Source organism: Diceros bicornis, chromosome 22, assembly GCF_020826845.1.
Source record: "Diceros bicornis minor isolate mBicDic1 chromosome 22, mDicBic1.mat.cur, whole genome shotgun sequence".
Classification (NCBI taxonomy): Eukaryota; Metazoa; Chordata; class Mammalia; order Perissodactyla; family Rhinocerotidae; genus Diceros; species Diceros bicornis.
In genome coordinates this window covers 23,615,673-23,737,568 of record NC_080761.1, presented here as the reverse complement: position 1 = coordinate 23,737,568, position 121,896 = coordinate 23,615,673, and the positions used below count along the sequence as shown (strand labels likewise).

Genomic DNA, 121,896 nt, shown 5'->3' with positions numbered 1-121,896 from the left:
CCACTGTCACTACCACATTCCTATAAACTGACCTGAGGACAGCAGAGATCAGCAACTGGATTGTAGGCACTGCTCAATCAGCTTCTTCACTGCCCCCAGGAGCTCCTTCTAAGAGGTGTGCGTCTCTTAAGAAGGGAGGATTCCCCCTAGGGCAGTGACAGCCTTCCTCAGGACCCCCCAGGGCCCTTTAGGGTGGTCCTGGGTGGATACTGGGTGGATCCTGGCTACTCTCTATCCTCCTTTTTGTATGCACTTCCCTGCTGTGAAAAAAAAATTCGAACGGGGCGGGGTGGGGGGGTCGGGGGGGGGGGGTGGTGGTGGTGGCGCGAAAAGGTCTCTGGATTCTTTCCTTCCTGTGTAAAACCGAATGCTGGGCGTGAGAGGGAAACGTCTCAGTGGGCACACAGATGCAGCACGAGAAACACAACCACAAGTGAGGAGAGTCCTCCATGCATGCCGCCAGGCGGGGCGGCCTCAGATGTAAACAGGCTGCTCCTGGGCTGTCAGCAGTCTGTACATGGCAGCCGGCATCGTCTTCATGTGAATCTGAGGGCAGACACACACGTGAGTGGGAGCTGAGGCTCGGGGGGCTGTGTGGGCATTGCCCTAGGGCTGAGGGGAGAGGTGGCACTCTCACCATGGGGGGCTTTCAAGATACCCCCCACCCCACCACTAACAGGGACTTGATGCAGGTGGCGTTTAGGAGGAGCGAATCCACCGGCTTTCTAAAAGCTTAGGGGAGACCGAGAGTGAACGGTGGAAACCAGGAGAGTTTTGTTTTCCCAGTCCAATGCTCTTGCTCTCAACCAGGCCCTTTTTTTAAAAGGAGAAAACTCTTAAAATGAAGGAGAACGACTTTAGGGTTCTGACGGCTCCTGCCCTGGTAAGTTAAGGCGGCCACAGCAGATCAGCCTAGAACAGCCGTTAGGACCTCAGGGGAGCCCCTACCCGAGAGCTGCCTCCAGAGGCCTGTTCTGTTGATCAGACTTGAATCTAAGACTTAAATCTTCTAGGCACATTTGGTGAGATTAGCTGGGAAAAATGGAGAGAACTTGGGCAGCCGTGGAGAGAAGCTACGCGAACGTGAGTTAAAAAGAGCAGGTGAGCAAATAATGGTGGAAAAGAAGGCTCAAGGTGACCTGATCTTATTTCAAGGTGTTGCTCTCAGATACCACTCGTTAATGGGTTTACAATCTGGTCGGAGAGACTGGTCTGGTTGTTGAGGAGGGTTTAGGATTGGGAAGGACACTTCCTGGAAGGCCTGCTCAGGGCCTGGGTGAGCATGAGGCGAGGGGCACCAGAGGACCCCCCAGCCCGTACCCCACTCCTACCTCCCCCACAGCATTGGAGAGGATGTGGACAATCTTCTCGTGCGGGGTGGCGACCACACTCTGTCCGTTGATTTCAATGATCCGATGTCCCACGCGGACGCCTCCTCGCTCGGCTATTCCCCCTCGCATGAGGCTGCAGATCTGTCAGGGTCAAAGGCCAAGTTAGTCCTCACAGATAGCACCACACGTCACAGAAATGGGTGGGGACAGAAGACTATCTTTTCTGGAACCCTCTGCCCCCAGCATTCTCCTCTCTAAGAAGCTGCCACGGTTCAGTTTGGGGCATTTAAATCTCTTTGTTTCTTCTCACAAGAAATAGGGTTCCTCTATTTCTTGGTTCCACGGCCACGTCTTTCACACACTTTGCACACGGAACGTAGCATGTCACTGGATATCACATCACACTGAGTTCTGACTACTTTTCTTCCCAGCTGGGTCTTGGTAAAAAGAGCTGGTTGGGCCTGTCACCAAGTTGCCAATGTTTACAAACTGTCAGACTGGGTAACCCAGGTCGGTGTTATTTCCCACAATCACCACTGGGACTCGAACATTGAACTGTATAATAGTAGCAGCCTGCTTTTTAGCGTCACAGTTACAGGAGCCACAGTGGGGCTGGAACACCATTTTGTGTTCCAGAGTGTAGCCAGCTGCGGGGGAGATGTTCCTTTGGCCATTCCCAACTCAGTGCCCTTGTTCAAACTTCCTTCTCGCAGAAACGACAATGTGGTTGGTTTCTGTCCTTGCACAGCCAGGCGCCACAGTGGACAGAGGCTGCAGGCTGGTGGAAACAGCCCTCCGGGGCTTGGCGGGCTCTGGGCTTGGCATTGCGGGGTAGAGCCACTCCCACCTCACACACAAAGCAACTGGAAATTTCCTACACGAATGTGTTTTGAATTTACGAAGTTGACTTTTCACTCCAGACTGTGCACCTTTACTTAAAAGCCCATGCAGACTGTGACATCTTGTGACAACAGGCTTCCTGTGTCTGTGAGCCTGTGGACCCTTCAGCCCCTTGGGTACCCTGGGGTCTAAACTTTCCTTAGGTGCTTCCCACACTTTAGATAAAACTGAGGGCCCCACATCTGTTATATAACAACTGTTTGTTCATATTTGAACTTTTAACATTCTTCACATCAGAACAAAGCAAACAAGGAAGTACAAACAGATAGAAACAGGATGTCCGACCAAAAGCATGAGGAGGAACCCTGGCTCCTCTCCTAGGGGACGGACGAGGCCTCCAGGGGCAGAGCATACATGAAGCGGGCTGGAAGTTCAACTCTGACTGGGAACGCCAAGGGGATTTCTAAACCTTGAAACATACTTGGAATAAAAATTTAATTACCTACAACTCTTAAGGGAAATTTAAGGAGGAAAAAGAATAGGGTTCTCCTGTCTGCAAAGATGAATGCAAAGAGAGGGACGGCACACTGAAAATCTGTAAAATTGAGAAGGTTACAGATAGAGAACAGATTTGTCACCAAAGTCCAGGATTGCTATGAATCCAGCACAAAGCAAACCAGGACAGAGGGAGAGTAGTGTTGAGTATGGAGTTTCTGTTTGGGGTGAAGAAAAGGTTCTGGAAAGAGATAGTGGTGATGGCTACTCCCCTTTGTGAATGTACTTAATGCCGCTGAATTGTACGCTTAAAAATGGTTTAAGTGGTAAATTTAACGTTGTGTATATTTTACCACATAAAGAAAAAAAAGGAAGTATTATTTTAAGGCAGACATCCAAGTGATGAAAATACCCTTTATCCCTAAAGTGCCAATTAGGGTTAAAAAGGCTAAGCATGGATCATTCATGCGCAACAGCCAGGAGAGCAGGGTCTCAGCCTGGGCTGTTCGGGAGTCACCGGGGAGCTTTGCAGGGGCTCCCGTGTGCAGCCAGGGTGGACTTAGGGTGGCAGTGCCCTGGGGCTGGAGGGGAAGGAAGCCGTTGGTGGTACATCCTGAACTATCTCAAGCTGGCAGCTGGGAGGGCCACCCTGTATCGTCACGGAGAGACGCTGGGCTCCGAGGGCCACGGCTCTGGGAAGGGCCTCTCTCTTCTCACGTAGAAAGGCACAGAATTCTCTGTCCACGGAGAACGCCAAGCCTGCCTTCACCCACTCATCCCTTTCCTTGCTGGATTCTTTCAGGGAACTGACCAGCTTAAAAATAAATAATAATAAAAAACCCAAATACCGTGCCACAGTCTCATTTGTCAGACTTCTGGAAAAGGGTGTGGGGTTATACTTACAATTCCGTTCTGGACGCTGAAGCCCAGCTGGTAGCGAAGGTCTGGCCTCCTGATGAGCACGGTGGTCACTGGAGGACACCTCACGATATTCAGCTTTACCCGGGACTGATTCTTCAAGCCCTGAAACATGGACAAAGTGCAGTGGGTATGGTGCCATGGAGGCGGAGAGAAGAGAGAAAAGCTGACAGCACCAGAGGCAGGAGAGGGCCCCGTGAAGTCTCTGCCACACACAGGCCCACAGGACCATCCACTGCTGGGAAGAGAACCGCCTGTGAACCGCCTGTTTACACGGAGCCCTTCGTCCACGCGGAGACTGGTTTCTGCAGGCACTTGTCTTCATTTGGGGAAATGGGCTGTGTTCAAGGGATTTGAAAAAAGTGGTCGTCTGTGCAACTACGAGGAAAACTGCCACCTGTGCTTTTTGGTGTGAAAGATGAAGAATGCACAATCTTTCTCCTGGTTGGGAGACAGACAAGTGGGAAACAGACTTTCTCCAAAAGGCAAACTCGAGCAATTCCTCCTCTTCTAACGAAGGATGTCTGATTCACGGCGACTGGGCCCATTCATCAGGGCTTGTTATCTCTGTGTCTGCTGCTCTGGCTTCCCTCTTCTCTCTGCTGTTAGCGATTTTATCAACAGTCCCACAAACACCTGGGAGAAGCAGGAGGCGGAGGCAGGACTCCAATCAGTGAAGGTTGTGGGATGGGTGCTGGGGGAGAAGGAAGGAGAAGGAATAAGACTCGGAGGTTGTCTGTGGTTCCACGATCCTTGGTAACACGCCCTCTCTCTAAGTCAGAACGGAGTGTAATGCAAGTCGGTCTTTAAAGGTAAAAAGGGGACTCGGTCTGGTTTCAGAGCCTGTTTCGAGAGCGTCCTCCACCCCACTCTGTTAAGCTGAGCACATGCACAGCAGTGACCAGAGCCCTGGGCTGCTCAGAGCACCCTAGAAAAAACCATCACAAAGCTACACTTTCCTCACTCCGGCAGGGGATGGTTCACCTAAGAGGGGGGTGTCCACCAGAGTCACTCAGCCCTGAAATCAACGTCCATCTCTCAGGTCTGCCTGAGACTGCCTGCTCCGCCCCAGCTAACTCCTGATCGCCGGGTCGTCTAGACGATGGTAGGTGCTTTCCAACCTGTTTCAAGTCACGGCACACAGAGACAAAGCCGCTCTTTATGTACCCTGGGGGAAACAGATTACACAGCCTGTGGCTGGAGACCCTGCTGCCCCAGGTCCTGCTCTGAGAGTTGGGGCGGGGGAGAGCTCAGCACTCTTGTGGGAAACGCCTGCCCCCCTGGACTCCCATCTAGCGAGGCCAGCTGACTGGGAAATGGCTCAAGGTCAGCCACAGCCCCTCTCCTCCAAAGGGTCAGAGGTGAGGGGGAGAAGCTGCTCCTGAAAGACGCTACTGTGGGTGGGGGGGCAACCTCTCCTCCAGGAGAGAGCAGCCATGAGAGGAGGCACAGGTGTTCAGTAAAAGGTGGGCTCTATTCCACCCAATACTGTGGACTCAAGACCACAGTATCCCCCAGAGACAGCACCCAATCAATTCACAAATGGGTCCAGTGTGTGCCCTTGACGGGTGAAGTGGGAAGAGAGACCTGGGAGAACACGACAAATCCATTTCAGCCTGAAAGGTGATCGCCTCTTATTCTGTAAAGAGAAATCTGCAAATTCCACCGCCCCCACTACCATCACTCCTTGACCAGTCTGTAAAATCTCTCTCTGGGGGAGGTCAGGCTTTCTATTTCCCATTTTATAGATGAGGACACAGACACGGACATAAAACCTGCCTTGTCCAAGGCTCTGTGGGGTCAGGACTGGGTTGATGCATCCCCTGCTCAGGCCTCTGCCTTCCTCACAAGCGCCTTGCCAAGCAGAGAGGTGAAACGTGATAGATGACTTCAGTGCCAACAGAATTTGTGGCAAGAGTGAGCCTTGCCTCTCTGAGTGGCAGAAGTGACCCACACACCTTTTGTTTCTAAGTGACAAAGATACACTTTAGATTGAGGGGTGACAGGCTTTTTTTTGTCCCTGGTTGTCTGGCTTTATTATGTTTGGCCAACAGGCATATACCAGTGGTTCCCAAAGAGGGGACCCCACACCAGCAGCATCAGCATCACCTGGCCCCTTTTGGTAGAAATGCAGAGTCTAGGATCCACCCAGACCTACTGAATCAGAAACTACAGGGGTGGGACCCAATAATCTATGTGTTAACAAGTCTTCCTGGTGATACACACACAACTGTGAGAACTGGTGTAGATACCACTGCAGAACAATGAACTCACCTGTACCCATGTGACAATTTCTCCGGGGGATGATCAGGGCCAAAGATGTCAATTTACTACTCACCCCTGTGGCCAGTGTGCTCTGTGAGAGCAAGTGCTAGCCACGTCACGGTGGCAGTGATGGCTTGTGGGAGAGTTGGGTGGCCTGATGCCCTGTCAGCCATCCCCATGTCTGTACTGCGTGTGAGCGCCTCTAAGATGACTGTCCATCAAAACCATCCTGATGATGAAACCAGCCGCACCACCTGTCACTGAACACTGACTCTTACCAGGCACGGACCTGGAGAGTCACAGGAGCTGTCTCCTTTAATCTCCTTGACAAACTGGCAGCTATAATTATGCCCATTTTATAGAAGAGGAAACTGAGGCTCAGAGATACTAAGGAAGTCACCCAAGTTCACCCACAGCAAGATTCAGTCCTAGATCTGTCTGTATTCAAACCCACAGCATTTTCTCCTCCACCACAATCCCCCATATAGACAATGGTAGAGTGTGTGTCATTCATAAGGCTTGCTTAACAAAGAGGCCAAGCAGAGCAACGGAAGAAGGAACTTGTGCCTCCAAACCTTTTATTCTAGCCTTGCACGGGGCCGTGTTTTCAGCTTACTTTCCTACCTGGCGAGAGTTCTACAGGGCTCCTGGCCCCTGGCTTCCCCACTGCCTTTGATCAAGTCCAGTTTTTCCTCTCACCATGTGAATTTTAATGGGGCTCAATTTAATTTCCCACCTCCCGAGTCTCGGCCTGTTTCCTCGGTGTTCTGAATTGCTCTGTTTTCTGCGGGATTTGAGCCTCCCAGTGGCTGTAACTTGGCTTATGGTGACTCGGGGTGCACACACAGGTAGGCGTTACCACGTCTCTCTGTGGTTTCTGGAAACCTCTGGGAACCTTCTCTGGTTAAAGAAATGATGTTTTCAAAGTGGAACAGCAGAATGAGCCGAGGGCAAGTCTCCCAGGGTAAAGGGAGGTCCGTGGGGGGATCCCGGCCTTCTCACAACAGTAGGTCCCATCGTCCATGCCAACAGACAGGGGGACGCTCAGGCTTTCTGCTCCAACAGCGGGACAGCAGGGCTTGGTGAAGAGGACTCTGCTATGTTAGAAGACCTGGGCTCAAGTTGTGTTTCTGCCACCACAGGCCGTGGGGTCTTAGACACTCTGCTCTATCCTTCATCTGCCTCAGTCTCCTCGTTGTCAAAACAAATGGTGACACCCATTAAGGTCCCTTCCAGTTCTAATTTCTATGATTTCACCTCTTTTCATGCTTTTTTTTCTTTCCTAAATGTATTTGCTGATACCACCACATCTCAACCTTACGTTTGAAAACGTCTATTTCTAAAATTAAAAACAGGCTTCTTTTGGGGTGGGGTGCTCAGACATCATTCATGCATATATGTCTCTCTTCCTTGAGTGCCTCCTCCTCCTCACTCATTTAATCAGTGAATATTTATTGATCACTTTCGATGTGCCAAGAAACGTGTTAGACACTGGGAGTCGGTGGAGCTGGGCCTCTAGGAGCTCGGAGTGGGGGTAGGGGGAGGGAGCTGTGGGGCACACGGCAGGGCAGCCAGAGGGTGTGAGTCCCTTCACCTCCCTCTTGCCACAATCACACACCATGAGACCAGGAATTTGTGCGAAACAAGAGCAAAGAACGCTGAAAACGAGGAGCATGTTGTTAGAATCACAGCCCTTCAGATCAAGCCACCTGCTTTAAATGTTTACACCTACTAACTGCTGGGATTGTTCAGATATGTTGGTGAGGTACAGGAAAACCTTACAGAGCATACGGAAAAGCAAGAGAGTGACTCTATTTTCTCAATGTTACCTAAAGAGTTCACATTGCTCTGGTGGGTTCTTCCCTTTAGTGAGAATTGATTTAAGATGCTTGATTTGTCCCTCAGTGAAAGAATTTCTAGACTGGGGAAATGTGCTACAAGATGAGGCTTAGAGAGATGGCAATTTGAAATAACTATGCATTTGCTCTGCTATTGCTAATCGATGCTTCAAGTTGGGTCCCATTAACTTAAGATTTCTGAGCTGCCATTTTTTTGGAGGTGCCAATTAGATAAATGGTCATTGCGTCCCCATGACAACGGTGGAATGGCGCAGCAAATTCAGAAATATGGCGGGAGGGGAAGGGTAGGGAAGAGAGGAGGGGAGGGGAGAGAAGCCAGAATGGTCTCTATAGCAACAGGAAAGCAGAACCATGATGATCCCAGGGAAGGAAGGGGAAGTGGTGCTCTAGTTTAAAAAAGAAATCTAGAGGGCAGGACCATGGAGGTGATGGCATGAACAGGCAGAATGCTAACAGGCTTAGCCTACCAATACAGTCATGCATCTCTTAATGATGGGGATACCTTCTGAGAAATGTGTCGTTAGGCGATTTAGTTGTTGTGTAAACATCATCGAGTGTACTTACACAAACCTAGATGGTATAGCCTACGACACACCTAGGCTATGTGGTATTGGTCTTACAGGAGCACCATGGTATATGTGGTCTGTTGTTGACTGAAATGTCATTATGTGGCACACGCTTTAGGATTTATGAAGGAAAAATAAGAGCTGGGGAAGAAAGCAATTGAAATAATACCTATAACTCTATTCTAGAAATGTATTCGAGGGCTGGCCCCGTGGCTTAGTGGTTAAGTGTGTGTGCTCCGCTACTGGTGGCCCGAGTTCAGATCCTGGGCGTGCACCGGTGCACTGCTTCTCCGGCCATGCTGAGGCCGCGTCCCACATACAGCAACTAGAAGGATGTGCAACTATGACATACAACTATCTACTGGGGCTTTGGGGGAAAAAAGGAGGAGGATTGGCAATAGATGTTAGCTCAGAGCCAGTCTTCCTCAGCAAAAAGAAGAGGATTAGCATGGATGTTAGCTCAGGGCTGATCTTCCTCACAAAAAAAAAAAAAAAGAAATGTATTCTATTTCCTGTAACTAGGCGGAAAAAAGGTCAACATGCATTAAAGTGGCAGACACAGAATATATCACTTTAGACTCTCATTCCTCAAAGCACAGCTGGAGACTGGAGATGTCGTCACCTGGGAGTTGGGTGAAAATGCAGACTCCCTCCCGAGACCTGCTGAATCAGAACCTGCATTTAACAAGACCCCCGGGTGACTGAAATCAACGTTCGTGAAGCACCATCTACCAGGACAAGAGGTGCCTGTTAAACGCATCGAAAGGAGCACTGACACCACACTGAAACAAGCAATACTAAAGTGAAGGCTTGAGGAAGCCCGGAACATTCCCCAGCAGTGGCCCAGGGGGGTGAGGGAGGGACAGTGTGAGCATCTGCTCAGGTGTACGCAAAAAGGGTGTGTTGTCTAGAGAATTTAAAACCAGTAATACAACTCACCAAAAGCCTTCCTTTGGTACTGGCAAGTCTAGCTGGAATCAGTGAGGAAATTCTCCTCCCAGCCAGGGAGGACCACGGGGATGCCAATCACCTGTTTCCACTGGACAGGGCAGCGCATTCCTGGGCACTGAGGAAGCGCAGCTCTGTCCTAATTGGGGCCCGCCCCGCTGAGTCCTCCTCTGCTGAGGGTGGCCACAAAGGCAGTTTTTCTCACTCTCCATCTTCATCAGTGACATCTCTTTCATCACCACAGGGCCTTTTAATTTTGATTCCACAGAGACTCCGTTACAGACATCAAAGGTCAGCTACTTGCGCAAACAATCCTTTTCCCCTAGGAAACTGCTTAGACGGTGCTCCGACTGCACTCGGAGCAAGCTCTGTTTCCACCTTGACGGGTGAGCCACCCTACAGAAGACGAGTCCCTGTGTGGTACCAGGGCAGTCAGCGCTGCCCTCCTGGGTCTCACAGCCTCCCTCATCTTGTCTGCAGAGGAGGGAGGGTTGGACACAGGGATCTGGACTTGTTTGTCTGCTGGGGGGGGGTCCTGGGCAAGTCGTCTACGCCTTTGGAGTCTCTGATGACTCATCTATGAACCGGGTGTTTTCCGTTCCCCACTCTCATGCGCTGTCTGTCGTGAGGAGGGAGGTGACTCACGCCTGGCAGGTGTGTAATGGGCACTGGTGTACAGACTTGCCAGTCCTCAGGAAGCCCTGCTTATGCCCACCCAGGCGGGGCCCTACCTTCACTCAAGTTATCCCCTCTTCCCGCTCCTCTTTCCCAAACCTTTTCAGACCCAGATCAACTGCTACCCTCTCTCACCCACCTCCCCTGTCTCCCACATCTGAACTCCTATACCCTGAAGACAGGCTTTCTCATCCTCAGCACTATTGACATTTGGCCCGGATAATCCTTTGCTGTGGGCCCTGTCCTGTGCATTGTGGGATGTTGGGCAGCATCCCTGGCCTCTACCCACTGGATATCACTAGCAAAAACTCCTCCCTAGTTGTGACAACATAAACTGTCCCCAGACATTGCCAAATGTCCTCCCCCAGAGGGGACAAGATCCCCCTAGATGAAACCCACTGCCCCAGGGTCTGACCTTACACCCTGCTGAAACCATATCACGGTGGCCGAGTGACCTGGCTCTACCGCTGACCAGCTATGTCACCCTGAATGATTACATCATCTTTCTGTGCCTCAGTTTCTAACTTGTAGGATGGGCATGACCCCACCCCACAGAGGTCTGCTGTGAGGGTTCTGTGAGTGAACAGGCATAGTCTCAGAATGGAGCCAGGTGCACGGCACTAGATCTCCGTTAGCTATCAATCCTTCCATTTACTTCTCTCCAACAAGACCAAGCTCCTTGGGACGGAGACTGTATCTAATGCGTCTCTGGTTCTCACAGCCCCTCGGTGGTTCTCACGTGTGCACAGATGTTTAATAAGTAACTTGCTCACTGGTGTGAAAGGGCATCTGTGAACCTTGGCATGTGTGAGTGAGATGCCAAACACCGATGGGTCCTGTCTCCTCACCCCTGCCCACCCTTGGACTCTCTACATTGTCACACCACCAGATTAGTCTTCTCAGGCCAGGCTCAGACCTGTCTCTCCCTGCCACAAAACCAGCCCACTGCCCATCAATTCAAGCAGGAACTCCCTAAGGCTCCCTTCCTTTCTGCTATCCACCGAGGCCGTCCTCCTCCTTCAAGGAGCACCTTAAAAATAAGATAAAATTCTTCCTCCTCTAAATGCTCATAGCATTTCATCTCTATGTTGCCATCAGGGCCCAGTGAACTCTTCCACTGATAAATTATCCTCCACACGCATACTGTCATTCTGGCTTCCCCCATAGTTCAGCTCGGCACCTAAGAGAGGCCCAATTAAACATGTTTGAATGAATGTGCATGTTCAAAGTAGATGCTTTAATCTTATCTTTAATGAATATTAAGCAAGAAGTAGAATTTAAGTGGAAGATGTAGGAAAAAAAAAAGAAACTAAATGAGGCCAAAGAGGACTATTTCTTTCTGGGTGTGATTATCTTATGAGGAATTAGAATCTAATCCGTCTCATTACAAACAAAGAGGCACCCATCTCTGCAACCTATACACACATTCACCTTGACCTCTCATCCCCTGACCCCTGGGCCAAGGATGTTGGCTTTTGTGATCTTCTTTTGCTTAGAATAACTATTATATGAATTCTCTCTCTCTCTCAAAGCTACATTCTAGCTGACAGTCTTTCAGGAAACCCCAAGGGACCACGGAAAGTCACTGGATCCCAGTTTGCCTGCAGGACCACAGTGAGGCCTACAGATACTGTAGTGGGGTTTACAGATACTGCAGTGGAGGAGAAATATTCTTGTTCCTACTGGTCATGCAGTCAGCAAGTTCCAATGTGCTTGAAAGACTTACCTGGATGCTTCATTTCTAAGAAAACCTAATTTCTTCCCCTCAAATATTGGCACTTAATTTTCTTTTAAGTAGGTTGTCTCAGCCTTATGCAACAGCATCAGCTCAGGTTGAACAAGAAGTAATTTCATTCAGGTGTGAGAATGAGAACACAGACTGTACCATCTCCTTTTTATAGTGCCTGGCACGTGTGGATTGCATTACACAGGTTCTGGGGGAAGATAAACTCAACTGGATCACAGCCATGGTCACTGTGAAGGAAAAAGTGCTCTCAAACTTGAAGCGTTTCCATGATTCTTAACAGGGATGGCAAATCATCCCAAGTACATCTAGCTGACTGTAAGCAATTGTCTGGATTACTGAGCTGAGGAAAATTCTGTTGAGGCTGAGTCCAGGCTCAGTGGGAGAGAGTGCTGTGATCGATTAGTGATGTCTGTGATGGGCATCGTATTAGAGAGTAGTGTTTGTTAAGTGAGCTAAATACACCATCCTTGATCCAAACATAGTTTCAGAGAGGAATCTGTAAATAATGACTTGATTGTAAACAACCTGAGAGGAAGTCCACGCCTTTTGTATCTGTGTCCCCCTCAGTGCCTGACACTCAGAATATGTTCATAAATATTAATGACTAGATTGCAGTCACACTTCTTGCCATTTCAGGTCTACAACAGAAGCTGATTTTTCTCATTTACGTACCTTAATAATGCTCTGGCAGGTGGACAGAGGCAGGCCCACCAGGCTGGTGCCATTTATGGACATGATCTGGTCCCCGATATTCAGCTTCCCTGACTTCTCTGCAGGCCCACCATGCATCATGTTGGCTATGATCACGGTTGGCAAGATGGATCCCCAGCCAGACTCCACAATCACCACACCTAGGATTTCTCCTTTCTGCTTCTCGATGAAGACCTGCAAGGAGAAAAGCACTCAGAGAGCGTGGATCAGCCACCATTCAGGGCAGCAACAGAAATCAAAGCATCTCCCCTCTTCCCATCTTGACTAAAGAAGAAAGACATGTCCCTGATGACTCCAACCCAAACGAGTCCCGTCTTCTCTGTACTCCAGGGCATTTGGGGTTTGTAAGAAACGATTTAACCCAGCCCCCACCCTTTTTTGTAATTCTTGTTTCACGTGAGCAATCTCGCCTTGGCAATACAACCTTGAGGGGCACCTTTCTTCTGCAGCCCCAGTGAGGGGGGAAAGAGGCTGTGTCCGTGGGAGTTTTGGTGGCATGTTATGGATTCCAGAAATAGCTTTTGGATTCCATGCACAGGCTCCCCCATCCCATGGTGCTTCACAGATTCTCTCCAACTTTTAAGACTCTTGAGTTAAAAATAAATAAACATACGTTACAGAAACCCTTCTCTGCAAGAAGAAAGCTGAAGAAAAAGAAAAAAAATGATGCTCAAGTTATCACAACCAAAACGTTGGAAGTGCAAACAGGAAGACTATGCTCTGAACATGCATAATTTTTTGTGGCCTTCCTGGCAGGGCAGAGAAGACGGGAGTTAGTCTTGGATACCTACAGTCTGGTAAGGTGTGCAGAGACACCACAGAGGGATAAGACACTTCTTGGAAGCATCCAACAAAGAGCACAGTTATTCGTATTCATAGATATACATATGCTCAAATACATACTGTAGTGGTGGCAGTTGGGGCCTGACAAAGTCCCCTTCACAAGCCAGTGTCCCCATCTGCTGCTGCTGAAGCGGACAGCTGGTCCCTTAACTACCCAATGGAGACACCCCTATTGTGGGGTCAATTGTGTCCCCCTCAAAATTTGTATGTTGGAGTCCTAACCCCCAGTACCTCAGAATATGACCTTATTTGGATATAGCGTCTTTACAGAGGCAATCAAGTTACAATGAGGTCATTGGGGTGGGCCCTAGTTCAATATGGCTGGTATCCTTATAAGAAAGAGAAATTAGGACACAGAGACATGCATAAAAGGAAGACAGTGTGAAGACACAGGGAGCAGATGGCCATCTACAGCCAAGGAGCGAGGCCTGGAACAGATCCTTCCCTCATTCTCCTCAAAAGGGACCAACCCTGCTGACATCTTGATCTCTGACTTCTGGCCTCCAGAATTGCGAGGCAATAAATTTCTGTCGCTGAAGCCACCCAGTCTATGGTACTTTGTTACGGCAGCCCGAGCACACCTATACAGACCTGTCCAAACTTGGTGTTGGTGACTGGCTGGCACAGGGCACAAACGCCTGCTAGCTCCCTCGGCCCAAGGTGGGACAAGTCTGTCCTGTGATTTGTGACTCAGAGCTTCTCTGGCTCAGAAGGAAGCTCACCCCTGGTGATGCCACATTCCTCCTTAGCATCCTCATCATCCTGCTGCCTACACTCGCTTTTTCCTGAGGGCACTCTCCCCCAAAATCCCGTGAATAAGAATCCCTGTCTCAGGCTCTGCTTCGAGAGAAACTAAGAGACCTAACATACATTAGGGGACAAAAAGATCACTTTCTCAGGACAGTTCCTTTTACCTATGAAAGCTGAAGCCCCTCAGCTGGACTTGCGAGCCCTCTAGTTCTGACCCGAACCCCATGCTGGCCTCCTCACGTCCTCTCCCACACACACCCCCTGCTCCAACCACGCTGCCTCATTCACGGCTCCCCAGACAATTCCCGAGCTTTCTGACCTTCACGCTCCGTTATTTGGCCCGGCCCTCTGCACATTCCTACCCTTTCCAAAAAACACCCAACCTCCAGACAGCTCAGACGGTGCTGTTTTCCTCCAGACACTCCCGCAGAGCTCAGCCCAAAGCACCGGGGCCGCCCCTGGAGGAGCGCAGCATTCATCGTCGGAGGCCCCCGATCGGCTCCAGCAGCCAAGCACAGTTGTCTCTGACTAGTGCTTGTGCCCAGCACCATCATCCAACATTTTTTGGTGCCCTTTCCTAGACTGTGGGCTTTGTAAAGACAATGCTCAGGTCTCATCCGCCACTAGAACTCACCCTAATATTAGCTCAGGACTGCCGGGAGCAGAGGACGCTGTGCCTCACTGCAGTCATTTAACAACAGAGCTTCATGTGTGAGGAGCCAGAGAGGTCCTGAGCCCCAAGCAACGTCTTGCCAACACCACACTCGTTACTTCCCCCCACCCCGTCCCGCCCTCACTTCCACAGCAGGGCTGCCCTCGCTCCCTGGCTGGCCCAGCTCAGAGAACAGCTTCAGGAAAGTACCTACATCTTTGCAGTTTTCTGACTTGGAGAAGTGGATCAGGTCGTCGTTGTACATGTCCTGGGTGTTGAGAAGATCACTATACTCCTTCTGGCTGAGATCTTCGGGGTTAATCCCATTCGCCCTGAGGAATTCCTGGTATGCCACGCTAAAGGCCTGCCCAATGGACTGTGCGATCAGCTGGGCCTAGAGTGCAGCCAGAGAGGGAGGACGGAGGTCAACAGGGCAGCGCCGTGGGTGGGCGGCCTGGGTCTCCTCAGGATTATGAAGCCAGGCCAGTGGGTCTACACGGGCACTAATGCCTGCTAGAGGCCATTTTCAAAACACGTGGGGGACATTTTAGATTATGACAATGATCGTAAGGGAGCTACTGGCATTCATTGGACAGGAGTCAGAGATGCTGGACTTACTGCCAAGCAAAGGCGAGTCCTACACAATGAGTCATTCTCCATCCGGCACAATTTTCAAATATCCCACTGGACATTCATGTACATGTAACACCTGCGTCTAATTATCTGAGTCCAGGACTCAACTCTAATCCACATAAAAACACAAAGACTTTAATTGCACAGCTCTAATACACATTGAACGTTCCAAGAATACAATTATCAGCCTGCACATCTGCTGTCCTGTGGGGTGATTCTGTGTGTGTGTCTTATCTATTTACCTATTTCTTATTTAGCTCTCAAGTCAAAATGTCAGATAGAAAGAGTTTACAATATTCAGCTGAATACTGTATTCTCATTTCTAGACTTATTAATCAAGTAGGTTTACGCATCTGATGACTCCATTATTCCTTCCAGAATGGTTGGGCCCAAGCACTGACATAGTATAGTAAGTTTAATTTTATTTTAGCTTGCTTTCCTTTTATTTATCCTTTGTGTTACATTTACAGTGATACTTTATTTTCTAAAAAAACTTTCAAAAGGGGGGGTTATATTATCTATGAATTTCAATTCAGGATAGTAACGGGACATTACAAAATATTTGTTGTAAAAAGGGACTGTTGGGTCCAACAGAGTTGAGAACTCTGATCTAGTCCAACCCTGCATTTTCCATGTGAGGAGACTGAAGCCCAGAGACACAAAGCAACCTGCTCAAGGTCACACAGCTCCCAGGACAGGAACTCTGCTTCCATTGTTCTTTCTCGGGCACTGGACTTCGATAACATTTCCCTGCATTAATTAACTGACACTCTGACTTGGATAGCCAGCAGCACTGAGCACTTCTTACATGCCTGCGCTGCATTAAATGCTATACAAGGGCCATCACATGACTCCTCACATCAAGTCTGATCTTAAGTGTGACTGGTCCGCAAGCCGGCCGCCTAAGCTCTTGAAGCTAATGGTGTTTCAGAATTTAGAAATTTTCAGATTTTAGAAAGGTAACGGGGTGCATATATTATATACATTATGTAATAACCCTTTTAGGGTCCGGGGAAGTGCCCTATAAATGAACACAGTAATATTCCTGCGGCAAAATGTGTAAGAGTCACTGTGAGCTGGACAAATCCTATAAATTGCCTCATGGCAGTTCAGGGCAGGTTTATCAGCCAATTGACTATGAAAATCCCATTTGTTCCTCGGGGCTCTTTAGCCTTTGGAACTGTGTATCTCTTTTACTGTCCTCAGTGAACAGATCAGGAAATGGAGTTGAGAGGGTAAGTTGCCCTCTCCCTGGGATGGGGGTGGGCGGGGGGCTGAATCCCAGCAGATTGAGTCCAGCGCCCACCCTCCCACCCACCACACGGCTCTGCCTCTCTGTGAAATTCTAATGAGTGGAAAAACACCAAAACAAAAAATCTCTGGAGTGACGCTTTAAACACACACACTTCTAACCTCTACTTTCATTTCCCTATCTTCCCTAACTTTTGCTAAAAGCAGCTAAATAACAGTGAAATCAGAACTTTCTGTGTGGCTGGCTGTGGGAAAAGATATGCTTAACTTTTCTCACTCTGAGAACCTGGTGACTTCACACGCCTCAAGTCACATCAAGGGCCACCTCCCTATGTCCTGCCGTAAAAGTGGAAGGGAGTGAGACATCGCTTCAGGCATCAGAGGCACGCGTGGACGGGTGGACCGAAAAATACACGCCGAGACCATGACCAAGGGATGCACCTGGCGAACACCCAGGCTGATATTCATGCACTATCTGAATATCTGCTGGGGCCGCACAGCAGCCGAACTGTGGGAGGGACTATCACTGCACACGAGCTTTGCAGCCTCACGGCTTGTACGTGAAGGCAGGATTCCTATCCAGCTCTCCCAAGTCTGCAGCCAACGCTCTTTTTTTGTCCTTTGCTTCGGAAGCAAAGGGGTAAGGTTCCCAGGTCCACTCATGTCCTAACTCTTGCTTCCCCATCCTTTCCTTTCGTCATCTTCCCCCACAGGAACCCCAAGGAAAAGAAGCCCCTCCTGAGGAGCTCCAGCCTGGTGGAGGTGGCCGAGGGTCACATAGGGATGCTCGTCCCTGGTGAGCAGAGCTAACTCCACATTTTCACTGGCCTGCAGGACACACGATGCTTGAGCTTCTAAATCTATCTCTTTTGGAACTTTCCAAACACCTTCTAAAACTCAATTTCCCCCAGTTTGCAAAGTTTGGCCGCAGTCTTAAAGGAACAGCGGGGAGAATGTCCTGGAGAGGCACCTCTAGCTCTCTGCCTTCTCAGTGACCTTGTCCCTGGGGCCGCTTTCTCAAGAACCAGCCCAGCAAAGGATGGTACAAAACCTGTGAGTGTCTCCCCCCTCTCTGTGGCTGCAGCCACGCCAGCTCTGGTACCCGGGAGAAAAGCAGTGTGCCTGACTCCTGATTTCTTGGAGGAAGGCAATTTATTGCAGCTAGATGAACTCGCTCTGGGAGAAAAATGGCCTCTTTTAAGGAACCAAGGCTACCACAGGTAATTACAGAGCTTATTCAACTCTGGCTGGAGGAAGAAATAGCCAGTCAATAGTACTGACACGGCCCTCTCGGGGCTCTGCCTTTCAAAACCACTGGGGGACTGGGAGACTGGCCCAGAACGGAGCTGCTGAGGCCTGCCAAGCTTTGGGAGAAGCTTGGGTGCTAATGTAGCTTGAAGACTGGTGGTCTCGCCAGCAGACCCAGGGACAACTGAGGGAGAAGGCCCAATGGCAGAAAGGGCCCCGTCTCTGTTGTAAACTAATTTTCTCTGCTGACTGATCACCCAGAGACATGGGGATTCGGAATCACTGGCTTTGTGACAGGAGCGGCAGCTGGTTTTTGTAAGGTCTGGGAGTGGGTAGGGGCAGGGATCCCAACGTTCCTGGAGCCCACAGGGCAGTCCTGCACAACCAAGAATTGTCCTTCCGAAGTGCCCTAGTGACCAGGTGGAGACCTACTCGGGCCCCCACGGGTCTGACTGCATTCCTCCCACTCTTCTCCTTCTCAGCTCTCCAGTGGCTTGTCCTCTGTGCCTTTCCTCAAACTACATCAGCAGGCCCCTGCCTCAGGGTCTTTGCACCTGCTCTTTCCTCACTCGCACTTTATTCAGGTCTCTGCTCAGCTGTCACCTCCTCAGAAAGGACTTTGTTCACCCTCCCTGAAATAGCCCATCCCTCTACCCCTAACCTAGTTTTATTTTTCCTTATTGAACTTTGCACTACCTAACTTTACATTAAGTATAAGTATCTATTTCTTTTGTCTCCCTACAACCATGATGAACACCTTATCTATTTTACTGAACCGTACATCCCTAGCTCTAGAACAGTGCCTGTCACATAGTAAGTGCTCAATAAATATTTGTTTCATGTATGACTAATTAGGCTGATTTAGGTTCTGAGAAATAGAGAGAATTAGGCCACCCAAGGGCAGCCCAGACTATAAGGAGGGGAGGCCACCCTTACGTCCTCAGACTCGAAGACGTGGCAGATCATCTTGTACTGCCTTTTTCCATCCTGGGACGGGTGGGAGGCTTCCACGTTCTCCTGGGAGTTGGAGCGGGGCATCCGCCTGCGGGCCATCAGCACGACGATGTTCCCGATGTCTGCGATGTAGGAAATGGTCCTCAGAGGGTGGTCCATCATTGTCTCCTGGACGGCGGAAGGGAGAGGATGGTACGTCCAGCACAGCACCTAATGGCCCATGAGAGAGTCTGCCGCCCCACAGCCCAGCCAAGCACGGACTCTGATGGCAGATTTACATGCACCCATCCAGGCCTGAGGGCAATTTCCTTGGCTAATGATAGCCCAGAGCAGGAAGTGGTCTGCAGCATGTGAAAATAAATATCAATCATTTCACAACCAGTAGAATCTCTGGTGGGGAAGTTTAAAAAAAAAACAATAAAAAGTCTACATGTGACAGTTGTATTTTATTTTTGTGTGTGTGTGATTTTAAACAAAATTTCTTAAAAGGCTAATCTGTTCACGTTCATGAATCTTCCGATAAAAACATGAGAATTATTAGCAAACAACATCCATGGTTTACTTTTTCCTTTTGATCCTTCCCCCCAGCAGCAGGCATTGCACACACTGCCTTCTAGCTTGTGTGAAAGCCAGCATCCGGGGACAGCTGCTCTACAGACATGGGCGCAGTCTCTGAGGGGACAGCTGCTCTGCAGACATGGGCGCAGTCTCTGAGGGGCCAGCTGCTAAGCCCCACCCCTGGGAAAAGTGGGAGCCAGCCAATACCTGTGTGTCAGCATTCAATACTTTGATTCTCTGGGTAGAAATGAAGAGATCCACCTCGGTCATTGGTTGGGATTCACCTTCAGGAGCCTGAGAAGAAAAATACACCACGGCAAAGCTTAGTACATCACTCTAACCCAGGTGCCTGGGAGCAAGGTTAGCTCACACACAGAGGCATCGAGACACAGTCACCAGAACGGCAAAGCAGACTCCAGAATTAGACTGCCAAGGCTGAAGGGACCACACAAAGGATGGACACATGGATCAGAGTTAGCATCTCCAGGTTATAGGGAAAAATTGGGAATCCCATTTGCTTTGTCCCCTGTGGAAGCAGTAACTCACTGCAGTAGATTTGACTCTACAAACAATGATCATGAATGGCCCTTTCTGCAAGGGTTTCTGAGCCCAAGAGATTAAAAGAATATGGGCAAATGACTCAGATCCCAGGCTCCTGGGAAGTCACTTGGAGTCTGTACCTGCTCAAGTGATGGGGGACCAAGTTCACAGCAGGTGCAAAATGAAGTCACCTGGCAGTTCTGGTAAGAGAGTCTTCATGTCCACACACCACCACAGCAACAGAGAAGCAGTACCCACTCCTGACACCACCCCATTTAGAAAGAGCCCCAGTGCTTCAACGTCCCAGGGGTAGGTCATAAGCACCTAGAAGCTCCACAACCAAAAAAGCACACCAGTCTGGTTCATTTAGGGCTGAACTCTGCACATGTGTGGTTATTAGCGAGTTTTCTTTTTTGCATCCAGCAATCTGACAAATCCACAAATCAAACGTGACTGTAATTGAGCAGACCCGAGTCCCTGCCACCTTAACGCTCCTGGATGGTGGGAACTCCCATACGACTGTACAATTCATTTAGCATCTCCAATCTGCTCCCTGTCGTTCCTCTGAAGTGAAATGACTCATGAGCAACAGAAAACAGCCACTTTAGGCAACTGAGTTTTGAGAAACGTTAGCTTATGGGGCGGTTCAAAAAGAAATCTGAACAAAAACTTGCTGGATGCAGAAAACAAAAACACGAAATAATAAGAAGGCAAAACATAAAGAAATGAAAAGAACAGGCAGAACACCAAGCTGATGACGTTGTTTGTACTGCACCTTCTTCCTGCTTTTGGCTAATTTCTGGGCCATCTGCTTAGCATGGAACAAACAGAGACAGGAGAACAGTTAGAAAAGAATTTGCAGAGACTCAAAAGTCGAAACGGGAACTGACCAACTAATACTGGTAGTAGTATAAGGCGTTTCTGTGGGAGGAGGACTGGCTTTAAAAAATCCCACGCTATAATCAATTTCCTAATTCAGAATTTAGGTGGTGGTTGGGGCAGTAGGAGGAAGGAAATGTACTGAGGCGCCTCCTCTACTTAATTGCAATCCATGTTTTCAAAGAATCAATTTTTGGTTCTGTTGATGCTCTTTATGGTATGCCTGTTTTCTGTTTCATTGATTTCAGCCTGTATCTTTATTTCCTTCTACTTTCTTCGGGCTTAATTTGCTGATTTTCTTCTAGCTTCTTGAGATGAAAACTTAAAATCTGGATTTTCAAACTCTTTTCTGATATATTTAAAGCTATGAATCTCCAAGTACTGCTGAGCTGTATCCCACAAATTTTGACACATTACAATTTAATTATTTCATTCAAAGCATTTTCTAATTTCCACGGAGACTCTGTCTTTGCATCTTGGATTATTTAGAACTGTTACTAATTTTAATACATTTGAGGATTTTCTCGTTATCTTTTTATTATTGATTTCTGAATTAATTCTACTATGGTCAGAGAACATACTCTAATTTCAATCCTTTGAAATTTGATGAGTCTTAGCTGTATGGCCCAGAACATGACTGACTTTGGTGAATGTGTCACGTGGACTTCAAAAGATGCATTCGTAGTTGTTGGGAATAGCATTCTACCAATGTCAATGAAGTCAGTTATATTGGTTAAGAGTATTGTTCAAATCTATGTACCTGCTAATTTTTCTTTGTTTGTTCTATCATTTATTGAGAGAGGTATGTTAAAATCTCCAGGTGTTACTATGGATCTGTCCATGTCTCCTTTTGGTTCTGTCAATTTTTGCTTTATCTATTTTGTATCTATGTTATTAGGTGCATATAGTTAAGATAGTTATATCTTCCTGTTGAACTGATCCATTGTTCTCCCTCTTTATCTCTAGTAATCCTTCTTGCCTTAAATTTGTGTAATATTAATATAGCCTATACCTAACTAGAAACGGATGTAACATTCCGCCTTTTTCTTATAAGCAGAAGATAGAATAGTTGACAAAAGCAGAGACTCTGGGGCCAGATTGTCTAAAACTGGATCCTGGCTTTGCTACCTACAGTTGTGTGATTTAGAGCAAGCCACTTAACACCTCTGTGCCTCAGTTTCCTCATCTGTAAAATGAAGATAAAAATAGTACCTATCTCATAGGGCTGTTTTGAGGATAAAATATATGCAAAGCTCTTAGAATAGTGCCTGGTGCATTAGAAGCACTATATTTGTGTTCGCTGTAATATGATTTATAATCTAAATTTATAATTTACCTCTGTTAGGATGCAATTTCTTGGCTTTTGGTAAGGCTTGCTATATATACACGGATCTTGTACGAATGATGGTGAGTCAACGGCCAAACCATGAACGCTGTTGTGGTGATGGGGTGGGGTGGAGGAAGACCTGCTCTCTCACATTCCTTCATACTCACCTGGCAGAAAAGATCTTTTGCTCTCAGCAACACATCTCTATTTCATTAATGACTAAAATGTGGTGTCTGTACTACCTGGTTGTGGAGAAACTGGGTGAGTCACCCACCCAAACACCAAATAGCTCCTCTCTGGGATACCCAGGAAACTAGGGCAGCCCCACTCCCACACAGCCACCCCACAGCTCTCACTGGTGGTCATGAGTTCATGGTGAACAGTCTGCTCTGGAAAAGTCTAAGGGCAGTAACCACAAGTGTAATCTTCATCGCTGAGCCTGACGGTGGAAATATTTCCGCATCTGAGGAGTGGCCCTAGGCTGATGCTATCCTATGTCACACCACACAGATTTCTGCGTGGAATCTGAGAGTCCTGCTGGGGCGTGTTCTGACCTGTCAGTTAAAATCCTTATGACAAATGACTGCTGTGAGATCCCAATGTTTGTCTTCTGCCACCTCTTCTGATATGATATGGCAGTAATGTATGAATTTCCATTATTTTTGATACCAAAACCTAACAGCTATTGGTCAAAATTCTTCACTCTAGGGAACAGTGATCTGAAAGGGCCCTTGCAAAGGAAAATAAGTCTGCCACCAATGGAATGCCCAAATTCTGTTTTCTACTGGAATGGGTGATGGGGAAGAAGATTCAAAAGGCAAAGTAAGTTTCATGAAAGGCATTCTGAAATACATTTATGAAGTTAAAAATATTTTATGCACTTAGAGTAATACCATCTTTAAATCACTGATGATATTTCAAGTGCCCCAAAACAAATTATAATTAAAAATTAGACATAACATTGGAAATGATGAAGGGGTCGGAGGCAGAACGAGAAACTGGAGTAGCAGAGAGGTCCAAGAGAAACATAAGGCCAGCATGCATTTTTTTTTTTTTTTTTTGGTGAGGAAGATTAGCCCTGAGCTAACATCCATGCCCATCTTCCTCTATTTTATATGGGACGCCTGCCACAGCATGGCTTGATAAGCAGTGCATAGGTCCACACCCGGGATGCGACCCTGCAAACCCCGGGCTGCCAAGCACCAAAACGGAGCGTGCAAACTTAACCACTGCACCAGGCTGGTCCCAGCATGCATCTTAAAGCAAAGAATGACAACATCCATTCAAGTCCTGTGTTTCATAGGATTGATGATGGCTTACCACCCAGCAGGCTGTGGTGCAAAGGACACAAACTGTGGTACCGTCCACCCAATCACCCAATCCACAATGTGTACTGACTGTTGACTGTTGTTAAGACCCTCCAGGTGAGTCATGCTGGTGATCCTCCTGACCCTTCTAGCTCTTCCTCCCCCAGTTGACATTCATTGAGCGCTTGCTCTGTGTCAGTATCCTAGGCATGTTTATGTACATCAGTGTAAAAGCTTACAGTAACCCTGTGAGGCAGGCACTACATTATCCTCATCTTTCAAAAGAGGAAACTGTTGGGGCCGACCCGGTGGCGCAAGCGGTTAAGCGAGTGCGCTCTGCTGCGGCGGCCCGCGGTTCACCGGTTCAGATCCCGGGCACGCACCGATGCACTGCTTGTCAAGCCATGCTGTGGCGGTGTCCCATATGAAGTGGAGGAAGATGGGCACAGATGTTAGCCCAGGGCCAGTCTTCCTCAGCAAAAAGAGGAGGACTGGCGGATGTTAGCTCAGGGCTGATCTTCCTCATTAAAAAAAAAAAAAAAGAGGAAACTGAGGCACAGAAAGGCTAATTAACTTGCCCACGGTCACACAGCTGTCAAGCAGCAGAATAGAGATTCAGACCCTGGAAATCTCACTCTACACTCCAAGCTGCTGGTTGTGTGACCTGGGTAAGTTTCTCATCTATAAACTTCTCAGTTTGCCTGTAAAGTGGGGTTAATAATACCCACCTCACAGGATTCCCTACCCCCTCCCTTCTGAGGAGTAAATGAGAGCACGTATGTGAAGGGCCTGCTGTAAGTGTCAATATCCTCTTTATCGATCATAGACTTCTTCAAGTCAGACAGGAAAGTACATGGCTTAAAGCTACAATGATAGAAATTTGAGTTCTATAATTAACTCATAATTTTTACATTTAAAGAAAATCAGAAAAGAATGGAAAAATCTGATTTTGGGGGACAGACTAGTAAAGATAGATATAAGAATATTTGATAATGAATGTTCCTTACAAAAATGCATGAACCCAAAAATACCAAAAATCATTTTTGACCTGATTCCACGAGCCTCCCAAATGTAGAAAGAATGGAAACATACACCCCACACTCTGTGTGGACAAGAGGCAGTTTCTACGGCTCAGGTAGGAGCCAGCAGGTCACCCTGTCTTCTGGCTGAAGAGGAGAGAACGAAGAGGGAGTGAGTGGAATGAAGTGTGGAGATGTAGTGAAGAGAAGGGAAGACCAGTGAGCTGGCTGCACTGGCTTCAAGTCTGTTCTCAAGACAGGGGTCAGGCAAGTTCCCACACTGTGGGGGAGGGTGTGTCTCTATCTAGGGCGCTTTAGATACCGACAGCATGTAGGGCAAAGCTCTCCAGAAGTTTCTCCCAAAACATGTTCTAGAGAATCCTAGCAACAAGACTTTAAGGTATCCCACAGTGACAACGTATTCTCTGTTCAAATAATTATGGGAACTTTAACCAGAAGTTCAACAAAGTGAATTAAATCTCCTTAGTATGGGACTTCTCAGAGCCTTTGATAGGAAAATGTATGTGGCAAATACCCAAAAAGGAGATTATTTTGCAGCATTTCTTGAGCTTTTTTGCCAGTGGAACCCTATCAGTGAGAAGCACTTGGCTTGACTGGAATGCCACAGAGCAGAGAAACGATGCTCCATGAGGCTGGAAGGTCCACCCTTCTCTAAGGCAGTGGGTCACAAATTGTAGTGTATATCAGAATCTCCTGGAGGGCTTACGAAAATGCAGGTTCCTGGGCCCCATCTCCCATGAGTTTGACTGGGGTGGGGCCTGAGAATCTGCATTTCTAACAACTTCCCAGGTGATGCTGATGCTGCTGGTCCGGGGACCCCACTTTGAGAACCACTGCTCTAATGCATTCTTAAGTTATATGGGGGCTTCCTGGAAGGATATTATTTCTTCTCAAAAATGATGAGCAAAGGCAGAAAGGATACATTAGGGAGGGTCCAAAGATGAAAAAAAAACTGTAAAAAATGGCAGATGTCTTCTAATTCTGCTATTGCATTCAGACGCACCTTATTTCTTATATTCTGGTAGATGGAAAAGGCTTTTAATTTCAGCTTCCTCAGCCTGCCTTGCATTATTGTTACCTAAACACTCTTCTTGGTTCCCTTACTAGACTGTACATTTCTCAGGGTCAAGGACTGGCTGCTCTTGGTTAATTTTCATCTCCTAAAATGCCCATCACAGGGGTCTGCATAGGGACAGTTTGCTTTCTGAGCCAAATTCCTTTGTTTTCTTTTCACATTAAGTAGAAAATATCCGGCCAAACCACAACTCCAAATTCTCTCCCCTTTAGCAAAAAAATCTGTAAATTCTTTGTTCAATTAAGAAAATTGTACTTCTCCAAACTCCAAGTGTAAATCCAATAAGCAATAATCAATTCTAGTATACAGTTGGTGCTATGTGAGTGATGAGCAACACAGTCGACAAACAGAACAGAAATTAAAGACTGCTTTGAAATGGAAACATAAGCTTCAGGTTCGGTGTTCCCTCAGGGACGAAGCACCATGAACACCACAGCCACAGCGGGACGCACGGTGAGGGAGGCCTCACTTGCATCCACTGGGTCAAACAATGTAGGCAGAGGAAAGACAGAGGGGCCAGATGGGGACCCCTGAGGGGAGTGAGGGAGGAAGGAGGAATCAGAAGGAAAGGAGGAAACCCCTCCGCCTTTGTTTTGGTGGGAGCATCACGGCAGAAATTACTTATCAGTTTGTGGTGAGGATATTGCTAAAAGGATTTCCAAATAAATCCACAGCTTTCTTTCTCCCTTCCTTCCTGGATGGGCACTATAAAATCTGCAGCCTCACTCTGCTCTGCATCTCTTTGGAGGTGGCCTAGAATAACTCATTCCTGAAAGGTCAGTGTCTCTTTAGGAAAACGTGTGGCCCCACCTCCCTTAGAGACAGGTGTCTCCTAGGCACCTGCGGGCACCACAGTGCCTGTTCCCCTTGAGCCCACCCCGACTGATCCGGAAAAATGCTCTCGGCCCCTCGGTTCTCTCTGCAGACGATGAGGTCTTTGTGCACACTCTTGACACTTTCGGGAGTAACCACGGGTCTGAACGCGGCCGTCTTCTCTGACAATTTGAACAAGCGTCTGGCCGGGTATCAAGTCAAACAATCAGACGGGCATTTAAATGGACGTTAAAGGAACACGAGGCAGAAAATATTTAATGACAGGTGACAGTTCCTTCAGATGCATCGAAGCACATTGTAAAATGATACTTACGCATGAAACGGAACCATTTAATTTTACCACTCTATAATGAATTCCTCACACTAGAGTAATTTGCTGTAAAATAAATATATGTTTTCCAGATGCCTACTCTGCTCTAGACAGGTCTAAAATGGATTTATAATCAGCCCTGCTTGTTCTGATCGACAGAGCCACCTAATTTTTTGTTCAAATGAACAGTGGAACTTCTGGATACCAATCCTTTGAAGCATCAAAGTAAACTCACTGGCTTCTTATCAGTGAGCTGGACTTTACAGAAGGGAAAACCACACTCTCAGATTCCACTGTGGAAATCAGAAGACATGATTTACAGTACACTTGGCACTGGGTGGGATCTGGTACCGGGTTGCTGGAGTCTCCCCTGAGCACCGCTTTACATCAGGTGATGTGCCTGGGCCTGCTCCCCGATCAAGGTCATCTAATACTACATATGTGTCACAGGGCAGCAGAAAGACAGAGAAACTCTATGTATAGGAGTCAAGAGCTACCAGGTCAATAAAACCAATAAACAAGTTGCCCAGAAGGAAACCTGAACCTTAACATGTTTGAAACCTTGATGAGCAGAACCTAGGAAAAACTAGAAAAACTACTCTCAAAGCAACACAATTTTCTGTCTCAGGGGTCTTCAGTACATCTTTTAGGGGGGATTGCTGCTTTGTTCTGGAGGACTTACCTGAACAGGCCTGGGTTGTGTTCCTCGATGGGGTGGGAGGCTTTGGCATTTTGCAGGAGATAAATCTTTGTCCCGTGGCCCCATCCTGGACATTACAGGGCGTCAAGCATCCCTGGCTCTACCCACTAATGCCAGTAAAAATGCCCCCAGAGACTGTGGCAACCAAAAGTGCCCCCCACCCATTTCCAAACACCCCTTTTGGAGGTGGTCCCTGTCTGTCAGAGAACCAGAGTGAGGCCAGGTCTTTGCACTCCCATTGGTACTGGGGAAGCTAAGGGCACCACTAACCTGGGAAACTAAGTGCTATGTAGAGAGTTTACATAAGCTATTCTGTGGTATTGCTGTCTTGGCATCCATTTTGTTTGGTCAAGTGGTCTGCAGTGACCCTAAATGACACTAGTCCTTCATGCAAGCTCATGCCCTAGATAACAGCCCACAGAGTCACAGCAAATGTAAGTTCCTGATATGACTCCCCCAACAGCGCCTGTAAAAACAGTCTCCCCCACCTCCCAGGGCCTTCTCCTTGTGTGCCCCTTAGATAAGACCCCCATGGAGCTTACCAAAACCCTGCTTTTTGGTTTGAATTCACGAATCTTGTCTTAGCCTGGGAACCCCAAAGCACTCCACCCACGGACCCTAATAAAGGAATTTGTCCCAGGTCGTCTCTCTCTCTGCCTGCACCCTGCCTTGACCTCCCTGGTGGCCCCTCGAGGTGTGCTGGGTACTTCCTCCAGGACCTGTGAGTAATGAACTTCTCTAATCAATTTCTCTTGTGGTCTTTTGCTCAGCATCTGGCACCCTGGGGCTCTACCTAACAAATGTTAACTTAATAAAATCATAACCTGCTATGTTTGGTAACTGTGGGACATGAGGAGGCAGAACTATGTCCCTAAAGACATGGTTTTTAAAGTTCTTTGCTCTGTATGAAATAAGACAGGACACTGCCTGAAAAGAAGCTCGTTCTCCCATATGGGGCTGCGTGTTCTTGTTTTGAATGTTGTACCTGGCAGATTCTAAATTAAGACAACGACGACTGTGGGGAGACCTAGGGGTATTAATGTCACCTCTTTATGGTAAGGGGAAACAGTGAAAAGGAGTTAGGCCAAGCCTGGATGGGCAGCTCAACAGGAACCTGATGTTCTACCAGCAACATTACGGAGGCTTAAAGACCCAAAGATTGTCATGAGTTGTCCTGCTGGGAGGCACAATGTAAGATGCATCTCTGTGGGTGTGGGTGGCACTCCCCTTGAAGGAAGTGGATCCTCCCACTGTCAATCATCCTGGTAGACACTACTTTTTGGAGAAGACACGAACACCACAGAAGTGGGCCTTGCGGTAGCAGGGCGTCTGAGGCACAGACAAGGTTTGTACATCCTGGATGAAGTGGTGCAGTGGTCCTTGATATGTAGAAGAAAACAGTAGGCCCCTGTCAGCAATTTTGACATTGGGTCTGGCTTATGGGTCTTATGACAATAGCCGACCCTGGTTGCAAATTACTCTCTGGTTTATATATCCTAATTCCTAAAACGTCAGTAATAGTATCGAAAGTTGCAGCATGGGCTCACTGTACTATGGATGGTTACGGGAAGGGCCAACGCTGAGCTGGTTGGGGAAGAGCGCCTCCTCCAAGCACAGAGAGGTCTTAAGAGCAGCAAGCCACTTGTGGAGGCCCCAGCGGCAGGACGATGGAGAGCAGCTTGATGAGGAAGCAGTGAGAGGGGACCTGGGGACATTCACACAGCACCCTGGGAAACTGCAGAGTGACTGGGCAGCAAGGGGCTCAAAGTCACCATAATTAGTGCATCAACAGAAATATGACCTTGTTTAATATTCACCGTGTGGCAGAGCCTGGGCACGTGAATAACAGGAAGCAGCTCGGGTGGAAGGACCGGCAGCACCCCCTCTGCCCTATGACCTCTATAAATTGCTGCCCTCTCTTTCCTTCGAGCTCTCAGGGAGCGTCTCACCTCTCGAGGCCTCCCCTGCACTCCTGTGGCACTTAATATCCAACACCCTTCTCTCTGCTCGGGTACACCCTGCACATTCGCTGGCTTGATTCATCTCTCATTGGTGCTGCTCAACTTGAGGGTAAGGATCTCACTTTATAAATCGCTCTTTTCCTTCCCTCTCGAGACCTTGCACAGCCTTGCGCACATAAGTATTCAGGCACTATCATTTCCTTGACTAAGGACTCTGAGTAACTGCCTTCGACTTGTGCTTCTTTCTCATTCCACAATGCCACACAAACACCAGGATGGAATTTGGGAATGCCTGATTGAGAAAATATGGAAAAGGAATGGTTCCTAGAGGAGGGAATCAATTTTGACCAGTTGAAACTAGACAAAACCAATTCTGGTGAGTCCTAACCTAGTCCAACTTGCTTCAAATACCTGGTTTTGGGTTTCCACAGTGATGCTTATCCCTGTGGCTCTGGGTGAAAATGGCCTTGTGGTTCCAGTGGGGCTGCTCAGTGGTTCTGGGTGCTGATGGCCCATAATGGCACTTGAACAACATGATGGCACTGTAAATGTCCCTGTAGTCCTGGGTTTGTTCATGATTCTAGGTAGTACTGGCCTCATGGTGGAGATTCTAGAGCTCCATGGGATCAAACCAGTTATGATTGATTTAGACTAGTTGTGAATGACTTAAATTAGATGAAAGTCATTCTTCCTGGATCAAACAGGCTCATTCCTTTTAAATCTTGATAGAACAGCTTCAAACAGGTTATGACTGGCTCAAACTAGTTTAAACTGGGTTAGCGTTGCAGTGACTTGTTCAGACTAGCCAGGTTAGATTTGATCAACTGGTTCATTTTACTTGAAGCAAGCCAGTTCAATCTAGCTTGAACAGGATCAACCGGTTTGAAAGCAAAGCAATGAGACCTAGCCTGGACCACACTGTAATACAGTGTTTAAGTCACTGATCTCCGGCTGTCAGTGGAAATGCAGTGATAAAGCTCTAATATTTGAGACATAATACTCAAAATGATGTCTTTCTTATCATTTCAACTTTACAAAGTTTGTGATCATACGTACTTTTTCTCAAGGCTAGCCACTGAGAACAACCAAAATATATCGTATTTGTACATAAGGACTCCAGTACACTTTTTTTTTCTGTTTAGAGCTGTTGGCAGGCACATGTCTAAGCGCTGCCCGAAACATCCCAGTCCACTCTCCTCTAAACTCGGGACTAGATATATGAGGCGTGGGATGACCACTCTGGACAGCTCAGGTGCCCACACCTGCCCACCGCACCCCCTCACCTTGATCCTGCTTACTGCTTCCTGGGCCTGCATCATGCGCACGTTTTTGGAGGGAGTTTTGTCTGAAAGCAGCTGGGTAGAGCCAAGGTAATTGGCAGCAAAAATGATTCCATCAATCAAGTCCTCGGGGTCACAAGGTCCAGGAACTGTAACACACAGAGCCGCAGCCATGAGTGAAGCGGCCCTGGGGTGGGCCTGCCAAGTCCCTGACTGCGCACCACCCCTCCCCCACTGCTTGCCACTGGGCCAGGTGGCCCAGTTCTGGAGACCCCCGAGCAGGTGCGTCAACCTGCTAGTCTAAGGCCTCGCTTTGTGTCTACCTTCACTCACCCCTCGTTTTCAAATAGAAGGAACAACTTCTTCTTTGAGTAATTTACTTCATCCAGGCCATTTACTGTGAGAAATGATGTGAATATTTATTTAAATATGAAACATAAAATTCAGTGATAAAGGATGTTGTTTCTCCCATTAGACTGTGAGCTCTTTGGGGACAAGGACCACGTCATATTCATCTTTGGCTCTCCTGTGTCTAGTCAGTGTCTGTCACCCAGTGGGTATCAAATAAGTGTTTGCTGGACAAATGATCAGGTGAGCAGAAGGCTGTCTTATTAGAAAACCTCATTTTACAGCAGTTCCTTTCCTTGCCACCCATTCATATCTGTCCCTTCCAGTTTATTCATTATGGGGGAAACAAATTTTATAAATCAGAAAAATAGGTATTTGTTTCAGAATGTCTGGATTCCCATAATGGCCTCTGACCCCAATGCTGTGAGACAGATAACATTACCCCAAAGCCATGGTCTCATGCTGCCAACCTTGCTGACTTACAGGCTAGAATGTTCCTGGCCTGCGTCCGCAAACAGATCAATTCCAAGGAAAATCGGAATTTCTGTTCTCATTGACCAGCCTTTTAAATCAAATTTTAGTTTTAAATATTTAAAATGGGGCATCTGATTCTAATCATAATCACCTTGTAAACCCTGCTTGAAATTAAAACACGTCTGGGACTAATAAATAACTTTACAACAGATGCACTAAGAAAGGCATTTTAATTCTGCAATGAAAACATATATTTTCTTTGGCTTGAATGCCATATTGGAGGAGACTAAAATATACATTTTAACATTATCTAATGTAACCTCAGGGTCTTAAATTAGATAACCTGAAATGCAAAAACTTGCTTTCTCCTCTTGGAGAGCTAATCTGAAATCGTTTTTATTTTTATCCTTAAACATTAAGCTCATCTTGAGCTTCAAAAGCCGCTTCTGATGATATAAGCTACTTATCAGGGTACAGACTTAAAATAGTCTATTCGTTTTTCCAAAACCAAGGTGGTGGCTGAAACAAAGAAATTAACAGTGTTTTAGGAAAGGGCCTTTACAAAGCATCTGTGTAGTAATTAAATAAGGAAACCTGTTATTTGTCTTATTCTCGATCTTTCTGAGAAAGACTTCTGGACAAACACTGAGTGGTACCTCCACTACATACCAGTAATTCATATTCTTCTCAACAGCCACATGCTTCCTACCCTGAAACCTTCAGAGATGCGAGAAGGATGCAGGTTATTTACAATATACAGTTTCAGTTGTGTAGCAGGGAAGCACTAGTTGAACTAAAATAATGTACGGACCAGTTAGGTCCTACACTACGCTTTCTAAAAAGTAAAGATTATCAGTCTCATGGGCCGGCCCCGTGGCTTAGCGGTTAAGTGCGCGCGCTACGCCGCTGGCGGCCCGGGTTCAGACTCCGGGCGCGCACCGACGCACCGCTTATCCGGCCATGCTGAGGCCGCGTCCCACATACAGCAACTAGAAGGATGTGCAGCTATGACATACAACTATCTACTGGGGCTTTGGGGGGAAAAAAATAAATAAATAAAATTATTAAAAAAAAAAAAAAAAGATTATCAGTCTTCTGTGATAAATTCTTGTGACAGATTTACAATGTTACTTAAACATAATCATTTTTGCCAACCAGGTATTGAGAAAAAAGATCTCATCCGGGACAGTAACTTTTAAAAACCTTCCATTTATTTTGTGAAAATAATGAATGTTAAAAGAAAAATAAAAATAAACTATGTACTTCCCTATGGGACTTCCAATATCATATATTCATCTCTGAGTTAGCTCATTGAAAAACGTCCCTCTTCAACTGTAATAAGTGTGGATATGCAGATATGTGTAAGAGCAATCCAAATAATATTTAAATGACTGTATAAATGTCAAGCAGCCAAGACACAGAAATATTGAACCTAAACAAATCATACATTTGAGATATGATGCCATTTATCTTCCAAGGAAATTGTTTATCATCAAATGGCACTGTCACTGTATCATACCCAGAAAAAAAAAGACTTAATTTCTTAAGTTCATTTTGGTGTATTTTTAAAAAGTTAAAAAAATTAACGTTATAATTGTCCTAAGGCAAAGAACTGCAGGTTTCATCCTGGCCTTCTGGAATGTGTTTTCCTCTCAGGAGTGCCTCTGTTTTGCTCTGTGAGTGAACAAGCAGACGTGTTACATCTCACACTCATGAGGCTGAGCTGAAAATCTCTAGGCCTGGAGGAACCAATATGTAGAAGAATGGGGTTTCCAAACTTCCGAAAACTCCCCGAGGTGCTCTTGCGGAATGCTGGAACTTCGCAAAAATGGTGCAAATAATTTGCAGGTTACTCAAGAAAGAAACCTGAGTAACAACCAAACCTATGAGCTTGTCCTGTGCTTCAGGCCCAAGGGGTCATGAAGGTTTATGAATCCTGGTAATTCATTCCCAGGCAGTAGACTATACCTAACTGTTCACTCACAAGAGTCAAAGGCCAGACATGGCCTCAAGGTGATGTCTGGGCCTTCTCTGGCCCCCAGAAAATCCTCCTTTAAGGAAGTGACAATCCACACTACCTGAAGAGGCATCTGCCATCCTCCCTACTCACCCCTCCTGATCAGTGGCACCTCTATCCTCTGTGTGAATGAGAAATAGGTGCTCCATTTGTGTGGCAAGACTTCAAATTGGGTGCATAGCTTGGGCTGAGTTTTGGCCTCACTAGGCCTCCTGACTGGGTGCATTTGTGCAGTGAACAACCTACACAACCATGTGTGGCAGCCCCGCATAGAATACCAGTTACAGGGGAATTGTGGAGACAGACTGCTGGTTCACAGCCTGACTTTGCTACTTGCTAACTGTGTGATCTTGGGAAAGTTATTTGCACTCTCGATGCCTCAGTTCTCTCATGCATAGTATGGGGATAATGATAAAACCCACTTCACAAGATCAAAGTGAGGATTCCATTAATTATTACATGGACAGTGATTAGAAGAGTAGCTGGCAGAGAGTAAGCGCTTGATAAATGTTACTATTACTAGCTCATCCAAGCAAGAGTCGGGAATTATTGGGAAGGTCTTTTTGTTGTTGTTGTTTAACACAAGAGGACCAAAATTTCTCCCTTAAAGTTCATTCCCACTTGAATGGTCCTTGGCGGATGTAAGAGGCGTACTGAAGTAAACGGAAGGAGACTTGGGTTTCAGATCCAATACGATCATTTCTAAGCTGGGTGAAGCCCTCGGCCTCACTCCAGCCTCAGGTTCCCATGGACAGAATCAGCAAAGGCAGGAGGAGGATTTTGGGGGTTTCATAGCTGTTGTTCTTTTAGTCTAAGATTCTATGACTGTTAAGATTGTGAATCAGTGACTTTGTGGCCTTTCTTCCCCACTATTGTCTTACGGCTCAGTGCTTCAAATACCAAAATGCTAAAATATTCATGAATGACTCATGCTCAATATTTCCTTTTCAGCTCTTACCTTCAACGTAGGTTGGGAACGAAGCCAAGCTTTTTCTTGACTGTAATTAAGACAAAGAGATTTCACAAAGGGCAAAGCATGATGAAAAATGCATTAACACAACCATCCATGCAACATGAAAAATAAACATATCACCACTGGCAGATATTAACCAGTTGTCAACCATTTTTGGTTACAGAAACTAAAGTGTAAATAAACAAATGCATTTATTATTAAAGGTTACCCAAAGCCCAGAATCATCGATTCATGTTTTAGATAATCTGAAAATCCTACACTCCACAATCAGAGAGATGCCTGTCAGCTTAAAAAATACCCCACAGACCACAATTCATAATTAGCAATAGCAATAAAAAGGACATTAGAAATTTTATTTCACTTGGGTCTTTGCTGCAGTGATCTCGCACTGTGCTAAAAATGTTTGCTAGAGTTTTTCTCTCTTCCTTTTCTCTCTTACTGATTTATTTTAGTTAAAAAATTCCATTACATAAGTCATTATTGTGTATTACCTTAAAATAAGAACACAACAAACAAAGGAGTAAATTAAAAACCCTGGAATTTCTTATATTAAGCAACACCTCATAGCGAAGGTCAGTCTTCTAACGGTATCCTTGGAAGTGGACATGATCAGCTAGAAACCTTCTAGAACCCGACTGGATGGCAATTTAAAGGCTCTCAGAGAAGTAATACTTATCATTTGGTTCCTTTCACAAGCGAATGTCCTAGAGATAACTCTGAGTGGTATAAAGTAGGAAATTCATTCCTGCTTCAATCAGTAATAGAATTTATAGCTGAATGTCTGGGGCAGGGTGATGCGAGCATTGCAGGAGAGTGGAGAGCTAATGTAAAAGACTCCCTAAAATGGGCAAAAAGTAGGGTTTGCACGGCCAAGGGTTATCCTCAGAAAGCCTAACAATTTTCATTGCTAAGAATCTACCAGGAGTTGGGTGATCATTTAAAGACATGCCTTTTAGAAAAAGGGTATCTAGTACAGCATAGCTGCTCAACAGGTTGACTTAAATTAGGGTATACTGTGGGGTGCCCGGTGGGTTAGAAGGGTGAAGGGCTCTGGATGAGGGCTGGGACATCATGGGAAACAATTCCTATCATAGTACTTCATACAGTACTCTTCACTTAGAATATAAGAATGGCAAACGGATGATTAATTAGTTAATACTTGCACAACATTCTAAAAAATTAGTAGTGTTAATTGTTACGTGAAAAATTGGAGGCAGTCAAAGAAACCTAATTTTAAGAATCTAACTTAATCCAGGACAATGACAAGAATTCAACACTAATCACACAATACACTGCACAGGGAGACCTGTCAGTAAGCCTGCTGCGGACATGCTCACTGGGATGAAATGGTCCCTCACACCAAAGAGGGTGGGTTGCTAGTTTCAGAAAGGATCATTAAAGAAACTGAAGACATGGATCTACCAGGAATGAAAGGTTATTGGCTGCCAATGCATTTACGGAAAAACGCACATCAAGTGAAAGCCTCCATACGTGGATAGGAGGCAAGAGAACTCTAATTTCAACAGAGCTCTACATTCATTTTACTTCTGATTTATCCAAGTGGGAAGACAGGACCAGTTGGGTGCCAAGAGCCAAGTCTGTCTAATTCTGGTTGGTTTAAAGACTAAAATTCACAACTTCATGGTATGTAGATGGAAGCTGGCTTCTTCATGAGGGCCAAAGATTTTTAATTATTTCCCAACCATCTCCCTATCCTTGCCCTCAGCAGCTACGGGCTTGGGGTAATGAGGGCTTACTTTGTTTAATCAAACTTGTTTAGCCTCCAGGTACACCTAAGAAGCCAAGTCAGATTTTCTTGGGTTATTAGGATACTTCTCTGAATGCTAATCTCAAGGACAGTGCCTAGATTTTAGCAGAAGCTACAAAAGAAGTACTTTAGTCTACAGCCCTAAAAGCTGCTGTTTTATTTAGAGCCACAATGGAGGGCATTTCGTACATTACTTATTCTCTATTCATGAGCTCATGACTGGCTTTCTTTAGTCTCTGGGGTAGTAAATTTTTTTTAAAAAAGAGTTTTGTGAAATGAAAGAATCTCTAATTATTGCACACAAAGAGGATTTTCATCATTATTTCTAAGGATATGCAGAAACATGTGCCAAGTCCAGCAGGAACTGAGAAACTAACAAATTCGCCTTGCTTATTATAGCTGATGAATAATCAAATGCTGAATATTCAGATGTCTGATGAACCCTTTGTTTTCTCACATGTGGACAGAGATGAACACTGGTTGATCCCTAACATTCAAGAATTAATAAAGCCACATTCAAGAAGAGAAAGGCCAAAACCTTTGGGATTTTCCAGAATGTCACCTACACTGCGTGCAAAGCCTGGAGGCCTGACAATTGGAATAAGGACACACAAGCCACCTTGTCTGTGCAGTGCGTGACCTGCAAGCACTTTTCACCCCCAGGACAGCAGATCCTGGTGTTAAGAGCCTGGGCCCCCAGGAGCTCTGGATTCAAATCCGGGCCTGGCCACCTGTGAGCCCTGGGACCTCAGGTAAGTTACTCAACCTGTCAGCTTCCTCAACTAAAGAATGAGGACAATAATTCCTACTCATGTAGGGCCAGCCCACCTGGACGTCCATTCCTATCTGGACATAGGGCCAGCAGAAACTGTGACCCCATTAGTCCTGTTCCTGTGGCCTAGGGTCTGAGGATCCAGACCAGAGGAGGACAAAGTATATTTCAAATCTAAATTCTAGTATTGGGGTCGTTTCAGAGAAGGTCTCCTTATGTTTGTTTGGTTTACTATGAACAGATTAATAAAAAAAATATACTTTCCTCCTGCACGAATAGTTAATGGCAAATGTATGTGTACTCAATGATACTTTAAGGCTAAATTTTAACTAAGGCTAAATTTTAACTAAGACTCCCTTTAGAAGTGAGCTGCCGCTCAGGTTAAAATGGAGATCGCCTTCTTCCATTGTGTTCAACATAAAATTATGAGCAAAGGGAAGGAAAATGAGACAATCGTTCATTATGTGGTTTACCTCTTTAATGCACATCCTCAGTGCTGATCAGGCAGCATCTAAACTTAGAGAAGATGAGCCCACACACAGATTTTGGTGCAGGCCAATGTTTACCTGATGCTGGTTCATACAAAGGCGGGGGTGGTAGTTAGCTGCGTGTAAAGAGCGCTGGAGAAGGCAGTGGCTCCCCTCAGGGAAAAACACCTGCCCTTTTCTAGCCCCAGAAACCTCAGTGGGAGCAAGCAGCGTCTTCTTGTTTAAATATTCTCAGTCTGGCCTCCAGAAGTAGGGCAACCACATGATTTGTTGCCCAAAGGGACAGACATTTTAGGGCTGAACCGTCCAGCAGCCCCTAGGCACACGTGGCTATTTAAGTTAACTGAAACTGAACACAATGAAAAATTCAGTACCTCAGTCCCACTAGCCACATTTCAAGGGCCTGCTAGGCACACGTGGCTAGTGACTACCAAACAGGACAGTGCAGAGGTAGAACATTTCCATCATGCAGCAAGCTCTCTGGACAGCACTGCTTTAGAAAGTGAGAAGAGGTGCTCACCAGGTGCGCTGCTTGGACCATAGGTGTGAACTGGAACCACCGCAGGTAAACCAGGACAAGCGGTCACCCTGTTGTCATGAAAGATATTTCACTTGGGCCTGAAATAAATGGGTATTTAAGAAGCCAACCCATTTCCCAAACCACATAGCAACTGTAAGTCCACGGTACCCGAGGTTTGTAACACCACGAGGAAGGATGGTGCCTCTCAGTGTTTTTGATGTCCAACATCCAACACCGTCCAAGAGAACTTTCTGCATTGATGGAAATGTTCTGGAATTTCCCCTGTCCAATACAGTAGCCACCAGTGTGGCTACTGAGCACTTGAAATGTGGCTAGTGTGCCTGACGAACTGAATTTTTCATTTTATTTATTAATTAAAATAGACACCTGTAGCTAGTGGCTGCCAAATTGGATGGCATGTCTTTAATCACTGAATTCCACACCGGAGAGGAGAAAACAGAATTTCTCTCTCCAGGGTAATCTGGGTCCTAAGCTCTGTGGGCAGCTGGAGAAAGCATAAACCAGAATTAGAATAGAAGAAAACAGGCTGATGGCTTTTGAAACAAAACATCACCTTACCTCTTTATTTGTGGAGGCTTCCGCGGGGTCGCTGGGATGAAGGGGTGTACTCGAAGACTCTGCGCCCAGGGGTGAGGAGCTGCCGGGAGACGGAGACTGGAACACAGCAAGGGAACAACACGGTGAGAACCTGAGGGACTGGGGGAACACCCGGCTAGGAGGAGGGGCGGAGAGAGAGGAGAAAGCCACACACAACTGCAGGATCATTTCAGCAGTGAGAAAACTTCCTTGGGAAGGAGCGCCAACTGTACGTAAAAGACCTGGGTTTGTCAAGCTTTCTTTTAAATTCCTGCTATGTTTTCAAAGGAGCCCTCAGAGTTGAGCTTTTTTCATCCCTCTTGGGCCAATTGTTTAAATACAGCAAAAGTTGCATATCCAACTTAAAGCCCTAGATGAATAAAGCCAATGGTGATACACAAATGTGTCTTTTAAAAATTTTCCTTATCGGATACAAAGACTTTGGGTACTAAATGTCTTATAAAATCAGCTGCCCAAGATTATCTGAATGGAAAAGTAAAAATTAAAACATATGTTTTTAAAGAGGCAACTGGGATTGATTTTGATGACCAGAAACCACACCACCTGTATTTTCCTAGTCAGTTCAGATTTCAAATATTTTGTCTGATTTAATCCGCAGGCCATTGAAAATTCAGAGAAATTTCAGCATCCAAGCAACATTACCTTGGCTACATGTAGAACAGTTCGAAAATCCTTTGTTAAATGATATGTTTAACAATAAGGCTTAGAAAAATAGGTTTAGGGGGTACGGTCCCCATCAGGTGTGTTACTGCCCCAGGTGATGGGCTTGGGCTCTTTGCACAGGCAGACCCTGCTGGAATGAATATAAAACTCCAGGCCAGTGCCTGACTTCCAGTACGCGCCCCGTAACTACCTGCTGAATGAATGACCACACCACGCACAGGGATGGGGCTAATACAGTCTCTGAAAACCCTCCCCTGCTGAACATTCCTGTATGTTCCTGAAATCTTGAGAGATGAAGGGTCTCTTCAGGTGAGCCACAGGGGTGCTTCAGAATTCCATAGCGATGGTACTCTGAGAGTAAGAATTCGCTGCTTCACAGTTTGTTGGTGATGTTTGATAGAAGGAATAAAACAGAACCCACACAAGGATCTATTCTCTGAGGAAGCGTGGGGATGTGAGCGAGGGGAGGTACATCCTGGGCAAAGGAAGCAAAATAACACCAGTGGTTGCTTGAATCTGCTTCTGCTCTCTTGAGACTGGCCCTTGGGGAGGCTGAGGAACAGAAACATCAGTGAAATACCTCTGCATGGAAAGGGAGAAGGGTCCACAAAGCAATGGTGCTGAGGAGGGGAGGGGACACATTAATATACAAGGAGGACCTAAGTGGGCATTGTGTGAAATCATAAAAAAACAAATCTTCTCCAAAAAGTCTGAATTACAGGAAACACAGGGGGCACCAAATGAACTGAAGGATGACGTGGTGAAATGCAGTATTTTTCATGCTGAGGCACTGTATGGTCCCGGCCTATTGCTGTGAGGCTTGGATTTGTTTCCCATGAGCCCATACACCTGATTCTGGGCAGGGAGCTGAGGACCCATGAGCCTCTTAAAGCATTCACATGCAGAAATCAGCCACTCTGCAGGAAAGCCAAGAGGACAGGTACAGGGGAATAGCAGACACAGTACCTGAAGCCCCACAGCCCCTGCATGCAAGGAAATGGCCCTGCATGCCTTTAAAAAGAAACACATGGAATTTTTCATTTGGCACCCAAGAGAGCTGGCAGGTACTTGCTGAGGTTGCTCTAAGTTTGGCCGACTCAAAATTAATGTAATCAAGCCTTTATGAGAATTTAATGCCTTTATATTTTCCCAATTTTTCAAATTTGAGGAGCTCTTTAGATATTTACGTGTCTTTATTTTTCCCCAAGTAATTTTCTTCTCATAAAGATTTTAAGGGTCTAGTCCCTGGGAAGCTAGTGCAGCTGGCTTCTCTTTAATTGCTTGGTTTGAGGGCTGTGTAACACCTTCATTAAAAAAAAAAAATGCTCCAAACGAGTTCCCCAGTTCTTATTTCTGTACCTACTTTCTGTTGCAAATTTTCTAAAAATGGATTCTCAGCGATGCTGAGGGCACCAGATCATCTCAGGATGATGTGAGAAGACAGGCTATCCGAACAGTGGGCTGGGATGCAGAAGAGGCAAGTCAGATCCCACAGTAAGGCTACGTGACCAGTGCCAGGTGTTCATCATGGAACATTGGAGAAGAGGCACAAATGCGACTATAGTGGGCACTGCCCCCGCCGAAGCTCTCAAGGGACCCACACCATTTATCAGGGACCATTTCCCCCTCACTCAATGCCCTAGAGTTCGGCACGCAATGAGCTCCTTTGTGTTTCCTTCCACTTGCATTTGCAGTTAATGACTTCCATCTAGAGAGTTCTCCCTCATTCCCTCCCACATCACGCTCAATTCAAAAGCACTCACCTTGTTGAAGCTTTCTCAGACTCTATTCACAGTACTGTTCCCCCCATCCCCGATGGCATGCGCCAGGATTTGTAATGATCTGTTTATGTGTACGTCTCCCCTCCTCCAAGAGCTCTTAAGTGGCAGCTATCTTGTCTTACTCATCTGCGTAATCCAAGCGCCTGGCCTTGGGTTTCATAAGCAGTAGGCACTCAGAAAACGTTTACGGAATAAATGATTTCAATGTAGTTTCCAGCGTTATCATGTTTTCCAACTTGCACAGAAAACACATCAACCACTCCTCTCTTTCATTATACTTTAGTGGTAACGAGAAGCCCTTTTCTGATAGAGCACCCCTACGCTGTTATGGGTAGAACGTTAAATCTGCATTTTGAGTTAGAGAAATGGTCTTTGCCTGTGAAGACTCTGACCTTAGCTCCAGCAAAGCTCTTCTGAAGCAGAAAGCTGTCCCCCAACGAGAGAGGACCCCACCTGGTGGAAGCCTACTACTCGCACGCCATTGCTGACAAAGTCAAGGTGGACAAAGGACTTCAGAGCAGACATGGCGTCCACAGAGCCTAAACGCAGGAGTAGTATTAACTCTTCTCAGATGTCTGCTTTAAAAGCCTTTGCCCCTCACCTCCAGCTTCCGCCTTGTTATGCTCGCAAAAGTGGAGAGAAAATCAGACATTGGATAACACGTTTTACTTTCAAAAAATGTATTGGAGGCAAATTTAACCAATGAAATATGACACAAAAAAATAAAAATTATTATTACATATTTCTCTGTCTGGAATCTCACTCCTTCTGGGTTACTGGATGGATATTCAATTTTAAGCAAATGAGACCAAGGATGGGAAGCAAATGTTGGCCTGGAAATTCACAAAGGTAAGTGCCGCCTTGGGAAGTCGAGAAGCAAGTAGAGTTCAAAGATGACTCAACAGCTCCCTGTTCTGGGTAATTACAAGAGGACTCCCTGAGCTCAACAACTGGTCCTCTGCAGATTGTGTTCTAGCACATTCTCCAAACTACGATCTGAATTTTACCGCCATATCTCTGAGGTTCCACAGAGCAAAGCTTTCAGCCTTAAGACTTAGGTTCTTCGACGTCAGGACACGAGATGGATGATAGTCCTGTTCTTAGGCTGGAGGTGGCCTAAGGATGCAAAAGCATCCATATGGAAAGCCAATCATTCATTTTAATTGCGACTGAGCATCTCCTAGGGGCACACACTGTACTGCTGGTGGTAGGGGTGAGACAGCTCACAGAACTTTCAGGCTATGCTTGTAGGGGAGAAAAACAGCACACAAATAATTATCATTCGTGTATTCCTTCAACAGACATTTACAGACATTTCAGCCTACCTGTGCTCCTAATACTGGGCCAAGAAACAAGAGGAAAAAGATGTTGGGGGTCCTGTCCTCCACCCCTCCCCAGCGAATGAGAGGAGGCAGACATGTGAGGTCAGGGCCATGCCAAGTGGCTAGGATATTAACCCATACGTGGGGATAGAGGGTTGGGAAGGATCAATTCTGCAGGAGGGGAGGGGTATGTATCAGCAATGGTTCCCAGGGAAGGTGATTTTTCAGCTGAACCCTGAAAATTGTGCAGTATTCATGGAGTGAGATGGGAAGAGGTGGACGGTACTGGAAACAGAGGCAGGGAGGTGGAACAGCACAGCTCTGCAGGGAAGGGGGAGATGAGCTGAAGGGCAGGGACGAGTCACCAGTGCCCCTTGATGACAAGCAACCGGCGCATACTCTCTGCCCAGAGGGTGTTTTGTGAGTCACTCGCCTACGGTCCTCATTGAAGCAGCACAATCTAGGCACTTAACTACCTCCTGAGACGAACCAGAACGTCTAAAGCACTGAGGGGCTGCGTCATCACTTTCCCTCTTCCCTTCCCTTAATCCTCTTTCACCCTTGGACAGCTGCATGAAGGGGAGATGACAATCTGGAAAAGAGGCTGAGATGATAATGAGCTCACCCCAAAGCCAGAGGTAAAGGGCCCTAGCCCTTTCCAGACAGACAGTGCTCTTTTCAGAAAGATCTAAAGGCTGAGGCAGGACTGAGAGCAAAGCCGTGATTTGGAGAGGTGTACAGAGATCCTGAAAGACTTTTGGAGAAATTCTAGTCAAAAGACACACAAAAAAATGAGTTCTGCCTGGGCCATTCACTCATTTATTTAACCCAGAAGTGCTGGCAGTGTCTGAGGAAGCCCAGACCACTGCCTGTGCCCAAGGAGCTCCTGGTCTGGCAGGAGAGACAGACCTACAAACGAGCACAGGGCGCCCTCTGTAAGCAGTGGTCTTGTCTGAGTCCCTGCAGGAAAGCAAAAGCCATAAGAACACAGTCACTAAGCAGCTGACTACTCACAACGTTAGTGCCCACCTGAACAGTCCTCCTCCCCAAACACTAGCATCTCTCTGGTCCGTGTCTTTGTCAGCTGCTCTCCGCTGACTGTTGGGACCATCTGGCGTTACAAGGCAAAAACAGCAAATGCACTGCACAGTAGAAGTGAAAATATTGCAAAGTAAATAAATAAAAAGGAAAATTTTATAAAGTTGGAGAACTGCTCAAACCAGCTACAGACACTTGAAGAGTTGGTGGAGTTACATCACTTAACAATTAAGAAGAGAAAAATGGAAAGGATGATGATGTTAGAGGTGCTTTCAAAGAGCATGACTGGAATATCAAATAATTGAGAGAGGCCCTTAGGAAAACTGAGTCAGCCCTCAAATATTTTTTGCTGGAATGGTCCCCTTTATGATTGAAAGGACCCTTTCTGAGCACCCTGCAAAAGTCACATGTGAATTGAAGGTGGCTATTCTATTGGGTGATTCAAGGACTTTTTTTGAAAAAAATTACAACTCCCCAAATCAACACCTCTTTTCTGTTCTAAGAAGTCACATCTAATTGGAATTATAACCTACATGTTGTTAGTCAAAAGATAAACTAGGTATCTAGTTTAGATAAACTAAAATTAGGTTTATAATTTTTTAGTACTGTTTTTCAAGGCAAAGTTCTAATCAAATCCCCTCTTTTCCATACTTTGAAATTTTGGTCCTCATTTTAAGTGAATTATTTTTTTTTATTGAGGTAACATTGGTTTGTAATATTATATAAATTTCAGCTGCACATCATCATCTTTTGATTTCTCTGTAGACTACATCATCTTCACCACCCAAAGACTAAATTACCATCCATCACCGTACACATGTGCCCTGTGACCCGTTTTGCTGTCCTTCGTCCCCTCTGCCCCTCTGGTAACCACCAAGCTAATCTCTGTATCTGTGTGTTTGTTTGTTGTTTTTATCTTTCACTTCTGAGTGAAATCATAGCCTTTCCAAGGTACACTTATGCAGTGATTCTTTAGAACACTCCTGCCCCCTGTGGTTAAAATGTGACATGACAGCTGCCATAACAGGCATGAAGGGAGCGCCCTGAGAGCAGGAGGGAGAGACTACCTGCCGTAGCTGCAGGGAAGGCTTCCAGTGGAGGAGACGCAGAAGCCTTTCCTGTCACAGTTCCCTGGGACTCGAAAGACGCTGGAACAAAAAGCCTGATGGTTGGCAGAAGTAAAAATCAATCAATTCCTAAGACACTAAGTCTAGTCTTCGAGGCCGCGATGATCTGGCTTTCCAGTATTAGGGTCCATTTTCAAAAAAAAAAAAAAAAGCATAGTGTGATTATAGGGAACACAAGTTACATTTCTCCTTTGAAAAGGACTTGGATGTTTTAATTTTATATTGTGGCAGAACAAGTGAAACTGTAACTTAGGTTTCAAGATGGGGAAGTGGTTAGAGGCTCAAGCCCCAGACTCTGGCCGACCCGAGTCTGAATTCTGGCTCTACCACTCATGGCTCTGACCCTGAGCAGGTTACGGATCCTCCTGAGAACTAGGGAAAACAGTTACTACCCACCTCCCAGGGTTGACATGAGGATTAACTGGTGATAACACACACGGGGGTCAGCTCAGTGTCTGGGCACGCACAAAGCACTCAACCAATATTTGAGAAGTCTTTTAAGATTCCAACAGTTACAAAAATTATTTCATCCCTCTGGGAGAGTGTTCACAAGGACAACACATACCCATGGAGATGTTTTCTTCATCTCATCTTTTTGTTTCCTTATTAAAATTTTATTCATGGGTAAAATTAAAAAGCACACCAAAGGCTCTATAAAATTATACCAGAAAGATTCCAAATTAATTTATAAGCCCCAAGACTCTTACTGGTATATTGGTAAGTACAGCCTGTTACTAAGGCTGGCTGTGTGCAATTTCTGGCATGTCCACCATCTCTCACTCAAGACAACATTTTGGAATATGAGTGTTGAGAGCGATGGTTTGTATGGTGATTGATTTACAAAAGAGAATCACGTGCCTATGCATTTTTCCAATGTTAATTTATAACACAGCTTGTGTGTGACCATGACACATGAAGATATTCCACTGTTTGGGTCACCTGGTGCAGCTGGTTCTAGCCAATCTGGATGAGTCCCAGTACATGTTGGTCCCTTTCCTCCAAGGAAACTCAGTGACAAAAATTTTACTGCAATGAACGGTAGGAGAAAATAATTCTTTAACTCACACGGTTTTACCAAATCTATCTGGGACTAAATTATTTAGTAACTAAATTTCACCTATGTGGACTAACTCACAGAACCTGAGAAGAAGGTTGTTTTTAAGTCACCAAGCAGCCTAATATACTCCCCGAGACCCGAGCACCAAGAGCTTGTGAACCTTCTTCGCTGGTGTTATGGACTGCATGTTTGTGTCCCCTCAAATTCATACGTTGAAACTCCAACCCCCAATGGGATGGTATAAGGAGGTGGGGCCTTTGGGAGGTAATTAGGTTGTGAAGGTGGGGCCTTCATGACGGGATTAGTGCCCTTATAAGAAGAGACATGAGAGAGCCTGCTTCCTCTCTCTTTGCTCTCCACTATGCAAGGACACAGGGAGAAGACCGCCACCAGCAAACCAGGACGAGCCGACCATGCTGGACCCTGATCTCAGGCTTTCTAGGCTCCAGAACTGTGAGAAATAAATTTCTGTTGTTTAAGGCGCCCCATCTATGGTGTCTTGTTACAGCAGCCCACACTGACAACCAGAGACCTCTCACTAAGGACCTGTTTACTCTCATGTTTAAACAGGGTTTTAACAAGCTCTGAGCAAGCCCGTCCTCCATTCAAAAACTTTAGTGGTTCCTTTTTGCTTGTAGAATAAATCCGAGACTCTTTACCTTGGCACTTAAGGTACTCCAAAGCTCAGCCTTGATTTCTTTACCGTTTTTTTCCCTTCCAGTTCTTACTCTCTATTGTCACGCCAAACTGAACCCACTTTCTGTTCTCCGCATATACCGTGTGTTTCTGTCAGTGCCTTTGTTTATGCTCTCGTCTGAGCTCCACATGTCCATGAACCTCCAAAGGCCTATTTCAAATGTTACCTTTTTCATGAAGTCTTTCCACTTTTTTTTTTTTTTTTTTTTTTGTGAGGAGATCAGCCCTTAGCTAACATCCGCCAATCCTCCTCTTTTTTTGCTGAGGAAGACGGCCCTGGGCTAACATCGGTGCCTATCTTCCTCCACTTTATATGGGACGCCGCCACAGCATGGCTTACCAAGCAGTACTTCGGTGCGCGCCCGGGATCCGAACCAGCGAACCCCGGGCCGCCGCAGCGGAGCGCGCGCACTTAACCGCTTGCGCCACCGGGCCGGCCCTTAGTCTTTCCACTTTTTAGGTGGAAGGAATCCCTCTCCTATGAGAAGTGCTTGTATTTCATCTGTGCCATTCTTGTGGTGCATCACCTTCTCCCTTGTATTTTATAAAAATATCATGATACTCTAGGATATTTACAATATTTTAATTATAATCTTTTAATAAGCACCATGAAGGCAGGATTTATGATTAATTTGCATGTTTTCTTCTCCTAGTGCCTAATACAGGTTTCCCCATAAAATATACAACAGGAGTTCAATAAATGTGTTGAAGATATGGAAGGATGCATGGACACCAATCCTTTTGTATCAGAAGAAAAAGGAAACACAAAATAGGTTTATACTCAGGGTAGGTTCTGACACAAGTAGTGTTGCACTTATGTGCTCACAGGGATATTTATACCCATGTGTAGCTGGGGTTCTCTTCACTGGTTCTTGGTCGTGGTCCGTATCCCTTCTTTGGCAGACATTGCTTGCAAATCATGCATCCTCATATGATTAGAATAGTAGTGTGGACACAGCGGGAACAAGTGTTCCCCAAGGTGGCATTTCATGCAGACTGTAATCACGCATGCGGTCATTCAATTCCTTTCCAGTCTGAACATTCTGGTTCCATTCTCTCTTCTATATGGAATTTCAAAGGTGTGGTTACCTAGGGCAGGCCATGGCACATGCTCTAGTTTTTTTGGTAAACTTCCATTTTGGGGACTGTGTGGGGCTTCTCCAGTTCTAGTGTTCTCAAATAGCTTTTTCACTATGGGTATCAGTTTATCCAGCTTTATCCCTTTTCTCAAAGAAATGTACACTGTTTTCCTCATTGATCTACATCGTTTTAAATTAACCTATTCCATCTTAGAAGTATTTAAAAAAACCCCAAATATATGATTAGTTTTTTCTTGTTCCAAGATATGTTTATGTTTCCAAAAATTGAAACTGGTTAAGAAATCCAAAACTATTCACTCTCAATTCAAACTATATTATCAACACACATTTGTATTTCCTTAATGTGGTGAAGTAGGAAAGTTAGCATAGGCACTGTAGGGGCATAATTATGTCATTAAAATGATAATAGCCTGGGCCTAATGAAGTGTTTTATATACACATTTATAATGGATTCAGTTAATACCAACAGAACATTTTGAGATAACTGTCAGTTAAAATATTCTAACCATTTCCATTCTCTCTTTTCCCACAGGGGAAGTGCTCCCATTCCCAGCCCCAGGTCTGTTAAACCCCTTTCAAGGCTGTAGCGTGAAGACCTGGACCACCTCGTACCTCAGAGAGAGCCTTGCATGGCAGCAATCTCCTCAAATAGAGGGCGCATTCATCATGAGGGTATCCCACAAATCATTCATTTTATCACCATCAAAAGGGCTCTAAGTTTCTGAAACCCTGTTCTCAAAGGCACAAAAAACTGATCAGTTAACTATTAACCAGTCATCACTGTAAGGTGAGATAAGTTATCATCTGATAAAGCTGATCTATAAACAGAAGTTCCTTTCCCCTTTGAAAGCCTCACTGTACTTATTTGAAATGCATTACAACTTGTGATGGACAGATGAGGGAGCCTGTTATTCATTTCCCCATCCAGGCCCATACATCCCTTGATGGTCTTCCGGCACTTTCATTCCCAGGCCACCGGACCTAAGTTCAGTGAGAGGAAAAACTGAAGTCCCTTTTAGTTTGTACGAAGAGATGCAGCTAAGAGCATGCTATTTGCTGTAATAATACATTATCTGCTAAGAACAGTAACAGCCACCACTTATGGAGGGCTTACCATGTGCCAGGCACTGTACAGAGTACATTACGCCCATTACCTCATTCACCAAAGTAGTTCCTAATGTGTAAGGTGCTAATCTCCATTCATTTTCATTAGCATCAGGGAAGCAACAGACACAACACAGAGCACAGAATTGGAGGCTACAGCGCCCAGAGTAACTCGTTTATTAGAACACAGAGAATAAGAATACAGCGCTGATGGAGAGAAAGCAAAGAGCACGACATCTTTCTAAGTGATCAAACAGCATTTTCTCTTTTCAGGTTATCTCGGACTTCCAAGCAACAGGCAAACCTGCTCACATTTCCTTCCATCCAGGCAATGCCCACTCCCCTCATCTATTTCTGCTCTGTTCACTGACTCTTACCATCAAGGGAAATGCAGCGAACTTAAAATCTGACAGGACTAGGAGAAGAAAACCAAAAGCAAAGTGGCAAATGTCACGTTGAAGCCTGAGGATCCACCTACCTCGTCTTCGGGACACTCAAATTGGTACATCCAAAAATTCTCCATCTTTATGGGTACTCTCTGGGCAGCAGGGCCAGCTCCAGTGCATCCACTTGTGAGCTGAGGCTAACTCCTGACCTCAGCGCCCGTCTGGTGGCTTGTTTCCAGTGGTGTTAGGTGCCTGAGTCAACAATGCAACTTGTAACAGGAGATGTGACCACCTCCCAGGGTGTCCATCTGCATTAACCCCTCGGTGCCCAAATGGCCCGGCTAGTTGTGCTTCACTGGTCGAGCACCATCACCTGATGTTTCTGAGAAGGGTTGGCCTGCCCCTTCTGGCAGTGATGCCTACTATTTCTGGAGAAAATAAACTTAGTTCTGAGGTGCTACCAGAAACTTTCACACACTCTAAACTTTGCTACGTTTATAGAACCTGTGAAAAAAGCATCCAGCTCGTGTGGAAAGAAGGGGCAGGAGTTGGGAAAAAGAGACTCTCTCAGAACCTGCGTCAGAATGCACCTGGGCATGGGCTGAGACTTTAGAGAACATTGTGCCCAGCCAGGGCCTGGGCCTCTGGGGGCACAGCATGCTGGAAGTGGACCCTCACCACCTCTTCATGTTCGCTGAGTGACTTTCACATCCTTGCACTGCAATCTGAATAGGCAGGATAGGGCAAGCCAGCTATACAAACACAGCAAAGAAAGCTGCCCCCAGGGCCAGCATGGTTTGACCCAAACCGACGGGTAATCCCAAATTACACCATTCAAGAGGTGGACCATGTCCACCGGTCCTCAGCAGACAAGAGGAAGGTCAAGACAAATACAGGTGGAACTGAACTAGAAGGAGCTCATGGAAACAGACGCAGGCAGGGTGGTTCTAAAGGCAGAAGACAGGAGACAGAGAGACCTCCCAGAGTCAATCTACCTCTTAATGAGACATGGCAATGGGGAAGGACATGGATGCATGAAAGATGAAAGGCACATAACATCCAAGAGACTCATCCTAATGATTCAGCCTTCTTTCTCGCCAAACCCTTTATCAGACATGCTGATCGGCCTCTCTCTGAGTCCACCTGTTTAGTTACAAGTTGTGATAGGGTCAAAAGGTAGAAAAAAGAGAAGCAAAGGCCCTGAACAATCCACAGCTGGAAAACCCACCCATGCTGGTTGATAGTTTCCTGTGCTGTGGACACCTCTGCAGGCCAGAGTGGGAAACAGGGTCAGAGAGAGGATGTCCTCAGGCACTTCTGTCTCCCTCCTTGCTTGTTCTTGTGTTTCTGACCACTGTTGCTGGCAGTCAGATTGCAACTACTATAATCCAGGTCAGGCTGATGCCCCCAGTCAAAAAAGCCCTTTTAAAAAGCAGTGCAGGAGGTATTCCTTACTAATTTGTAGCACTGGGCATCTCTCAAAACCCTTTCTTCTTTCCATTAATTATTTAAAAGATAGAAAATCTCTGGATGTTGATTCACAAGTGTCCAGATAGAATACTCCCTACCATTTAACTCTCTCCAGCTCATGGGCGAAGCCATTTTCCCCACTATTGCTCTTAAAAATTGCTTTGGTTTGGATTCATGAACCACTCAGGACAGGGTGAAGCCATTAGAATCTTCATTGCTTCCGTGAAGAGCTTGTAATTTTTCCAGTTATTAACCAGAACCACCATCACACATAAGACTTAAAATCACCAGACAGACTACAAAGAAAACTACTAGGCCTTCTGGAAAGTTATAGAAAGCATCTACATATAGTGTCCTGTTGGTGCAACAGAATTCAGAATTCTTTCCCTGGCTCCCTTATTTTCATTCTTTCCTTCCCTTTAATGTTCAATCTGCACTTGAAACCTGCTTAATTATTCACCACTGCCTTCTCCATGCCTCATCAATAATGGATAACACCTGCGATGGAAAACGTCACCCACAACAAGAAGGTGGTTGAGATGGGAACATCAAGAATAGGATCCACATTCTACAGCTGAGGGAGAAATCAAGGCACCAGGATGATAGCCAGGGCTGCTCTCCTGGATGGTTCTCTCAGTACCAACAAGACCTGTTAACTCTGTGCCTCTCAGCCTTGTTTGTGTCATGGCACACAGAGCAATGATAATGTTCATACGATACATTGGGTTAACTAGAGGGGATCTGGAGGCTGCCAGGGTTGAAGGCAACATGCCCGGTGGCCCAGGTGACCCTCATCCTCACAGTCAAGGGGGATCATCAGCATACTGGTTGAAAAGCTCTGCCTCAACTTATGAATGAGTCTTCATAGCAAATTTCTTTCGACACTGGCAGTCCCTTGAGAATAAAGTTAAACTCCTTCTACTTATGAAGAATCCACGCGGACACCATTGTTCCTTTAGGACAATACCTCCTCTTTCCCATTTCCACAGGCCCTCCTGAGTCCCAACTTTCTCTGACATCCCTGCCTGCCTCACCTCTGAGCTGGCTCACACGCCCGTTCCCTTTTTCACCACTTTGGCTTCCTTCTCTGTCGGTCACTTCAGGATCTGTAGGTCTGCCTATTCTCAGTCAGACAACAAAATAAACAAGCCTAGGAGTTGGGAATGGTTGACAGGGCCAGCTGGGGGAGGACAAGGCCAGCAGCTTCTAGGTCCTTAGGTTTTAAGCCCAACAGCTCTTTGCTGGCACAAGGTAATGACAGCTGCCAAATGTGGCAGGCGGACTTCTTAGACGGCCCCTGTGATCCCCACGTCCTGGTATTCAGACCCTTGTGTAACCCTCTCCCTGGGGAGGGAGTGTGGGCTAGTGACTTATTCTAAGCAATAAAATGCAGCAAAGGTAATGGAATGTCACCCTGTGGCTGGGTTACAAAAGGCTGTGACTTACATCTTGCTATCAGACTCTATGGCCTTCTTGTCTTGCACACAACATTAAGAACGCTGCCATGTGGAAGAGTGCCCATGTGGTAAGGAACCAAGGGTGCCCCTGGCCAATAATCAGTTGGGAACTGAGGCCTTCACTCCAACAGCCTGGGAAGAGCTGAATCCTGCCAATAAGTACATGAGCTTGGGAGGTCTTTCCCCAGTAGAGCCTTAAGATGACTACAGGCCACTGACACCTCGATTGCAGCCTCTGAGAGACCCTAAAGCAGAGGATCAGCTGAGTTATGCCAGACTCCTGACCACAGAAACTGTGAGATAATCAATGTGGCTTGCTTTATGCCACTAAGTTTTGGGGCAATTTCTTACACAGTAGTAGATAGCTAAGACACTAAATAAACCTTCAGATGAAAGCCTCAAGAGCAGAGGAGGCTTGGAGGTCTGGCTGCGGACTCAACAAAGGGCTAGCCCAGAGTAGATCATAAACTCTGCACAGGTAGGGCCTGTGTCTATTTTAGCCAGAGCCTGTGTATCAGTTGCTGCTGTATCCCTGGTGTCTTCCACAGTACCTGATCTGTAGGAGGAACTCGAAAACATCTGTTGAATGAGTGGATGATAAACTGTGAGACAGACCTTCAATTGGTGACTAGGGACAGTAGTTGCAACTCATTCTGGTTCACTGACAAAATGAAGAATAGCGTAGTTTTGTGGCCAGGCCCTATTTGTTATTCACAATGTCCTGTATGTAGCTAGTGCTTGATTAAACTCAAAAGCGTTAGCAGGGGGACAACTACAGTCATGCGTCGCTTGACGACGGGGACACATTCTGAGAAATGCGTCCTTAGGTGATTTCGTTGTTGTACGAACATCATAGAGTGTACTTACACAACCCTAGATAGTACAGCCTACTACACACCTAGGCTATATGGTACTAATCTTATGGGAGCACGTATGATTACAGGCCACATACCACTGTATATGGTCTGCAATTGACCGAAATGTCGTTAAGCAGCGCATGATGGTATAACAACTCAACCTAATCACTTGATTGCACTTTGCATGGCAGATGGTTGAGGAGACATTTATTCCTTTGATATCATTCACTTATATAAGGTGAGGTTTTCTATCAGTTTCTGAGGTCTGCTTGGTGAAATACACTGGGGCCCATTTTTGCTGTCCTGGCAGCAGATCCTTTGGTTCTAAGGTTATGCTTCTAGATAAGCTTCTGGGATGTTGACCTAGAGTGTGTGCCAGCCCCCTTTTTCTAGACAGTCTGAACCATATCCAAGACGGTTTTCGAGCCAACACTACGATGTATACTCTTTCACAGCAGGCCAGGAGAACACTCTGAGATAAGGATGCTTGGAATCTAGTCCTTTTCAGGCCACAGATGGAGACAGAATGGAGCGAACTATCCTAAGACAACCTCTCCCACTCTTCCACCTGCCAAGAACACATCCATCCAGCCAGGAATTGACCCACTTGGGGGAAATCACGCCCCTACAAAACATATATTCATCCTAAAGTCTGTCTACTTGACTTCAGATCCTATTTCAACTCCAACTCTTGCTATCTAGGTCGTGGAAAAACTACGGCTGACCAGAACTCCCTGCGGAGGTGTAGATCAGCAAGAGGAAACCTCTCAGTCCAAGATACCTTAACAGGAATCCTTCATGAATTGGCAGCAAAATGATCTTCTCACTTGCCCTTGTAAGCTTGACGACACAACCACAAAGTCAACAGGATAAGATGCTCCTAACAAGTCTTAATGAATTAGCATGTGCACTTGACCTTGGTCAACGGTTTCCTAGCAACAGTCAAAAAAAAAAATTCACATAGGCTGATGCTGAATTCAAGGCAGGGGGAAAGGGAGAGAGGACAGGGAGGAGGTGATGTCAAGGAAATCAAGGCCCAGATGAAGCAAGGATGCTTCTCGATCCTCATTACATCATCTTTCTCAAAATTAACAAAAATAGGTGGGCACAAAAGTGCACGTGATTAAAGCAGGTGTTAACATTAAGCCCTCACTTCCCAGGATCTCCTCCTCAGCAGGAGAGTGGCTGGTTTATGACTAAGAAGTGTTACTGCTGAAATGGTTTCCTGCCTCAAAATACTTTCTCCAATTGCTCTCTTGAACTGGGGATTCCAATAAAAGGTAAATGTTACTTGAAGGGGATGGTGCATGTTGCCATTATCACTAATCAGCAGTTTAGTCTGACTTCATCAGACCAGCCCTGGAAAAAAAAGGCTGATGATACAGTGCTGCATAAGGTGCAAGTGGAGACCTCAGGTCATTCAGAATGCCTGACCAGGATGGGCAGCACCGTGAGGGCATGGGAGGGATCTGAGTGCTAGCGGAAAACAAAGAGAAACACCTGTCTGGAGAAGGTGAAGAGGGGTGCTAACAGCCAACTCCCTCTAATTCACAGTTTGCCAATGACAACCTTCAATGTTAAGTGAGCTTTGACCTACTAAGGCAACTGATACACTAAACTTGTGCTTCTTATTTTACATTTCCATAGAGGACTCCATATCTGCAAAACCAACTTCTCTCATAGTGACCCTGGGAAATAAATCTGATAATTCATTTCACTGATGAGGAAACTGAAGTTAAGGAAGAAAGCAGACGACCAACTCAAGGTAACTGCCGCAGGTCAACTGTAGGACAAAAATTTACATATACCAAATGCGTACTGAGCATCAACTTTGTGTGACTTGCTCTGAGATATGAGAGGAGAAGACACTATGCCTTCAATAGACTGACGGAGAATTACAGAGGCAACAGGCACGTGCACACGGGACAAGAAGAAAATAAGTAAAGAAAGTGTTAAACTGTAGTCCGCAGTTTAAGTCAGCGGTTACCAGTTTTGACTGGGCTTCAGAAATACTGATGCCAAGACCCAACCTCCAGAGAATCTAATCAGGAATTTCCCAATCCTGGAATCTGTTTAAAGAGTGGGGCCCTCACTGTACTGAAGGGGAATGTGATCCGAACAGAGGTAAGAGCAAGTGTGGTAAGAAGTGGGTCATGGAGGCAAGTCTGGATAAACAAAAGTAGATCTGGAAGTTGTAAGCACAAGGTCAATGAGTAAGGTTAGCCCAGGAGTGGGGGGGGGGGTGGTCCTTACATGTGAGAGGAGCTATCTGGTCTTGGTCAGTGGGGTCTGCCTAGTCATGCCAGGAATTTACACTAGGAAATTACTTCCCGGGGGAATCTCTTTGCCTTTGCCCAAGACAAAGGAAATTAGATGTCCAGGCTGATTTGCCCTGGAACGCTCTGTGAAATGTGTCAAAGACAGTGACCAGCAGGCTGAGGCCCCTGGGTCACATAACCCAGCTATATTTAGCTATTCCATCTGGGAAACCGAGGCCAAAATGCCCAGCCTAGCTCCAAATCTCCTTCGATCCATTACCAGCCTTATTTAGTTTTTGGTGTCCCACTGGCAAAGTCTGACCAACTAAAGATAGGTCAACTAGGCATGCCAAGCAGGCAGTCGAGTGTCTGCTGTTTCAATATGGGAAACAGCAGGAGAGAAAAACTGCCAGTGGAATTCTTCAGGAAAGTGAGGTGGCCTTTGTTGAAATAAAACAACATCCTCTCTATGGCTGCTCTCAAGAAAGTGGCCAGTGAAAACTGTGTTTCAAAGCAAGTAGACTGAGAAACTACATTCTGTAGTAAGAATATGTTGCCAGTGACACTTTAATAGGAGTATTTCTCATTTTGGAGATGATCACATTTATAGATAAATCACATTTCATAATTCCCCAGGACTACCTGGGCGGAGGATTTAATTGGGTTACATATAGAATTCAATTATCTATGATTTATCTGTTCCTCTCCCTGTACCTTCCCTTCCTCCCTTATACAGACCCAGCCCACTTATCAGAAGATATGGAGAGTGTACAGGTGGGGAAGCTGAGACAATTTTTCTTAAGACTCCTGGGAAGTTTCTTGAGCCCCAACTTATTAAGCGAGCATGTCAGACACCCAAACTGTGGCCCTGTGTGCTGCATTTCTCTCCGGAAAGTGATAAAATTCTCTCTGGCTAAATTGTCCATTTCCTTCCCCGCTGCTCATCCCATCACTTCTGGGCACAGTTTCACAAATATACTGTCTAGTGACACAATCCATTTAAAAAAGTTGAGAAAGATTCCTCTCGGGAGTGGGGTCAGGTGAAGAGAAAAAATTGGAGCCTGGGGGTTAGAAAAATCAATCTTTCCCATCACTTACTTTCATTCTATGGAACATAAAGTAATTGGAAACCTTGCCTCCTCCTGTGCAGATCAGACAAGTTTGCCCCAGTGATTCCAATACAGCAATGATCTGCCCAGCCCTGCAAACCGGGCCTGCGTGGAGCTGAACGGACAGGTGAAACTCTAAAGGTGAGTTAAAATAATCAGAGCCAATGCTTCCAATCCAGGAGAAGAGCGCAAAAACACACATTCTCCTACCTCCTTTTGTTTCTTCATAACTGAAATGATTTACTCTCCAAAAGGGATTTCAAGGTCAAGCCTTTCATTTTGAAGTTGTAACAGTAAGATCATTACATCTTTAGGAAAGTTACCCCAGTCATATCAGGTCCTCACAATTCCTAGAAAAATGGCTCATTTTTTTTTTTGTTATCAGCAACTAAGTTCTGTTACTTAGCGCGTTACTCCCCATTGGCAGGGATACGACAGTTGACTGCTGATCCTAAGTTGCAGAGTGGGCCAGTAAATGTACTCTGGTAAAGGCAGCCATCTTGAAAACATTTCATTTTTGAAGTAAAAATCATTAACCTAAATAAGTATAAAACCTGAGCAGCAATCAGTGCATCCACATGTGACCTCAGCCAGCATCATTCCCACAGCAGTGATTAGCATTCTTGCCGCCCTCCTTCCCACATATGCTCAGTGGTTTCCAAACTCGAAGCCCATTATCAAGCCCACAGCTCCTGAACTCTTCAGGTTTTTCATTGTCAAGGTGCAAATCCACTTACCAATCAGTGTTCTTCACCTTGAGTAGTACAGCCCCCACCCTGACCTACTTTTTACTTCTTTACTCTTATGTGTGAATGTAAGACAGATGGAAGTGTGATGCTTAATACATACACAAAGAGCATGAAATTCAAATGAAAAACCTAGAATATTCACCTTACCATATATCATAGTTAATAAAGCAGTCATCTTCTATAAATTGTGCGCATATACAGAAGTGTTTGCCTTCTCTACTTTTTCAAGGAAACAGTAATAATGAGATGATCTCTTTGTACAGTGAGTGATCTCTGAATAATGACTCCAACTCTTTTATATTTTTTAATTTAAGGCTAAGAAATACACAACTATAGTTTTAAAAGTCAAACAATACTCTGACTTGTGGAAAAACCGAAGTCCTCTTTCCTACTCCTCCCTGCTCCATGGTCACACTCCCAAGTCTTCTGGCATTTCTTCTGGTATTTCCATATTCAAAAATAAAGTGTTTACACAGCCTCACCTTGATTTTTCAATTTTAGATACTAATTCTTGGCTTCCACTATAAAAGACTAGGATTTACCTTTTCTATACTACACCTTCCCTTATCCTGTCAATATTACAATTTTTGGTTAATCAACACTCAGTGTTTGTATTCTGAAGAGTATACACATGCTCTTCCCTGCTGAGACATATGCATATTATTACTGCATTTCTTGCCTGTGTAACAACTGCTGTTAGTGAGGTAAATAACTGAATTGTTTTTCTATTTGCTTAGTTTCGTGTGGACTGATCAATAATTTATGCAAAACTCTCCTAAAACAATCTAAGACTCCTCTCAGTATAAACATATTAGGAAACCTCTCCTTTCCACCCTTTCTGGAAACCTCCTACATGGAGCCCTCCGAGCTTCTGTCTACAGTGGATTGGTTGCTCCCCTGGCCTTCAACCAGCTGTCATCTGGGATCTCCTTCCCCATCACCATGGGTAGTCCCTTTGTCTCATTCCAGTGTTGGATCTCCTGTTCCCCAGATCTCCTATCTTCTTTCCTGATTTACACTCCCATTTTGGGGAGCAATCTTCTAGTACCTTCCTGAAAAGGGGTGCATGGGAGGTAAATTTTCTGGGACTCTGCATATCTGAAAACATCTTTATTTCATCTTTACACTTACTTGGAAATTAAATGGCGTAGGCCTTCCAGTTTCCAGTGTTGCTTTGGAGAAGTGCAACACCACTGTGATTCCTGATCATTGTAACCTGTTTTTACCTCCCTGAAAGCCTCTAGGATCTTCTCTTTCTCCCTTCTGTTCTGAAATTGCTGTGGGTCTTTTCTCTCATTGTTCTAGGTACCCAGTGGAGTCTTTTCATCAAGAAATTCTCATGCAATTGGAAATCGTCTGTCATAATTCTTTGGTTCTAGGAAATAGTCTCATAATTTCTCTCTCCATTTTATTTATTTTTACTACTTTAACCCTATTGCCTCAACTGTTATAATTTCTTGAAGACCTCCTCAATTTTGTCTTCTAACCTTCTTATCGAAGTTTTTTAATTTTAAATTTCTGCTGTCATATTTTTTTAATAAGAGTTTTTAAGAACGTTCTTTTCAAATGGCATCCTAATTTAACGGCTCTCTTATCTTCTGCCTTTCTGAGGATATTGATTATAAGTGTTTTATAGTTTTCTGCTCTGAGCCCTGCTTTTATTTCTCCAAGTTTCTTTTTCCATTTATTTTTTTGTGTCTTTGTCTTTCAGGTTAGAGATGTTCTTTGAATGTCCGGTGATCCTTGGCTGTCCACTCATATTTAAGAGTGGGTCCCCAAAAGGCCTATAGGAAGATCCATGAGAGGCAGTAAACTTCACTATGGGGTGATCAGGTAAGGACCCAAGTGTTGTGCTGGGAAACCCCCAAACATCAGTACCTGTAGGTATTTTCTCTTGGGGCTGTTACCTCAGAGAGGAATATTCTAATCTCCTGCTGGGGACTGGGAACTGGAGGCTGGGGGTGGGTGGGTTCTAAGCCTGGCTGCATGGGCTAGAGAAGGGATCTGGAATTTAATGCTTCCTGGGACAGACTTTCGAACTATTTTTTTTTTTCCAGCCACATCCCCATACTCCTGCCATCAGAGGTATCTGGTATCTCAAATTCCTGAGGCTTTCTTGGGGTCCACAGCACAAAGCCTCACAGACAAGTAGGCAGAGGAGAGAAAATGGAAACCTCATCAGTGTATTAGTCAGAGTTGATCAGGCTATGCTGTGCTAACAAACCCCCCAAAATCCCCACAGCTTAAAACAACAAAGCTGATTCATCTCTCACACATGGTACACGTCCACAGGGTCAGCAGGGAGCCCTGCTCATCACGGGCACTGGGGACCCATGCTGATAGAGGCTCCACCATCTTGTGACACCACCTTAACATGAGGCTTCAGAGGAAGAAGCATGCTTTTATCTGCTCCTGCCTAGAAGTAGCAACACACTTCACTGCTCCCATTTCACTGGCTATTCCTAACTTCTAGGGGATGAGGTGCAGAGCAGTCCTCCCTGTGCTTAAAAGAAGAGGACAACGGGAAATACTGGGGAGCACTGAAGTCTACCACAGCCAGTCAACACTTTGGCATTGCAAAATTTTGTTGTTCTCATCTGCTGCTGTGTCCTCTGTCTCTTAGTGCTTGTGGCTTTATACAGTTTTATTATTTTACTGTCATTTTAGTATAGCTTTAGGAGGGAGCAGAGATAAATACCATTTCAAGCTGCACAACACACCACTCCAAGTAGCCAAAACCCTCCACTTTATGCTGTGTGCTTGCTCCCACCCTTCTCTCTGATTCTACCACGACTCTGCTCTATACTCAGAAAGATTCTTTTGCCTACAGAGAGATCGGTAGGCTGTGGAACCCTTCAGAACTGGTCATTCATTAGCATTATTTTTCAAGAAGGGGGTTGGGAGGTAGTGTTCAAATATATCTGGAAAAGAGAAACTCTTTACTAGAAGCAAAGCTCTTTTAAGTATTTTTTTCAAATTTTCAGAAAACAATTACTTCCACTCAGTGCTGAGCATCTAGTATGTGTTTGATAAGTTCTTTTTTTTTTTTTCTTTTATGAGGAAGATCAGCCCTGAGCTAACATCCATGCCAATCCTCCTCTTTTTGCGGAGGAAGACTGGCCCTGAGCTAACATCCATGCCCATCTTCCTCCACTTTACGTGGGACGCCGCCACAGCATAGCCTGACAAGTGGTGCATTGGTGCGCGCCCAGGATCCGAACCCCGGGCCGCCAGCAGCGGAGCGTGCACACTTAACCACTACACCACGGGGCTGGCCCATGTTCAATAAGTTCTTGCTAATGAGCAATCCTATCTTCACATTCTGTACAGCTCACCAGCAAACAAATGCCAATTTGCTCCAAGTGAAGAGAAAAATGCTAAAGTTCTGAGGGAATTAAAAGTAGTGTTAGAAGCAGATTTAGCTATCAGCTGCTACCTCTGGCAAGTAGTAATATAGGTGTTTTTTTATTTCCTTCTATTTGCTTCACTGTGCTTTCCGAGCATGTCATTTTGAGAATGCACTGCTTTTGTAATAAGAATTCCAGGGCCTCTTCTCCAGGTCTGCCAACCAAATCACAGTAGGACAGCCCCTTTGGTTAAAACCGTACCTGTGCTAATAAAAAATGTAGTTAAGTCTCAAATCCACAGATCTTACATGGGGAAACTGCCCAGATGATACACTTTTTTCCCTTTAAATGAGTAGTTCTTAACCTTTTACACGCTCAAGAATCACAGAGAGAATTTACGAAACAAAATAAAACAAAGCAAAAAAATTCCCACAAAAAACAAACAAAAAAATCCCAGATCACTAGGCCCTACCTTAGGTATTCTGATTTGGACAGGAAAGGTAGTAATTTGTATTTTTTTTTTCTTGGTGAGGAAGATTGGCCCTGAGCTAACATCTGTGCCTATCTTCCTCTATTTTATAAATGGGACACCGCCACAGCATGGCTTGATGAGTGGTGTGTAGGTCTGCTCCCGGGATCCGAACCTGGGAACCGCAGGCTGACGAAGTTGAGCGTGCAAACTTAACCACTGCGCCACTGGGCCGGCCCCAGTAATTTGTATTTTTAACAAGTACCTCCCAGACAGACTTCAGACTACATTGCTTTATAATACACTGTAGTGCTTTTCCATTTTCTACAACAGCATACACGAAGTGAGCATTCAGTAAATATTTTTTGATGCTGAGGTGGAAATCAGCAGAATGTATATGCTTATATTTCTTCCCCTGTAATGCCATCAAAGAGGTAGCAAATGAAGGTCTTTCCTATAAATATGGCATGACAGATGAAATACAACCCACAAATTCAAATGGCTTAAAAATGACTGGCGGAATATTATAAAGCACAGGTTTCGGTTCTGCTTTGTATTAACTATTCATGACCCACTACGCCCTGCTCACCAATTTCTTAGCATTAAGCTGAATTTCTGACAGTATGGGTTTCTAAAGCATCATTCAATATTCTATAACTAATTCTACTCTTTGAATGAAACATCAAGCAAGAGGATTAAGTTGTTCTCCTAGTTCAAATGAATAAAAGCCAGCCCCCAGCCCTAGTGAAGGCTGTGCTTTGGGTTCACTGCGATGCTTCAGGGACAACGTGGCTAAGCCAGACACTTCAAGGAGCTGGTGCATGTAAGAAAGCTGAAGGAAGAGGCCAGCATCTGGACCAAATGCTCCTGCAGCTTCTTCTCTGATGGCTTTCCAAGTTTCTAAAAGGATTAGAACCCGGCCTCTTGCCAGCTCCCTACTTTTGAAAACCTGCTCCATTTCCACTACATCTGCAAAATGCTTGCTGCAATCCCTCCCGCCTCTCCGGGAGGAACCTGGAGACAGCTGGAGGTCACAGAGACGTCTACACGTGAGCGCATCTGTTTTTAATTGTTTGAATGGGAAGCCTGGAAAACAGAGGAGAGATTACAGGGCGTCGCTGACCCAGTGCTGCCCCCTTGCTGGGGAGGATGCAGAGCCTTTCCCGACTGGTGTCCAACTTTTCCTTAAAGGTGCCAGTGACTTAATCAGCTAACAGCAAATGTTGACTGTTACTAAAGGAGGAGGTGAATGACACTTCTCTGACCTGCATAGCCCTTTACGTATAAGTAAAATGAACAAACAGCTTCCAATAATGGTTTCTCACTCCAAAAGACATACTGAGAAACAGCCTGGTGCAATCATAAAATACAGAATTAAATGAAATTGAATTTAACCTCTTGACCCTTCTTTTACTCCAAGCTCCCATTTTAAATGAAAGTGCTTAAAAATTATCCAAGAGAATGGAGAAGTGAGAGTCAGAGCAGAAAGAGAATCTTTAGAGCCAGGTAGTGGGGGCAAAGGTTAGTCTTCTTGATTTATTTTGAACAGATTGTGACACCCACGCTTGCCATGTTATCAAATTTCTTGGGTATTTCAAAAATGGAAAATAAAATTTCGACAGGGGCGGCAACAGCTTTCTGTAGCTCTTCATAAGGAAGCACAATTCAGTTTAAAACCCCAAACACGTCTTGTGAAGTGAGAAGGACGCCCTGGTACCACCAGAAGTGAAAATTAAGCACTTACTGAAACCGACAATGAAGCACAGGGTGGGTAAAAAAACTGGAACCCCTGGCAGGAACGGGCTCAGAAGGATTTCCTCCAAAAAGGCTACACTGCCAGCCGCAAACCTTTAAGGGACTGCTTTAAGGTTGGGGTTCTCAGATTGTGGTCCTGGACCAGGAGCAGCAGCATCACCAGGGAACTTGTTAGTGGCAATGCTGAACTTCACCTGAGCCCTGTGAGCCTGGAAAACAGTCAAGGTTAAGGAAACACCCCTACCTTTTGTGTTCAGGAAACAGTTTACTGCAAAGAAACCCCTTGCCCATATGATGCAGGTAAGACTCCCCCGGAGTCCCCTTGTTTACCTATGACAAGGCCAGACACAGACCCTCCAAATTCCCATTCTTTGCCTCACAAATGATTGGCTGAACTGCTGATTAATCAGAACAAAATGCTTGGTAACCAACCTTTGGTTAAGCTTGTCTCCTTCCTCCAGGTCCCTGAACTTTGGCCAGCCTACCACCTGTCCTCAACAGCCCCTCCTGAGAGTAGGCTGGTCTCGGCTTAAAACATTCTCTCCTGGGCAACACATTCAAGCCAATCTTTCATCCCACTGCCTCAGCTCTTGTTCGTTCTAGCCTTGTTTACTCCTCCCTAGAAAACAAACCCCCTTTTTGCCTAACCCTAGAGACCCTTGCAGATCTTACAGTCAGAGGTTGCCCTGTTGCAATATTCCTTTCCAATAAAGTCTCTCCTTACTTAATCCGGACTTGTTTTGTATTTGACAATAGAAATACAAATTGTCAGGCCCCAGACCTTCTAAATGAGAAACTAGGGGCGGGGGTTAGTGCGCCTAGAAATTAATTTCTGAACAGGCGCTCCAGGAACAGTTTGAGAACCACTGATTTACAGCAATCCCTCTAAGGGTCTGATAAGCGCATTCAACACTTCAACTCCCTCCCACCTGTGTTTCACTCACAGGCGCTTAAGTGCAAGCCGTTTGTGAGGCTTACGCTGGACACGTTTTTAGAGTTCCCACAGACCATTTATCTCATGAAGTCATTTCCCAGTGACAAACAAGGCCACACAGCACCCGTCTCCCCTCCTGGCCGCGCGTGGAGGCGAGCAAGCCTGAACCCGCGCATACTTACATCTCCATCCCCCGGCCTCTGGTCATCACAATCCCTGGTGGGGCTAATGTCCTGGCGCATGACCCAGATGGGCTCTTTGGGCTCGTCGGGGGTGTAAGGCGAACGGATGGTCTTGGTTTTCACCTCCTCGATGGCCTCCTTGATGTCCTTAATGGCCAGCGAGATGGCATCCCTCTTCTCCTTGCTGTACCGCTGCACCGCCTCGCCGCCCACGGTGCCCGCAGCCCGCTGCTGCCCTGCCAGCGCCTGCAGCCCGGGGCCGTCGGGGCGGCCCCCGCCGGGGGTAGGGGCGCGCTCCAGGTCCTGCTCGGCCTCGGGCATGTCCTCGGCCGCCTTATCGAGGCTCTGCGAGCTCATGCTCTGCCTGACCTCGGCCACGATCTGGTCGATGTCCTCCTCCTGCTCATAGCTGTCCATGCGCGGGTAGGGCGCGAACTCGGCTTCCTTCTCGGGGCTGTCGGACTCGCCGTCGGAGCGCTCGTCGTAGTGGTGCAGCCGCGCGCCCAGGGCCTCCTGGCGGTAAGCGGCAGCCTCGTCGCGCTCCTGCTCGTACAGCCGCAGCCCGTCGCGCGCGTCCAGCTCGGGCGCGTCCCCGATCTCCTCGTACACGTGCTCCTGGAGGCCCCCGTAGTCGGCGTAGGGCTCGGCGTAGGGCTCGTCCTCGCCGCGGTGGAAGAGCCGGTGCGTGTAGACGTACCCCGAGTAGGCGGCGTTCATGGCCTCCTCGTGCTCCAGCGAGTGGAAGTGCAGGTGGTTGGGCAGCGCGCGGCGGTGCGTGGCCTCGGCGTGCTCAGCCTCCGCCTGCTCGGTGTACTCCTCGGCCTCGGGCCGGTACTGCACGGCGTAGGCGCTCTCATCCTCCGGGTCCTGCGCGCGCTCCGCGTCGTAGCCGTCGCGGGCCGCGGCGATCACGTCGCCCTCGGCCGTGTCCGTGTGGTTGTGGAAGCCGCTCTCCGTGCTGGCCGAGCGCGCCAGGCACTCCCCGCGCTCCTCCTCCTCCGGCTGCCCGGGCTGGGCGCAGAGGTCCTCGACGGCGCGCCCACGCGGGGGGCGGCCCGCATAGTGCTGCTGCCGCTGCTCCTCCTCCACCTCGGGGTGCTCCAGGTCGGCCTCTACCGACTCGTTCACCTCCCCGCCTGCCGCCTCGTCGGTCACCTCCACCTCCGCGGCCCCCTCCAAGTGGTTCATGGTGGGCGTCGGGGACGGCTGGGAGAGAGGCTAGGCCGGCTCAGTGCGCTCTCATTTTGCTCCACCAGGCTGGAAAAGCAAGAAGGGGAGGAGCTGTTATGTGGTTCAGGCTGTAGTCATGAGCTGAGTACCAAGATAACCATAAAAACAGCTGCTATTGATCCCTTCTGAATCTGGGCCAATTAAAAAATGATTGCAAATTTAAGCTCAGTCTGACAGCACGTAGTTCATTTTCTTCGTAGCATGTACATATCTGCTTGTTCAATTGCTTACTGGCCTTCTCCCTTCCCCACCCCTCAGAATGGGGCCCTCAGGAGCGTTTTGTTCTCCCTATGCTTACTATTCAGGTCGTTTCTGATGCATATGAATAAAGAGTACTACTAAAGTGAATAGGCCAACTGACACATTATCCATCTGCTAAGGGATAAATCTCTCTAAATTAAACTAGGATCCTAGATACTTTAGAAACGAGTCTTTAAATAAATTTCAAGTAAAAAAATAATCTTCAAATGTTTTGAAGCCACTGCTGTCACTACAAATATGCAGCCAGTCTGAGGGAGGCTATCAACCATGAACGGGTTCACCTCCTGTCATTACTGGCTCTGTTACCTTAGACAAGTGGCTTAATTTTCTGGATCTCCACTATGAGACTGGAGTCATTTCCTACAGCAGGATGTTAACAGCTCTTACACAGGGAAAAAAGACTCCCTGGTCAAATAAGTCTGGGCAATGCTGACTTAGAGTTGACTTTTCATTGTGAGTATTCAAAGGGAGGGAGATACAGGATGCAGGGTTTCCCAAACTTGTTTCGAGGAAACACTTGTTTCCTAGAGGCCAGAGTTCTCTGACAAATACACTTCAAGAAACACTGACTAGCTCAATTTCTGCAGTACACCCAGGATCTAAAATTCTGTGATTCTATGAATTACCATTATAGCTGGAACTGGAATAATATGGCTAATTTCTTAAAAATATGAGTAGGTCTCTTTACCTATTTCCAGAGGAATTTGTAGCTAGAGAGACAGACTTGGTTTTAACCTCTCTCAAGTCTTCTGATCACAAAATAGCTTTATAGCATAATCTGTGTCTAGTGTATGGAATAGATACACAGGATGTAAAGAACAACAAAAACAGGTAGAATCCCTGTGATTTCAAGACACCTGTGGTAAATGGGGTCAACGATGTGTGTAAACTTTTCTCTGAGTGTTCTTTTGGGAGCCCATGTTACAGACGGACAAAATGGATGGGAAGTGAACTCTTTAATGTAATAGCAGAAAGCTCCAGGAGGACCAGGGACATCTGAATGACTCTCTAATATTGGGATGCATTATATTCTACTCAACTCCCTACCACAACCATAGCAATTCCCTTCAAGCTCTATGCCAATCCCAGTAGAAAAGGAGGCCATTTTGGAGCTAGCAAGGTCACCCTCAAGCAGAAGTATCATCTTTCCCCCATTCTTTGATGGATCCACCCCTGACTGACATACACTGGAAGAAAACAATTATGGCTTTCTAGAGATGATCCATCCTTATTGCTTCCCTACTTGACAAGAGTCCCACTTTATACAAATTAGACCTAGTCTCCTTTGAAAAACTGTGGCCTCTTATTAACCCCTGAGAAAAGTGGCTGTGGACGAGGTATAAGAAAGTTTTCCAAAAGCAAGTATGAGTCTCCATTCAGACTTTGATGGATGGTTAATGCTCTGAAGAGAAGAGGCAAGTATTGGTGCTGAGGGTCCCCTGGTTAAGTGGCCTCCAGTGGATGGTGGAAAATACAAAACAAATATTCAGTTCAATACAACACATGGACAAGAACTGTCTACCCACGTTTCCTTTATAAGGACTCTCTGGAAAAGACAACAGATTAAAAACCACATTAATGTACAAATCCAAGTCTGATGAACACAAAACAAGTGTTCAGAGAGAGGGATACTAAGCATACTAAACACTTTTCCAGGTACTGTTACCCTGCAGTGTGTCAGCTGTGTGTGAACAGTGTTAGAAATATAATTAACAACCATCTGAAGTACCAAATGGCCAACAATTCATGATAAACACCTGCAGAACTAACCAAAACACTGTCTTCAGTGAAAATAGATTTTATTGATGAAAAGCTATTGATACATATATTAAAAAGAAAGTTTATTCTTGGTTAAAATTGTATTTGACCCGCAAATGGCGCCCTCTCATACAGCACTGATTGATTCAAAGGAAATGTGATTTCCATGCTTGTACATACACTAAATCATGGCAAAGAAAGTTATAAGAAACCTGTTTTTTAGGGGGAAATACTGTTAAAATCATGTAGCTTGGTAGAGTGGAGTTTTCTCTTCACTAAGTCCTTTCTCTTTATACCCTGATTCCCAATCCTCAGGGGAGTGTTTAGGCATGGAGTGTTCATATTTTACTCACTGTCATGGTTTAAAGAATATAGGTGGGGTTGTGGTATTGGCAACATGCCAATTAATAACAGCCATTGATTTGAGCATTTCCCTAGGACAGAGGCAACTAGCAGCTTCTAAGGATGGAGCTGACGTCGGTGGTCAGCTCCACTGGTAGCACGAGAGGACTGTTCCCGTACCCTGGCAACTTTGGGGGTGGTATTTATAAAAAAATATGGAGGCTGTTTTTCAAGAATCCCAGGTTACTGTGGGAATATATATTGATACAACCTTTTTAAAAAGCAATTTGGCAAGATGAATTAAAATCTTCAAAAGATAACATACCTTTGTCCCTACCACTAATTACTAATAGAAATCTAGAAGGAAAAACTCAGATGTGGTCGAAGATGTTTCTCATGGTATTTGCTTAAAAAGCAAAGATTATGAACACTAAATGTTAAGTGCTAACATGTATTAAGTACCAATAAGTACAGTGCTAAGCATGTTAGCTCATATTGTGATCCAGGGAGATGTGGGGTTTTCTTGCTGGGTAGCTCCACCTGGGGTTCCCACAGCACCCAAACTCAACCTGCCACAGCTGAACAAATCATACCTCCTCCCCCTGCCTCCCCACCCAGGGTCCCAAACCTGGCCCCCCTCCTGTGTTTCCTGTATGGGTGAATGGCACCACCAGCCACCCAGTCGCCCAAGCCTCAAATCCAGGAATCATGACTGACTGGTCTCTTTCCCTCACCTCCTTCCCCAAACTGATGACCGAGTCCATTGTCTTAATAATTCTTGCATCATCCTCACTGCCTTATCGTGGTCCATCTCGCCTACACAATTGTTTCCTTAACTAATTTCTCAGCCTCCTCCAGTCCATCCTCCCCACTGCTAGCCTGATGATCTTTCTAAAATACAAATCTGAATCCCACTACCCTATTTCTCAAATTCTTCAGTGATTCCTCTCTAGTGCATAATATGAATACTTAGATAACTATATACCAGGCACAACTAGACATTTTCTACATAATGACTCATTTAATCCTCATATTAGCCTATGAAGAGGGTACTTTTCTTTCTTCATAGAGAGAATTATCAGCTCTTTTAAATATGAAGAAATAGAGGCATGGTGGGGTTAAGCAATCGCCCCAGGCCACACACCTGGGAAGGCTGGAACTGGCATCTGACCCCTGCTCTCTAGCTCTGGGCTCTGGGTTCTTGAGTCCTACTCCCTGCAAACAAAGACCATGGGCCACGTCACTCCTCCAGCCTCTTCTCCACACTTCACCTGCACCCTGTGTTCCAGCACCCCAACACTGCCCTAACTGCCTTCCCTGCCCTCAGCATAGTTATCACCGATAACTTTTCTCTGGCGAATCTTTCTTATCTTCACTGGAGCAAGTTCATACTTGATGACTGTCTATTATGTGCCAGCCTCCAGGCAATGCTCTAGGCATGGGGACAGAGCAGTGACCAAGCCAGACAAGCTTCTGCGTTCTCATGAAGCCCCCATTCTAGTGCATGGGGCGGTGGAGGGAAAGGAGAGGGGAACAGACAATAATTATGTAAATAAACAAACCAGATAAGTTCAGAGAGTGAAGTGTCTCATGAAGGAAAAAAAACAGGGTAATGGCAAAGAAAGTGACCGAGGAGAGGGGGTTAGGTAGATAATGGCCAGTGGAGGTGATATTTGAGCTGGGGTCTAAATGATAAAGAAAGAGGCAGTCAAGTAAAGATCAGAGGATAGGGCCTTGAGGTGAGAAGGAACTTGCTGTGTCTAAGGACGGAAATGATGTTTGTGAAGTGAATAAGGGATGGTGTGTGAGAGATGAGGATGTAGAGATGGGAATGGGCTGGGAGGGCCTGGTACATCATGGTAAAGAGTTTGGATTTTATTTCAAAAGTAAAATCCTACTGGCATCCTACTGGGGAGGTTTAAGCAGGGGAGTGTTAAGGCCTAATTAACTCCTCACTTTGTCCCCACTGTACTTCATTTATCATTATATATGTCATTATTATATTATAGCACCTGCCATTCTGAGTAACAATTCTTAATAAATATGAAGTCCTTAGGAAAAGAGGACTTGTCAGGTATCTTTGATTTCCCAGTGCCAAGCACAGTTGGTAGTTAATGAATTTTTAGTGATTAAAAAAAATTTATTTCCCTTCCAATATCTGGGGCCTTCTAAACATTGGCATGCTCAGCCTTTGGAGAATAACTCATTTCTTCTTTCCATCTTGAATCTTTGCTGCCCTCATCCACCCGTGCAACCTCCTCCACCTTGTGATGCTTTAAGTGCCCAAAGAACTCTAGTGATTCAACATTTCCCTACATCTGAGTGTGCTGATCCGATTGGCATTTATTGGATATGTACCAGGCACTGTGCAAGCAAAGAGGATGCAAAAGTCTCTAAACCATGGTCCCAGCCTTCAAGGGCAGACAGCCTCAATAATTACACCTAGTGATAAGTGCAAAACAGAAATATGTTCAAGCTACAAAAGGAGCCTGGAGTTAAACCAACAACAACTGCATCACTTTGTGGGTCATATAAGTGCTGCTATTCTAATAGGTTCTGGATTTCATGAGCTTGTAAGCATCCTAGGAACTAAGGCCTAGGAGAGGAGTGCCATCATGCAGTCAATGTCTTTGATTATGACTCCTGTGCCTCTGGAGGCTGGGGCACAGGGAGGAGCTACAACAACTGGTTAAAGAAAATCCCTCCTCCCCCACAAAAAGGCTGGAAGACCTGGAAGACACCATCAAGACAGTCCCCACCACAGGAGCACCTAAGCAACGTGAAGAGGGGGTGCCGTGGCATCCTGGTTGTAGCAGTGAGGGGATCCAGGCTGCAGTAGTGAAGCACAGATGGCTTTCTGGACCCTAGTTCTGGAATGTTCCACAGTCAGGCTGGAAAAGGTAAACAAAGGGAGGGAACTCCACTGCTGTGCACCATTTAGAAATAGAACATTTTGTGATTCAGCAGTTGAATTCAGGTATCTCATGTTGGCTGAGGCTGGTGTTGGTTTAGGATTAATAGAAGGGGAGGCTGTAAATTACTTTGATCTGTCCTTAAGTAGTCATTGATAAGAATTTCCAGTAGACTGTCCCTTTTAACACATTCAGAAGTAGTTTTAGAAGAAGGGTCTGACCGAGGACAAAATGCAATGTGAAAAAGAACAAAAGGAGTCATACCAGGTTGTTAACACAGAGGGTACTGTGTGTGTGTGTGTGTGTGTGTGTGTGTGTGTGTGTGGGTGGGTGGGTGGGTGGTGGTGGTAGTAATTCAGGTGTAGAGAAAACACTTGAAGGTGGAGAGGGAAGAAGTGGGAAGAGGAAAAGAAAGACCATGCTAGCCATCCTCTCTCCTGAAAAAACTAGAATGAACAATATGATTCCACACACATAAGTTTGTAGGCTTTTGCATATATTTAAGAAGTAAAATTACCTCCTGTAGACTTAATGAATGTTGCTCGTCTTTCCCCGCTGGAGTTGGAAGTAAAGTCCTGTTAGAACTGCAGCCTGTCCTAATCCACATGCACACATACAGTTCCAGTCAACATAATATCAGCCACCGAGCCACTGGAGGGGGCGCCAATGACCCCGAGACTGTGGCGATATATTAATTTCCACAGCAACAAACAGTTGTGGTTGCCAAACAGGATTATGCCCTGGATGCCGTACACACACACACACACACACACACACACACGCCATCTGTATAAACTGGGAGATTAATGGTTCTCATGGAAAAAAAAAAGATGACAGAATAAGAATACCTAGGTATTCTTATCTATCTTCCCCACCCTATAAATGTCTTTCTTCCATGAGTTAGATCAATTGTGAAACATCTACGAAAGCATCCAAGGACTTCAAGGACCCCACTCAAACCACCAGCTCTTCTAAACACGATGCATCTATTTATAAGAGTAACACATCGAAGATAGAAATAAGAAAGACTAGAGTTCATTAAAGCTTAATCTTCTTTGATTCATTTGGAAATTAAATTTAGTGATACTGGGAGCCACGATGGATACAAAACACACATTTCTGCTCCCTAAAATCGTTTCCATTTTAAATAGGCTTACATGGTCAGAAAAACCCTCCTCACACAGAACATCTTGCCTTAGCAAAATATTAATCTGTTTCCCTTGATATCTTTGTGCCTGAAATTGTGAAGCACGGCTTGGCAGACAGTACTAGTAATGACTTCAGAGTGAGCAGAGTACCTGAGCCCAAGGAGTGCTGCTGATTGGCTAGATGTCAGCCAGGGTGCAGTCTCTGTGGTTGGACCTCAGGGCTGTGTCCTTGACCATATCCAGCTCAGATGAAGGCATGGGGGCCAGACATCTTCAGTGTCCCCCTCCAGCTTCACCCCACACCTTCTCTGCTCTGCTCTGTGCCCTGTGCGGCTGGCCTCTTTGGGCTGCATTAATAGCTCCCTGTTCCTCTGGCTTCTGTTTGGGTTTGGCCAATGGGAAGCTCTGGTGGGACATCAGAGAGGGGGAGGAGACTGAGGTTGGGATATTTATTCTCCCAGTTCCCTCCCTGCAAGATTGCCTTGGACTGGCAATGTCCCTTGTCTGAAGGGCATAGCCCACGTTGGGTGGCCCTCTCCACATGGTTTCACAGGATGGCTCCCTCCTCTTCCTTTCAGCCTTATGGGTGGTAAGAGTGGTGGGGTCCCACATAAGCCACACCTTTGTAAATAGTCCCTCTAGTCAACTCTCTGCCTCTCTGCATATTACCGAATTTGAGTGCCCTATCTGCTCTTGCTGAGACCCTGACTGATACCAAAGGAGTGATACTCATGTTGGTAGATAACAAAAAACAAAACAAAACAAAAAAATCATTAACTAGTCCATTTAAAGAGAATTGTAAAATAATAAATAGTACAGCTATAGTAAAAACCTTGAAGACGGCACACCCTAATGGGAAATACTGCACCAGGCTCTGCTATGTCTTCTGCGCCCCAGTGCACTGCCTCTCCAGAAGCTACGTGGTATTCAGGGAATTGACATAGGAAATCCACACAGGAAGCATAACGGGCATAAAAGCCTGCTTGCCTGGGTCCAAGCCTCTACACCTCTCCTCTCCCAATGGCAGAGGCCACTTATCCGTCTCCTGCTGCCCTAGTCTGTCAATTTCAGGCTCAGCCTATTCCTAGTCTCCATCCAATCCTAATTTTATCCTTTTTTTGTGAGGAAGATCAGCCCTGAGCTAACATCTGTCGCCAATCCTCCTCTTTTTGCTAAGGAAGACCGGCCCTGGGCTAACATCTGTGCCCATCTTCCTCCATTTCATATGGGACGCCGCCACAGCGTGGCTTGACAAGCGGTGCGTCAGTGTGCGCCCAGGTGCTGCAGTGAAGTATGCGCACTTAACCACTAAGCCACCAGGCCGGCCTGTATCCAATCATAATTTTAGACCTACTTTTGCCCCCATGCAAGGATTAGGATCTGGCCCCTGATCTTCCCTCCAGTGATCTGTGTTCTTCCCCTGTGGACAGACTGCCCCAACGTTGGCTGCCTCTTCACTTTGGATACCCCATTTTCTAGATCAAGAATGCCAATGGCTTGTTTAGATGGCCACCCATTGATGGTCGCCATTCCTTTAGAGATAGCAGACTGCCTGCCGGACTAAACTTTCCTCCATACTGCAGCTGAACTTGCCTTCTAGCACCTACCCAACACAGGTTGCTGGGTCCTGGCCCTTCTCAACAAGCCTCAGTAGACTCTATGCTTACATGTTTCAAGGCCACTGCCTTTGCTCAAAACACTTTGTCCACTCCTTTATTGGAACAGCTTTCAAAGCTAATTTATGGGATTTGAAGTTACCAGCAAACCGTTCCCAATATTCTATTCTAATATTTAGTTGTATTTGATTTTTGACCTCAGAGGATTATCCTTCACCTTATTTATAGAAGTTGGCTATGAATGGTGCTTGCTAATTCTTCAAATATCAAATTTATCCCTAAAGGATCATCCCATCATCCACTACACTTAATTAAGTCTTGTAGTGGTTAAGGGGACAGGTGTGGGCAACAGCCTGCCTGAATTTGCATCCTGGTTTTATCACTTACTAGCTCTTTGACTCTGGATAACTTAAAACAAATGCTCTGATTTTATCATTTCTAAAATGAGGATAGTAATAGTACCTATATCACAGGGTTATTGGAATGATACAAGTTAATATACACATAAAATACTTAGAACAGTGTCTGATACATTGTAAATGCTATTTAACATTCATTAGTGCATTTTATGCTCACACTATAATTAGTATTTAACAGATTAATAACTCGTTTTTAAAAAGCAAAAAAAAAAATTAAAACATATAATGTTAATATAAATGACTTGAACATGTGGTACATTTATTAATATTACTCTTTCCTAAATAAGCCTATGTCGGGATGGAAAACAAGCATTTAAGCTACTTTTAATCCATTTTGAAATTCAGCGGGATATAAATAAATCCATCAAATAATAATCACAAACCCTGCCCTGGGTGTAGCCAATACATGTGGTGCTTCACACACACTGTTTCTAACCCTCACAGCAGTCCCAGTGGGAATTATTACCTCCAGCTGCTAATTTTGAAGCAGAAACTCAGACAGCTTAAATAACTTGTCCAAGGTCACTCAGAGCTGAAAGGGGTGGAGGTATATCCATCTGGCTCTCACTGCTCATGTTCTTCCTACTACATTTGACTGAGCCCATAAAGTGATGTGATGGATTTTTTAAACAAACATCTAAATTGGTGTAATCCCTTTTAGAATAGTCACCTTGGCAGACTCTATACTTACATGTGCCAAGGGCATTGCCTTAGCTGGAAACACTTCGGCTACTCCTATATTGGAATTGATTTCAAAATTGATTTTAATTTAAGGGTTTTGAAGCTATCAGCAAATCACTTTCAATATTCCATAGTCATATTTGATTTTTGACCTCAAAGGGTACCATCCAGATTTATCATCCCCATCTTATTTACAAGATTTGGCTGAGAATGCTGTTTGATGTTCTCCAAATATCAAATCTTTCCCTACAGGATGAAGATGTGCGACAGCCAAGATTATTAAAAAGACTCTGGTTCAAGCTCTGAAGTCAATTCCAAGAGAGGGCTTTAAAAATTGTTTTGGCCAATGGCCACATCTTTAACATAAGCTTTTATCCTTGCAGAGTAAACGGAGGGGCAGAGGCCATTTAGATGAATACATTCTTGTGTGATTACTGCAAAATCAGGTTCATTACTTTCATCCACCTTGAAATCTGTATAATTGTGGCTAACACTAACCAGGCAGGAAAATTAATTAATCCGCTTGGATTAATTCAGCCCTGCCAACCCCAAAGCTCTGATCACAACCCAGCCTTCGATTAAAGAGAAAATTCAGAATTTATGCAGATTTCCTTATTGTCTGGCTCTTTGTCTAGCACTTTAACAATCAAATCATTCATTTATCATTCTGATTCCAATAAAATACATGAAATAAGCTCCAGGCAATCATGGAAACTCAGAGGGGAAATCTTGCAAATTTTGCAGAAAACTCAAGGGACATTCTCTGGAAATCAAAGCCGATTAAAAGTTTGAGTTTTTGTGAAATGCCCCTGGTATAAAATCAAACACATCTACATAATCCATATTTATTGAGGGTTACACAAACTTGGCATTTTTTTTTTCTGTTACAATCTCTTTTTTCATGCCCCTACACAAATTCTTTTCCTCACCCTCCACCACATTTATTATCTCTGTGCTACATTACACTCAGTTCAGGGGTTTTAAATCACCAGTTACAATCAATCTGGACCACTTTCCTGATATTTCTCTTACTATACAGAAAGCCATGCACACCCAGCACTATAGGGTTAAAGACAATAAATCTCTAAAATCAGTTCAGCTATGTTAGTTTTTAGAGGCTCATTATTTTATACTGCAAAAGGAGATGGAAATGTGAGTATCAGGCTAACGAAGAATTGAACAGTAATTCATTAAAATGTATTCTTTCCTTTGAGACCACATCACCTCAAATTTACTGCTACTGTTACTTTTACAAATTATTTGGCTCATTAGAAAGCCAGTTAACTTGCTTATCTCTATTTCCTCAAGTTTTCTGTAGCTTCCTCTAGCGTTTTCCTTCCCCAAATTCACACCAGAATGTCAGCCCTGGTCCTAATTATGAAGCTTCAAATTAAATTCTTGTTTCCAAGCTTCTTTTTATTCATAGGTCAAGAAAGCAGCATAGGGTATGCCAGCCATAGTCCTCAAAACATTTTTTCAGTTATGCCTCAAATTTGATATGCAAAGGCTACAATAGATGATCAAAAAGAGCTGTATTGAGGAAGGTTCACTCCCTGACAATTTGGCTTCACAACTCCCAAAGAACAAAATCCATTAAGCAACTATTAGGTAGCAACATTAGCAACGACTTGAATTTGAATTTGATGAGCCAGAAATCCCATATTGATTCGAAGCCTCCCAAGACAATCAACTTTCTTAATTCGGTCACGTTAGCAAAAACTTAACAGGGAAAGAAACATAATGTGGGGAAAGAAGAAAACTACTTTCTCTTAAAAATGATTCGCAGATAGTCTAGAAGCTCTTAAGAGTTCATTGGACATGTTGACTAGAACGTAAAGAGGTGAGTATCTGCACTCTACAGTCTTCTTCTAGTTAACTAATTTTATTTAGGCCCCAAATATAAACCAGTGAAATTCAAACATGGTTTTCTAGGACCCGGAGCCTTTCAGTTGCCTCGAGGGAAGACATGAGGTTCTCCAAAGGAAATTCTTTTTAATTTGCTTTATTAAAGAATAGTGTAGATTTTAATGAAGATTTCATAGAGAAGACTGAGGTGAGAGATTACATTGCACATCATATCCATTACCCTCTGAAAAAACCTCATTGGTTAAATTTCCCACATCTTCCTTCTTAATCACCAGCCACAGGGCTTCCCTCTCTCATGAACCTTCCCCCACAGTCCTGAGTCTTCATGGTTCTTGTTCCTTCCTTCTGGATCATCACAGCCCAGTAGAAATATAATGCAAACCACATATGTAATTTAAAAATTTCTAGTAGTCACATTAAAAAAGGTAAAGTAAAATTAATTTTAATAATATATTTTATTTTACCTAATATATTATCATTTCAACATATGATCAATATAAGCAATGATTACTGAGACTGTACATTCTTTTCTTCCTACTAAGTCATCAAAATCCAATGTGAATTTTATGTTTACAGCACATCTCAATTAGGACTAGCCACATTTCAAGTGCTCAATAACCATATGTGGCTAGTGGCTACCATATTGGATAGTGTAGTTCTAGATCTTCCTTCTGGGCTTCCCAAACTCTCTCCTTTTCTTTTGTAGAACAATTTAGTTATGTTCAAGCTCTTCCAAAAGTGTATATCATCACCCTCCTCTATCACCCTGTTCAACAAACAAAAGACCCTCCAGTTATCAGAATTTTCTCTCCAAATAAGAGATTATGAATAACAAATAAATGAATGAGTGAATATCCTGGTTGTTGCTGTGACCCAGAACCAAATCGTATCATGTCTGGTCATCGGTCTCCCAAGAGGACTGGTCCCATATTCCTCCCTCTCCCCAGTCTTCATCGCTGTCCCTTAGTTTCAGATCTCTTTCGACTCCTAGTCCAGTGTCACTGTGCCTGCTCTTTCCCCCTCTCCATCACTCCCAGCCTCAGCCTCCCTGTCCCTGTCTTTCCCCCGGATAGATAACCCCCAGGCTCATGGCTACAGCTAACCCACAGCTCCTGCCCTTCAGCACCCAGGGCCCCTGCTGCAGAGAACAGCAGAAGTGACTCAAAGATTCCTCAAACAGGCAATGAGGCTCAGGGGAAGGCAGGCAGTTAGAACAGAGAGAACCTTTTTCTCTCACCTGGAGGAGGCGTGGGAAGGGGAAAGAGAACCCAGGGGCTGGGAATCGAGTCAGAGGCAGTAGAGCATAGTGGTTAAGAACACACACTGAGTCAGGCTGCCTAGGTTCAAATTCAGTTCAACACTCACTAGCTATGTGATCCTGGGCAAGTCACTTAACCTCACTCTGCCTCAGTTTCCTCTTCTCTAAATGGAGGTAATAATAGCACCTACCTCATAGGTTTAATGGAAGATTAAATGAGTTAATGTAGCGCTAAGAACAAGAATAAAAAATATATTTGTCAACCCATAGAACGAACAACACAAAGAACGAGCCTTTATGTGAACTATAGACTTTGGGTGATAATCATGTGTCAATGTAGGTTCATCAGTTGTAATAAATGTGTCACTCTGGTGTAGGATGTTGACATTGGGGGAGACTATGCATGTGTGGGACGGGGGGTATATGGGAACTCTCTACAGTTTTCACTCAATTTTGCTGTGAACCTAAAACTGCCCTAAAAAATAAAGTATATGAAAAAATATATATTCCATTATTTAAATATGTATATTTAAAAATATACTTTATATGTTACATACATTATATAAGTAAAAATATAGATATAGAAATATATTAATATATATCATATAAATATATAATATAAATATTATATATACATTATTTAGAATATATATATATAAATATATTTATTTCATTATTAAAAACGTGCAAGCACGGCTGCTCCACTTTAACAAAACTACCCCACTACCCCTCACTGAAGCTTAAGTGACATGTGGGTTGGCCACAACTCAGCCATTGTCCTATCACTATCAATTCTAAGACCTGAGGAATCCAGGCTTTGGTGGCAGGGACCCGACTGGCACGGGGAGTGTGGCTCAAAGGCCACCCTGTGATGTCTGTGCACCTGTTATTTCTGGAGCCTCTTACCAAGCCAGTGCCCACACCCCGGGCTTCTGGCTCACAAAGTGCCTGCTCAGACATTGGCTCGCATCCGCCTCTGTGACTTCCCAGCATGCTGCAACCAAGCCTCATTCGCTCAGCTGGCGCTTCAGTGAGTTGCTGAGTTGTTCTGCTTGCCCGCCTCACAGCTGCCTGCTTCCGCTGACAATACCAAACCTCCCACCTTGTGTTACTCACACCCACCCAGCTCCAACTCAGGAGAATCATACCTGTGAGCGGGCAAGCTGTTTACAGCTCTTGATTTGCAGTCATCAATTCTTACCACCTTCTTTCACCTATTAAATGGGTCAATGAAGGGAAATTTGAAAGTATCTATCAAAATTACCACTCTGAGGAATTTATCTATATATTCATACACAAGTGTGTGAAATGACTTATGTACAACTCTATTTAAATTACTAAAGCATAGTTTGGGTTCACAAAAGACTGGAAACAACTAAAATGTCCATTGTTAGGAAATTGGTAAAATAAATTATAAACAGAATTCTCTAAAACACAAAAAGGGTGATCTTTAAGTACAGATAATAGAAAGAACTCCCTGATATATTAAATTAAAGCAAGGTTGGAACAGTGTATAATGAATATCGTCATATATGTAGAAGAGGAGGGAAAAGAATGTATATGTGTCAAAATCTCTGAAATGACAAAAAAATAATACCAGCAGTTATTTCTATGGGGGGCGGGCAGAGAGGAATGAGAACTGGGCAGATGGGGGATAGGGGGGAAGAGAAGCTTTTCACTGTATGGTTTTCTGTACTTTTTGATGTTTGAACCGTGAACCTATTAAAAAAAACTAAATATGCAATGAAAATAATAATCCGTTCTGCCTACCTTATAGGGATGGTGGCTGTTTTATGAACTGTTAAGTGCCTGGGAAAACTGCCCACCCTTTCTCATTGAGGAGAGCTTTATGGTAGGGCTGATGAGCTGAATCCCTGTAAGACTTTTCTCTTCTGTTACTGATGGAAATTTCTCACATTGTGTCAGGTTTCTTGCTGCCATGCTGTTACTCAACCTCTGTTTTTCTTTGAGCCTCACTATTCAAGAGCAATGTCTCTGTTGACAGGTTGCAGGGGTGGGACTGGTAAATAGGACTTTAAGAGTTGCTATACTTATGTGGGAACTTCTAGTCTAGATTGTGGGTCACTCAAGTGGCCACTCTAGCAACTCACTGATGGAGAGAATTATAAAGCAGCAAAAATTTAGAACTGAAAGGGCTGGCAAAGCCCAACAAGTCCTTTATTTTACAGATACGGACACCAAGGTGTGGAGACGTTACATGGCTTGTTCAAAGTCACACGTGTGTTAATGAAGCCAGCACCGGGGAGCAGCATGCTGCCTGGTCTCTTTTCACCGCTCCTGCCACTGTTCCACAATATGCCGATTTATTAATTTGCAAAGAGGACACGCTATCCGGTTACAAGAGATCAGATCTACTAAATGAAAGAAAATAATTACCAAAATAAAATGCTTGGTTAAATGATATCAGAAGGAAAGGAATTAAAAATATTCAAACAATGCAAAGCAAATCTGATCAATACGCCATCCTTTCTGCCTACAGGACACTCCACTTTCCAGAATCCACATGTCCGGAATCCACATGCCCTTTCTCACAAGAGGGCAAGGCGTACATGCCATTTATACACAGCTATTTGGATACAGGGTGTGGCAGAAATGGTTTGTTGCCCACCAAAAATTCGAGCTCACCCTCCACAATGTAGAACTGTGACCAAGAACTACGTTTACTAGCCCTCCTTACATCTACATGAGGCTGTGACTAGTTCTCTCCAAGGGAATGAAAGTCCTTTCTGGGCCAGGTCATTTAAGAAGTGAGTTTGCATTTTCCATGCTCTCCTTCCCCATGCACTGGCTAAATGCAGAGCCCTGCGGGATATCAGAATCACAAGAAGCAAGTGGCCTGGATCCTTGAATCGACCACATGGAGGAAAACTGCCTAGTGACCAGAAATTACCCGCATTGGACTGCCAGTCTTAGTAAATTAACCTTTTTTTTTTTCTTTTTTTAATTTATTTGTGAGGAGGACTAGCCCTCAGCTAACATCTGATGCTAATCCTCCCCTTTTTTCTTGAGGAAGATTGGCCCTGAGCTAACATCCGTGCCCATCTGTCTCCACTTTATATGGGACGCTGCCACAGCATGGCTTGACAAACGGTGCGTCGGTGTGCGCCTGGGATCCGAACCTGCGAACCCCGGACCACCGAAGCAGAGCATGCGCACTTAACCACTTGCGCCACCCTGCCGGGCCCAGTAAATTAACTTTTAATGTATTACTACAAAAAAATTTTAGAGCTTGTTAACGTTATTCTAATCAATCAGTGCACAGGGCATTTCAGTGGGGCCTCAAAACAAGTCATTAACTGTCAGCTTTAAAAAAGAATCACTGAGTAATGGGAGAAAAACTATCCTGTTTCTGTTTTTAGTTCTTCTAGGGGTTACCTCCATAACTCTACATAATATATATGATTTACTGACTTAATTTATGCAATACCTATTGACTTACTGCTATGAGAGATGATGAAAGATGAAAATTTAGCTCACTTAATCTCTCCTTTTCCTTCTGTCTCCCCATGTTTAATAATTATATTTTTTTATTGGTTACATTTCTAATTTTAAATACTATCTTTTTTTAAAAAATACTATTTTTAGAGTAGTTTCAGGTTTACAATAAAATTGAGAGGGAGGTACAGAGATTTCCCATATACCCTCTGCCTCTACACACACATAGCCTCCCCCATTATCAACATCACTCACCAGAATGGAAAATTTTTTGTGTTTTGTATTTTGCCTTAAATTGCTTTGATTCTGCCCTTACGCTCCATTGATCTTTGGGGCAAAGAATTCTAAGTTCATAGTATGTTTTTTTTTCTCATACCATAAAGTCGTCATCCTTTGTGCTCTAGCCTGTTCATGTGCATATGAATCACTGTGGATCTTGTGAAAATGCAGATTCTGACTGGTGGGTTTGGGGTGGTGCCTGTGATTCTACATTTCTAATAAGCCCTCAGATGATGATTCTGCTGCTGGTCTGAGGACCACACTTCAGTAGTGAGTTTCCAGCATTCAATGGTGCTGATGAGGAGTCTGGTACTAGCCTAATTCATATCCCTTTGTAGTTTTTTCTCTCTGGTATCTTTCAACATATTGTTCGTATTCTTAGTGTTTGGAAACTTCAGAAGGATGAGCCTAGGTTTTAAATCTTTTGTTAATCACTGTCCTCTGCACTTAGTAGGCCATTTCAATGTGAAGATCTGTGTCTTTCTTCAGCTTTGGGGAATGTTCTATTATTTCCTTGATAATTTCCTCCCTTTTCCCCCTGCCATTTTCTCTGGCTTTACTTTCTGAGACTCCTATTGGTCAGATGTTGGAGCTTTATTGAGATATAATTGACATGCAACATTGTGCAAGTTAAAGGTCTACAACATGTTGATTTGTTACACTTATATATTGCAAAATGATTCCCACCATAGTGTTAGCTAACACCTCTATCATGTCACATATTTATCATTTCTTTTATGTGGTGAGAACATTTAAGATCTCTCTTAGCAACTTTTAAATATATAATACAGTGTTATTAACTATAATCACCTTGCTGTACATTAGATCCCTAGAACTTATTCATCTTATAACTGGAAGTTTGTTTCCTTTAACCAACATCTGCCTATTTCTCGTATCCCCCCAGCCCCTGGTAACCACCATTCTAGTCCCAATTTCTGTGAGTTCAACTTTTTTAGATTCCACATACAAGTGACACCATACAGTATTCGTCTTTCTCTGTCCGACTTATTTCACTTAGCATAATGCCCTCAAGGTCCATCCATCTTGTTGCAAAAGATAGGATTTCCTTCTTTCCCATGGCTGAATAATATTCTATTGTGTATATATACCACATCTTCTTTATCCATTCATCTGTTGATGGGCACTTAGGTTGTTTCCATATCTTGACTATTGTGAATAATGCTGTAATGAACATGGGAGTGAAGGTATCTTTTCGAGATCCTGTTTTCATTTCCTTTGGATAAAGAGCTGTAACTGTGGGCCCTCCAGGATCAGTTTAACTGATCCCATCTCTTATCAACAGAGTGATTAAGAATTACCTTTCAGAAAATCTGCAAAGTTATATAGCCAGGGCATACGCAAAAGAAGAAATTGTGATCTGAAATGACTGTGGAACCAAAGATCCTCCTTTCCACGGAACCCAAGGACCAGGACACGACCAGAACTTGAAAGTCGGACTCTTATCAGAAGTGAGGGGTCCCTCATTCAGGAAGATCTGGTGTTAAAATTCCTTCCCCACCTCACCAAAGATGTTTACAACCCTATCATAAAAGTTTAGAACCTTATCATAAATGTTTAGAACCCTGTCATAAATGTTTAGAACCTTACCATAAATGCTTGAAGCCCATGAATCAAAACCTGTCCCACCAGCATTTCCACATGCCAGCCCGTTCTCCCTAACCTTTTTTTTTTTCTCCTTAACCTCTTAAATTTCGCCCCAAATCCTGAATTGGAGAGACAGATCTGAGGGCACATGCCCCCTGTTCTCCCTGCAGATGGATCTTGCAGAATAAAGCTGATCTCTTTTCCCAAAGGCTGATGCCGTAATTAATTGGCTTGTTTATTCTGTCGGGCAGAGAACCCCAATTTTGTGCAGTAGCATACCCGGAAGTGGGATTGCTGGATCATATGGTAACTCTATTTTTTAATTTTTAGAGGAACCTCCAGGCTGTTTTTCATAGTGGCTGTATTAGAGCTTTTGGATTGGTCCTCTACTTCTCTTCTCTCTACTGTTTCCATCTCTTTCTCTTGTATGCTCTATGGGCTGTTAAATATCCTCATCCTGTTTTTCCCCAAGCCCTTCTATTGAATTTTTTGACAGCCTATCTTTAATCTGTGAGAGCTCTTTCTTTTTCTATTACCTGATTTTATATCACGTTTTAATGGAGATTATGAGTTCTTGGATATCTCTGAGCACACTAATGAGAGCTGTTGTTAGTTTGTTTGAAGTTTCCTGGATTGTCCTTCCTTCCTTTGGGGTCAGTTTTTCTGTTCACGGTCTTTCTCTTTTATGCTGCTATTTTTCCCCCACATATTTGGTGATTCCTGTGTGTTCATATTTAAGAATAAAGGATTAGGTAGATGGTGTGAGTTTTCCTTAATGTTGTATAAGATCGTTTCCCTTAATTTACTCTGTTTAATAATGTCAACATATACCATTGTTTACATAACCATTCTCTTATTAATGATCCTTAGGTTATTTCCATATTTTTCCTATACAGTATTTCAATAAACATCCTCACAGATATACATATATCTGTATGGGCTGATAGAATTATTTCTATGAAATAAATTCTTAAAAGTGAGATTGCCACTTGAAACTAATATACATTACAAAACAACTTTTTATTATGGAAAATTTCAAACAGAGAAAACTAGAGAGAATAGAATTATCCTCTTAATTTGATGGAGAGGATGCAAAAACTTGCCAAGGTGATGAAGGTCAGCCTTGGTAAAACCATACCCCTACCCACTTGCACCTTCCTCTTGGATTATGTTGAAGCAAATACCAGACCCTAAATCATATCATCCAAACTAATACATGTTCAAATTCTAATACATACTGCCAGGTACCTCCCCTTCAATTACTGTAATTCTCTTTCAACTCCAAGAATTTCTATTTCTCCACATGTAGCCATGGAGATATATACATATATATATTTTTTTTTTCTTGGGTGGGGGGAAGGGCAGGTAGGAAACAATTCCTCTCTTCCCTTCCCAAGTTCTGAACCACTAAAGAGATGGATATAGGCGCCACACAAATGGAGATTTAAAAATATCATCTGAAAAGCTGGATTGTATGATTAGCCTTTATATTTTTAGCCAAATTATCTGACTAGTGTTTCTCCTCTGCATGAGATAGATGGACCCCACCTAGTTACTGGGACATCGGTCAACCACAGGTGTCCCGCACAGGTGTCGAGCCTGCCTGGGGAAGCCTAACATATGGCAAGGAGTACATTAGAATATATTCTCACTGTAGGCAGGCAGAGCTGGAAAAGAGGACCCAGATGGCACCAATCCAACACACTCAGTTTCCTTCCCCAAATTCACACAACAGTCCTCCTCTGGAAAGGAGGGAATGAGGGGCAGTGAGACAGGCCATGAGCGTTATTCCACAATGAATCAGAGGCAGAGAAATGGAGCTCCCTCAACAGATGTTATCAATATATTTCATTTTTGCCAATCTGATAGGTGATGTTTGAACTTGAGTTTCCCTCACAACTAATAAGGTGGCCTCTTTTTCTTAGGCTTATTGGCCATTGCATTTCCTTTTCTGTGAACTGCTTGCTCTCCTATCAAGTCTTTTCTTATCCACTTGTAGGAGGGTTTTTTTTTTTTTTTTTGGTGAGGAAGATTAGCCCTGAGCTAACATCCATTGCCAGTCCTCCTCTTTTTGCTGAGGAAGGTTGGCCCTGGGCTAACATCCGTGCCCATCTTCCTCTACTTTATATGGGATGCCGCCACAGCATGGCTTGACAAGCCGTGTGTCAGTCCACTCCTGGGATGCAAACCTGTGAACCCTGGGCCACCAAAGCAGAGCACGTGAACTTAACCACTACGCCACCGGGCTGGCCCCTGTAGGAGGGTGTTTTAATATTAAGGATATGAACCTTTTTGACTGTCACACTGTTGCAAATATTTCCTCCCAGTGTATCATTTGTCTTTTGACTGGATTTATAGTTTCTCTTTCCGGAGAGAAACTTAAAAATTTCATTAAGTAGTGCCACTCAGCAAAGATGAGGACTGCTTTGTTGTGATGAAATACAACAGATTCCAGGTTTATTGAAAATACTGTAAAAATCCATTGAAAAAGGATGAAGCCTTTTTTTTTTTAGAATTAATGCAGTAAAAAGACATGCTATAATAGTTTTTACCTTTTTTTCCTTGGTTGACAAGGGTAATCTCATTAAAATCTACTAGCAGTTCCCCAGCTATCCATATGTCATCTGGCCACTTACATGGGCAGAAAATTGTAAAATCAATTTAAACAGTTTGGGAAGGGAATGAGGTCACTTCAAAATGATTTCAATCTACTGCACTAATTGCACCTGAAGAGCCTGCACACGTTTCTCCCAATTTAAAATTCTAATTAGGGGTTGACATCTTTAAAACACCTTGGTGGTACACCCTGTAGGGGGTGGGAAATCTGTGCTGATTTTCCTTTCCTCATCTGTAGGTGAAAGGATTTGCCTATATCCCAAATTCATGGAATTTAAAAATAAGAAGGGCGCTCAGAACTTTCCTGATCCAACCTCCCCATTTGCTTAAGAGATGAGGAGAAGAACTAAAATGGCTGTTCCTCTCTCTCTAGGAGCCATCCCTGACTTCCTTTCCCACTCGCTCATCTGGGTCAGGGGTCCATGTTGTTCTCGTCTATAACCCTCACACCTGGCACTGTGCCTGGTGCATAGCAGGGCCTCAAAGAAGTTTGTTGAATGAGGAGTTCCAAGGTCACATAGCTTGTAAGTGTCAAAGCTGTGCTGACTCCTGGTTCAGGAGTCCTTCCCCTACTGTAAACTGTCCAGACTTTGAAGTAAGAAAGATCCGAGTTAGAATCCTGGCTCTGCCACTTACAAGAAGTGTTCCCATGAGCAAAGCTATTAATCCTTCTGAGTCTGTTTCTTGGTTTCTCCTTTCTCTTCTTCTGTTCTGTCGTAAGCCCACTCCAGTGGGGCTCCTATCACTCCACTGAATCAGCTTTTGTCTGGGTCACCAACGAGTTCCAAATTGCAAAATCTGGCAGTTATTGGACCTGACTGGTGGGCGGCATTTCATACAGCTGATCAACCCTCTTTCTCCAACCACTCTTCTCTCCCAGCTTCCAGCACATCACTTTCTCCTGCTTCCTCTCCCTGGCTGCTCCTTCGCCATCTCATTGGTGGTTCCTCTTTATCTTCCAGGCCTCTCCATGTTGAGGGACCAAGGTCAGTCCCTGGACCCTTCTCTTCACCGTCTACACGATCCCCTCAGGTGATCTCATGGGTTATAAACCATCTATACAATGACAACTCTCAAATTTATATTTCCAGCTCAGACCAGTCCCCTGAACTCCTCTTGACACCTCACCATGGATATCTGACAGGCACCTCAAAATTACGTCTAAAAACAAACTTCTGATTTCTCCTTCTCAACCTGTTCCTTCCACAGTCTTCCTCATTGCCCTTCTCTCAGTTGCTCAGGCAAAACCTTGGTGTCATCCTTATATTCTTTCTCTCATATCCTATATCAAATCTGTCAGCAGCTCTCGTCCTTTTCTACCTTCAAAACAGATCCAGAACCAACCAAGCACTTCTTACTCCCTCCACTGGAACCAGTGCCAAGCTTACCTGCACCATTTCAACAGCTTCCTAATTGGTCTCCAGGCTTTCACTATGCTGCCAAAATGTAAGTTAGACCATGTATCTCCTCCAGTGATTTCCTGTCTTCCAGTAAGTAAAACCCACATCCTTATGATGACCTATGGGCCTTACTGGATCTGGTCCCCACTGCCTCTGACCTCAACTGCCATGCTCCCCTCTGCTCACATTTGCTCAGCCACACTAGCCTCTTTGCTATTTAATGAAATGCCAACACATTCCCTTGGACTCTCTGTTCCCTCTGTCTAGAATGATCTGCCCCCAGGAAGTCACGTGCCTTATTCCTGTCACTGCCTCATGTTCCTGCTCAAATGTCACCTTATAAGAGCAGTTCTGACAATCTATCTAAAACCACCCTCCTCCCCGCTATGTTCGCAGTGTCTAGAATAGTGTGTGATAATTCACAAGTGCCCAACACATATTTTTCAGTGAATGAATGAACAAGCCTCTATGTAGTAAGGACTAAATTAATGTATATAAAGCATTTAATATACTATGGGTACAGTGTGAGTTACTCAATAAATTAGTAATAAAATCTTAGCAAAAAGAGAGAAAAGTCTGACAGCATACGTTCCCAAAAGAAGGATAAATACACTATAGGTAAGCAATTTATTAGTATGCATACTAACTTTTATTTTCTTTTTAGTTCCAAATCAGAGTATGTTGCTTGAGACTAAGATGACCACACATCTCCGATCTCTGGGACAACCTCAGTTTACACCTAAAAATTTTGTTTTTACTTTTGTAAAAATAATTTTATTTTTGAAAATAGCTTAAAAATATAACTATTTATAATAAAACTGATTAATATGTCCAAAATCATATAATTTAAAAAAATTAATAGACTTTATTTTTTTAGAGCAGTTTTAGGTTCACAGCAAAATTGAGCAGAAAGTATATAGAGTTCCCACATATCTCCCTCCCCCACCACACTCACAGCCTTCCCCACCATTAACATCTCCTGCCAGTGTGGTATATTTGTTACAATCGATGAATCTACATTGAGACGTCATTATTACCCAGAGTCCATAGTTTACATTAGGGTTTATTTTTTGTGTTGTACATTCTATTATACATTGATAAATGTATAATTACATGTATCCACCATTATAGTATCATACAGAATAGTTTCACTGCCCTAAAAATCCCCTGTCCTCCACCTAACCATCCTTCCCTCCCCCCAACTCCTGGCAACCACTGATCTTTTTATTGTCTCCATAGTTTTGCCTTTTTCCATAATATCACATAGTTGGAATCATACAGTATCTAACCTTTTCAGACTGGCTTCTTTCACTTAGTAATACACATTTAAGCTTCCTCCATATCTTTTCATGGCTTGATAGCTCTTTTTTTTAGTGCTGAATAATATTCCATTGTCTGGATTTACCATAGTTTATTCATCCATTCACCTATTGAAGGACATCTTGATTGCTTCCAAGTTTTGTCAGTTATGAATAAGCTGCTATAAACATTCATGTTCATGTTTTTGTGGGGACATAAGTTTTAAATTCCTTTGAGTAAATACCAAGGAGCACAGTTGCTGGATCGTAGGTATGGTAAGAGTCTGTTTAGTCTTGTTAAAAAACTGGTAAACTGTCTTCCAAGAAAATGTATATAATTTTAATTATGTTTCGTGCCTCCTTTATTCTCATAGGTGTCCAAGTTTGGGCAGTAAATGGAATGGTCTCTACTTAAGACAGATAATCTCTCTTGAATTGCAGAAAAACAGTATTTCACGCTAGTATTTCCGTAGTTGTATTTCTTTGAACCAAATCAAAATGAATCACAAATAGCAACTAATCTTCTGAGGACTCCTGGGGAGGAGACCGAGGACAACGGACCCGGCTCTCATTTTCTTTGCAGGGGAAATCTGCACTACGAGGTTCGGAGGCTTCCACAGGCCCCCGCCGGCCAGCTGCAGAGCAGGCGTGCAATCAAAATTCCTGCAAGCTCCATTAAATGCGCCACCTCCTCTAGACCAAATCTTCTTTTATTGTCCAATTAGTTAAGGTTCCTTGGTTTCTAAGAATGGCACTCGATGGATTTAAAACGGAAGCGTGCCGGTCCTGAGAGTGGCAGCGGCCGCTAATTGGAGGGAGCCTGGGCTGCGGTCTGGCCGGCATATCCCCACCCGGCACGACCTCCACAGCCTGCGCGTGCCTGGGGCTGGCAGCCCGACTGCTGTGTTGGTCCCCCACTCATGGGCACAGCAAAGAGGTCTGGAAACCATCTGAAAAGTGGAGAATCACAGGGCTGAGGAAGTACTTGATGTTGTACCCTGCTGCCTTTCCACACTGCCCCAACGATTCGGCCATTGGGCTCACAGAAGTAGCACTGGGAACACTCCTCGGCTGTGCTCACACACCAAGTGCACAGACTCCAGGCCAATCAAAAGCATTCGGATGGCATTTCCTATGTTCCAGGGACTCTTCTAAGCACTTAAATATTACTTAATCCTGTTACCACCTCTATGATCAAGTACAGTTGGCCCTCCGTATCTGCGGATGCAGAACCGCGGATACCGAGGGCCGTGTAAGAGACTTGAGCTCCTGCGGATTTTGGTGTCCGCAGGAGGTTCTGGAACTAATCCCCCTGCGGATTCCCAGAGACGATTGTAGTTATTATCCATCTTCAATTTAGAGAGGTGGAAATCAAGGAACAGATAGGTTGAGTAACTTTCTCAGCGTCACAAAGCAGGTAAGTGGTGGGGCTGGGATTTGAACTGGCACAGTCTGGTTTGTTCCAGAATCTGGTCTTAAAGATGAAACTATGTGTCTCTTCCATGTGCCAGCAACGCCCGAATTTTGCCCGGTTAACCTAATGGATTAACTGGATCTCTCTGTCATCATTTCTTTCATTCAAGGGAGCATTTTACAAACAGTAAAAGCACATTAATTTGGATGCAAATAATTTGACATAAATTGCAGGCCTCTCAAACTCAATTTCTTTCCCTATGAAACAGGGGTAGATACAGTATTGACATTTGTTGCAAGAATAAAATGAAAAGATGTTTGTAAAGTGTGGAGTCCTTGTATCAAGAAACTGCGAGGTAATACTAGCTTCTACTACTATTATTTTAGTTACTGTTATTTTTAGGCTGAAATGGAACTTTCCCTTTGCAATAGCTATGAAGAGAGTTTGTAAAATAGTGCAAACAGTACTTTCATTATTTAAAGTACCTTTAAGGGATATTTTAAAAACACTTTAAAAGCATTTGCTCACATATCAACAATCACCATGCAAATTACAAGTCATGCTTAAATATTCCTTAGGACACATTACAATGGATCTTTTCTTATCAATCCTTTGTTGGCTGAGTTCCTGGTCCTGAATGGAGTTGAATGTAATACAAAGTCAGTTAATTTAAATATTCTCTATCATTCAGAACAGGCTTTCAACCAATTTATTTATGCATATAACATACTTCCATGCAGTAAGGTATCTATAGACAAATTCAAGACAATATAAGAAACAAAGGGGACTAATACAATTTATGTGTAGAGCTCCCTATTGAACATCTCAGCCAACACTCACAACTACTCACACGGTCTTTCAGTCTGTACCTAACCCTATACACAGGGATCCTCAATTATTCTGCATAAAGGGGACTCACACAAAAACAGCTTTACTGCCCAGTGCCCAGTGATTGAAAAAGAGATGTGATGACTACAAGATAGAATTAGTTCAGTAAAACATTTAAAGGAATTTACATTGTATTAATTATAAGAGCACCTACAAACAATGGGAACATCTGCACCCATATGCTCAGGATATACTCTTTATTCAGTCTATGGCGAAGGCTTGTTATCTGTGTGGATGGTTTCAAGGAAAGAGCCCTCAATGAATATGAGTCTCTACCCTCCCACCCACCATTCCCACCCAGGACCTTGGCCCACAGGTTAGAAAGCAATGTTTTGTTCTCCAGTCAGAGGAGAAGATACCTTTGGGGGTCTCTGTGCAGCTTATCACGGTTCTACCTTCTCTAGAATTGCTTCTCCACCATCCACATGATCCTAGGGGTTGGCCTTTGTCAGTCTTGTTTATTCTACCAGGCCTTAGCCAATTGACTAGGGGTGGTTTCCTTTATCTATGATGTCATATTTCTGAAGAAATTTAGAAATGGGACTAAAAGATTTCAGTTCTAATCTGGGCTGGGTTTATGAATGGAGGAACAAAACCGCCTTAGGAGCTGTAACGTAGCCAGCTTGGACAAAATGGGCTTGGCAGAAGATGTGCTAACTGGCAGAGAGAGACTGAAACAGAGAAAGAAAGGGCAGATGAGAGAGAGTGAGGCAAAAACACAACACAACACCACACAAAACACCTGCTGATTCTTGCTAGCTTTCCAGTCCCTTCTGGACAGGCTGCAGGCTCTTGGGATCCATAAGACACCGGTATATTCTTTAAACACATCTCCCCATTTTCCTCCCTCCTTAATCTAGCTTAGGTTGTTTTCTATGACTTGCAACTGATAATTCTAACCAAAACAAACAAGAACACAGGGCCATGTTGGGCAGGGAGACATCTGCTTACTCAAATAAGATGCTTACAAACAGTCACAGAGCGTTGCATCTTTTTGTTCTTATTATTTATTAGGTGTTTAGTCTGTCTCTCCCTTTAGATTCTAAATACGCTGATGGCAGAGACCAAGCTTCCCCTATAATTACTAACCCTCAGGGCACCTTTTATGATGTACATGTATAGGAAGCCCTCTGTAAATCTGCATTCATGATGATGATTTTTCAGTGTCCTGAATCTTATCATTTTGACTCAGATATGAAATTATTTTAGAGGCTAAAAGAAACAAAATTCAAAAACTGGATATATAAACCAATTAATTTACCAATGAATGACCTTCACATGGGGGCTTTTAAATGTCATAGAAGATCCAGGTCAAAGTCCTCACCTCTTCAAAGAAAAGGAGGGCATTTGAAGAGCTACGTCTGCTCTGGCTGGTGGGAACACACTCTTCTTTATTCCTCTTCAGTGTATACATTTTCTGAAGTATCATCATCTTTGAAATTACACAAGATAAATTTACCTTTGCAAGTTCACACTTTGGACTGAGAATTCTTCAGTCCTTCAAATGGAGGAAGCAATCTGAACACAAAGGTGTCATTTGTGTTTGGGGCGATCATTTGTACTTTTGGGCCTCGATTCCATTTCATCATCATAAGAATCAACATTCTGCCTTTCAGCTTAACCCATGAGACTTAGAAAATCGGAAATCTTTCTGACTAGCGAGTGCACTACAGTAGTAGAGCAAGTTATTCTTATTTAGGGGTCAGTCTACAGTCTGCTGTGAAATAACTGCCAGAGACAGGTTGGGGATTGCCTTTCCCATCCACAGTTCTGTTTCTCTAGGAATCTTTCCCACCCAGGGACTCTGCTGAAGGGACAGCCCGGGCTGCCACGGTTTAATTAGAGAAGCAGAAGAGAGCTGCACAGAGTCAGAGAACCCAGGGGGCCATGTTGGTTATTGGCTTCCTCGGTCACATCCATTCCCAGGGCCTGGCCATCCTCATTTCCTAGAGGTCTCTCTGTGGGTATGACCAACTCCTCCTTAATTAGGACTAGCTTGAGTGGGTTGCTCATTTCTGCAGGGAGGGAAGCCTTGAAAGGAATAATCTTATAGTTTTTCCATGTTAAATACACATCGCAGGCAAAGGAAAAAATTTTTTGTACTTTTTTCTCATCAAAAATTAGTGGTTCTTTTAAAAGATAACATTAAGGAATAAACCTTAAAGTGAGGAGCAGGGGCGAGCAAATGGCTTAGAGTCAAAGATATAAATAAGGACTCGGGATCTGTAAGAAGGCTGCTAAAGACCTTTGTGCCTCAGTTTCCTGAACTGCAAATGAAAGCAATGCCAATGTCTGATCCACCTGCTTCCTAGGGTTATTCTGATAATAAAATGAGATCATCTATGTGAAAAAGCTACTGCAATTTTTTTTTTTTTTTTGTGAGGAAGATCAGCCCTGAGCTAACATCCATGCTAATCCTCCTCTTTTTCCTGAGGAAGACTGGCTCTGAGCTAACATCTATTGCCAATCCTCCTCCTTTTTTTTACCCCAAAGCCCCAGTAGATAGTTGTATGTCATAGTTGCACATCCTTCTAGTTGCTGTATGTGGGACGCGGCCTCAGCATGGCCGGAGAAGCGGTGCGTCGTGCGCGCCGGGGATCCGAACCCAGGCAGCTAGCAGCGGAGCACGCGCACTTAACCACTAAGCCACGGAGCCGGCCCAAGCTATTGCAATTTAAAAGTGTTAGTCATACATTTATAACTACTTTTGTTCTGAAATCATTTGTTAGAGTTAAATTTATTATTAAGAAAAAGTTATTTTTCACAGCTCATTTCCTATTGGTAGAAGACACTTCTGAATCTTGGGATAGTCTCTGGAGTAAGAATCAATTGTTAGAGCACAGAGACTAGTGAGGAATTGAATTCATCTGCTTAGAAACAGAGCACCCCCTACCCTCTCCCCTCTCTAACCCCACCACTGGCATATTTTTCTTTCATATAAAAGAAATCCAGCAGTGGGCAGTCAGGGCTGGTAGGGAGCTTCCACATATTGTGGGAAATTTAGCTCTTTCCAGCTTTCCAGTCAGCCATCCTTAGGGCTTGACTCTTATCCTCATACTTTCAAGATGGCAGCCTGAGTGCCTGCCACCGTGTCTGTATTCCAGGCGAGCAGATGGGGCAGGGCATAGAAGAAAAGGGCATACATCAGCTGAGTCAGTTCTTTTAAAGACCTTTCCTAGAATCTCTATCCAGTGATTTCCATTTATATCTTCTCAACCAAAAACGTGTCAAACTGACCACCCCTAGCTGCAAGAAAAGCTCAGAACCATAGATTCTTTTGGTTGTTGTTTGTTTCTGTTTTTTGGCTGGACACTTCGCTACTCCAAATAAAACCTGGGTTCTCTCAGTAATTAAGAAGAGAAGAAACAATATTGAATAGGTCTCTGTTATACCAGTATTTGAAAAGTCTGACTACTAGAATGTTAATTAATTTTATTCATTTTCAATTTCTAAGGTAGTTTAAAGCTGGACATCTTGACAACATCTTAAAAGAAACAAAACTCCACAGCCTTGGCCCGGGTCACAGCTGCAGGACTGAAATGAGATCCAAGCTTTTCCCATCCCCAGTCAAGTGCTTTACTCAGCGGGCCACCCCATGTCTGGTTTCAAATACAACCACCACGTGAGGTTCCTACCAACCCAAGGGCTGGGATCAGTGGTGTGGTCGGCAGAATAATGACCTCCAAAGATGTCCATGCCCTAATCCCAGGAAGCTGTGTAGATGTTACCTCACATGATGAAGGGACTCTGCAGACGTGATTAAGAGGATGAACCTTGAGATGGGGAGATTATCCTGGATTATCTAGGTGGGCCCAAATTAATCACATGAGTTGTTAAAAGTGGAGAATCTTTTCTAGCTGTGTCAGAGAGATGACACTGAAGAAGGAGGAGAGATTGGAAGCATGAGAGGACTTGACCCCCTGTTGCTGACTTTGAAGATGATGGAAGGGGGGTGGCACGAGCCAAGGAATACACATGGCCTCTAGAAGCTGGGGACAGCCCTCATCTGACAGCCAGCATGGAAATGGGGACCTCACTCCAACAACCACAAAGTACTGAATTCTGCCAACAACCTGAATAAAATGAGCAAAGAAATGGATCCTCCCCTAGAGCCTCCAGGAGGAACAGAGCCCTGCTGACACTTTGATTTCAGCCCCGTGGGACCTGTGTCAGCTTCTGATTTACAGAACTCTAAGACAATAAATTTTTGTTGTTTTAAATTGCCAAATATCTGGTAATGTCACAGCAGCAAGAAGAAACTAATACAAGTGGATTGACAGAAGCTGCAAACTCTTCTGTAATGTTTTTCGTATTTTTAAGCAAGTTGATAAATGAAATGTCTCCTTACCTGCACAGAAACAGCTTCTGACAAATTAACAGGTGGAGGCCATTAAAGGGTAAAAGGTGGTTGGGACACCTGAGCTCCCAGGTATTTGAAGAGCAACATTTTCATAATAATATGGGCATCACACGCATTCTTTCATTTCAATAACCTCTGGAGTGCACAGGTGAGATCAGAGCTGGGGCCAGGCAGGTAAGTTGAATGAATGCGGCAGGAGGTGTGTGACTGTTCGAGGGGTGGGGACTGTGGCGTGAACTGGACAGTGCATGCCATGTCCAAAGACCTTCAAATGCAATGAGTTAAAACATGGCACCAGCCAAACAACATCCACCTAAGGGCTAAATCTGGGCCCTGCATCACCATCAGTTTCCGCTATGGCCACCAGGGGGAGCAGAAAGCAATGAGAAGATAACAGGGTAAGAAAAGGGTAAAATGGGTAAGTCAATGAAATAAGATGAGAAGAAAAAGGAAAAGATGGGGAAGAAATGAAACCCTGGAAGAGAAAGGACAAGGTCGTATGTGTGCTGTTGGAGGCTGCCTGGTGCCACCAACATCTGGCCATTGGTGCCCCAGGGCCAGCCATGTCCGAGATGCTCCAGTTAAAACATGCTGCTAGTCGGTCGGCCCCCTCCTCCCCACAAAGCCCTTTGGTTCTTCTCTTTGCGGCAAACAAGGTCATTTGACTTCAGCTCTCATCCGGAGTAGAAGTAGCTGCCATCTCCTTTGTACAGCAGCTGCTGAGGCAGCAAGACAGCTGAAGCCTGGAAACGCCCAGGGCGGTGGGAATCAGACCTCTCAAGAGAGGAGCGCAGAAGTAGACAGGGCTTGTCTTCACAACGGGCAAGGTGAGAGAGAGCAGACAGGGAAATCACAGGGACAAAACTCACATGTCTACAGGAGCAAGGCAGGTAATGTAAATGAGTGAAGCCAGCCAGCTGTACGAAAAAGCAAAATACAACAGTTACAGCCAGCATGTGGGCCAACACCAAACAAACTCAGCTGCAGGCCATAGCAGGTGCCCGGTTTACAATCTCGTCTTCAAAGCAAAGCACAGGGAATATTAGTGGAGGCAGGCTGTCAGTCACCCCACTAGACAGGGGATTAGAGGAATGAAGGGGCTATGTCCTTGCTGTCATTGTCCAAACAGTGCAGTGCCTGGAACACTGCAGTGGCTTAGAATAGTGTTTGCTTAAGAAAATAATTATGTCAAGGGTAATCAGAGCTAGCTGAGGCCTTTGCATGTTTTGTCTTCTTGTGTTTTGCCACTCTCTCGTCCAAGGGTGTCTAAAACCCACAAATATTTCACTTCCTGCCACCTTGATCCAATGAGTTATCAACTTCACACCTTGTCAGGAGTCATGACATGGTCTGTAAATTTTAATACCCGAGTTCTTTGACAACTTCTCATCAAGCCCTCAGTGGTCTTGGCCTCACTGGCCTGTAAGTGACCTCTTGTGGTCAAAGAGGGTAACTGCAGAGCTAAGTACCTTTTAAATCCAAACAATTCAATTCACATCAATTCAATCCATAGTTACCAAGTGTAGAAGAGAAAGTGAGAGTAGAGGTCTTTGAAAATAAGTTTGTAATTCCAAAAAAGGAATACCATGATGTGGATATCAACATGGAAAGGAGGCTTACATTAGGGCAGAGGAGATATAATTTTCTAATTTCTTTTTTTATGACTTGCTTCCCAGGATTGCTGCAAAAATTGGAACTGAGTTTTTCCATCATATATGAGGCTTCAGATTCTAAAGATCTGGCATCAAGTCTGGAATCTGGTATGCATAAGATGCATAAACTCAGGGCATGTCATTTAAAGTCTTTGAGACTCAGTCTCCACCTCTGGAAAATGGCAATAATAACAATTATACCTGTCCCACTTATTTGGTTGTTGTGAGGTCCAAATTAGATGAGGCATGTCAAGTGTTTTCTATATTGGACTTTATAATCTTGGGTTCATTATATACTCTCATAATTAGTCCTCACATGGCCTGCTCTTATTTACTTATTTTTAAATAATGTCATAAACTGTACTTGTAACCATAAAGAGCCACACAGATATTATTTTCTCAGGGATTAAGGAATAAAAATAATAAACTCTGTGACAAATGATGCAGTTTCTAACCACCAGCCATCTCTCCATAATATAAAACGGGTCAGATTGATTTCTTCTTCCTCCTTTCCTTTTACTCTCTGAAATTTTCCTCCTCCTCTTTCTCAACTCAACTTGGGCCATCCATTTGTTTTGTTTTACTTTTACCTCTTCTGTACTCAGTTTGTTCCCAGATTGTTTTATAAGTGCACGTCAGTGAATTCATGACTGTAGGTTCTTACCAGGAATGATACAAAAGGAATGCCTGTGTATGGCGGAGGGTTGGTCAGATGACCCCTAAGTCATTCATTCATCCATTCATTTTGCAAATATTTAATGAGGTCCTATTATATGTGTGGCATTGTGCTAAGCACTAGGGGTATACAGTGAATAAAACAGACAAAATCCTTGCCCTTGTGGATCTTATATTGAGGAGTTTACAAGAAAGTAATCAAATATATACTGTGAGTTGTGAGAAGGGCTGTAAAGGGAACAAACAAGGGTGAAGATACAGGAGATGAGAGAGTGAGCATGCAGTTACTCAGCGGAAAAGCATTCCAGGCAGAGTGAACAGCATGATCAAAGGTCTTGAGGTAGGAGTGAGGAGCATTATACTGCCCCCCACCATGTATAAATAATTTATTGGACAACTCACAGATGAGTAGGTACACTCTATCAGTGTGTACACACATATATAATACAGATATATATGTATAAATATATGAAATACATATATGAATATCTCAAAACCATATCAGAAGTAATGTTAGATCCTTAGCTATGAGAAAAAATAGTGTTGACATATTCTACCTTCAGATAATGTTCATTAAACATACATTTTTGTGAAAAGAAAAATGTTTGGAAGAATAATTCAGTGAATATATTTTGGATCTCCAACCAGCTATTAGGCTTTGGTGACAGATACAGGGGATGATGTCACAGCTGATAGTAATGCTGACACTGTAGCTCACAGATGGTGGGGCTTTCATTAATATTTTTAAAATAAAATAATATAATCTGTTTACTTTTTTATTTAGCTTATAGAGTTTCAGAATCAATCTTTTTCTGTATTTTTTTCTGCAACTGTTACTTTGTTACATAAAGAAGTCTGGGTGACCTTTTATGTTCCTGGAACAAAAATCTTAATTACTTGGTATTATGAAGTTTTGAAGGCAGGGAGAGACAAGGCTTTTGAAAGGTTCCATGAAATCTTTATTAGTGCAAAACTTGTGTACCATGAAATGGTAAATCTGCAATATTTCATTTTTTCTTTTAATCTTTGCTGTTCAGACAGACGCAGGCTGTCTCTTTCTCTATTTCCCTGGATTCTGTAAACTTTTAATGCCTACTCTGTGTAAGGCATGGGATTTATGGTTAGTGTAGAGATGTGGAAGCACATGGCAGAGGCAGACGTGACTTGTGCTGAGAGGCCAAATGGAATTGTTCAGCGAGTTTTTAAGGAATGTCACATAGTTCACTGTGGATAGAAAGCTGGGGGTGGGGGTGGGGCGACGGGGAGGGGTTCCTGCAGAAAAGTGGGAGGAAATGTCTAGAGAGACTGAGAAAAAGATCATGAAAGCCTTTGAATACTACAACAGAAGAGGTTGTTTACAAACTTTTCAAGCATCCTGAAGAGGTTTAAGAGAAAAAAGTGAAGTGATAGAGTCGGTGGTTGCCTTCCAGATGATCTTCATAAGTTGGGTGTTTATTATATTTAGGCTACACCTAGATGTGTTCCCCCCAGCTTGATTCATTGTGTTGTTCTCTTCCAGTCTTAGAAAAAGCTTACCACAGAGCAAACGGAGAGTAATCAACGAATGGCTCATTCTTTATGCATAAAATGAAGAGGTCCTGCATGAAAATCAATTTACATTGAATTCAAACACATGCTCCCATTCACTCTGAGTAATTTATACCCCTGCTTCTCCCAGGGAGGAGTTGAACAAACCCAAGATGGGAGGATGAATTTACAGCATAACCTGTTCTTTTCTCTGAGCTGAAATATCAATGCATCCAAAGAGACATTTACAGTCAATGTCACTTCTACATTCAGGGCAGATACAGTTTCTAGCATTTCAGGGCTAGAACTCACTGTTCAAGTGAGTACTATTTATACTGCTTATTCTGTTTCAGAGCTAAAACTACTTTAAAAAGTTGGGATCCAATGCATTCATCTACTGGGAGCTACCCTGACAAGTTTTAGTTTTAAAATCAGAATTTGACGGTAGATTCATTTTTATTGAAATGGAGCTTATAAAAATGTAAACCCTAGGAAGGGTTTTAGGAGTTATTTTAAGAGTTATTTAAGAGATATTTTAAGAGTTACTCTCTTTCTACCCTCACCTTACTCACTTTCCCCAAACAAAATGGGGCCCTATCTTGGACTCTTTAAAAAAAAAAATAGAGGTATAACTTACATACTGTCTATGCACAAATCTTAAGTGTACACCTTGAGGAACATGTGTTGTGTGTGTGTGTATACATACTGTGTATCTATAAGATATAGGACATTTCCATCACCCTAGAAAATTCCTTTTTGCCCCTTCCTCATCAATATCCCCAGAGATAACTGCTCCACCCCCAGAGATAATACTATTCTGACTTCTATGTCATAGATTAGATTTCCCTCCTCTTGAACTTCACAAAAATGAAATTATGGTATATACTCCTTTGTGTCTGGCTTCTTTGGCTCAAGATAATGTATTTAAAATTCAGCCATATTGTTGCATCTATCAATAACTCAGAATTTTTTATTGTTGAGTAGTATTCCATCATATGAATATACTACAATTTGTTCATCTGTTCTCTTATTGATGGATATTTGTGTTTCCAGTGTGGACACTGTTTTTGACAGGTTTTCATGGGCTTAAGACTGTAGGGCTAGGGAGGCATAAGAAATGAACTGAGAATTCTAAGTTATGAGCACAGATTTGTTTTCTTTTTACAGATTGTTCTGGATACTTTACATTACAAGTTCCCAGCAAAAATAGAATATATCTTTCTGACACCCTAAAAAGTGTCTGAATCAGAATTATTAAGCATCCAATTAAATATATTTGGTTCAGCATAGTGTTAATGAATACAAAAGTGTGGACTGAAACCTATATAAGCTTGTTGGTTTTTCTGGTGAAAGAGCTCCATTCCCTGGTCTCAGAAAACAACAGGGGCCCCCGCGCCAGCTCAGCAGTGCATGCTATGGAGCACAAAGTTAGTGGAAAGGGTCCATGTGAATCACCTGGAAAAACTCCTCATCACGATAGAAATGTAACACAAAGTGCATCACAGTCAATTTGGGTGAATCATAAAGTCATTTGAAAAGCAACTTATTCAAGTACTTACTTATACAAAAATGTTAATAAAATGCTAAGGAAGTATTAATGGTAATTAACACATTGATTCTTATATATTACATATATTACCTTTAATCCTCACAACTCTGCCAAGTGAGTGTTATTATTCCCCCATTTCAGGGTGGAGAAACAAACTCAGGGGCATTAAATAAATTAAGGTCATGCAGTTAGTATCTAGCAGAGCCAGAACTTGACCCCGGGTGTCACATTCCTATGCCCACCCATCCTCTTTACACTGAGACATCTTTACAAAATTAGTAGGCACCATAAATTCCATACTTGAAGAGGTTAGACATAGGTGCCACTGGCTCATTTGTGATCCACCCATGGTTTCTGATGAGGAGGAATCTAAACCTCTAATATCTCTGTGCCAAAAGAATCAGCCCGCAGAGACCCCAAAGCTTACATCCGCACGCAGCACTTGCAGGGAGCGTCAATATCACACGCCAGAGCCTTATCTGACGTGCTTATAAGAACAGCTTTCATCAGCGTTTCAGCGCTGCACCAGTCACAACATTCCATCATTTCTAATTTTCTTCCACCTTAAAAATAAAATTATTTTGATTGCGAGACTTCGCTACTGCCTCTCAAATAAGGCTAATCCTTTAAAAATAGCAAAGAATGGCAGATATTTTTAAGTTAAAAAAACACACATGGTGATATCTGAGATGCCAAAATCAGTCTTTCTATGAGAGCTTTCTCTATTCACTTCGATTCAGTAGTGAGGGCACCTGCAGAAAGATTGGCTCTCTTCCTAAGGCAGTTTCTTAAGAATTCACTGCAGACAAACAGATGATGGGAGAGAGAATAAGCTAAGAGAGCTGAAGAACTACTGATGATTCTGATGTCTTGCACGTGTCCTAAGACAACATCCCCATAATTTAAGTATTCAAAACTAAGTGAGGCACTGCAGACAAGAACATTTCAACATCAGAAACTCATTTTGCTTGGAGACAATCCAGGTTTCTTTCAAACAGTAGTCAATGATTTAACCATAGAAACAAGTTTTAATATTTGCACAACTATTTTCCAATGCATGGGAGGAAACGAGCTATACCACTGGGCTGTTTCACCCAAGTTTTAAACATTCCTTAGGCTGTATCATGTGGGAATAAAGGGGAGGCATAACCACCCTGGTGATCAGTGGGTGCTGAATACTACACAGCCTTCACCCTCCCTTAGATCCTATTTGACTATGTGAAGTGTGGGGGCTGGGGCTGCCCAAAATGTCATTTGTCCTTTTCATAAGCATCTCTTCTGTGTTATACAAAATCTTAATATACACTTACTGCCTGAAAGTATTATATAGTTCTGCAGTAATTTGTTTGATCACTGGCAACATTTTCAAAAGGGATCATCTCAATGTACCTAAGAGTGCAGAGAGACAGGCATCTCCTCTATGTATTGGCATATTTGGGAGTATAACTGGTACAACAATTTAGAGAACACTCTGGCAATATATTTCAAAATGTATCAATTTACCAAGCTACGCCAAAGTCTTTAATGCCTTTTTATAACTAAAATTTTTAGAAATAAGTAACCTACCAAAGTAGAATTTCAAAGATGAGAAAGGATGCTTTATGGTTGTTTAAACTGACATTTCTGTGATTACTAGTGAGTTGAACAGTTTTCAGCACGCATGCTGGCCATCTGGGTGTTTTCTCTTTAGGGAATTGTTCATGTCCCCTGCTCAGTCATCTATTGTGGCCTTAGTGTTATTCATAAAAATTATATAAGTTATTTATGTAGTGAGGATACCACCCATTTAACTGTCAAATTTTAAGACTCAGCTGTGTGTTTTAATCTAACCCTAAAGGAGGAAGAAAAATGAGGAAGCAGATAAGTGACCAAAAAAACAGAAAGGAAAAACTCCCCCAAACCAAACCACTTTCATATTTAGAGCTCAGCATGAATTGCTACTTGAGCCTAAGTTGGAAAAGCATTTAGATAATTCTCCAACTAGGGACTCACATGCAGTGAATGAAGTCTTTCATAGGAACCCTTAGAGCACAGCAATCACACAAACATAATCCAGAGGAATCTGTTGCTTTCACACTGACATGTCCCCCTCACTTGATATCAAGTAGAAAATATCGTATCAGTTTAAATATATCTGGATCTGAAACAAAACCAGGTTTTCTTTGGTCGGCAAGAACAAGCCATAGCATTTAGATATTTGTTCAATCCACACACTAAAGACTGAGATCTTAGGAGTAAATATGGACAACAAGAGAGATGCTGGATGCAGACACCAAGACTGGAAGTTTGTGGACACAACTGTGTTGGACAGCCTGTCAGATTTTACATAAATGTAGCCAACGACGACTTCCACTGTGGTAGGAATTCTGATGCCCAGGGTGAGTATGTGACCAAGTACAGTTGTAGTTTATTACTCTTTGCAAAGGGACCAATAAGTTAGAATTTTTAGAAAAATACAAACCTGAGCATTATTTATTCCTTAGAGCCAGGGATGATGCCCATCCTTAATAGTTGCTTTAGCTCTTCAATTATACTGTAAAATTAACCGTGATGGGTTGTTTCATTCCTCTTGTGTCACCCAGGGGATATATAATTTGGTGATCAAAGCCTCAAGTTAAAAAAGTTAGCAAACATTTTAGGAGACAGACTGATATCTAGTGTGCAAAGACAGAGCGGAGAAGGAAATTAGCAAACATTCAGCTAAAATGTTCTCAAGGGCAGGGATTCATGGTAATAAATGGAATCATTTCAAGCTTGAAGGAGGTTACCTGTGGGAGACTGCACAGATCGCTTCAGGGATCACTGTGTTTCATCAGCCTAAAAATGGAGCTGCCTGTAGAATTTCTAGGTCAGCAAACGATACAGAAGAGATGTTAAAATCTAACAAAATGAGAGGCTATCCTGAATCATTTTAAAGGGTAAAGAATGCTATAGATTAACAAATTAGGAGGATACACACTAAATCTAGTATATCTTAACCATGATATGTAACAATATTATTTGTAAACCATGGAAAAAGGAGGTGAGACAATTAGATGTGTAAGTGAAGTCCCATAGCATTCCTGATAAATCCTGTGCCCACCCAACTCACAAAGAGAATCTACGTCCAGCTCTTCTCAGGCTCACGTAGTTCTTTCAGCCATGACAAAGCATGGGCACTTAGTAAACGTGTTCATTACATAAATAAAGTCTTAACTGTATCCAGGAAGAAAATCATTTGATGCATTCTTCAACATCTTCAGAGAAAGACTTCAGACAACCTCTCTTAGAGGTGAACTTCTGAGTACCAGGGACAATAAATAACCCAAAATTCATCACAGAATCCTTCAACCTCATTTAAGGGTTAGGTTCCGTCCCTCCTTCTGCCCTGATGCCCTGCCGCCTCGTATCAGAAATGTTTACAACTTCAAAGATGACTGACTGGGGGGGTCTCATACTCTGAAAACACCTTTCCCTTCTCTGAATACGGCTGTCTGGAGTTGTCAAAAGATAAGAATGGGCAACGAGATGGGAAGGCAGCAGCAGATGTCTGCGCTTCGATGGCTTCAGAACAGTGCAATCGCTTAGACGTTTCAAACTGGAGGCTATAAACTGCAGAGTATTTTTGTTTTGTTTTATTTTATTGTTAAGAAGGTGCATTCTCTCCTGTTTGCTGCAAGCCTCAACACTCCCGGTTGTCTTATACCTTGTATAGTTTACCCTTTGCTGATACTTCTTTTGTGGCCTAATACATGTTCAATTTTGTAAATGATGTATGTCGTGCTTGGAATGTATGTTGCCTAACTATTGGGGCAGGGCTCTTTACATATTCAAAAGATCAAGTTCATTAATAGTGTTGTTCAACGCTTCCACATCTTTGGTCATTTTTGTCTTCTTAAGGTATCATTGTCTGAGGGATGTGTGTTAAAATCTCCCATTGTTATTATGAATTTGCCTATTTCTCCTTATCATTCTACCAAACTTTGCTTTATTTACTTTCAGGGTTGAGGCTTAGGATTTTTATATCTTCCTGACGAGTTATTCCTAAAAATATATTTTTTGCCTTAAAGTCTATTTTGCATGATATTAATGTAGTTATATCAGCTGTCATTTTAAAAAATTTCTTGATTTATCATTTTCTATCCCTTTGGCTTTGTGTAATTTGGTTTAGGAGTCTCTCTTATAAATAGTATGGTAGAATCTTTGTCTTCTAACATGTTAAACATTACATCTGCTAATAAATTACATTAATATTATAATTATTAATTTAATTGGACCTATTTTTCCATTACATTTTTCTATTTATCATGTCTTGTCTTTGCTTCTGTTTTTCTCCTTTCTCGCTTACTATTAGATTGAATAACTTAATTCTTATTTTACAGTCAATTAATATAAAATTTAGATATGTTTCTATTGTTTTTGTGACTACCTTAAATTTTTAACATTGACTCAAAGTTGATAAACATTTCTACCCTCCTCCAGAAAAAAGCAAGGATCTTAGAATGCTTTAACTCCAGTTACTATCTACCACATTCACTGGTTGTTATCTAGTGTTTTAATTCCATCTTGCTTTTAACCCCTACCCCCTAAAGACATTATTATTGTTCTTAGTCAATGTTTGTTTAAATGAAACCTCTTACTTCCCACTTTCTTTTCTCACTGTTCATTATTACTACCCACTCTGATCCTCAGCGTTCTATCTCATTCTTACATAAATACATCTTTAGCAATTCTTTAGCGAGCATTTGTAAAGAAGCAAACTTAAAAAGTCTTTATTATGCCTTCTCTCTTTTAAAAAAATATATTCTTTTTGGGGGGTCAAAATACATACAGTGAAGTGTGTGATGTGCACGCATGCAGAGGGTTTAGCTGGATGAATTTTTGCATATGTATACACCCAAGCAAATACCACCCAGATCAAGTTTATGATATTTCCATCACACCAGAGGGTTCTCTCATGCCTCTCCTCTGTCAGTACTCACCCCCACTATTCAGACATTTATCACTACTGATTAATTTAGCCGATTTCTTGAATTTCATATAAATGGAACCAAACAGCAGGTACTCTTTGGTGTCCGGCTCCTCTCACTCAACATAACGTTTGTGAGATTACTGGTTTTTATCAGTCGTTTTTCCTGTCACTGTGTATTCCATGTCATTATCACACTTAAATGATGGTTTACAGAGTACAGAATTCCAGGTTGATAGTTATTTTTTCTTTTTGAAGATGCTATTTCAATGTCTTTTAGTCTTTATTATTGTCAAAAAGAAGTATGCTGCCAGTTGAATTGTTTTTCCTTTGATGGCAATTTGACCTTTTTTCTTGGTTATTAATTTTTTTCCCCTTCTGGTTATGTTTAAAGTTCTCCTTTCATCTTTGGTGTTCTAAAATTTCCATATGTTAAAGAATGGACAGAAGTCAACACGCTTCATCAATCTGAGGGCTTATGACTCTTTGAGTGTAGATCATCTCCCCAGACTTCTGCATCACAGGATGGATTTGGACCCCACACCAGTACATGGAATGAGTTGGATGGATGGAATTTTTCAAGTCCCCTTCTTGAAAAAATGCTGGCCCCTGAGGAGCTCAGCTTTATATGAGGTTTAAGTTTTAGCTCCCTGCCGACACAGGTCCCGTCACATCTATCGTCCCTGAGTGCATGGGGGCCCATTAGATTGTTAACGCAGGGGCCTATTTCCACATCCAGTAGCTCCCAGGGCTGTAACTGCAGCTTTCTGAATCTGGCTCCTTTGAGCTTCCACTTCCTCTCTCACACCTGGTGATTCGCTTGCTTTCTTTTGATCTCGAAATTTTCAGAAAGCATATCTTAACCAACTTTTCTGTTTGTGGTTAAAGGAGACTCTGTATGAACTCTGTCCACCACGTTGCCAGAACCTAAATCTGCTTCACTCTTCTATCATCTATCTGGCTGGCCCTTATGGGCTTTTGAGTGGCTAAGAGCAAGGGACCTGAAGCAAAGTAGACTTGATTTTGAATCACTGCTTTAACTACCGACTAGCTGTTTGATACTGGGTAGGTTATTTAACCTCTCTAAGCCTCAGTTTCCTCATCTCCAAAAAGAGTGTGATAAAAATTCTTACTGCAGAGGGTTGTCATGAGGATAAAATATGCTAATACATGTTAAGCCGTTGGCACAGTTCCTTAGTAAGCACTCATCAATAACCATTAATATTATGAAACATTGCACAATGACATTATTAAATTTATTCATTTGCCTACCTAGGAATCAAATTTATGTACAAGTTGATGCTACATGGAAACAGAAAAGTATCTTTCATGAAAAAGTAAACTGAATAATAAGTAAATATGACAATATGGACCTTGTATATGTGGGATATATAATGTTGGTCTTTATAAATACTGCCCCACAAAAATCCCATGTTCTCATATTTTATACATTTTGAGCTGAAGTTTCCAAAGTTTGGAGAAAATCCTTGAAAGTCAAAGAGAGAACATTAAGAGAGAGAACACTGGCACTTCGCTTCCCCCAGAATGTAAGTCAACGCACTTGCTTCCTTCATTGAGGAAGTTGACATGATAAACAGATGAACCAACAGTGTACTTAGTGACGTAGTTGGTTTATATGGTGATGGTGGTGTGAGCTCCTTTAACTCACCACAGACAGTAACAAATAGCTCACTCACTAGGTATGAGGATCACACTTTGAATAGCATGGCTTTAAGGACATTTTAGTACTATTATAAAAGTGATACTACTGTTATACAGGAAGGAAAGTGCCCTTTCGTCAGGAAAGGGTGCTGAGGCCCTGAGTTAAGCAATGATCTCAGGTGGAGAACAAAACTATTTATGCTACATAATCGAAGAAAGTTCATTATTGGTTTATAATGAACCAATCAACATCTGCTATTGGGTCCAGAGGTTCACTGGAGTCTAGACTGTCGCTGACTTTGGGATCTAGGTGGATCTGCCAATCTTACAACTTATCATTTGTGGGTCTATGGGATCTTTTAAAGTGACCATGAGTACCACAATATTCATTTACGCTATTTGCCCTCTAACAGTTTTTTTTTGGTAGGAGGTGATAATTTTTCTCAATTAGTTTTCGCATTATTTTCCAAAAAAAAAGCAGCAGTTGGACTGACTTCTTATTATACTTCCAAAGTAGATCTAATATTTTCCACGTACATTCAATTCAAAAGGAAATGGCTTGCTACTGTAAGGTCAAATCAAACTTTAAATTCAATTCAGAAGCAATTTTTTAAGTCTTGTAATGGTACAGCAAGAGAATTAAACCTTATAGTGTGTAAATATCACTGACACTAAAAATATCCCAGTGTTGATTCTATTTGAATTTCTGCTTTAGTCAAAACTTTTAAAGATTAATTTAAGGACTACAAAAAAACAACATATTGTGTGTGGTTGGCCTGTTGCAAAGAGAATACACCATATCTGTCCAAATATAAAATTTTAATTCTGGGCTTAAAATATAATGTAGTGATCTTTTGAAACACTGAATTAAAAATAATGAGAAGCAATTAATCTAATAACACTGTATTGGTAGACTTGAACACCACAGAAAAGAATTATTTTAAAATTCACCATCTCTATCAATTCCAAAAGGTGTGGTTCACAAAACTTACTTTGCTACTTTGGAAACGACTGTTTTCTAAATCTTGAACAGAATTTAAAGTCACCTTACTATACCTAAGAGCCTTCAGTTAATCTTTGCTCTGGGCTTCAGCAGGGCCCAGAGTCTGGGCCAGTCCATTTGTCAAATGAACCCTTTCCACACATGTCTCAAGTCTATCTTATCCCATACACATAAAGTCACCTAAATTTGGCAAGATCCTTAAAATCTGAATTATATACTCTTTCAGTTTTGGTTACACACAATTCTTAATAAATTAAAAGAAAGCATATATCTATCAACCTTGTCATTTTTCAGTTAAAAATGACTTTTTTCCCCATCCACTCAAAATGGACTTTAAAATCAAAAAGATTTCGCTATTATATTTCTCCTCCATTCTCACCAGCAAAGAAGATCTCATCAAAACTCCTCTTCTAAAATGATTGCAAGTGAAAAGCTGTCCCCATATTAACACAGTTTTCATCAAGATCCAATTTAAGGTCTACTTTCTGTTTTCTGAAATAAAAAACATTCTTAAATTCAAAAGTAGAAAAGGTTAATATATTGATTAATATTTCAGTTGCATGGCTACCAAATAAGGCACCCAAACAACCCCTATATTAACCTTTTCTACTTCATCTGACTCATATTGGTAGACAATCTATTGGCTCATATCATTCCAAGTTTACTGATTACTTGGTTTTAATTTTAAAAAATTGCTAGAGAGACTTGTCTATCCATCCATCCATCAAGATTCAGATCATTGTGAAGAAACCAGACTCTTCTAGATGAGCTGCATTGGATCCTGTGTTCCCGACGCTCAGGTGGACAGCTTTCTCCAAGCTTTGCCAAAGACTGATTATTTCCATAGCACCCACTGACTTTTGTTAATGTAAAAGTCATTGGGATAAAATGTCAAGAAATACAAGCTACCCACTTGAAAACAAATAGTGCAGCGTCTCCTCAATGTCAATTCTCAATAAAGTGTATGGAGGCATTCATTTCTGCTGGTGGTGTTCTATTCCCAGTGACATTAACCTCATCAAGTGCACATAAAACGCAACTCCCCAAACTCTGAATTCCAGACACTCCTTCCAGGCATTCTCTCCTGACTTCTGTACTTCTAATAACCACCTCTCGGTTTCAGGAACACAGGCCTGCAAATGCACCAAATGAACTCAGACCCGAATGCAGTTAATCTGAAGCATGGGGAAGCACAGGGGCAATTTCATCTCTGTGGCAACGCTCTGAAACCCACTGACAACCGTAATGGCTTTAATACCTAATGACAGTCTCCTTTCAAGAGCTTGATGAATATTAATATGCTGATCAAAGGGCAATATTTAACAACAAAGAGTATGTCTTCACTTTCGACTGCAACATCTCTGAATTATAAAAGGCTCATTTTCCCACCACATTTACAGGTGGTGTGCATCTCAGTAAGGTGGGCTTGACACTGCTTCTGCTGCTGGGATGGGAGGTCACAAAGTGTTTTCATCATCTTCAGGCTCTTATTCAACTGATGAAAGTGAAATTCGTGATTTTAATCTGTCAGTTTTTAAATAAATACAAGTAAATAACTACCAAGTGCTCAAACAGGGCTAGAACTTTTAGGTAAAGAAGTAGGGGACATTGTTCCTGTCTTCAAGGAGCTTACATTCAAACTGGGAAAAGATTACTGATATAATTAAACAATTAGAATACAATATAAAATATTTCATTTCTACCCTGTGCCAAGGAATCTCTAGTCCCAAGGATATAAAAAGATCATGATCCTTTCCTTAGGCTCTGTCTGGGGGTGACAGACAAGGATGCAAGTACAATAGAGTGATAATAAAACAACAACAATAATGGAGAATAAGATTTAGTGAGGACTATATATATATATATATATTAATGTGCCTGGCATTGCATGGGCTACCATGAAAGTCTGTACAGACTCCAGGAGGGACAGAAAAGGAGAGAGAGGGGCCAGCCCCGTGGCCTAGTGGTTAAGTGCGTGCGCTCCGCTGCTGGCAGCCCAGGTTCGGATCCCGGGTGTGCACCGACGCACCGCTTGTCAGGCCATGCTGTGGCCGCGTCCCATATAAAGTGGAGGAAGATGAGCATGGATGCTAGCCCAGGGCCAGTCTTCCTCAGCAAAAAAAGAGGAGGATTGGCATGGATGTTAGCTCACGGGTGATCTTCCTCACCAAAAAAAAAAAAAAAAAAGGAAAGGGAAGAGAAGTCAATTTTCATTCCGAGCAACCAGAATAAATAATGTTACTACAGTCAAGTCTTACCAAGAACGATAAATTCTGCTTTGGCCAGGTATGATTCACTAGATGATTGCTTTTCTCCTAGCCATATGAAATATTTCTTTTTTTCTCCAGCTTTATTGAGATATAATTGACATATAATATTGATTAAGTTTAAGGTGTACAACGTACTGATTTGATATATGTATCTATCACAAAATGATTACCACAATAAAGTTAACACATCCATCACTTCACAAAGTTACAATTTATGTGTGTGTGTGTGTGTGTGTGTGTGTGTGGTAAGAACTTCTAAGATCTACTCTCTTAACAACTTTCAAATATACAATATTGTTAACTATAGTGACCATGCTGTACATTACATCCCCAGAACTTACTCATCTTATAACTAGAAGTTTGTACTTTTTGGCCACTTTTCCCCATTTCCCCCATCCCACCCCACCCGGAAATATTGCTAATGTGAATTTAGTGACAAGGTTGCAGCTCAAGTCTGTAAGAAAAAAAGGCACATCTTCCTTTGTGGCTCCTCACACAGGATGGGCATAAAGCCAAGAGAAGAAAACATTCTAAAATATCTAATCCTGAAGCAAGAAACAGAAAACAAGTTTTCTTGTTTTCACTCACAAAAGCCTGCAAACAACTGAAATGCGAAGGTGATTTGAAGCACTTGTCAGGCAGAGGCCTAAGCTCCTTTATCATCCTGAATCCTCCCATTTGCGGGGTGCCTGCCTTGCTCCCCCAGTCTCAGGATGCGTACTGATGCACAGCCTCCACCGCGCCCACAGCCAATGCTACTAGAAGAGCTGTGATGGGACTGAGATTTAAGTACACACCCGGCGAGAGTCCTTAGGCGGTCTTAAATACTAGTGTTCCTCAGTTCTCTCTCTCTCTACACTCTCCCTGAGGGATCCCATCCATTCCCATGACCTTTATTATCTGTATGCTAATACTCCCAAGGATATATCCCTTCTTCACACTTCTCTGTGGAGCTTCATACTCCAATATCCAAATGCCTACTGGATATCTCCTTGCAGCAATCTCAAACTGCCAGAAGATTAACCCATCACCTCTCTCCCATCACATTTCTTTTTCCATATTCTACTATTTATCTTGATAAATAGCTCCAACAATTTCCAAAGCAGCACCCTGGCAGCTGTCGACGGCTCATCTTTCCCCCTCACCCTCCACGTCCAACCATTTGTCGAGCCCTCTTGCTCCATCTCCTACACACTGTTCAGATCCACCACTCTGCTCCACACCCACAATGTCCATTCTTGTCTAGGCTATGGCTCAGCTCCTAGCTGTTCTCCTCTCCTATCCTTGCTGTCTTCCAAAACATTCTCCACCACGCAGCCAGACTGATCTTCCTAAAATGAAGAAGGGACAACTCTGATCACGTCCCTCCTTTCTTTAAAATGTTCTGATGGCTTCCACTGCTCTCCGAGCAATGACCCAAGCCCTGATGGCGGCCTCAAGGCCTGCGTGCTCAGACCCCACCACTCCACCCAGCTTCATCTCTCATCGTGCTCACTCCCATTACAGCTTTCCACTCCCTGACCCTGGGAGGGGTACTTATCTGGGCTCTATCTCACCTCTTTGCCTGACCAGCTACTGTTCATCCTTCAGAACTCAGCCTAAAAATCCTTTCCTCCAAGATTCTCTCCTTAACTTCTCTAGACTGAGGTAGGTCTCCCTGTTACATATCCCCACAGCAACAGATACTCCTACTTTCATAACATAGATTAGGAACGTCATTGACAATGTTCCCCTCTGGAAAATCTCCTCCTATGCCCTTGTTCTGGGTCTCTTCGTCCTGGGTCAGCAGCCCTCCAGCGTGTTGACCATCACGACATTGACCCAATGTGCTATAGTTGTCCATCTGCCTAGCGGCTTCCACACCAGACTGCACGCTCCTGGAAGGCACCTACTGTGTCTTTTATCTGCCACTCTCTAGTATCTAGGGCAGTGCCTAGCACATATTGGTGCTTGATAAATGCCAGTCGAATGAAGGATGATGAAAATGCTCTGAAAGCGATGCTTAAAAATATAAATCTGATCATGTCACCTTCCTTCTCAATAGCTTTACATCTCACTTAGAATAAAAGTCCAAGTCCTTTTCATGGCTAATTAAGCTTTGCATGATTTTACCCCTGACTACCTATCTGACCTCATCTCCTAAAACTATTCTTTCTGTTTCTCAAATACACCAAGCTCATTCTCACATCAGGGACTTTGGACCTGCTGTTCCCTCCACCTGGAACCATCTTTCCCCAGATATCCTTGTGGCTGGTTCCCTAGCTGCATGCAGGCCTCTGCTAAGATGTTTCCCCGCCCAGCTGGCTCAAACAGCAGCAGGCCCACCTCACCCACGATCACTCGTAACGTATATTTGCTGTTTGTTTACACACTGTCTGCCTCACTCTACTTGAGGGTCAGGTTTGAGAGGGTGAAACTTTGTCCATGTTGTTCCTGCCTGTATTCCCAGCTGCTGGAACAATGCCCAGCACCCAACAGGTGTGCAACAAATATTTGTTAAATGAATGATGGGTGGATAAACGCTCAAAAATGAATGATGGGTGGATAAATGCTCAAAATTGAATGGTTTATATACGTCAGTACTTTTTGGATTATTTTATAATGATCATTTATTATAATAATAAAAAGGTGTAGATTCTAATATAGTATTATCCATTCATTCAACAAATATTTATTGGATTCTGTATATGGCAGTAGAGCACAGGGGAGGGATCAACCATCTCCACATAGAAGAAACAATACTGGAGTGGGCTTTCAAAAGACAGCAGACATCTGCCAGATAGGGAAGAATGTTACCCACAGAGAAAACTGTACCCGCAAAAGCGAAGGCTAAGCTTTTTCCAACGCTAAGGAAATTCTTGCCACTCCCACCACCATCCAACTCAACCTGAATTGTTAATCTTTGAGTTTTCAACATTCTTCATTGACTTTGAATCCCGGATTTGGACCCCATCCTCTCATGTCAGTCTGACTAATGCAGTGATTCCTAACAGGTCGGCCTGTCAGAATGAGCTGCAGGGCTTCTTCAGACAGCAGGAGGGTCCTGGACATCCTGTGTGTGGGACTCCTCCCACTGCCCGCCCTCCACCTTGAGCATCTCTGCACCCTGAGCCTGTGCCCTGAGGAAGTGCTGCATCCTTCAGCTAGGAGGAGGGAGAATTAATGCAGATGTTTGGGCTTGTACTGAGAATCCCGGGAAGGGCTGGCCTGCCCTGGCTGTGCCTCCCTCTCCTTTTCAGATTTCATCTCTTTCAGAACCCTTCCACCTCCCAAAAAAGCAGATAAATACCTTTTGCCAAAAATGCTTAACAACCACACTAAGTAAGAGAACAACACACGACATGCCTGCTCTACATTCCCGTGCAGGTTGGGTGACCAAACTGTCTGTGTGGGAGATGACACGGGAACGTTTTCCACTTACAGAAGAGCAACGGAAGTCACTGCGATTTCCTGAGAATGTCCCACATGCCCTAAGTGCAAGTTCTCATTTCTCAAAGCTCCTAATCAGAGTCGGCCTGTGATAACACTTCAACAAAGGGGGAAAAAAAACCTCATGGAAGATCCAGAGCCTTCTCTGAGCCTTCGGGTAGATCATTCTCTTATGTGAAAATTTAAATTTGAGGAGAAATAATCTAGCCAGGCATTCTACATTTTAGGGCTTATAACACATTAGTTATTTGAAACTGAAGAAAATCAATTACACCATCTACTTAATTAATATAAAAATACAGCCAGAATGCAGGCATTATATCACACGTAGCCCACCGAAAAAGAACCAGCCTCTCCCAACCATGTGTCTGGTCATGTCTACTAGAATTTTAAGTATATTCCCCCTTCCTCCAGCCTCTCTCAGTCTCAACTAGCAATGGAAGAGATCCTACAAAAAAATGTAAAACTCATTTATCTAAAGTGTTTATGATGTAGTCATTTGAGGTTCTTGACAAGCAAATTCATGAATCCTTTCGAAGGTAACACAGTGTAGAGGTCAAGAGTGAGCTCTGCCACTTAACAGCTGTGTGTTCAATGTTCTGTGCATGTCTCTTCATGTGTCAGACTGTGATATTAACAGTACCTACATGATAGGATTATCATAAGGACTAACAGAAATAATATAGGTAAAGCGTTTAGGATGAAATTGGGTATGCAAAAGCAATGCAAAAACCACAGCCCTGTGACTTTCAGCTAAGCGTGTTAGAGGCATATGTGAGCCGCTGTATGAGAAGTGGACTTTCCAGGAAAGTTCCATCTCTACAATCTGATATGTCCCCAAAATCTAGCTATGGGAAAGGACGCTCAAAGCCAAAAGAGGGAAAACAAGAAAGAGCAAATACTGAGCCATTCCCCATTGTATCACTCAGCCATGGAACAGGCACCCTGCAATGTGTCCACGTGACCTCCTCTGGCACTTACCCCCCAAAAAGGAAAGTGAACTTGGTCACCTTTCCATGGAGACTTAAGTTTTTCATTCAGCTGTGGCTTAACACACACACACACACACACACACACACACACACTACACTACACCACATCACACCCCAAACTGGAGAAGTATTTCTAAAATAAGTGATTTTCATATAAGAAATGAACGCTTAGCAGAATTTGCCAAGTGCCAAGACTACACGAGATAGAGTATGAGAAAGTGTGTTATATGTATGTATTTCTATAAATTATAGTGTGTGTGTGTGTGTGTGTGTGTATCCACGGTTCTCAACTAAGGATGATTTTGTCCTCCCCACTTTCCTCATGACATCTGTCAATATCTGGAGATATTTTTGATTGTCACAAGTATGTGTGTTGCAGTCTTACTGGCATCTAGTGGGCAGAGTCCAGGGATGCTACTAAACATCCCACAATGCACAGGACAGTCTCCCACACAAGGAATTATCCAGCCCAAAATGCCAATAGTGCTGAGGTTGAGAACCCTGAAATAGATATATATTTACATGTATTTCTATTATTACTGAGGGTAACTGAAGCCACACTAGAAATTTCTACTAACATGAAGAAACAGAAAGCTTTGGCCGCAAGACTTAACATTCTTCTTGTGAAATAAAACTCTGCTGTTGAGGTGAATGCTAGGCTTAAAATTGGGGAAAAAAAAAATGATCCCCTGCTGTCTTCTGGGATAACACTGATTCAAAAGTGGCCAAGAAACTCACTAGAGTCTTTTTTCTTTCTAGGCAGATAAGAACAGCCTGAATCAAGCTCCAGAAATAATTGAATCAATTTGCCAGGCACGCAATCTTCATTGTGGGTGAGTGACACTGGAAATTCTTGCGCCCCTGCCAGGTAGGTCAGAATTGAGGGAGAAGTTTAAATGTATTCTAAGACAGAGAATCAGAGAATATTAATCAGGATTCTGAGAAGCTCTTTGAGAAAGCACTTAACTCATTAAATCTCCTTCTAGCAAGAAGGGGGTGGTGCAGGCATCATTCAGACCAACGGGAACCTGCCCAGGTTTTAGGACCTCAAGGCTCCTCAGCACATTTTAATAAGAGTCACTTGCTTTATGAAACGGAAGCATTTACTATAGAAGGCATTGAGTGCCTACTATGTGCTAGGCAGATAGCTCATATAAGAGGATACAAATGAGTGAGACACAACCCCTGATCTCCTGTGGCTCATGATTCAGAGAGGCACAACAAAAGAATGACAGGGTCCTGTCACAGGAGCAAGAGTGCAATGTTCAAAAATCCCAGAAAAAAGCAGAAGAGTCATTATCTGGGGTAGTTAAAGGAAGGCATCCTGGAAAGGGGGATATCTTCCTTGAGTTTCGGAGGATGAAGAATGTTTTCCGGGTGTATTTGGCGGGGGGGAGGGTTAGCTGTGCAAAGGCACTGAAGTATCAAATGGGACCACATGTTCAGGAGGCTCAACACACTGGATTTCTGGAGCTGAGTGTACTGCTGTGAGGGGAGGAGATACTCTGGGAGATGCTGCTGGAAATATGGGCTGGGGCTAACCAAATAAACACAATTTTGATGGTATAAGTTTTCTCATTGTCATATAGGATTATTTTTGAGACAGTTTATAATATATATTAACATAGTATATCTAATATATATTAATATAATATACCTATGCTTTATCTTAAATTCAAAATGACTTCCTAAAGATATTTTGGTCCCCTTTAAGCATCTCCGTTTTTCCAACATTTCCAGATTTATAAACAGATATACGATAGAATGGTTCCCTAAAAGGGCACTAAGTAAACTCTTTTGCAATAGAAAAAAACCTACCTTCTAAGCAGTTTTGTAGCTCTTTCAAGGAACTTTTGGAGATGCTTTGATAAAACAGCCCCAAACCTTTTACTTTTTTTTCCATTACCACTCACCCAACTAACAGATTATGTCCTTGCTATTACAGGCTAGATTCTGTATTTCTCTCCCTACATAATGTTGTTAGGTGCCACATGTAAACATGAACAGACTATAAATTAACTAACATTTGACTCGTAGAGCCATAGATCGCCTCTGCCTCTGATTAGAATCTCAATTTTCCCTCTTGGTTTGTTTGTGACTATGTTCTGAAGGAAAAAACATTAGACTTAATAAATCAACACGAACAACATCAGCCTAATAAAACAAGTCTCTTCTGGTTTGTATTATCTTTTATATTGACAAAGTAATTCTCCAGCTCTCGGATGGGAGTGGGACTGGGGACGCTGTAAAGCAGTCTTCTAGCACCGCACCGGGAGTTCTGCTGGAGAGCACAATTCCCCACTGTCTGGTGCCACACTGTCACAGTTACACTGTGCTTTCAAAAGTAGCAACATTGAAAGGGCATTGTTGAGGATTTCTCTATCTCCTTCCCTCCTTCTCTCTCAGTGTGCATTTTCTCCAAACCCAAACCCAGGATTGGATGTTAAACAGAAGTACGACTTTATTATTAATTGGTTGTCAATTGTCAATTGTAAAACGATGAAAAAATTTTCACTGTTGAATGAATTAACGCCAAGGGTTGAAAATTTTTTAAAAACTAAGTCTTGAAAATAACCACATTAGAGGAAATAAAAGGAGAACTCATCCATGATCCCAGCATTATTAACGTGTTTCTTATGCCAATTTTACACAGCTATAATCATAAAGTCCATACAATTTTGTATTCTTGCCTTTTATCCATTTAAATAATTATTTGTCTATAAAATGGATTATACAGGCATTAAAATGTGTGTTTTCTGAGAATACTTAATTGGCATGCATGGGAAGATGCTTTTAATGTAATGTTAAATAATAAATACAAGATACAAAAGTATACAACTTACAACCCTAATTTTTTTGTATGTATACACACACACACACATCGATGGAAAGAATTATACCAAAATATTAATGGCAGTTATTTTTGGATGGTAAGATTACTTTTTTTATCACTTCTTTGAATTTTTCAGTTTCTACCATGAATATTTATCAATTTTACACTGGAAAAGTTCTAAATATTACATTAAAAATTTCCCCATGGTTCTAGTGTCAATAACTATGATTTCAGTGCTTGCACAATATCTCATTGCACAGACATAACTTTTTTACTTATTTCTCTTTTGTGGGGAAATGAGGCCTATTTTTGTCTATTTTAACTCAGGCTTTGAATTTCTCCCTGGCTCCACATCCAAGCTGCCTTATGTGGAAAACGGGGCCTCGATGGTCTGACTCCTGCCGACTGCTCCAGCTTCAGGGCCGAGCTAAGAGGACAGGCATCGGAGTTCGATGTTCTGGTCAGAATCCTGCCCTGCCACTTCTTCACAGCACGCTCAAGGAATGAAACAACATGAGACGATGGACACAGAGTTCTGGCACATCGAGGGCACGCAGAGAAGCGTGCTGCTATAGTTATCATCTCTCCCCACCCCACCCCTTCCCCGGTCACCTGAAGCTCCAACTAGAATGAAGTGTTCCAAGTTGCGCCAATACCACCGCCCTAGCTTCCACTCCCTTAGTGTGTATTGCTCTCATTCTAGAAAGCCCCTCCACTTCGTCTCTACTGGGGCCAACTCATGCCCACTCAGTTCAAGTATCCATCCTCTAGTGATCTTGTCTGAGTTAGCTGCCCCTCTTTGGGAAGGGGAGTCCCAGAGACCCTAGTAAGTACCTCCATCTGAGCACTCGCCACATTACATTTGCCTGTTTCTTTCTCTCTTTCTTCTGCTAGACTGAAAGCAACACCAGGTCAAAGCTGTGATTTCCACGCCAAGCATTTAGTACAGGGTTTGAAAGATACAGTAGATGCTCAAGATGGTGGTTGCCTGAGTGGCTTTTTGCCATGTCACTCATCTTCAAAAATATGATTTTAGTGGTTACATAATATTTTATTGTGTTAGAGGGTCTATAATCTATTTAATATTCTCTTTATATTACAGTCCCCTTTTCGTCGGGGTGGGGGGCGGTATTATAAAAAATTTATGGGGACCATCCTAGTACATAAACCTTAGTTTTAAAAAAAGAATAAAATTTAAGGTGTAGAATTGTTGCCTTTGAACATCTTGAGGTTCCAGTTTCAGTCCTATGTATTCATTGCTGCTGTTTTCTACATGAATCAGCTCCATGGCTCCTATGAACTTCTTGCCCTGTAAAACGGCATTCTTGTTGAAGAACCTCGGTGTTTCCAATGATTCCCAAGATGCCCAGTTAGGGCTCTGATGACACACACACATTACACCTGGAGGGGCCGCCTCTGTCACGAAGCCTGAGGCGGGAGAAGAAGCCACTCCGTTTTCTTCAGCTTTCTGCCCACAGAAGCCAGAGAGATGACTGAATCTGGAGTTCCTGCAACTCAGCACAGGGGCTCAGAAGCAATTGATATCACTGCTTTCATGGTCAGTGATATTTCCTCTCCCCCGACCCCGGTTATGACACTTTCTTTTGAATTTTGTTTTACTAGGTAATATGAAATTGGTGATATTCAAACATTTTTATCCTACAAAAATAGCAATTTCTGTACGTGTGTGTATGCATATACATATATTTATGTATCTCCAAATAAACGTCTTATTGATAAAACAGTATCTCCCCCTACCAAATACTGTAAAAATGATAAAACTTTACATGCAGGTAGAGAACTTCAAAATGTGGTTCATTCCCACCTGTGTAAGGATCCCTGGGGCCACGCCTACCTGTTGAGTGGGCACAGGGATCGGTATTTAAAAAGCTCCCAGAGGGGCCAGCCCGGTGGCATAGTGGTTACGTTTGCGTGCTCTGCTTCAGCGGCCCAGGGTTCGCAGGTTCAGATCCCAGGCACGGACTGATGCACTGCTTGTCAAGCTATGCTATGGCGGCGTCCCATATAAAGTAGAGGAATATGGGCATGGAGGTTAGCCCAGGGCCAATCTTCCTCAGCAAAAAGAGGAGGATTGGCAACAGATGTTAGCTCAGGGCTGATCTTCCTCACACACACAAAAAGCTCCCAGAAAAGTTCCTTCCCCCCTCCCCAGCTTTTTTGAGATATTATTGACTTACAACATTATGTAAGTTTAAGGTGTACAATGTGATGATTTGATACATGTATATATTGTGAAATGTTTACCACAATAAAGTTAATTAACACACCAATTACCTCACACTATTACCCTTTTGTTATTGTCATGGTGAGAACATTAGTACTCTACTCTCATAGCAACTTTCAAGTATACAGTACAGTATTGTTAATTGTAGTTACCATGCTGTACATAAGATCCCTGGGAATCATTCATCTTATAACTGGAAGTTTCCGCCCTTTGACCAACATCTTCCCATTTTTCCCACTCCTCAGCCCCTGGCAACCACCATTCTACTCTCTGTTTCTATGAGTTCAGTTTTTTTTATGATCTCACATATAAGTGAGATCATACAGCATTTGTCTTTCTCTGTCTGACTTATTTCACTTAGCATAACACCCTCAAAGTCCATCTATGTTCTCACAAATGGCAGGATTTCCTTCCTTTTTATGGCTGAATAATATTCCATTGTATATATTTGTTTCTTTATCAATTCATCTGTTGATGGACACAGATTGTTTCCATGTCTTGGCTATTGTGAATAATGCTGGACTGAACACGGGAGTGCAGATCTCTTCAAGATAGTGATTTCATTTCCTCTGGAATATATACCCATAAGTGGGATTGCTAGATCATATCATAGTTCTATTTTTAGTTTTCTGAGGAGCCTCCATACTGTTTCCATAGTGGCTGTACCATTTACATTCTATCAGCAGTTCCCCAGGGTTCTTTTCTCCACATCCTCGCCGTACTTGTTAGCTCTTATTTTTTTGATAGCAGCCATTCTAATAGTGTGAAGTGATATCTCATTGGGTTTTGATTTGCATTTCCCCAATAACTAGTGACGTTGAGCACTTTTTCATATATCTATTGGCCATTTGTATGTCTTCTTTGGAAGAAATGTCTATTCAAGTCCTTTGCCCATTTTTTAATCAGGTTGTTTGGGTTTTTTGCTAATGAGTTGTAGAAAAGTTCTGAGTTTGCTAAAATTTGTAAACCAGTAAGTTAGGGCCTCATTTTGTACTACCTGTAATATAGTTCTACCTGTAATATAGTGAAATCACATGACAAAAATATTATTAAAATAAAACTGTATTAAAGAAATGATTATCATTACTATGAAAACCTAGTATCACTTAGCATAAACAGAATTGACTATGAGGTTAAATATATTACTAATAAATAAAGAATGCTCATCCTTTAGCCACTTAAAATTATCTGGCTAACCACAGTTGAGGGAACTTTTATTTAGTTTAAACTCTTCACATTTTAGATGATAAAAATAAGGTCCAAAGAGGCTAAGCGACTTGCCCTAGCTCACATGGTTGGAATCCACGTCTCTGGACTTCTCCACAATGACACCTCTGGTGTGGCGGCAAACAAGGCAATCCCCAGAACTGGCCCAGCCGGAGAAATCTTTTTGTCCCAAGTGACTCTACAAACATTCTCTTCTGTACCTCTTCGCTGATCTAAAGTAAAGTGCCTCAGATTTGCTGTGCTGAAGATGACTGTTAGAGGAGTCTAGAGGCAAATTAGAAAAAATCGACTGTACTTTCTTCCTCTAGAGTGAGAAATTAAATCAACCAAGCAAAATTAGAACATCCCAGCTACTGTGTCAACGGAGCCCCTCGCAGGGCCCAACACAGCATGAAGAGCAGAGAGCCGGCCCTGTATACTGGGGCATGGAATCCAACCACGAAAGCTTTTCCTAGGTCCTCAGAGACCCTACCTTTCCAAGCCAGAGCACACATGGCTACATGGTGGTTTTCTTTGTGAGCATGTGCTGATTATAAATGGGAAGACTAGGGCATCTGGGGTCAATATTTTAACCACATTTAGAGGCTCAATTCACAGCCCATCCCTGCCTGAAGTTTTCTGAGTCTTCACACCTTCACTGATTTCTCCTTTCTCTAAATTCTATCCAGAATTTCTGGATAGAAGGGGCTTTGAGGTGGCAATCTGGATGAAAGCACATTGATACTATTTAGTTCATAGGCTTTAAATAAAAAATGCAAAGTTTCTAAAAATGTTTTTATTCACTTTACAAAAATTGAGAAACCAATTGTCTATAACTGGGAATATTATGACGTAGAAGGGTGGCCAGGGAAGACTTCGGCCAGTGGTCGATTTTTATGGGAGCAGGGAGCCCCCTCTCCCGGCCATCACTGGTACCTTCTCTGCTCTTCCCCTTCTAGGCTTTAGAGCCCAACTGAGCACATGCAGTTTATCTGCTACTATAGGATATCTGCATGCTAATAAGTGCAATTTTATCAGAACTTCACAAAAAGCATATAGCTCCATGAGCACAGGGACAATGTCCTTGTGTACACTGTTGTACTGAGCACCTAGCACCGTATTAGCACATATTAGGCATTAAATGTTTGTTGAATGGATGGAGGGATGGACGGATCAATGAATGAGAAACCTTAAGGTGGCAAAAACTACTCTATTGAAAGCCATTCTTTCAATGGGTAAAATAGGATTAGGGAACAGAGTTCCAGCAATAACTGAGTTCTATTTCCTACAGAAAGTTCAATGAGCTTTTTGTAGATAAAAGGGTATAGCTAAAAAAAAAAAATCCCAAACATCACTAAGGAAACTTAGTGTTTGTTAACATGCAGCTCAATATTAAGGGTCTCCCCCACACCCCACCCATCACGCTTGGCACCAACATCAGCAGAGCATAGTCTACACACTGGTGGTAATGTACAAAGCCACACGAAGAATGCCACTGAGCTGCACTTGGAACAGCATTTTTTTATAAGGATAGTACTAATTCCTCAGCAAGATTGGATCATCCTGAACAGAGGCCATGAGATGGATACCATGTTCCCCAGATTATGGGCTCTTTGTATCACTTTGCTTTATGGGGATTTCAATGGTAGGAGGAACATCTGTATTTTTCTGGTTCATTTAGTTTTCACCCATGTAATTCCACAGTTAGAGTATAAGCAGGGGCTATATTTTATATTCATCTATGTAATAGTAAAATCATTTT

At 43.5% G+C, this 121,896-nt stretch overlaps 1 protein-coding gene across 1 annotated transcript; it reads right to left on the bottom strand.

Moving 5' to 3' along the window:
• Nucleotides 1-329: 329 nt before the first annotated feature.
• Nucleotides 330-64,586, bottom strand: APBA1 (amyloid beta precursor protein binding family A member 1). The gene is made up of 12 exons (XM_058565698.1): nucleotides 63,337-64,586; nucleotides 38,437-38,532; nucleotides 34,295-34,334; nucleotides 30,501-30,646; nucleotides 20,560-20,592; nucleotides 19,452-19,538; nucleotides 18,669-18,854; nucleotides 14,815-14,994; nucleotides 12,317-12,529; nucleotides 3,570-3,689; nucleotides 1,332-1,472; nucleotides 330-546 (listed from the first exon to the last, which is right to left on the bottom strand). The coding sequence occupies exons 1-12, from the start codon at nucleotides 64,522-64,524 to the stop codon at nucleotides 475-477; spliced, it is 2,502 nt and encodes an 833-aa protein (XP_058421681.1). The 5' UTR covers nucleotides 64,525-64,586; the 3' UTR covers nucleotides 330-474.
• Nucleotides 64,587-121,896: the final 57,310 nt, after the last annotated feature.

Coding starts and splice junctions, on each gene's coding strand:
- APBA1 (XM_058565698.1), bottom strand. CDS start 64,524: ATGAACCACTTGGAGGGGGCCGCGGAGGTGGAGGTGACCGACGAGGCG. Junction 34,335..38,436: donor AAGCCTCCACAAATAAAGAG/GTAAGGTGATGT, acceptor TCTTAATTACAG/TCAAGAAAAAGCTTGGCTTC. Junction 12,530..14,814: donor AGTCAGAAAACTGCAAAGAT/GTAGGTACTTTC, acceptor TTCTCCTTGCAG/GTCTTCATCGAGAAGCAGAA.